The sequence below is a fragment of the Pyrus communis genome, chromosome 11 (assembly GCF_041283825.1).
Source record: "Pyrus communis isolate YQ-2024b chromosome 11, ASM4128382v1, whole genome shotgun sequence".
In the NCBI taxonomy this organism is placed as follows: domain Eukaryota; kingdom Viridiplantae; phylum Streptophyta; class Magnoliopsida; order Rosales; family Rosaceae; genus Pyrus; species Pyrus communis.
Genome location: NC_142575.1, coordinates 22969029 through 23111912, shown reverse-complemented (window position 1 = coordinate 23111912; position 142884 = coordinate 22969029). Strand labels below are relative to the sequence as shown.

The window sequence follows — 142884 nt, the reverse complement described above, 5'->3', positions numbered from 1 at the left end:
GTGAGATGGCATTAGATTTTTTGATATGATATGCTCGTTCTGTCAAATTATTGGCATTAATCAGTATATATTATCATAATTATTGGATATGATTTGTTTGTTCAACTGGCATGGCTTTTGGCATTTTTCCAGTCATTCATCTCTTAGTAAAACTGTATATGTGTTTCGTTTTCTGCATAATATGTCAAATTTTAGCCCAAAAACATAATATGTCAAATTTTAGTCCAAAAGCCCAAAAGCATTTCGGGATTCCCGATTTGTCCCGAAATCCCGAAATTATTTCGGGATTCCCGAAAATTGGGATTCCCGAAAATTTGGTTTGGGATTGGTATTGAATTTGGGATTCCCAAAAATTTCGATTTGGGAATCGGGACAAGGGTTTCGGTATGAGATCCCATACCGAACCACCCCTAAGTATGATATCAAATCATTTTTATTTTTAATATTTTTCAAACTAATGATTAATTCAAAAAATAGGAAAATGACTGAAGTGAGAAAATGTGTAAACATTTATGTCGATATTTAAACCATACTTCTTCTTTTTTTAATATTTTTTTATGGATGATTCTTCTCACTAGATATTAGTAAGAAGTTGGCATATATCATAGACCGCATACAACATATAACAGTCATATTTATAAAATTCTCAAATTTGTTTTGTCCCACAAATTAACGAATCCATTTCAAATATAGTAAACCATAAAATAGAATAAAATTTTCCTGTGCATATATTACACTTGTAATCCAAAATTTTATTTTACTTTATGGTTTTGTTCTTTTATCTTCAGTTGTGGATAAAAAAAACACTCGTTATTTTTATATTTTAAAACTAAAATCTCCTATAATTTTGTTTTCTCAAGAAAATATAATTTTTATTTTTTTTAAATATAATTTTTGAAATAGGGCTAAACTTAAAAGGACAAATTAGTCAATTTGCCAGATAGTTCAAATTAGTAGCCGTTACTACAGCTCAGGCGCGGCCACATGAAGGAAAAGGCTTGGATCGGGTTAACAGGCCTGCCTAGTCTACAAATTAAGGAAACGGATTGGGCTTCTGTACCCGAAACAAAGTGAAAAAGTGTGAACTTGGTGAATGAGAGCCCACGTGAGTTTAAACCTATTCATTTACCTTGGCCCAAATATAAAACATTGGATTATCAAACGATTAGGTTTTAAAAAAAAACTAGAATCTTAACCATGTCGTAGCCTTGGAACGTAGAAATCTCTCATCCAAACATAGCCTAATTTTCAAAGCCCAAGTATACAAAGGTGGACAGTACTTGCATCCACGACCCATGGATACTTTCACTGTACAAATTCATGACTGACAACGTCTTATTCAAATCAAACATCGTTTAAGCATGACAATTAAAAACTGCTTTCACTTCTAAACAAATGAAAGTACAAACCAAAAATTTTAAAGCGAATTTGTTATGAAATGGCACCTTAGAGTTTTGGTAGTGTTTTCCTGACAGCCTAGGCATTTGTATTTCATGTGAAGGTGATTGTTGATAATAAATTCTATATAGATGAAGAAGAGATCTTGTATGGGCTTATAAGTATGTTGGGTTATACTCCATATATTGCCGACTGATTTTATGGTGTAACCTAAAATTTCTTCATATTATCAAAGCATGTTGTCCTTATGGGAAACTCAGCTGCCACACATGTTTCATATCACCGCATTTGTATTGTTCACGTGTTTGGCTTGAATATTCGCCATACATAAGAAGGCGTTTTGAAAGGACCTTAAATAAGTTGGATTACTCTCCATAATGCCAATCAGTTGGTGAAAACCTCAACTTTCTATAATGATACACGTGTGCCGGGATGCATTAGCATAAAAATTATGATATGAACACACAAACAAACAACTTAAGGCATTGCGACCAGAACGATTTAAGATGAGGGAGAGCAGGTTTCTTCTTTCTTGTCTTCCTCGTAAATTTCATCATTCTTTTTTGTAAGTTCCATGTCTTCCCAGTTCCCCACTCACCAACTTCCAGCAAGATCAACTCCCAGTTCCCCACTTACACTTCGAAATAATGATTTTCATTTATCGTAAATTGATTTATAATAATATGATCTTCCAGCAGATTAAGTTATAGGTACCAAAAGTATGCACATAGTCTAAAAAACAATGATAAGTATGGGAATATTGCTTGCATGCGTATTAGGGGTAGTGCAAAAAGACTTTAGATAAAACGGGAATGTTCTGCAACTTGTTTAATCAGTGATGGCATCCGTTTATACTAATTAGGAAATTGGGAATGTGGGATTAGGTGAGTATAATCTGCACCACGTGAACTCTAAAGTCAAAAAGCAGCCTTTAAATATTGAAGAACAACGTCCCCAACTGGGATAAAAGGACCATCAGTATTCCACAATTTCAACTAGAATGATTTATACGTGAACTAGTATGTCGACATCGTGATATTTTTCTTTATTAGTAAGTGAAAAATCTTAAGTTCGACCCAAATAAATGATAATGACATATTATATTTTTATTGAGTTCTATATTTAGTTACTGACTCGTTTATTTTCTAGCCTAGCCCAATTCTCACCTAGTCTTCTCCCCCTACAATAGATTATCGTCGCATAAAAAATAAAAGGACTCATATGAAACGGTTCATAGGATTCTTTCTATAACAATGAATTATTGAGTTCATGGGATTCTTTACATGACAATAAATTATTGAGTTAAGACGGTTTAAGATAGTGAACTCATTACATATAAATCTTCATTATTTTCTAAATGCGTGTTTGATTTAAGTAAGTTATCTAGAAACCCTAGCTAGATAATATATATTATTGGTTTTGAGTTGAAGAAGAGTCAAGATTTGCTGACATTAATTTGTTTGAAGACAACGAACAGATAAGAGAACCGAATAGAAGCACCTACTTGTGTCTCTCTTGTTCTTCACTATGACGAACGGACAAAGCACATAGGACACTCCGTCAGTGAGCCACTACCATAGCACTGTCATTTGTCAAGAATTTATTCGAGTTACGATGCAACTGATCAATTTGTACGTGGCCCAATTGGACTTTGTAATATTCGAAATTTTGCTTTTTTGTTTTTTTTTTTTTTTTTTTTTTTTGTTTGTTTGTTTGTTGTTTGTTTGTTTTTTTTTTTTTTTTTTGAGAAAATGTAACATGCATTACCAACAACAAACATTACAACACAGAGGCCCAACAATAAAAAAACACAAACAAACAACAGTGGGCCAACCAAAAGTTGAGACCAAAACAAAGAAACCACAGAAACAACCGGAGTTGCTGTGTCTTTCGCCATAATTGCCGCTGCAACCACCAAAACAGCAGCAATGCATGTCGATCTAGCCAAATTCACTCCCTAAACAAAGCCTTGCCTCACCGATACCATCAACCAATTCCAAGCTTCACTCCAAGCCCAGCTATAGATACCTGAGAACCTGCAACCAAGTGAAAGAAGCTTATGGCAGTCCACGAGCAACACTACTAACAAGGGCAGACAACAAAGAGAAGGTCGGGGTGCAAGGAACACCCGACCCCGTGCGAGCACCAGATCAAAGCACACCAACTTGAAACATCGCAACAAATCGCGGTAAAGGGTGACTGAAGCTTGGAAATTAGATGAATATGGATGAGAGATAGCAGATGGGAGAGAAGAAGGCAAATCGGCCAATAAAACCAGGGAAGAAAACAACAGATGGAAGAGGAGAAAGAGAGGGAGGAAGAAACAAAAGAAACCCACCGATCCCAGCCGGAGCTAGGATTGGCAGCACCATAATTGGACTCAATCGGGAACCACTCACACAGATCGGTGAGATTAACCCTCACACAGAGGGAATGTCTCTTACGGAGAGAGAGAAAGGAAAGTTTTCTTCTTTTTTTATTTGAAATTTTGCTTTTGGTTCGTTTAATATGTGAACACTACGACTTATTGGATGAGAAGAAATTCTTACATAATATTATATATATTTTCATATATTTTATAGGGTGAAGTGCCGATTTAGTCTCTGAACTATCACTTTAGTGAAAATTAGGTTACTTAATTATTTTTTTGGTAAAATAAGTCCCTAAATTCATTAAATATTGCTAATTTCATCCTTACTAATATGTTCAAAGCTATTTTATCCAATTTTTCGTCAACTTAAGTTACTCGACACACTTTAGAGTGTAATACCGTTATTTTCTCACCTATAAGTTCTTAACATTTCATATAGGTTGCTAATTTAATATCTAATTTACTCTCCAAAGTTAACTCCATACATATTTTTCTAGGAATAGTTACCAATCTACCATTTAATATGCATCACATACAAGTAACATGACTTAAATTGACGGAAAATTGAATATAGTAGCTTCGAATCTAATATTAGGGATGTAATTGGCAGATTTTTATTGTTCAATGACTGATTTTTTTTGAAAAAAATAATTTACGGACCTAATTTTTACTTATATAATAATTTAAGAACTAAATAAGCACTTCACCTTACTTTTATATTACTTTTTGCCATGTGATCCAGCTGGGATTATCTTTCGTATATATTTTTATTGTCAAGCAATAAGTACCATAAAAGATATGTATTTCGGCCATACTTCTAAAATCACAAATGGGTTAGGATTAAGGCCTCTAATCTTGCGGTTAATTAGTAATCACTCCACATTATTCCCAAGTTGACAAGGCGTATCTTGGATAATGCCAATGGTAATTGATTAAAAATAAACCCTAACGAACACAAATCAAATAAAAAGTCACTAATCCGTTTTGCTTTGGAATGAATAGTCAAATGGTACCGAATAGTTGAAACATAATTTATTAGTGTATAATATATGCTTTAGCATCTTATTAAGCACTGTATGAACACTCTTCAAAAGCCTCATCATACGTCAATTACGGCATGCAATACTCCCAAAAGCTAAAAACACTATTTGATTAAAGGTATAATGACAAACGAATAACACTTTTACTCATCAAATATATCTCAATAGCTAGCTTAGGTCTCTATCCAATCCATCCACACCGCCCTAGAAACAGTAATGCTACATTTATCATATTTTTAATATCACGTTTGTATTATCTCTCTAATAAAATAAGGTCTACTAACACATATGAATCTCGTCTTTATTAGATAGGTTATATAAATGTGATATAAAAATTGTGATAAAAATATCATGTTTACCCTACAAATTAGAAAAGATAAGGACATAGACAAATGTTAAAATAAGGAGGCAAACTCTCACATTGCATTCAATGTATTACAGGGGCACACTACTAACGACACAAATAAAAATTATTTATTTAAATAATATATTATACGTCTGTTAAATATTGTTCGTAGCGTGATCATTTGCAAGAACGAGTATCTTGTCAATGTAAATTTTTCACCACATTATTATTTTAATAGATTGCAATGTTCTTATAGCGGTGAACCATATTTATGTAAATTGCTCTGGTCAACTAGAGAGAAAAATAAAAAGGGAAAATGTTGTTGTCCGTATATCTTTATCGTGGGGAGACTCTTAATTTAGTGGCCAAGCGTCACATTGAGAAAAGGGAAAAGAGGACGCTTCCGATAGGTCTAGTGGGCAATTTTTCTCCAAATGTCTACTGTGGATGGATTGTATTTATTTATGGTTGGATGGATGGATTCTACAAATATTTGTCAAAGAAGTGGTTAAGGATCATTGAATAAAAGTGCACAGCGATGACTTGGTGACCCTTCACTTCGTATTTGAATTAAAAATCAAATTACCCTACCGTATTAATTAATCACTGATCTTTTCCCCCTAAAGCTGTGGAATAATGCAAGTAAGTTAATTAATACGGTCAAGTGCTTCTTGGTATTACGGTCTAGTAATATTTTTCTTCACTTGTAAGTAAGAGGTTTTAGATTCAATTCTTGCCAAAGGCGAATTTGAACCACATTATTGCTAGCTCATTGTAAGGCTTAGCTCACTCCCTTCCCCTTAGTATAGATAATATTGTTTGTTAAAAAAAAATTAATACGGTCAAGTAATATTTATTTTATTGTTAAAGAAGAGATTTTAAGTTCGGCTTATAGGTTATGACAATTTCGACATGTTAAATTATAACACCATGAAACCACAACAAGTGCCCCAGTGGTTAAAGGCGTGGACAACAACTACCTAAATAAACAAAAAAATGTGGAAGGTCCCAAGTTCGATGTTCCGAGTTGGTGAGTCTGCTTGACTGTGGCCACAGGTAGAATGAAATTCTTCATGATCTCTCCAAATTCGAAAATAATGAATAATCGTAGCTTGTCACCAATTTTCTTCCTTCTTGATAAGAAATAATTCATAGCAGCCCCACTCTGTAATTTAGTCTAAATTCTTATCCCCAGTACATTGTATTAAAAAATAATAATAATGATGAGTAAGGCTGGGTGTTTCGCAAGTATAAAAGCACTTTTTAATTGAAAGCGCTCCTAATAATATTTGACCAACAAATTATAAGTTTTATTGATTACATATGCATTAAGTACAGGACGAAATGCAAATACATATTTTTTTTATACAAGTGATATTACGGGAGGTGGATCGTATCGAAGATCTTAAATACATAAATATAAACCATTTGAGCTACAAGCCAATTTATATATATAGAATGTTATGAGACAAAAATAATTGAATTCAGTTTATATATTGTTTTGGAGGTTATTGCTTGTATTTGAAGTTTAGTTAAGATCTCAGTTTATATATAGTTTGGAGGTTGTTGCTTGTATGACTTTCTCATATTGGTTTTTTATTCATTGAGGGGGACACATCAAAGACTAACCAATTTAATGTTTATAGCACAAGAGAAAATCACAAGGTTTAAAAGGAGGAGGAAGAACCCCTTAGTTCTGCAGTTTAGTTGTATTTCTCTTTTCTTGTAAGTGAAAAGTTTTATATTTGACTCTCGCCAAAGGCGAATTCAAACTACATTATTTTTAGCCTATTCTGGGACTTGACACACTCCTCCTACTCTTTAGTGTATATTATATCGCTTGTTAAAAAACAATTAAAAAAAAAAAGGAGGAGGAAGAACAAGTCTTCTCCTACTCTTTAATATTTTCTTATTTTTGTCTTAGCATATATTCAAAAAGTTAAATTTCATTGTAAGTTAATTCAAAATATAGCCTGACCTTTTATATAGGCTCTTGTAGATTTCTTAATTATTCGATGTGAAACTCTAACTTAATACCTCGCAATACAACAAGTCCCCTACGACTTGATCTAATTGTTTGTGTAAATTTGATATGCTTTAGTTTTAATTCAAATCTTCTGCATCCATACGTGTATGTGAGATTTCTAAGGCCTGCTTAAAATCATGACACTTGCCCACTAATTGAACCAAAACTTAACAGGTGTCAAAAAGTTAGAGAGGTCACAAAAATGAGTGCAGAAGGGAATGGAACTGTGGTAGTGCAGTCTTAAAATTTGTGTTTATACGATTGAAGCCTTTTTCATGATTTTCGTAGTTTTGTTCAAAAACAAAAAGAGAACATAATTTCTTTTCTATTTTTTTTCAATGAGTACAACCAAGATGTAATTATAAGGTGGGGACTGTCCCTCTGTCATTTAGTACAACCAAGATGTAATTAGAAGCATTATCCATATCTGCCTATGAATTCAATTAATCTTAATCAAGTTCCTTGCTTACAAAACAATAGTGTATTTGTTTACCAACAACAATTGCCTTAAGCTGGGAAAGAAATCCTCTCCGGATTCCTTTTACCTAATCTTCTTCATCAAACAATTCAGACCTTTGAAATTTGATCCAACGATTAAAAACATGGGTCCACTTTAAATGTTATAATAACTTTAGCCGTTGAATTAAATTTTAAAGACCCATATTGTTTGATGAGGAGGATTAGATCGAAGGAATCCGAAGATGATCCCCTTCCTTAAGTTGGAGGCTTTCGTTGGTGGGTAGAAAAGAAATACTATTGTTCCTTGTCATGATCCTTTCCCTTATTTTGGATCTGTTTAATTATTATACCCTTTCGAGTTACTTAATGATTGATCCAATACTTATGTATCTTGAATTCTTGATTATTCAAATATTCAAACCTCACAGATTTCTAGATGACATACTAAGAATTGAAATTAGTATTATTTTTTCAATCGTACTTTTGTAATTGAGTAATAATGTCAAAGAGAACTATGCAGGGCTCTCCGAGTAGGCAGGCTAGGCGAGCTTAAGATCTGGTTTGATACTGAGGTGATTTTGAAAAAAGTTGGTATAAAAAAAAGCTGGGAGCTGTTTTTGTGTTTGGTAAACATTCAGCTTCAGCTTTAGCTTTTTTTTTTCACAGTTTTGGGTAAAAAAAACCAAAAACAAGAAGTTGCAAAACCCAGCTTTGAAAAATCGGTTTTTTTCACATATGTTTTACATAAAAGTTTACCAAACACTATAATATTTTTTTTTTTTTTTCAAAAGCACTTTTACAAAAAAGTTTACCAAACACTCTGCTGCTTTATTTCACAATCTTTTATTCTCACAGCACAGCAGAATCAGCTTTTTTTCAAAGCACAACAATACGAAACCAGCCCTAAATGAGTTGGGTGGCTTATATGTTACAAAAGAACATCTCTAAAGAAGTTAGCAAATTTTTTCTTTAAAAATGTCCTTTGCTAACTCATTTAGAATTTTTTTTTTTTTTTTGCTAGGTAATAAACTTTATTAAGATAAGGAGAATCCCTGAGAACAACCGGAACCCATGCAGTTAAATAAAAACGCTTGGCGTGCCTCACTAGGAAGCACCCTATTCCTAATACAAATGTAGTCAACATTGTGACTAATGAAACTAATAGCATATGCGAGGAAGTTGGCTTCTTTATAAATACGTTACCATTGAATAGAATCAAAAGAGATCGTCAGCCGTTTGATGTTTTCAAAATAGTTCTAAGCCTTCATGAGATCTTGCAACGTCGAGAATCCTATATATTTTAAAATATACTTTTGAATAAAATATGGATCCAACGAGTACACTTGAAGAATTATTTGGTCTTTAAATATCCTTTGTGAGGTCCAAATTTTATTTTCAAAAGTTTTACTAATACTTTTGAATAAAATATATTGCAGGATCCAATTTGCTAACTTGAAGAATTAACAATTGATGTTGTAAATATACAAGATTAGTTGCTACTTCTTTAATTTGTTAAATGGGTTGCTACTTCCGTAGGAGATGCATTTTTTTACGTAGCACATCTAATCCATCTTTGCCACCCAATTGCTACATCCCTCAAGGATCCTCTGACAAATTTAATTAAAATAAGAAAGCTGCCTATACCCGCCTTAGCTACACAAATTAAGGAAAGAAATCATAGTTTGAATTTGGTATAGCTGATGTCACATTTCATCTCAAGTTCATGCATAGCTAATACCACAAAAGCCCAACTTAATAAATAAGTTGTTGAACACTTCACCAAACACTGTCTTTGTAATACATCTGTCATTTGATAATCTGACTTCACAAATGGCCCGATATAATAATCTTTGCTTCCAGCTTATCAACCTCAACATGTTGAATTAAATTATGCACAATATCAATAGTAGTTTTGTTGTAGACATTTAGTTCAAAAAAAAAAAAAAAAAATATTCAAGAGACAATAAAAAAGAAAGAAGTGTAGAGATCATTTCTCGTTAGTAAAATATAAACATCAAATAGTCAGAGTATTTTAACCAATAAATTTCATATTAGAAGCATAAATATCAAAATTTAACAATTAAAAAACCCGCATCCTCAAATTTTTGCACTATAAAATTCATAGATTGAAAGTTAACTATAATTTTTAATTTGACAGGGTAGACACACTTCTTGTTAATTTTTATCTTTTAATCTTTATCAATTCAATCATTTTGATAATAAAAAATTAAAAAAATATATAAGAAGTGAAAATAAGTGATCACCTACCAAAAAGAAAACACCTCGAATGGGAAAGCATTGGCAGTGACGCGGGAACACCTTAAAAAGAAAAAGAAGAGCAGAAATGTAGAGACAAGCCATATGTTTCATGTCCCCACCAACAAATGCGCACTCATTTCTTCTCTGATTGGTCTGCCCTTCACACCGTGTGGGACAGTGTTTCTGCAAACCCCACCCTCTTTGGATCATAAAACAAAAATAAAGTTAAAAGTAAGTGCCCAAAAGTAAAAATATCCCAAAAGAAGAAATAAGACCCCAAAAGGATATTTATTATATAGATAATGTTAGAGAGGTTAAAATTACAAGCTAAATAATATGTCATCAATAGGAATAATATTTGGTAATAAACTAATCATCAACTTTCATGTCCTTTAGTTTTCAAAACATTATCTATAAATTTACCCTTCCTAGCATAACATAACCGACTCTTGAAGAATTTGAGAGATTTTCCGATGTATCCAGAAGGTGAATTAGTACATTACTAATATAAATTTAGGGAAATAAAAACGGACATTATTTATCTACTTACTTGCATACATGAAAAAATATATTTCTGCAATTGAATTTTCTCGTTCTCCCTTATTGGTTTTATTTCTCATACTACAAGGCAGTAGTTTGTAAAATTTGATTTTTTTTTAGGAGTAATGCTATTCATAATATGTTTTTATATCACATTTTCATACCACTTTAGGTGGCATCTAACGTGGACAACCACATTATTTGAAAAATTTGCAAAATCCAAGGACATGAAGGAGAAAGACTTCTCTTATACCACAATCATTATTTAATTAACTAGTTTTTCTTAATTATTAGTTTATTAAATGCTACCTAAGGTGGTATGAAAATATGATACAAAAATATGGTATGAATAATATTACTCTTTTCTTAGCATTACTTAGGAAAAAAAAAAGAATCGAAAATGTAAAACAAGAAGTTTGAAATGAGAAGATAGTATTTCTGTTAGGGTAGTGTTATCCACATTCAACTTTACTTTACACACACTCTCTTAAACATGAGCGTCGAATTCAATAAGTTAAAGAAGAGCAAACATAAAAAATTAACAGATATATGATAGGTAAAATTGAGTATTTGAATAACACTATCATACGTTATTATATAAGGAAAACTAATGAAAAGAGTTTGAAAGCTTTGAGTTTTGACCATAAGGACAAAATAAAGGGTAAAGTAAATAGTACTAAGATTAACTTTTTAGTGTAAAAATATAATTTTTTGTTAAAATAAACTGTACCGAAAACTTTTCGTTAAATTTGCTATTATATATTCTCATCCAACACACAACTGCACAGGCTTTCCGACAAGCTTCAACACACACCCGCATTTCTCCATTAGATTATCTTTATCATTATTCCTTCTCTGTCCTTCAGAAACTTTGGTTCTCTAGCAGCAGCAGCAATAGTATAATCTCGACTGATGAACTGAGTGTCCTTGGGTCTTGGACGGATCTTCAATTGGAGACAAATTTCAAATTTCAAGCAAATCGCTTTGACTTTCTAGCTAAAGAGCCAAAGGTAATGGAAAAAGGAGCAAACCTATCTCAGCTTTTCCTTTATTTTATTGTTACTTGCTCTTTTGGGAGCTATTTGTTCATTTTTTTGGTTCGTTTTATGTGACTTTTCGAAGGATTCAAAGGTCGAATTTTGTTTTTGGAATTCTGTGGCACGATCTTGGTCGCTGTGCTTTCCTTTCCCTGTTTTGCTCCCTTGGATTCCGGTGGTAGAATATAATCTCTCCGTGTAGAAAAGTAGGTGGCTTTATTGGACTGTGCAAATATCTTTGCATTATTATTAAAGGGTTTACTTGTTTTAAGTTTGGGGTTGTGTGTTTCGGAGGAGCTTACTGGCAAAGTGCTTTTTTGGGGTTTTTGGCTTCTGGGTTTTGCTTGTTTTTGGTTGATGTGAAAGATTTCAAGGTAAGGGTTTCTGGGTTTTGAGATTGTTCAAGTGGGTTTTGATCTTTGAATTACAAGAAATATTTGTGTAGTTTTATATCTTGCATTATTGCTTAAGGGTTTGCTTCTTTTTAAGTTTGGGGTTGTGGTGGGTTTTTGAGGAGCCTACTGGAAAAGTGCTTTTTGGCTTCTGGGTTTTGCCTTTTTTTGGTTTATGTGAAGGATTTCAAGGTAAGGGTTTCTGGGTTTTGAGCTTGTTCAAGTGGGTTTTGATCTTTCAATTACAAGAAATTTTTGTTTAATTTTTTATCTTGCTGAAGTTAATAGGCTTGTGTACTCTCAGTTTCTTGTGGTGCTTATGCTTTGGTTTGGGGTTTGAGTGGTTCTTATGAAAGTTCCTTCTATGAATGTTTGTCTGCTAAATTCTATATGTTTGAGAATTGGTGTTTATTTCTGGACATGCTAGGATTTAGTTATATTTTATTTTGGGGTCTCGTTTTAAGCATCATAGAAGGTTACAATTTGTGTTCGACTGACGCCTTGGATTTAACTAAAACAGTTCGAGTTTCTAATTTATGCGGTAACTACGCCTTGGATTTTACTGGAGTCGTACGAATTTCTAATTTATGCCTTGAGGTGTTCTATATTCGAATTGGCTTTATATGTTTTTAGTCTAAATTGTATCCAGTTCAGCTAAATATCTGAGCTCCGTCTTTGGAATTAACTAGGTGGTGCTTTCCAATTTTAGACTTATAATTTTGGAGTGACTCGCGTTTTCTCAGAAATATCTTTGTCGTGCTTTGTCAGGTTAACTTCCTAGGTGTTCATGATCATGGATTCTCCTCAATCTGTTGTGTCTCCATTCAAAAGCTCTGTTGCCGAGCCTGAGAAGCAGTTCATTTCTACCAGCGGGCCCGTATCCAATGCAACTGATGCCAGTATAGCTTGTAACTCAGAGAACTTCATTGGTGTTCTCGAGGTTTACGTTCATCGGGCTAGGGACATCCAGAACATCTGCATATACCACAAGCAAGATGTCTACGCTAAGCTATGCCTGACGAGTGATCCTGAAAACACAGTCTCCACCAAGACCATTAACGGTGGTGGTCAAAATCCGGTCTTCAATGACAATGTACAGCTCAATGTTCGGAGTGTTGATTCCTCCCTCAAATGCGAGATTTGGATGCTGAGCAGGGTCAAGAATTATCTTGAAGATCAGTTGCTGGGGTTTTCTTTGGTGCCTTTGTCGGAGGTCTTCGTTAAGAATGGGAAGTTAGAGAAAGAGTTCTCTCTTTCTTCAACTGATCTGTTTCATTTCCCAGCAGGGTTTGTCCAGTTGTCCCTCTCGTACACTGGAGATATCCCAGAAGTAATGTCCCTGGCCTCAAATCCTATTGTGCAGGACTCGGAGACAGCTGAGTCACGTGAATTAGATAGGTTAGAGTTCCCAGATCCGAACATCGACAATGAAGACCAGAGAATGGTTTCCGAGTACATTAAGTTCCCATGTTCTGAATTTGAGTCTCAAAGCTCTGAGAGCTTTGTCATTGCTGACTCTGAAACTCAGGTTATTTCCGAAGTGGGTATTCATGCTGTTGAAAGTTTCTCGACTGCTACCATTGAATCTACTCCTGTTCGGAAGCTTGATTCTCCCCCAAGCAGTGTGTCAACTAATGGTGTTTCATCTCCATCGGGTCATACAAGCTCAGAGTCGTATGATGCTCCATCAGCTGTGAAATCTCCAAACCACGAACAAGTTTTGGCGGTGGAAGAGAAAAAGGTGGATAAAGATGAAGAGATTAATTCGTCTGGTGGGGTGCCAAGTGAGACATTTGAGAATCCTACTGTCACAGTCACCGTTCCAGAGCAAACGGCGAATCCTACTGTCACAGTGACCGTTCCAGAGCAAACGGCGAATCCTACTGTCACAGAGACCGTTCCAGAGCAAACGGCGAATCCTACTGTCACAGTGACCGTTCCAGAGAATACGGCGAATCCTACTATCACAGTCACTGTTCCAGAGCATACGGCGGTGCAGCAGGATTTTGTAGACATGTACATGAAAAGCATGCAGCAATTCACCGAGTCCTTGGCAAAAATGAAGCTTCCGTTGGACCTTGAATCACCAACCAATTCAGGAAACTCGAGCACTGATCAGAAAATAGAGACACCAAAGAGCAGTGGTTCCCGGGTGTTTTATGGCAGTAGGGCTTTCTTCTGAGCTTTCGTTTCACTTCATCGGAGGAAGAAAAACAGGTGACTCTAGATTTTAGATTACTCGTACTGATGTGTAATAATGTTTTATGTATTGTGGTGTTTCCCTTTGTATGTTGAGGTGCTTTAGATGTCACGAAAATCTTGACTTGTACTTGTTACAAGCTTTGTTCTATCACCTTGTATTAGTGCATAAGAACTTCTGTTACATCTTTCCTCCTTGTATCTACTTTTAATTTTAACCTTAATTTTTCGTTATCAAACTCCGTCGAACTATATGCTAATCATGTTTATAATCATGAGTTATGTTATAATCCCACAATCACATGGTGTGATTAACGTCAAAAGTGTGGAAGGCCAGAGCAGCTGCAGCTGTGCTTTCGGCCATTGAACATGATTGGTTTTATAATCCAATGGATCTAATCATGAAAAGGCAAAAAGAATCCACCAGAGATCTTATCCATCCCCATCCATGTGACTTGGACAAGTTTGGTTAATCTTCCATTATTTCATACGTCTCCTTCACAAGTGGATGTTTTTGTGCCTCTTGAAAATTAGGTGTATAATTCGATTACATAATTAGTGTAATCTCCGCGACAATTGTTAATGTTAGTGATAAATACTTTCAAGAATCAAATATAGAAAACTCCTCACATGTTAACGGCCGATATAATAATGGTCGGGTGCAATAACAGTTTGGTTCAGGATTTTTTTCCTTTCAAGATGGTGTTTCGAGTGTTTAGTTACGAGCTTATACTGAAATTTCGGGATCTTTGTAGCAGAAGACAAATAAAGAAAATATTGATTACAACATCAAGGGGGAAATCTAGGATTCAGGTTATCCAATTCCAAACCATTTCAGATGCATAATTTCAAAGTGGCACTTCAATTATTTCATGTGCTCTGAGGTTAATATGCCTCCTGCAGATCCGTGCAATCTGACTATCGTCTCTGTATCTCACTCTCCATAACCTGAACTTCTAAGCGATATCCTTTCTGGTTGAGCATCTCCGTTCCCTTAGGAAATCCAGAACCCATTGTTGCGCGGTTCTCTCATCTTGCTGGATATCTCTTGAGCTTTCTGCAGCCTTGCTTCTGCTCCTTCCATGCCCAATTGCTGCAGCCTCCACTGCACCGGCAGCAACTGCCCCTGCACCTGCGGCTCCATCAAGGAGGGATGAATCGGCCAGGTGGGCAAGTTCCCAGCTCAAATCCGGTATCATTTCTCCCATGCCAGCGGCTAGATGGGCTCCTATCTTGAGATTAAATGTTAGCAGTTTCATGAACTTTGTGGTGTAGGGTGCCAAAGACTTCACGGTCCTGTTGTCAACCTGCATCAGTTCACACCCCATTTGATCTTCAACGACATGCATTTCTCGTTGAAATTCGCACAACGTGTGCAGTCGAATAGCATTGATGCCGGGAACCATGTTGGTGATCAATCTCCTCGAGTAATTTTCTGTTCTAACAAAGTAGAACATATTCCGCACTTTCTTCAATTTGAACGTTGTATGTCACGAGGTAATTCACTTTGCGATGAAGCTCAGCAAGTAGTCTATGCTCGCAATATCTCAGCCCTTGGATCTCCTGTTTCAAGTTTCTGATTTCTTGCTCAATGATCTTCAGGCTCTGCAAAACCGCTTCAACCCCCTTGGCGATTCCACCAAAAGTTGGATCAACTTTGTCAGGCTTGTCACTTGTGGATATTGTGTTCTCCGGGTTGCTCTCTGGTGGGATTTGCAGTTTTTGAGCAAGTTTGCATAGGTCATGATATCTCCGATGCAGCACTTCACGGAAGTCATCATCTGATAGGAGGTCCCAGGCCAAATCAAAACCAGGTCTTAGGATTTGTCTTCCAGAATCTGAGATTGGATCCCAGGTGTGCTGGTAATCACACATGCTGTCTGCAGGAACAGAAAGTAATGCCTGATTTAATTGTTGCAACGAAACAAACTGCGTTTTCTGGTATCTGGGAGGGGTGAGATTTTGAACGCATTCTGGCCGTATGACATTTTCAGTTAAGGTGATACCGTTGCAGAGGCTATGAATTGCTGGAACTACAAGCTGCTGGATGACCCTTAGGGTTTCTGTCAGGTTCTTGGTGGAGCATGCGAGGACATCTATGTAGTAACGTAGTTGTCCTCCCAGTTCTACTCTGATATAGATTCATTGATATTTATGGAGATCAGGTACTTCTCTGGACTGTAAGATCAACTGTGAGCAATGTTCATCATATATTGTAGCTAAGGACTACTACATTGACTGGTATTGATGTTCGTGTTGTAAGAAACGCGCGTGCACATACGCACATGTATTACTAGAAACCAGAATAACTTGACATTTTATTCTAATGCAGTTATTGGAAAGATTGTATTAAAGTTGAGATATTCAAAGCAGATGGCTACGTATTTTATGAATTTGTGCTGAGGTTTGTTTTGGAAAATGAGACTCAATAAAATCCAAAATAATTCGAAGAAAAAAGTAAACGAAAATTGAAGAGCAAGTTAAAAGGAAGGATTAGGGAAAGTCTTGCCTGTAATCGGGGAAAGAAGCTGGTTATGAGGAACATGTGGCTGGAATCATCACATTCAAGATGCCTCCCGGCGTAGAGGCACTCCAGTCTGCTTAACTGCCATCTTTGTGGCTTTCCTCTTCCTTCTTCAAGAATGGAGGGGATCAACAGCAAAGAATTACGATATGATGGGTTTTGTTCGTAACATTGTTCCAGTTTAAGCATCATTCACACAAGATCACTTGCATCCAAGTTCTCAAATACCTTCGAACCCATTCCAGGAATTGGACTCTGCAAGCTTCCTCTTAGAATCTGCTCCAAATCTTTCTTGCTGATGAATCCATTATTCTCATTGGAGTTTTGGTTTCTTACATCAAGTCTTATTAGTTGGCCAAGCACCTCGCCGCAGAACCACTCACAATCTAGGATCAGAAACCCGAGCTCATAAATCAATTACCTCTCCTATGTGATGAAGGCAAGTTGCAACAACCCGTCTCCTCATTTCCACCTTCTCTTTGTTATCGTGTCTTGATCGAATTCTTGGTGATGGAACCTTTACTTGGCATAGCTCGTTGAACTCCTTCCACCCCATCGCGGGCTTGTTGTGGTTCTCGGATCTCCAATCTGATAATATTTGTGTCAGATCATTGCACAGCTGATGGATTCTTGGGACTCTTTGGAGAACTGTCTTGCTTGTCTTTAGAAGGCGGTGAGTGAGCTTACTCACTGATGCCAAAGATCTTGCATCAACTGTGAACACTGTCGGGTAGAAGTCAACAAATCCTTGGAACTTGTCTCGCAATTTCTGAATCGAGTTCACAGCAGCCTGTAAGTTTTTTGAAGGTTTGATTGATTTTGTCCTAGTGCGTGAGTACGACTGTGACATTTGGGAGCATGCATTGCTGCACTCCTGTTCTACAGTTTGAGACTATGAACCTGAGCCAGTACTGGAGGTCCTCTTCTATCTCCATTGAGTTTTTCGGTTCTCTGTTGTTCGTTTTCCTGAGTAAACTGGATACGATGACAAGAATGACGCAATGCCATGCCCGGGAACATGAGATCATGGAGACAATAGAATTCATGCTGACCAGCAAGATTCCATCTCGAAATCTTTGTGTTGTCATCATCTTTGAAAGTCTTTATCTTCATTCCAACTGTTTTAACAGCTTGCTCAACTGGGTTCACTAGAGATCGTACTTGGTCCATGTACGGAAGCTTTGAAGAAGAGAAACTCTGTGATATTGAATTACACAATGTAGTCTTACCTGAAAGTCGAAACCCAAAAAGTTTTTAGGAGATGTCATGTACTTAAGCCAATTCAATTTTTAAACAAAAGTTTCACAGTTACCTGCATATTCTTGCCCACAGAAGAACACTCTACAACTTTTCAGTACTGGAAGTGGCATGGCTTTAAGCAAATCCATTTCTGGTTCAGTCTTCCCATTCTGCCCTAATCTTTAATGGACCGCATCGGTCTTTCCTGAATTTTGCAGCGGTGTTCTTGCGAGATCAATACTTTCGAGCCAAGGATTTACCTGTAATGTCTCCATGATTGCCTGCAGTACCAGCTCTCCTTGAACACCGTTGCAGCCCTGTAACGATAAGTGTCTCAAGCTGGCATTTTTCTCCAAGCTTTTGAAGAGTTTAACAAAATCATCGGGCCTTAAATTTTCATCATCGTATATCCCTAACCGCGTTAAACTTTTGTTGGTTGTCAGCATCTGTAAAATGGTTACAAGTCCCTCCCTCCCAATGTTGGTTCTTCCACCCCCAAGTGTTACCGCTTTTAAAGTAATGTTTGCTTGATATTGCAAGGCAGAGTAAATGCTCAACTCCAATGCCTCCAAACGTGTTTCCATCTAAATACAAGCTCTCCAAGCTCTGGTTTTTGAAGAGTCCAGCTGCTACATACACAACTTCCTTCCAGTCAGGTCGAGTGACTGACAGTTGAGTTCCACCCGAGAGCGCAGGCAACCCTGCAAGCACCCTACAGATCAAGCCTGTAAATTCTAAATGTGCTGTTTTCGGGTAGAAATTCAACCACCTTCGAACTTCTTTCTCCGTTTTCTCCACTCCAAACATGGACTTGCATAGTCCTATTTATTGCTAAAACTGCAGAAACAAGTGGAGTTGCAGTGATTGAATTCGAGTGAAAAATCGTCAACACCTTCAGAGTTGAGTTCACTTCAATCATCTTCGAGAGCTCCTCTGCGCCTTTCGACCCAATTGAGTCTTCCCATATCTGCAACTCCTCCAAGCTCTCATTCACCTTAAGAGCAGAAGCAAGAAATGCAGCTCCAGCAGACCCGATGCCTGATTCCGAAAACATAATCTCTTTGATTACTCTATCCCTCTTCACAATCTCACACAACTCTGCCAAGCATTGTGTGCCAAATCTGTTTCTCCTCAACACCACTTGCTTGATGCTCAAACTACTCTCAAGCAACGCCGAAAGCTCGCAAACCTGCTGCACTTCCCGGTCGACCTGGTGAAACTCCAAGTTCCTCAAAAGTTGGTTGGTTTTGGATGTCGCTAAAACTGCGACCCAGAAGCCATTGGAGATCTTTGAGATTGTTCTGGCTTGTTGCCATTGCTGTAACAAAAAGAAAATGGCCAAAATATTTGTTTTGTGATGATTATGTCAGGATCAAGATCATATCAGTGACATTGTTGATAACTGTTCTGTAAGTTAATAAGAATTTGTAGTAAAATAATTGGCAAACCGCGTATTCTTTATTCGGTGTAAGGGTGCAACTTTTGCCTTGTACGATTCATATATTCTCAACTTCCACATCAGGGTATGTTGCCTTTAAGCCATCTTGTTTCAGAAGGTGTAACGTGAACAATTGTCTCCTTGTTTTGCACTCTATGCATGGCTAGCCATACGAGGGAGAACAACTTACATAACATGGCACACCATCATGTGATGTTTCGTGTAAATGAATTAAGGAACATTGACAAGAATTTACATATGTATTTACTTCATTAACACGGGACACTACTGTAATAGTGTACCAGTGTCATATTAATCCTTCTCCATCTGAGAAGGTCATGTCTGGATAGCCTACTATTTTGTGGGAAGGGATATAATATGCGGTAGCTACCACCGCATAATCGATCCGCTATGCTCCACTGTTATGTCGAGATAATTTCGAATCCTGAATCTAGTGTAGTCCTACACATTATCCTACCCAACTTTACCACTAGGCTAACCCCGGTTGCTTAATCAATCTATATAATTTAATGTGGAAAAATCTAGGCAAATCACTAGCAAGGCCAAGCATACAACGTAGGAAAAGACAGGTTTTGAGGGCAATGACAACTTTATTGACATTTTGAGCTGCGAGCAATTCTCCTTTTTCTCTTCTTTTCCTTTCCAACTGAAAAGAACAAAGGAATCCTATACAGCACAAGAAAAAGGTGAGTGAGTGTGGGGGGGGGGGGGGGGGGGGAGACAAATAGAAATCTTATGTGATTTCCAATCATTGGGACTCTATCGTTTAGCTTCAATTAAGTTCATCAGAGAAAGTACAGAAAATATAAACCGCACACTGTTTTTCTCCTGCACGCCCTTATTTGTTTATGCTCTTTAATTCGCCTTTGATTTAAATCTAAGGGCCAGAAACCAACGAAGAGCGAGCAAGAGGAGAGGAGAAAATGAGCGTCGAAATTGCTTCCCTTAAATTATTTACATTTTCCACAGAATTGAGAAGAAACAGAAAATAGTATGAGAAAAACGAGGAGAAAACAATTGAACTTAAAAACGATGAATCAAAATGTTAAGTAACTTATTTGATTGGGGTTACCCCAGTTGGGAGTCCCTCTATTGTTTCACACTAGTAAATCAGAAAATCTCACATACAATCTGAGAGAAAAAGCAAATCCCAGAAGAAATATAACAACCAACAACTTCGCCAGGCTAACAGAAACGAAACGAAATGAAAGAAAACCCGAAATTCAGAAAAATCAATTGCTCTATCTCTTTCGACAGACTAATGCTGGCTCGTCCCACTGAAGATGCAAGGTACATTAATTGAAACTGTCTTCCTGAGTATGTATCCCGCAATCTGATGCTACACCTCAATCGAATTTGAAGAAAGGAACCTAAGATTTCGAGGAACAAAAGCAAATCCCAAACCTTGACAGAAATTTCCATGTAACTGCTTTCTCTCTGAATGTGTATACTTCCAAATCAAGGAACCTCGTTAGAACTATATCAGTTTCCTTATAAGCTGAAAATCTTAATAAGGGAGACGTATAATATTCACAACCTTCAACGTTTGACTGGTTTCAGTTCACCTACCATCACCTCTTCATACCCAAACAAATCACCTAAGCAGCAACTCCTGAAGTACATATTATCAAAGAAGAAAGAACAGAAAACAATGTGAATTCGATGAAAATAACGTCTAACTATTAGCATACAACTAATTTGACAAGTTAAAAGAGAAGCATTAAAAAATCTTTGTATCTGTTACATATAATTTGGACAACTTCAACGTGCATGACCGTTAATGGAAACTCAATTAACGTCATCCATATCAATTTTCAAAAATTTAGGTTTGGCTGCTGGAATGTTATCTTATCTCTTGCATACATGAATGTGAACATGAAGAATGTTGTGGAATCAGTGTTATTGGTATGACATAGAAAAGGGGCTGTAGTTTTCTATCTTGTGTGTAAAGTTTAAACATATGTAACTTTCATATGAATCATCCGCAATCGAGAAAGATAAATCTTTTATATTCAAGAAAAGAGTTGTTCATTTGGAATTACCGTGTTCTCTATAAATTTCAGTTATAAGGAGATAGTTACCTCTATTTGGTTGTGTACTGGTAACGTTGTAACCTCCAATATATCCACCAGAACTTTTGGCTGTGACATCTGCAGGTAAGTCGCTCAGCCCATAACCAAATGTGCTAGAACCATCTGGATCAGGACTGCTAGAGCGCCAAGTTGAGTCGCCATAAACTGAACCGTTCTGGTACAAGTCCCCATAAAAGCCCTCATAACCAACAGTTGATCCGGGAAATGAAGGCATTGGGGCTATACCAGTGCCACCGTTTCTTCCATATCCTCCTCCTCCCAACCCAAAGCTGCTACCACCACTTCCATAACCATTGGCACTATTATAGCCAGAATCACTGCCTCTACCTTCCGTTGAAAAAGAATTAGCACCCCAATTTGAACCATTGTTTCCAATCATAACTTCAAAACCTCCATTTGCAGAGCTCAAGTAGGCCCCGGTACTGGCAGGGTTCGAGTTATTGTTGATGCCACTATTTCGCCAGACACTCCGAGTAGTTGAGTTGACTACAGGACTGCTCCTTCCATTACCGGCATTATATCCAATAGGGGTACTATACCTGTTTGAATTGCCACTATAAAAGGGGCTCAACATCCGTGCATATCCTAGACTACTGCCAAAGTTGGAATTTCCGCCATAGGTTGGGCTCAACCCTGGCTCCATATTCACACCTATTCCATATCCAGAAGTGCCAAATGGAGACAACCCGCTACGACCACTAGAGATTGGATTGAACCTGGTGTCCATGTTAATGCCAAAACCTCCGATTGGGCTCGTATTATAACCCTGAGCATAGCTGTTAAGCAAACTATTGGTCCTACCCGGACTATAGTTGTATCCTATCATAGGGCTCCTGCTGGGTCCTGGGGATAGCTCCTTAGGGACTGCCCTCTTGACCTCAACCATCTTACCATTGAGTTCATGAAATGTTTTATGCAGAACTCTGTCAACAGCCTCCTCCGAGTCATAAGTGATAAATCCAAAGCCTCTTGGCCTTTGAGTGTTGTGATCATACATTACTACAACATCAGTGACTGTACCAAATTGATCAAAGTACTTCTTAAAGTCACTCTCGGTCACTGTGGATGCTAAACCTCCAACAAAAATCTTTTTTGTGCGTCCAGGACCTGGGGAACCATTGACAACCCCGGTTCTGTTTAAAATGTGCTGATCCTCCTTAGGAACAGCCTTCTTTGCTTCCACCTAAAATTGAAAACAACAAACTTAACAAAATTATTAGTGCCATCCTAAGTTCGCGTGTTGCAGATTCCAAATAACCAAATGCAATTTGAATTGATTGACTCAAATCTAGTGAGAATACAGATAATCGAACTAAACGGTTTTGTTTCGTTAACCATAAATGCGAACTAAACGTCATGTCTATGAGAATATGATCCTTACTAAAAATACAAGTCTATAGGACAAATTGCAGCACTGCAACTAAAATCCTACAACAGAATTGACATAAAGATAGATCAGAAGCGATACTCACTGTGCGGCAATCGATCATGTGCTTATCCATGACAACTCTTTCTGCAACCGCAGGATCCGCAAAGACAACAAACCCGAATCCACGAGCACGACCGGTTGCACGATCCCTCATGATCACAGCCTCCACCACCTCTCCATACTTCCTGAAATATTCCTTGAGCCGTTCCTCATCTGTGTCCCAGGAAATCCCACCAATGAAGAGCTTCCCATGATCTGGTTCCATCTTTTTCTGCAACAAAACATCACAAATCCGACCACCTAATTCAATTCTACTGAAAAAAAAGACACACTTAGAAACATATGCAATTCAATCTGAATTGAAAATCCGCCAAAGAACTTCATAATTCAACAGGAAACGGCAAACTTTTCATCGTTAATAAATCTGAAAAGACTCTGATAATCGAAAAAATGGAAACATAGAGATCAAAACGTGCATGAGAACAAGACATTACCTTGTCCAAAATTCAGACAGAACCCGGATAGTGCTCTGATTGAAACAACAATTAGGAAACGTCAAATCCAATCTTGGAGCATCAGATCCTTCATGAAACAATCAGAACAACAAAGTGGATTTCCTAAACAAAAAAAAGAAAAAAATAAAAAAATTGAGCGGAGCTGTTGTGGATCAGAAAACCAGACAGACCCAACAATTCAGAAAACAAGATGAACAAAAAAAATCAAAGAAGTTGAAAACCTTTACCATTTGAGGAGGACCCAGATGAGAAAAAAGATGAAAACTAAGATCCAAGGAGTGGGATTGGAATATATGTAATGAAAAAAACAGAGGAGGATGTGGTGGTCATCCTCTCTATTTCTCTCTTTTGCTATTCTCTGTCTCGTGGCTATTCCACTCCCTGCCTTATAAGTATATTTAAAAATTTTAAATAATAAAAAAGAAATGGGGAATTTGGAGGAGCTTCAGATAGGTAAGGGGTAAGGGACAATTTTTATAAATAGACTGACAATCCACTGGTCTAAGAATATTTGGAGGAGCCAAAGAAGGGAAGATGATGACAGAGAGGAGGTTTCTTTTGCTCGAAGAAATTTAAAAACCAAAAAACAAAATTAAAGTAAGGAAAATGTTGCATTGTTGTATTATACTCACCACATGCTCTTAAGACAAATTATAGAGCATTCAAGTACAGTTGCTTGACTTCTTTTAAGGTCTTTTTTAAGAAGCATACGATATTTATTGATGAGAAAAATGAATAAGGACATAGTTGAGAATTCAGTGCATTATAGAGGTTTCGATAAAAAACTTTTTTGGAGATTTTGATTGATCAAAGGAAAAAAGAATGTACTACACGTAAGTTACCTAAGTTTATAAATTATAGCAATCTTGAAATAACATATAATCAATTAAATCAGGAATTCCTAGAACCAATCAAATCATTTCCCACCGATAGTTCGAAGCATGCGATTGCACGTAAGCACCAAACCTAACATTAGACATTTGTATTTTGGTGCCCTTAAAACATGACACTTAGTAGTACAATCTAATAGTATTCTTGTTTACTTGTAAGTGAGAGATTTTATACCCATTTCTAGCAAAAAGCTCTCCCTCTTCCAACAAACCCTAGCCGTCACCCCCTTCGCCGCCGGCCTTTGGCTATGGCGGGGGGCTGATGGCAGCCTCTCCCCTCCATTTCCTAGCTCTTCCTCCCTTCCTTCCCCCATCTTCCCCTTCTTAGCCATCCCCCTCCCCTCGCCATTCTCGTTTCTTCCCACCACCTTACTCCGACCCCTCCTTCCCGACCCTTCACTTCCTTATCTCCCTTCCCTTGCTTCTCTCCCACCATTTTGGGTGTAGATATACATGGATCTATGCCCTATAGCTTGACATGGGCCTTGCCTGTTCAACATTTTCTTCGATTGGCGCTCGTTTCCCAGTGTGGGGTTTAAATCTGTGCTGCAGGTGGGCTGGATCCCCCATCTTCAACTCAGTTTCCATGGTGGTCTCCTTTATCGACGACTTCAATGCTCTCCGCTCTAGAGGTTCGGCTTGGTCTGGGAGCTTAGCGAGTTCGTCTCGTTGAGGCTCGGCTCGGCTTTAGCGTCTTGGTGCGGCTTGGCTTGGCTTGAGCGTGGACGCCAGCGTCCCACAGTCCGGATTTTGTGGGTGATCTAGGCCTAAGCTCCTCGGTCCCCTTGCTTTTGAGTTGTTCATCGGATATTTCTCGGTGTAGTTTAGTTCCTGTCGCTCCTGTGCACCGCGGTGACGCTGGTGTTTTGGCTAATTTGGTTTTCGCCTTTGTGCGTTGTTATTGTGAGCCTCGTCTGCTAACAATGACTTTGTTGTGCATGGTCTAGCACTTTTGCGATGATTTTTTGTGGCCTCGCTATTCAGCGATGACCGTTGTGTCTACCAGTATCTCTCTGTTGTTGCTATTGTCTATTGTGACAGATCTATACTGGTAGTTTTGTGCGCTTGGCGACTGTGTGATTGAACTTGTGGATGTCTACTAGGGGTTTAATGTTATTTGTCTACTTTGTGCAAATTCATTCCAGATCAATTTATTGGTCACTAGAATTATGTACCCAATGACACTCTGTATTTGCTTGGTGTTGATTAAGGAAAGGCTATGCTATCATTTCTGGTCAAAAAAAGTGAGAGATCTTAAACTCAATTAAAAAAAATCATGCTCTTGTCGAAGAAATTATAATATTTGACAAGAAAATAAAACCAAAAGACAAAACAACAAAACTACAATTCCGTTAAGTTTTTTATGGGATCTCAAACGATTAAATTAAATTATGTGGACACCTTATGAGATTTATGTGTAAGAGATGTACTCTAAATGTGAGTGAGAGCTTTAATATGGTATATACGTGTTCTGATATGTAAGTAATCAGACAAATATTAGTATTGGACTAAATATGTTTAATTCTAATCAATTATTATGAGGAAAATTAAATGAACTCGTTTTGAATTAAGAAGTGATTAAGACCTCTTAGGAAACTCGTTGTAACCGACTCCATGATAGGAGTGGTTACCAACACATATGTGCACATCTTTGGCCTCTTTTTCCCATGTTAACGTGTTGAATACACGCTCGTCTTAGGGCTGGTTTGGTATTGCTGTACTTTGAAAAAAAACTGCTTCTGCTGTGCTGTGAGAATAAGCAGCTGTGAAATAAAGCAGCAGAGTGTTTGGTAAACTTTTTTGTAAAAGTACTTTTGAAAAAAAAAAAAGCAGTATTATAGTGTTTGGTAAACTTTTATGTAAAACAGATGTGAAAAAAAGCCGGTTTTTCAAAGCTGGGTTTTGTAGCTTCTTGTTTTTAGCTTTTTTTCACCCAAAACTGTGAAAAAAAGCTGAAGCTGAATGTTTACCAAACACAAAAACAGCTCCCAGCTTTTTTTTATACCAGTTTTTTTTCAGAATCACCTCAGTACTAAAGCAGGCCTTATTGAGGGCAAGAACTTAAAAGAAAGAAAAGATCGAAGCACGTATTCATGATTTTTGCTGGTACGAGCTGATATTGATTAGGGTTTACTTCAAATTAGACGTACTGACTAGTAGAGTGTGGTTTAATGACTTTATTGATTTTGAAGTTGCTCAGTAATGGTGTATATTTAATGTTTTCATTATGTGTTCTTAAAGTAATACACATTTCCAGAAATTACCATGCAACAACAAGAAGTTTGACTATCGCCGCATAAATTAATTTATTTTTCAGACAAGTAATGCTACATTTATCACATATTTGTATAATTATTTGTAACATCTTTTTAATAGAAATAGGGCACACTAACACATATGTGTCTCATCTCTATTAGATAGATGATACAAATACGTGGTAAGAATAATATTTTTATTTTCTTAATAAGTCTACTCATTTTCCAAAACTAATTTTAGTAATCGACACTCTAATTAGAATCAAGAATGTGAGATCTACCGACTACCAACTCTCCATGAGACACTTAATTCATTGGAAAATTAACCTTTGAGGTATAACATCACCATTCAAACTCAATGAACTTTTGCTGGCATTGTATCTCAGAATTTTTCTTGATATTATTATTATTATTATGTGCTCTCCGAAGTCGTGATTTTCTTTAGTAGAGCAATATCCTACTCTAAACAATGGGAAATTAGATTGAAGTCACCATATGAGTCATCCATAATAATTAGGTTTTCAACTTATCATTTAAGTACGTTGAATCTGAGATATTCACTTACAAATGAAGTGATGACATAAATACTGATTAGTCGCTTTGCATAGTGATGAGCTGCTGTTGTAATACTTTCAATTTCTCAAACAACCGACCCTAGTAAAGAAAACATTTCCAAACATGAATACCGAGGAGGTTGAACATGTCGTTATAGATCAAGGAAGCATGAAATGTCCTATTTGTGGCCTTTTTTGTTCTTTTTTTTTCTTTGGGCAATACCGAGTAGGAGGCCTTTGTTAATTTGTTCGTGAGTGAGTTATATACAGTATGTAGTGGAGAGAGGACCACATGCATTCCATGTGTCATGTGATTCTGAAGAAAGATATGAGCCAAAAATCAAGCATATCCTGATTATCCATTTATTTATTTATGCATGGAATAATGGACGAAAAGATAAGAGCCGACGTGACCACACATAAGATCAACCTCATGATCGATCGATATCAAAACTGAAATTCCATGTGATTGCATACAAACATAAAGGTGGCATTTACATGTATAGAGACATGAAAGTTGAGCTTGCTGGTCACTACAAGAAAAATGAGCTTTGGGTACAAAACAAAGGGCACAATTGAAATTTTTGTGTCTATTTGACCACCAAAAGGCTGAAACAATTATCATTCCATAGAAGGCACCATCTATATATGGTGCCCAATGTTAAAAAAAGAGAGACACAAAACAGTAATGGGCACAGAAGCCGTGCCGAGTAGGGTTAGATGACAACTTTTTTACTGAAGGTGGGCACAAAAAACACTTTGTGCCTATAAAATATGTTTGTCAGCAATGCTGTATGTCCATCCAGCCTTGCATGTGTCAGATTTGGAAATTTTTTTATTAATTTACAAAATCATGACAAAGGTTATTGTGCCCTCTAGTTTAATATATTTAAATAAAAAGAAAGTTTTGTGTCCCTACATATTTACTTTTGTGTTGAAAAGATTGGTGGGTAATGAATGCCCACAGTACATTGGTAGAAGTTTTCCAGCATTGGTAGAAGTTTTCAATGCCCATGCAAAGTGAAATTGAATTTGTAAATGCATGGAGGTTGTATTGTCAAAGGAAGTGCTGTAAACTTCAATGCGCAGTTAATGCATCAGTTTGGAGTTGCTCTATAAATAGAGCACTCCGTATACTTTCAAGTGATAGAAAAATATAAAAAGAGGAGAACGAGAGAAAAGATCAATAACATCATCTATTCCTCCGTCTTTTATTTGTTATCCTCTTGTGCTATAGTTTCAGTGTGATATTTTACACCTGCTTTACTTCATTCTCTAAAATGTTATCTCTCTAACTTTGACTTATTTATAACACGTTACCAGCACGAGTCTCTAAATATAATTATTCTCTCATCTCTCTTCACCAAACGAAAGAAAGAAAAAAAAAAGGTTTCCTCTAAGGTTTTTACTGTTCATCTTCTTCCTCTGCCTCAACTGCGTGGTATACCCTCACGACGAACTGTTTGCTCCATGCTTGCTCTTAGTTCTCAACCTAACGATTACATACATCTTTGATTTCTTGTTTGGTTTGGATATTGATTACTAACCCAGTGTTTATTTATGTTAATTTTACTGCAATCCAAGATTTTTGGTATAATCGTCCATCTTGAACTGCAAATTTATTCTTACTGCGATTCAAGACGGTGCGGTATCATCACCTATCTTGGACTGCATATTTAATTTTACTACAAATTTTAGTTGGAGTGGTATAATCGCCCACCCTACCCTGCATATTTAAATTTACCTGCTGTTTAATTTCATTGCAATTTTAGGTGGTGCGGTATAATCGCCTACACTGCTCTACGTATTTAAATTTTCTTGCTACTTGAGTGTTGCGGAATAATCGCCCATTCTATGTTACATTATTTCAATGAGAATGGTGTGGTACAATCGCCCTCCTCATTCACCCTGAAAATCTCGAGCCAAAAGTTTCGACTGTTTATCATTTTGGCATGAAGATCAAAATGAAAAATTTGTAAGAACCAGAAGTTCTAACATCATATTCCTCCGGGAATACATATTATTGCAAGTTCGTACACATCTCATTTTCTTTCAGAACAAAAAATGGCAAACTTGGCGAAGCTTGAATTTGCTGCCCTGGATATTACTGGGAAGAATTACCTGACCTGGGTACTAGATACCAAGATCCATCTGGAAGCAGAGAATCTTGGAGATACGATTAGGGAAGAGAGCAGCTCATCCTCTCAAGATCGAGCAAAGACCATAATTTTCATTCGTCGCCATCTTGATGAGGCGCTAAAGAGCGAGTACTTAACGGTTGAAGATTTGTTAGCTCTCTGGAATGCCTTGAGAAACAGATACAATCACCAGACAACGATGATTATTCCAAGGGCCCGTCATGAGTGGACTCATTTGAGGATCCAGGACTTCAAGTCAGTGGCAGAGTGCAATTATGCGTTGTTCAGAATTACCTCTCAAATGAAGCTTTGTGGGGATACTATTACTGAGGAATATATGCTGGAAAAGACTCTCAGCACATTTCATGCCTCTAACGTGCTCCTGCAACAGCAGTATAGAGCGCGAGGCTACACTGAGTACAACCAGCTGATATCTGTGCTCTTAGTAGCTGAACTGAACAATGAGCTCATGATGAAAAACCATCATTCCCAACCTACTGGATCTGCACCATTCCCAGAAGTGAATGCTGCTTCCCTCGAAGTGAACGCCACATCCTCTGGTGGTGATAATCATAAACGAGGACGTGGCCACAAACGAGGTCGGTGGAACAGGAAAGGCAAGAACCATGGAGTTCAGTTTCACAACCGGGTTCCGAGGCATAATTCAGGCCCGAGCTTCAAAAATATGAATCGCCACAAATGCAAAGGTCATATGAACAATGCTCCCAGGAACGCTGAAAGAGCCTGCCATAGGTGTGGTGGCAATGGGCATTGGGCGTGTACTTGTCGTACCCCAAAACATCTGGTGGATTTGTATCAAGCCTCCCTCAAGGAGAAGAGTGTCGAGACCAATTTTCTCGACTAGGCTAGACCAATGAATATACTTGATCCAGTGTTTAACTTATCAGGGCAGTTAAACACAACCAACCTAGATGTTCCAAACTTTATTGTGGAAAAGGGAAATGAAGTATACCGATCTGATTGAATCATTGATGTACTTTTATTATGCTGAACTTGTAGTATTTCAGATTCAATAAAAATGGCATGTAAATTTCTTGTTATAACTTGCTTTTAACTCTGATTCTCTTACTCAGAGAGCATGGATAAAAACTGTGGTTATTCTCAGAACATGAGAAATGGCGGAGATATTTGTCTTGCAGACAACGCAACCACACATAAAATACTTCGTGATCGAAAGTATTTCTCAAGCTTAATACTTACAAGAGTATGGGTAACAACAATATTAGGACCTTCAGATGTAATTGAAGGCTCAGGGAAAACCCAGATTATGCTACCAAATGGAACAATATTGTCCATACAGAATGCATTGTATGCTACTCGATCTACTCGAAATTTGTTGAGTTTCAAAGACATACGTTTAAATGGATACCACATTGAAAAGAAAAGTGCAGAAAATGTGAAGTATCTATGCATTACCTCCAATGATACCCAGAAGCGTATATTGGAGAAGTTGTGTGGTTTGTCGAGTGGATTGTATTATACATACATAAAGACAATTGAATCGCATACTGTCATGAACCAGAAGTTCATTGATTAAAAGGTTTACATGCTTTGGCATGACCGTCTGGGTCATCCAGGATCCACCATGATGCGTAGGATCATTACCAACTCTAATGGACATTCATTAGTGAGCAGACACATTGCTATCTAAAATGATAACCCTTGCAAAGCTTGTTTTTAAGGGAAGTTGGTAATTAGACCATCACAACTAAAGGTTGATGCTGAATCCCCATCATTTCTGCAAAGAATTCAAGGGGATATTTGTGGGCCTATTCAACCATCTTGTGGACCATTTCGATATTTTATGGTTTTGGTTGATGCATCTACCCGATGGTCACATGTTTGTCTCTTGTCTACTCATAATGTAGCCTTTGCGAGACTTCTTGCTCAAATAATTAAGTTACGAGCACAGTTCCCAGATTATCCTATTAAGTCAATCCGACTTGATAACGCTTGAGAATTTACGTCTCAAATCTTTGATGATTATTGCATAACATTAGGCATTGATGTTGAACACCCTGTTCCTCATGTACATACTTAAAATGGTTTAGCAGAAGCATTGATCAAGCGGCTTCAGTTAATAGCTCGCACACTGCTTATGAAAACCAAATTGCCAGTTTCTGCATGGGAACATGCCATCTTACATGTTGCATCATTGGTTCGATTGAGACCTATAGCCAACCATCAATAATCCTTAGTATAACTCGTGTTTGGACAGCACTTTGTATGCTTTCAAGTGATAAAAAAAATATAAAAAGAAGAGAACATGAGAAAAGTTCAATAACATCATCTATTCCTCCGTCTTTTATTTGTTATCCTCTTGTGCTATAGTTTCAGTGTGATATTTTACATCTGCTTTACTCCATTCATTAAAATGTTATCTCTCTTACTTTGATCTATTTATAACATTTTAGGATTTTTATGGGGCAAGTAAGGAAACCAAAAAAGGTTTGTATTGTACCTGCTTTCAGATTTCAGATAGGATAAGTTAAATACATTTATAAAAAATATGAAAAACTTAAAAAAATCTCTCTTCCCTTCACAAACGTCCAACTCCTCTATCTCCCATTTTCCTTCTCCTCCCTTCCCCTTTCGTCATCTCTCTCTCTCTCCTTCTCTTTCACGCAAGCCATCCACCGGTCACCAACGACCGTCAAATTAAACCTCCAGAATCCTCTTCACATCCTCTTTCCAACCCCCAAGTTAATTTCTACAAATTTTTAGCCGAATTTCGTCAATTTCATATCTAAGAAGCGGTGGCCGCGGATTTTCCGACAAATTTTTGGCCAAACATGCCGGAATTGGACCTCGACCCAAGAGGTAAATATGATCCTCTCATTGTGGGCTGTCCTCCACTGTAAGTTCTTTTCCAAAATAAAACATTTTAGTTTTGGGGTCATTTCTAGATTTCGAATTTTAAATCTATTTTCTGTATGCATGTCAAAGATTGGGACGAGGAAGGTAAATCAAGTTTGTTTCCAACCTGGGCCGAGAAGAATTAGACCAACCCACGTATGGATTTTTTTTTGCTTAAATTCATCCTAGTATCACAAGTAGCTTATGGAAGTTTATGGAAGAGCTTATGAAAAGATTCACATCCGTTTTACTCGTTTAAACTTGAAGTAGTTAATTGTCTTATTTTCGTTTGGGGCGTCTGGTTCCACTTTGTTGTCCTGGAATGCATGACGGTAGTTGATGATGTGCTGTGCATGTGGGTAACCTGTAAATTCGAAGTGTTCATATATAGTACAAATATGTTCTATTTGCCATCAAGCTAAGAATGCCCCTCATAATGTTTGGTTATAACTTGTAAGTATATATTTGTGTCTGATTTGTGGTTCTCATAAAATTATACGAAATTTACAATATTGTATGTTTACATGCAATTTCTCTATGTGCATGAACACTTATGTGGAGGGGGTTGGTCGGGTTTGGGAAGATCGGTGGATGTAGAGCCTGAATCGGAAATCGCGTTGGTAAAATCAGGTAATCTTTTTCTAAGATTTTTCAATTTTAATGTGTTTTAGTTTCTAGGTAGTACTTTGTTTTAGTATTTCTTGTTTCAAATTCATGATCGCTGACTGGTGTTTATGTGGTAATTAAGTTATGTAAATCTTCATTTCTTGACTGATTTTAACTGGGTTTCTTTTGGGGAAGTTTCAATTTGACTATAGAAGATATTCCCTAATTTTTTTGCTCAGATCTGACTCTGATTTAGGTAATTTACATTAGGTTTCTTTTGGGGAAGTTTCAATTTGACTATAGGATAACGTCATTATCATTGAATGTGAAAATTTGTCAATGTCTTACAGTTAATTGTGATGCCCATGACGAGATGTGCATTTTTTTTTTTCCATTACACTTACATGTTATGTCAATTAAACTCCAGACCAACTACTAATTATCTCCTAAGTTCCTAAAATTCGTATTTGTAATATGTTGTAGAAAATGACCTATTTTGAGATATTTTTTTGCATCTCTCTCTTTTATTCTACATTCGAAAGAGGTAGAATCGCATTATTGGGATTGTGGATTGCTTTTTCCATGTGTTAATCTGTGTGACGATTGATTGCCATGCATGAAGAAATTAAAAATGTTACTAAAGTGTCTGGCAGAAGTCATTATGTTTCAATCACAAACGAGTGCATGTATACATATTACACCAATTAATCTGTGGGAGGAAGGACATATAGCATCTCATCAGGTTAAGAAAAGGAATCATGATTTAAAAATTTGGAAGCCATTACATACTCATTCTTGCTGCTCTGTGTAAATGATGTCACCTTCATTTTCAAGAGCTTCTTGGTAGTCTAAATTTATAGTTCATTTTTTTTCCAGCGATATCCAATGTTATAATGTATTTTATTGCTTGATATATTTCTTACTCATGGTCATTTTTGGGAGGCTGTCAGAGCAGGGGATGTCAATTTTGGGTTATTTGTGGTGGTTGAAGGTTGTTTGGCTTCCGACGAATTCAAATGCAATGGTATTAGGAATTATTGGTTTCATTATCTGTATGAATTAGTTTGTAGAACTAAATCATAAAAGCTTGTTTTTGCCCTACCCATAGTTTAATTGCCTGAACTACAAGATATTGATATTTTGGTGGATCAATTGGATGGTATCTTTAGAAGATATACAGATGCTTTTATTAATCTCTGCAAGGAGAAATGGCTTGAGAGGTTTGCTGTTTTGCATTCTAGTTATACTATGTCTTCTTGGAATTGTATATAAGATGCACTTTTTTCTTTAATTATTATTACTAAAGACTAAAGAGTACCGGCTTTTGTTTGTGTGTTTGTCTTGTTACCAGAGATTTGGAAGTACCAGCAAGCTGGCCTCCCTATTTGGACATTCCACACTTTGAAGATTTAAGTATCACCGACAATTAAGACTCATTTTCTCCATTGTTTAGTTGTATATTTGTGAAATTCTATTTATCCATTGTTTCCAATAGTTAAGACTCATTTTCTCCTTTAAAATTGCAGGTTTATTGATGATGTATACTAGATATGTCATTAAAATAAGCAACTCACTTTGACCCTAAATAATATGCAAACTTACATATTTTTTCGATTCAGGTGACTCGGAGCTGAAGAAATGTGTTGTCTCAGACCCAGAAGCTACTTTTACAACCTAGAGTGAGGAATATGAATCTTTGATATGGTAGATCTGGAACTTGTATGTATTGATTTTAACTAACTCCTTTTTAGGTGTAATTTTGGATTAATTTTGTTTTGAATTCGACTGTATCTGTTATGGCTTCTGATGAGGTGCAAGGCTTGCTGGGGAAAATGCATCTGTCCAAAAATGTGTGCTTTCAAGTTTTATTGTATTAGAGATAAAATATGTAACATTACATTATGTTTGTGAGATTGGGAATGTGTTGTAGGCCTTGTCATTTTAAGAAAATTAAAAAATTTCATTTCCTCAATTTTAGTTACAAATTTTGATTTTTTTTTTTAATATTTAATTCATGTTGGCACAATTACAATATGAAGTGCCAGACACAACTTGTCTGGAAAAGGTTATTTGACAAGTTGTCAGAAACAAGGCACAAATAGTTGTCCATTTGTGTCTGCCTCTTTGAGCACCAAGCAGTCTATTGTGCTCTTTTAGCAAATGTAACGTCTATAGAGGGCACATATAGAAATATAGTTGCTGTACTGTTGTTATTGGTCTATGGGCACATATTTTGGTGCTCTTTAGCCTCAAAGGGCACAAATAATTTATTGTGTGCAGTAACCATATATTTTGTAGTGAGTGTTCTCAACTCTAAAATCTTCATTTGAAGGGTAAATAAAAACGTACGTACGAAAAGAACTGAAACCATATGGTAACAAAACTATATTTTCACCCATAAAATCATCTATCTCAACTTACGTGTGGTGGTCACGACTCGTTATTTTATCTGCCTTCTTATATGACCTAACACGTGAGAAGAAAGATAAAAAAAAGGAGTCCATGAGCACGGTTCCAATTCTTTTGTCAAATCTAAGAAATGCATGTATTATTCATTTTGTCAAACTCTTGCGTCGTTTCAATTTTGAGGAAATGTTTAAGCTAAAAAGCATGTAGACATGAAAAATATACTTTTGAAATAATCTGATAAACTAAGTATCGATATGCATGTTAGCATGTTTAAATTTTTGTTGACCCAAAAAAGATAAAAAGCAAGTACATTTTGTATAACAGCAGGAGCTCACCCCAACCAAATATATGAATAAGCTATGAAATCATGCTAATACAAGAACTAAACCCTCAAACATAAAATATTGGACTTACGGTAAGTCACTTGCCCAAATAATAAATATTTCAAAAGTTTTAGTGTAAAATAAAGAATTCGATTTCGACTTTTCCAACATAGAGCAAGTAGAAAGCAATACGTTTTGGAAATTTCCGTGTGTTTGTTTCTCTCGCAGTAGATATCCTGCAACGTTTTTCACCTAATTACATATAATTTAATTGAAAAAAAAAATTACGTAGGATTTTAATTACAAAAAAAAAAAAAAAAAAAATCATATTTGTTTCCTTTTTCTGGTCATTAGGAAGAAAGATTATAGAATGTATTAAATTTTAGAGTTAATTAGATTTAAACGCTCAAAATTTGAATTTCTTTTATTAAACATTCATGCCTTTTAGAATTCTGATCAAGGTGCTTTGGTACATTAGGTCACATTAATATGACACACCCCGCCGTAAAACAAAGCTTTTCAAAATCATTTAATTATCAAAAGTTCTAACCCCTCGCCGTAAAACCTGTATAGTTCCCTAGAAAATAGAATATATACATATAAAGAAAACATGCTCAGAAATATGCCATGTCGAATGCCTCCACAAAAATGTAAGTAACCCAGGTAATGCCAAACAATGCAAATAACATATCAGCCGGAGTCACCTAACGTGACCTGTACGACTGAATCTAGAGCTCAAATCCCTAACTCACTAACTATACCTGCACACGAGTCGGAACCACCTAAAGTGGTCTGTACGACATGACTGGGTGTAATTAAATACGTTCAAGTGCTACGATCACGTGAAGACTGGACGAATAATTGCGGGTCACCTACTAGTCGGAACCACCTAAAGTGGTCTGTACGACAGGATTGTGCACCTAACTTAGATCCAAGATGAGCGTGTGGTGCGGGAGGTGAACATCATGTGAAGGACTGTGCCCTATTCTGGGCGGGAGCACTAACATCGGGGGTGCAGGTTATGAGCTCACTATGTATAACACGTAACTACTACGTCACAACTATAAACTATAACTTACCTGGCACTTACCTGTGCGTCCGCAGCACCAAACATACATATATGCAACTACTAATGCATAAATAAATAGGCAAACGCTATGCATGGCATTTAAAACATATAAACATTCCATTTCATTTTCTAGGAAAACCACAAGTATATAGGTATATACGGAAAACCAAAAGCCCACTCACTGGTATGTAGAAGGGTCGTAACCCCCTTGCCTTGAGTGACTGCGCTCATCCTCGGGATAGGTCTCACCTATATGCAAAACAACTATAAAAACGTTAATTTAAAGCACATAACCAAAACTAGGTAATAACTTCTCATACAATGCTCAAATGGGGTGTATGAATACAGCAATGTGATCTACTTAACTTCACGAACATCCCCATATTTTTAAAATAATTTTTCGACGTCTCACGCGCCGGCCAAGGCACGGTCAGACGCGTCTGCCACGCGGGGCCACGTGCCAGGCACACTGACGGCATCAGTTAACGCCGTCAAGAATATTCCGTTGAAACTAATAGATTCTGTTAAAGTTAACCTAACGCCGTTAGGAATATTTCGTCATCTTCTCCGGCACACCTTCGGTGCCGTTGCCTTGCCGTCGCTGGAAAACTGGAAAAACTTCAAACCTTCGTTTCTCACTCGTTTTTCAACCAAATTTCAAGAAATTGGTACCAAAATGAAGCTTACAACAAATAGAACAAAACCTTACCACTTTCGAGCCCTGAAATTCACGGAATCTCGCTGGAGAAACTTCACAAAATCCGGCCAAACCTGTAACTCACGATCCCGACGTCCAAAACCTTCAAACGAACCACCCCGAGCTTCCTAAGGACCTCACTAAGCTTCCTACAAGCTTCAAATTCCCTGAAAAACAACATTTCACGTATGCATGAACAGTGACCAAAATCAGGGTTCTATGGTTCGACGTGAAATCAAAGGATTTCCTACCTGAAATGGGTATGGTTGAACTCATATGAACCTCACGAACACAAAGGTATAGTTTTCCACCTCGATCTACAACGTTTTCACAGGTTTTTAGTCTTGTTCGTACGAAGAAGAAGAAGGGAGAGAGAGAGAGGCATAAGACAGGGAAGGAGATGAGGATGAGAGTGTGGGTGTGTGTGGGGTCTAGATGCAGCCAACCAAAACCCCAAAACAACCACACAACGAAACATAACCACTAGGGGCAAAATCGTCATTTCACACTACGGTACAAATAATCCGGGACGGACTGTCACAAATATTTCTTATTTTTTAAATTAAAAATAATAATTGTATTTTTTTAAATTAAAATTTTACATATTGATTTCTAAATTTGTCCTTTTAATTAGTTGAGAGAATTTTTTTTATCCGGCCTTTTTTTTATCCATGTATTTTAGGAGTTGTGGACTCTTTTTTAGGAGATAATTTGGTTTTTTTGCTCAACATATTTATCCAATTATCTCTTTTAATTTTTATTTTCGTTCAAAACATTTTTTTATCCTAAAATTGAAAAAATAATTGAAATGATGGACACTTAGATTTCTTTGTTTGTTTATTATTTAGTATACTTTTTGTTAGATAATTATTTTGTATACATTTGAATTTGTACATATTGTTGATTAGTGATAAAGGTACGTTTATTGTTTGTTATCATATATTGGTTTTGTATATATTGATTGGTACATTTATTTTTAATTTTTGGGTGTACATATCGTTGATTCGTACATTTTGTTTTAGCTTTCAGTACGTTTTGTTTTAGTTTCCGGTATGTTTAGTTTTGTTCTCGTTGATTGACAGGTTTTTTTCACGATTTTGTTACGATTGTTTTTGTATACATTATGGATTGTACCATTTAGTATCATATGGGTACGATTAATATTATACATATCGTTGATTGGTACATTTACTTTTGTTCAATCAATGTTGTTTACTAGTACGTTTATTTCCGGTTTTAGTAGGTTTGTTTTCATACATATATTTTGACACACCCCGACCGAGACCAGGGCATGCTGGTTGTCACGTGGAAGTGACGTAACCATGTGCACAGTGCGGAAGCTAATAAAATAATAATAAAAGTACGAATAAATAAAAACCAGCTATACACAACGTAAGAACATACATGTGCAAGCGTAAGTGTGAAAACAAAGTTCAGAGCACGAAAACCTAATGCAGTCCGGGAGAAACAACGCTACAAAAACACACCCAAAGGTGGTCCTACATTGGTGATAATCTGTCAGATATGCCGGGGAAATCCTCTGGGGAGCCACCAAAAGTGCTAGCCAACTAGAACCTGGATGGGTGCAAAATAGAAAATGTGAGTGGGCAAAAACAAAGTTTTTCAAAAACCATTTCATAAACAAAGTTATAACCCCTCGCCTTAAAGCCTGTATATTTCCCAGAAAATAGCATATACATATATATAAATCATGTTCGGAATTATGCCATGTCAGATGTCTCTCAATAGAATGCAAGTGCTCAAGAAATGTCAAATCAATGCCATGTAATCTGTAAGCCGGAGTCACCTAACGTGACCTGTACAGCTGAATCCAGAGCTCAAATCTCCATCTCGTTAACTATACCTGCACACGAGTCGGAACCACCTAGAGTGGTTTGTACGACAGGACTGGGTGTATAATAAGTACGCTCAAGTGCTACGATCACGTGAAGGTTGGGCGAATAATCGCGGGTCACCTACGAGTCGGAACCACCTAAAGTGGTATGTACGACAAGACTGTGCACCTAACTTGGATCCAAGATGAGCGTGTGGTGTGGGAGGTGAACATCACGTGAAGGATTGTGCTCAACTCTGGGCGGGAGCACTAACACGGAGGTGCAGGTTATGACCTCTCTATGCATCTCAAATCACTACTGAACATAAGCATAAACCATACTCACCTGGCACTTACTTGTGCACCCGCAGCACCAACATACAAACATATATATACTACCAATAATACATAAACAAACGGCAAACATAATGCATGACATATAAATGTATAAACGTTTCCATTCACTTTCTGGGAAAAACGTAAGTATATAGGTATATACGGAAAATCAAAAGCCCACTTACTGGTATGTAGAAGGGTCGTAACCCCTTGCCTCGAGTGACCACGCTCGTCATCGAGATAAGTTTCACCTATATGCGAAACAACTATAAAAACGTTAATTTTAAAGCACATAACCAACATCACGAAATAACTTCTTATACAATGCTCAAATGGGGTGCATGAATACACCAACATGATCTACTCAACCTCAGGAACATCCCCATATTTTTAGACAAATTTTCTGACGCCGCACGCGCCCCCACGCGCCGGCCAAGGCACGGCCACACGCGCCGCCCACGCGCAGGCACGTGCCTGGCACACTGACGGCGTTGGTTAACGCCGTCAGGAATATTCCGTTAAATGTAACTGATGCCGTTAACGCCGTTAGGAATATTCCGTCATCTTCTTTGCCCAAACTCCGGCATCGTCGCCGGCGCCAGAAAACCAGGAAAATTTTAAAACCTTGTATCTTCTTCGTTTTTCAACCAAATTTCACAAAATTGGTACCAAAATGAAGCTTACAACAAGAGGAACAAATCCATACCACTTTCAAGCACTAAAACCCACGGAATCTTGCCGGGAAAACACCACCAACTCCGGCCAAGCTTGAAACTCACGATCCCGACGTTCAAAACCTTCAAACGAACCACCCCGAGCCTCCTAAGGACCTCACCAAACTTCCTACAAGCTTGAAATTCCCAAAAACACAAGAATTAACGTGTGCATGAACAGTGACCAAATCAGGGTATCCCAAGTTCGACGTGAAAACAAAGGTATCCTTACCTGAAATGGGTATGGTTGAACTCCTACGGACCTCACGAGCACGAATATATAATTTGTTTCCTCAATCTGTGAAGGTGTCAAAGGTTTTGGTTGTCGTCTGTACAAGAAGAATAGGAACGGGAGAAAGAGAGGGCTCGGGACAGGGCAGAGAGAGAGAGAGTGAGTGTGGTGTGTGTGTAGTCCAAAACCAGCCAAGCAACACCCAAAAACAACCACACAACGAAACAACCATAATAGGGGCAAAATCGTCATTTCACCCCTACGGTATGAAAAGTCTGGGACGGGCTATCACATATTTTTTATTGGTACGTTTGTGTTATTCTCTATGTTATTTTCTTATATGAATTACTACAAAAAATTATATATGGATTACTACAAATATCTTAAATGGTATTTTATTTCTTCATTGAAAGGGAAAAAAAAAAAAAAAAAAAAAAAACAAACGGCAAGATATTTTATTCCTTAATAAATTGTAGATAATCATTTTCTGTTTGGTATAATTATCATTAGAGGGAATCAAAAAAGCTAGATTGTAGGAAATTTGTTTCAATATCTCTGCATTTTTTTCTAATGTGAAGAATTTAGGCAGTGGTAAGATCTGTAATTTTGGTACAAATAAATGATAGTTATGATAGATGAGACTCCAAATTTGTAGGAGATTTTTTTAATTCAATCTCTAAAACCAACAAGTGTTTAGTCTATAGAGTTGAAAACTCAGGCACTTATACCAAAACGCCCCTAAATTTTAAATTTGTTGTTTTGGGGTTGAAAGCTTTGATATATCATTAATAATAGTACACTTAATATAAATGGACTCGATATACATTGCAAAATATAACACATTGCGTAGTAGATGGGCACAATAATTTCCCATCTGAGTAGAGATTGCTTGGAGTCATTTTATAATGGCAAAGGACACATTATTGCATGTATTTTAAGAGGAATAGCTGGTAATTAATTCATACTTTAGTAGTTAGCAATAACAAATTACGTGCCTAATATATTTGAGAGTATGAATTCAGGAACATGATCATAATTGAGAGTATGGTTTTAGGGGCAAGAAAAGGATAATGATTTGACATGAAAGCTTATGTCGGACACAATGGTATTGGCTTGATAGTGCGCCAGTAATTGAACTTATAAATTATTTGCCTCATGCACAAACCAAGCTGGAGGCCTCGAGCAAAGCATGTTATAAAATGTCTAATTACATAATAATACAAGACAAAATCTAGCTGTACATTGAAACTCATGAGTTACAACATCAAAGTTTGAGTAATTTCTTTTTACAAACGATAAATAATCTGAATGATAAAAGAGAAAATAATTTGAACTCGAATTGCAGTTGGTTAAAGAGAAGAGATTTTTCAATGTACTCAGCATACAAAGAGGTACACCACGTGTCGTTATATAAATTGATGAACACTGAAAAATATAACCAAAAATATCAATTTTATCGTCCAGTTATATATATTATGATATATCTCTCATTAAAGAGGGAGACTATATCTATTATAGTAATCCACCACTTGCAAAGTTTGAGTAATCACATTAGACAGGACATATCTTGATCATCATCAGTTATATACAACACCTTAATTTGCATCTCTAAATCAGAAATTATGATATCATCCATATTTCTCTCTATACCTATTTTCTCCATACTCCAACCATCTCTTAAATTTCACCCTTCTTCGACAGAAAATTTAAAGACAAGAATTCGATTCACACCCAGAAAATTTTTCATTACATTTAATTGAATTTTATGGTAGTTACACTCCATTTTACAAACCAAATGATGTGTCACCAATAGAAAACGAACGCCTTTATCAACGCTTAAATGATAATTCAATCATTAACTTCTATGTTATTTAGTTTACAAAATTTTATGTACAAATTTAGTTTTATTAACATAACTCTGACTTAAATGGACTAGTCCTAGACACAAAAATTCTCTTTAAAATGAAAAAAAAAAAACTAGGTCTTGGTCTATGATGGCTGTCTTTCCAAAATTCCAACTTTGTTTCTCCTCTACCCTTGAATTTTTTAATAAAAAGAACCAAGACGACTAACTTTAAAACAAATATTTCCTAAAAGAATTCCACCTTCTCTTAAGTTCCCGGGGGCACATAACACTTGAGGGCGTTTATGTTGACGACTGTCATAATAATGCCCAAATATGGGGCTATGCTTTGTAATTTACCATTACATCTTTCGGTTAAAATAATTAAAATTAAATTTCAATTGTTGAACCGATCAAAGATCATAATTGACGACTCATTAAAATTTGATCATTACAACAAGTAAGAGCTGAAACTAGATCATTTCAGCCCACAACCCTTATATAAGTGGATGATGATTCTCTTCTCTCCTAATCTCTCTTTCTTTTCCTTTCCTCCTACTTGAATAGTTACGATTAAGCCACGTTAACATCTTATGTTGATTTTTTTATAAAGATAATAAGACAAAAAATAAAATATGAAAAAAGAGGAGGGAAGAAGATGAGAATAGGATGAAACATAATCCTACTCCTATATAAGTTACATTTTAGTGAGTAGGTCCGGAAATACAACAAATATCTATATAAAATTGATGAAAATTTCTGGATGTTGACATATTAAACTCACCTGGCAACGCCAATAAGTGACCAAATACAACCTAGAAAATAAACAAAACGTCCCATCCATAATGGCTTGTTAGTCACGGTCGTGGATAAAGAAATCTCATCCAACGACTTGACCTGTCAAGAGCAAGTCGAGCGTTGTTAAACGGGGGACCGGCTGCTTAATAACCCAAATCACCAGCCTTCCTTGCTCCAGCCCATGCATGTTATTGGGTCAAGGGGGTTCCATGTGAGAGAGAGGAGACATGAATCTAAGGCTTGGGCGCATGAGAGCGTGCTGATGTAAAGCTGATGTCAATCATGTTATAAAATTAATAAAAAATGTAAAAAATTAATAAAAAAGTAAAAAATTAAAAACAAAAATGAATAAAAAATCCGATTTTTTTTCTATAAATATCTTATTATTATCTTCTACCTTACACCACAATTTTATATTTTCTCAAATAATTTGGATTGTAATTTCTTATTTAATGATACGTGGCGCAACGAGACCGATTAAAAATTCTATTTAAAATTACAAATAAAATTATTTTTTATTATTTTATAAAATAAAAAATACTAATATTTTATTGCCTATTGCCATGACTATTCAGTTTAGGAGTGAAGATGCAAAAGACAATTATTGTCCATTCAAGGTAATTACTATTCATTGAAGGGGATTTAGCAGTTGCCCTGGGGGGGCCTTCCAACACTGAAAGTGCTCTAAACCAAATGCAATTGGGACTTTAGCTCCAGGCTTCCGGCACGCCCCTCTCAGTACATGCATTCAATAAATAGTGGAAGAGAATAGGTTGTCATTTTTATGGTTTGATTACGGAATAGTGTTATTCACACTTGTTTTTACTTCTCACATATCTTCACTAATTTTTTGTTATTAATTTTCTTCAATTTATTGATCGGACGGCCGAATATTGAGAGGGGTGTGTGAGAAGTAAAAATTGATGTGTAGATAGCACTACCCAAACAAAAAATTGATGTTTGGAAGTGCCTTTAAATTAATTGGAGGCACTTTTGGTGTAAGTGTTTTTGGTTACCTAAAGCATTTGAAGTGCATAGTAAAAGAAGCATCAGTTATGTGTTTCTTGTAGGAAACACTTCAAGTGCTTTTCTATGATTAACTATTTTTTACTAAGAATTGGTTTCAAAAACACTTTCATTAGAAACGTTTTCGGTCATTAAAAATGCTTCTTTTTTTGTGATAGATAGGGTGGGAAAAGACATGTGAGAACTCACGGATATAGTATAAAGAAGTTGAAGGATGATGAATAAATATGTAAGCAAATGTATATATAAAAAAATGTACACAAAATGGGCAGAAACACTTTTATTTGAAGTACATCAAAATTTTTAACGAAGCACACATCATGCATATTTTTCGAAAACACTTAGTTCGATTTTCAATTCAGAAATACATTTAATTTTTTTTTTTTTTTTTTGCCAAACTCGATTAGAAGCGCTTTTGGTGGTATGAAATGTCACATCCCGGTCCGGGTGGGACTACTGCCCGGGCCCGCTCCACCACCGTAGCACGATATTGTCCGTTTTGGGCCCCAACCACGCCCTCACGGTTTTGTTTTTGGGAACTCACATGAGAACTTCCCGATGGGTCACTCATCCTAGGAATGCTCTTGCGCGCTGCTCGCTTAACTTCGGAGTTCCGATGGAACCCGAAACCAATGAGTTCCCAAAAGGCCTCGTACTAGGTAGGGATGGGAATATACATATAAGGATCACTCCCATGGGCAATGTGGGATCTTACAATCCATCCCCCCTTAGGGGTCCGACGTCCTCGTCGGCACACCACAACCAGGGATAGGCTCTGATACCAAATTGTCACATCCCGGCTCGGGCGGGATCACTTCCCAGCCTGCTCCACCACTGTAGCATGATATTGTCCCATTTGGGCCCCAACCACGCCGTCACGATTTTGTTTTTGGGAACTCACACGAGAACTTCCCGATGGGTCACCCATCCTGGGAATGCTCTCGCGCGCTACTTGCTTAACTTCGGAGTTCCAATGGAACCCAAAGCCAATGAGCTCCCAAAAGGCTTCATACTAGGTAGGGATGGGAATATACATATAAGGATCACTCCCATGAACGATGTGGGATCTTACATGAAAGCTCTTTTAGTTATTTTCCAAAACACTTCTGAACATACCTACATGACATTCTGCACCTTGCAAAATAGATGGAGTGAATAGAGTTTTTGTATGGAAAGTGGTGGCTTACAGGTTCAAACTCTCCCCTAAGTCTAGTATTTAGAGTATGAATATCACTTGCAATAACAAAAAAATGTATTTGTATGCTCCTCAACGATGTAACGAAGCGGCTCACTAGGTGATTAAATAAGAAAGGTAATTTGCTCTTGCAATCCTGGTCACATGTAGCATGAATCACCACTTCATACATTAGTTACAAAAGAGGCATTCCTAAATGCTAAGATTAATTTAGGCGTGGGAGAGAGGGGATTAAATAAAAAAGAGTGAAAAATACATCCATTGTACATTTCTTCTACATATTTTTTTTTTCTTGTATACTTATGCACTTATTTTACATACCCTCGGATTTTAATCCAAGATTCTACATCCGCTTGGTTTTTACTTTATGCATCTTTCCTTGTTCATTTCTTCTACTTATCTCTTACCATCCTTCCTTCACTATTCTATATCATCATTTTTCCAAGTATCTCTCATTTATCTCTAATATAAAAGTGAAAAAAAAAAAAAAAAAAAAACGAAGTGCTTATCAAGCGGACTTTTAGGCCTCAAGAAGATTGGTTTGGATATGATTATTCATTATATTGAAAGCATTCTAAAGGAAGAATTGGATGTCAATTTTCTTATTTTGTCCAAGTTAAAGGTTACACTTGAAGAAAAGTTGTCTCTATTAGTCCTACCATTTTTAGAGGGATTAGTAAATATATCTTTTTCTCATGAAGAGCCTTCAACTTGGACAAAAATATGGAAAGTTCTCATCCATTTTTTCATTCAAAATGCCTTCAATACAATGAATAATCATATCCAAGCTCATCCACTCTAACAAACGAGGCCTTAGTTTACAGAATTCATGGGTAACTAATAACAATGATGATATAAACCTTCCTAGTTGAATTGAAAGAATTATTTATTTTGCCCATGTAATGGTTATGTAAACTGCTTTTCCTCAAAATCATACACGGTTATTAGTGTTTGATATGAGAGATTTTTTAGTGTGACCGGAATATGAGATCGTACACCACGAGTTATTATACAAATGGTGAGATGTGTGTCAAAATGTTAATAACTTAAAAAATACAATTTCCCACCATTTATATAAAAACACATGATGTACTACCCATATTCCGGTCACAATAAAAAATTTATCCTTTGATATATACGTGTGAGTGACTAAGATTGAAAATTAAGTAATTACCAAGACAAGAAGCTGCTTGATAATGAACCACAGCTTGACATGATATATATCATAAGTTTGTTGTACTCTCTCTACCTAATAAGTAATAAATAAATCCGCTGCTGCCTTCTTTAATCTAACAATATATAGCAAATACATAGATCTTCTATATAGAAAGTACTCAACGGGGCTAGTTGTTCTTTATGTTGAATGTAGATAAAAAGCTTGTACTGATAAATTCTATGTTTATTTGAAGTTGGTATTTTCGGGGAATTGTCAAAGAGGAGAAGAAAAGGTTTCAGAGAAATGTGCAGAGCTCCTTACTGAGAGCAAGCATAGATATTTTCATTAAATATCAACACAACACTTTTCCTTACAAGCTATATCAGCCCTTGATTCATAAAACAAAAATCTAAGCATACACTTGTCCTATGAGACTAAGCATTCACTTAACTGTTGGTTCCTTCCTTCTCAACCATTAGATCAAAACCAAATTTCATTTAATTCCAACACTCCCCTTCAAAATGAATTCTGGTTTTGATCCCAAGCATTTCTCTGAGATAGACAAATCTTTCTTTTGGTAGAGCTTTGGTGAAGATGTCTGCCATTTGATCCTGGTATTTGCAGTAGATCAGTTCAATGGTATTCTCCTGCAATGCTTCCCTTATGAAATGAAACTTCCTTTTGATATGTTTAGTTTTCTGGTGAAAAATAGGATTCTTAGTCATAGCTATTGCTAATGTGTTGTCACACATAAGTGGTGTAAAATCCACTTGCATTTCACCAAAATCCTTTAACACAAACCTTAACCATATAGCTTGAGAGGTAGCCATTGAAGCACTCACATACTCTGCCTCAGCCGTAGACAGTGCAACACTTTGTTGCTTGACAGAGGCCCAAGAAAATATTCCAGAACCAAATGCAAATGCATATCCTGAAGTACTTCTTATGTCATCTTCACTGCCACCCCAATCACTGTCGCAAAAGCCTACTAGGATTGCTTCTTCTCCCTTCTCATACTTGATTCCATAGTCCAAGGTCCCTGAGATATACCTGAGTACTCTCTTAGCAGTTCCCATGTGAATTTTTGTGGGATTATGCATGAACCTTGATAAGAGACTGGCTGCATACATAATGTCAGGCCTTGTGGCAGTCAAGTAAAGTAGACTCCCAACCATTTTTCTGTATAGGCTTTCATCAGCAGGTTTAGAACCATCCATTTTACAAAGTTTCTCATTTATGATCAATGGTGTTGCCACAGATTTGCATCCTTCCAGATTGAATCTTCCAAGCAATGATTGTGCATACTTCTGTTGATGTATGAAGATTCCAGTAACATCTTGTATTACTCCAATTCCCAAGAAGTGATGCAACAAGCCAAGATCTGTCATCTCATATAGTCTCATCATGTCTTTTCTAAATTCTTCAATCATTTCTTCACAATTGCCAGTAAAGACCACATCATCAACATAAATAGACACAATAAGCATATCAGAATTCTCACCAGTTTTTGTATACAAAGTAGCTTCACTAGGACTTTTGTTAAATCCACTTTTGTTGAAATAGGAGTCTATCTCACTGTACCAAGCCCTGGGGGCTTGTTTGAGTCCATACAGAGCCTTGTTTAACTTATACACACTCTCTTCTTCATTTGGGACTTCAAAACCTTGTGGTTGATCCACGTACACTTCTTCCTCCAGAGTGCCATTTAGAAAGGCTGATTTAACATCTAATTGATGAAGTTTCCATCCCTTTTGAGCAGCAAGAGCAACCAAGATTTTGATGGTGTCTAACCTTGCCACTGGGGCAAAGGTTTCATTGAAATCTACCCCCAGTTGTTGTGAGTAGCCTTTGGCAACCAATCTTGCTTTGTTCTTCTTTATAGATCCATCCAGATTCAGTTTGGTCTTGTAGATCCATTTCACACCTATCACAGGTTTATCACTCAGTCTATTTACTAATTTCCAGGTAGAGTTTTTCTCAATCATAGCAATTTCTTCACTCATTGCTTTCTGCCAAGATTGATCCATTTCAGCTTCTTCAAAACTCTCTGGTTCAGTAATACAATAGTTACAGAATGCATAGATCTCATCTAAACTCCTCATTTTTAATGGAGTTGTTCCTGGGGAGGAACCCTGCAATTCTTGTCCCTCTGCATTTGAAGTAGTGGACTGAGATCCTTGTGTTGGTGTTGAAAAATCATTTTGACTTCCACCTTGTATAACAGGTTCATTCTTAATTTGCACATCAGCTTGTGCTTTTTCCATTGTTAATGGAAATGAGATGGTGTCAATGTTCTTGGTTTCCCAATTTCATGCTTCATTTTCTTTTAACACCACATCTCTTGAGATAATTACTTTATGTGACTCAATATTGTAGAGCCTATAGCCCTTTTCATAGCTTCCATAGCCTACAAGGACACACTTGATACTGTTGATTTCAAGCTTGTGTCTTAATTGAGATGGTATCTGTGCATAGCAAATTGATCCAAACACCTTCAAGTGCTTCACACTTGGTTTTCTGCCACTAAATGCCTCAAATGGTGTTTTCTTCTCAAGTGCTTTAGTTGGACACCTGTTTAGAAGATCCACAGATGTATTGACTGCCTTACCTCAAAAGGAAAGTGGCATTTTCTTATCATGCAGCATTGGCTTGGTCATTTCAACCACAGTCCTGTTCTTCCTCTCAGCTACACCATTCTGTTATGGTGTGTAGGCCACTATCAGTTGCTTCTGTAATCCTGCCCCTTCACAGAATTCTTGGAACTCAATTAAAGTGAACTCACCACCTCTGTCACTTCTTAGTCTTTTGATCTTGAGACCACTCTGAAGTTCAACCATCACTTTGAATTTCTTGAAGATTGTAAAAACTTCACTCTTGTTTCTCATAAAGTATACCCAAACCATCCTGGTTCAGTCATCAATGAATAACAGAAAATATCTGTTCCCACTGAGTGTAGGTGTTTTCATTCGACCACACACATCTGTGTGAATGAGTTCTAGAGGTTGGCTTGCTCTCCATGCATTTCCAGTTTCCAAAGAGTCCCTGTGATGCTTCCCCAGTATGCAACCTTCATAAGGTTCTTTAGTTTCTTGTAACTCAAGAAGACCAGTCACCATTTGTAATCTCTCCAATCTCTTTAAACTGTGAAAGTTGAGATGTCCAAACCTCTTGTGCCATAACCAAGAGTTTTCTGCAACGCTTGCTTTTAGAGAAAATGAGTCATTGTAATCTAGCATAAGTGGAAAACTTTTGTTTTCAGTCATGCCAACTTGTGTTACCAAGTTTTGGAGACTTCTGTCGTCAAAGATCTCCACCATATCACTCCAAAGAGTAAGAAATAGCCATGAGCAATCATTTGTCCCACACTAAAGAGATTTTCATCAAGGCCAGGTACAAGTATCACATCCTTGATGAATCTTCTTCCACCCTTTGTCTCTAGAACAAGAGTTCATTTTCCAGTGGCTTCCACAAGTTGTCCATTCCCCATTTTAACTTTGCAATTGAAGCTTCTGTCAATGTTGATTAACAGGGATTCATATGCAGTCATATGATTACTGCATCCACTGTCAATGTACCAGATTCCTCTCTTATTTTCAGTTCTTGCAACACTACAAGCATAAAAGACATTTACTTCTTCTTCTTCTGCTCTATGTGCATAATTGATAGCTTGGTTCCTTCTTGGATTACAATCTTTTGCTAGATGACCAAACCTATCACACTTGGTGCATTTGGGTTTTCCCTTGAACCAACAAACACCATAGTGTAATTTGTCACAGATTTTACACTTGGTTTTAGTAGAATCACTGCTAGTTTCTGATTTTGATTGTGGAGTATGCTTGTTGTCCCATTTCTTCCCTTTTCCTTTCCAGAATTTCTTTTGATTTGAGTTGTTCCCTTGAGCCTTGTAACTGCTATCTCTTTCAGTCACACTTAGGCTAGAAAAAGCCTTTTCAGCTAAGCTTTCAGAGTGCATGTTTAACCTCTGCTCATATCCTTTCAATGTGCCAATCACATCCTGAACCTCAATAGAGTCAAGGTCCTTAGTTTCTTCTATAATAGATGCGATGGAATCATAGGATTTAGGCAGGCTAATAAGTATCTTCTGCACTAATCTTTGGTTTGATAGTTCTTCACCAAGAGTTTTCATTTGATTCACAATGTCAGTCATTCTTGTTAAATAAGCAGATAGAGCTTCACCATCATTCATCCTAGTGTACTCAAAATCTCTCCTTAAACATTGTAGTTTGACAGATCTAACCTTTTTGTCACCACGAAATTCTTGTTGAAGAACATCCCACGCAGTCTTGGAGGTTTCAAAGTTTGAGATTCGAGGAAAGATCTCGTTAGACACTGCCCCTTGAATGATACCTAGAGCTTTTGCATCTCTGGTTTCATTAATCTTCATTGAGCTCTTCACCGACTTTTGATCTTCATCACTAGACTCATCTCTAGATTCTGCGCTTTCAATACCCTTGTCCACCAAATTCCAGAGATCATATGATTTGAATATGGTCTTCATCTTGATGGACCAAAAATCGTAGTTGGACCCGTTAAAGATAGGAGCCCTCAGATCTCCTCCACTACTCGAAGTAGCCATGTGAGACCTTGCAAGAACAGATGAGGTTTTCAAAAAATCTGGGATTGAGTTTCCCTTTTTTTTTTTTTTTTCTTTTCAGAAGTACGAAGCACACAAAACGCCCATTCCTGAAATTTATCAGAACCTAAGCTCTGAGGCCATGATAAATTCTATGTTTATTTGAAGTTGGTATTTTCAAGGAATTGTCAAAGAGGAGAAGAAAAGGTTTCAGAGAAATGTGCAGAGCTCCTTACTGAGAGCAAGCACAGATATTTTCATTAAATATCAACACAACACTTTTCCTTACAAGCTATATCAGCCCTTGATTCATAAAACAGAAATCTAAGCATACACTTGTCCTATGAGACTAAGCATTCACTTAACTGTTGGTTCCTTCCTTCTCAACCATTAGATCAAAACCAAATTTCATTTAATTCCAACATGTACGACCTACAATCCGATACAAAAGTACGAAAAAATACGTATGTAAAGTAGAAGCCTCAGTTAATAATTTGATCCAGGACTGTCCCAGGTCTCAGGTATGATGGAGTGAAGCATACAGCAGTTGTCTTGGTAGCCACCACACTCAGTAGTACAATCCGATGAATTTGAGGTGTCAAGTATAACCTCTTCAATCTTTCCGTAAACATTTTCCGCAGTTGGCCTGTTTGTAGGTGAAGCTGATACACACTTGAGGGCAATGTTGAGAAGAGGAAATGCCCATTCTTTTGCAGCTTTAGCAACCTCCTTGTCGAAGACCTCCCCAGTCCACTCCTCCTTAACCATGGCAGTCACCCACTTAGGAAGGTCTATCCCAGTTCCTTCAACAGTTTTGCCTGTTAGTAACTCCAGAAGAATCACGCCGAAGCTATAAACATCTCCCTTTTCTGATAACATTTTCTCTGGGGCTGTGTAACCATTGGAGGAAATGGTACACCCTTTCTTGGGGTCGAAGAAACTTGAAAGCCCGTACTCGCTAATCAGTGGTTCATCATTGTCATCTAAGAGGATATTTGAAAGCTTGAGATTCCCATGAGGGATGCAGTCATCTGACCTCTGATATATGAAGTCTAGCCCCCTTGAAATACCGCATGCTATGGAGAGCCGAAGCCTCCATGGAAAATCCCTCTTACCTTCTGTGTAGCCTGCACATAAATATATGAAGCAGTTAAGGGCATTTGTAAATTCTAGGTGATCGAAAATGAGCAAGGAATATGTAGATGTGGGCAGTGTGCCCACCCCCTTGCACCCAAGTTCGAATCCCACCCCACCCCTAAGATTAGAATAGTACATAGAATAGTTTGATGTGAACTTACCCTCAAGCAGGTTTAGCAGACTTCCATTGCTTTGAAACTTGTAGATCAAAAGTTTTTCTTCATTAGTGGAATTGTAACCAACAAGTGGTAGAATGTTGGGATGCTTTATAATCCCTATTTGTCTCATTGTTCGGCCAAACTCCTCAAAGGGTACTTGCAATTTCTTCAATCTTTTGACTGCATATAGGGCATTGTTTTTCAGTATTACCTTGTAGAGGCTGCTGCAAAAGGACTGGTTTCTCAAGTCAGCTGTGGCTTCAAGGAGGTCTTCCAATTTAAAACTTTCATGTTCTTCAACAAAGAAGACAAGCTCCGATTGGTTCTCCACTGGCTTCTCTCCCTCTTGAACCTTAGGAGGCGGCATATTCTGAGGCGAGTCTCGAAGCGATTTGAGAATCTCCCTCTCTTCAGCTATCTTAGCAGCCTTCCTTCCTGCAAAGTACATGAACAAGAGAAAGAAGCCAAGCCCCACAATTAATGGCATCATGCATTCGTATCTCTTGTACCACGGTCTAAAGGTATCTGAATCACTGCCACTGCCACTGCTTGGTCTCTCGGACTCTGTTGCTACGGCCGCTGAATTTACTACCTTTTCCTGCTTCATGGCACCATGTCTCTGTAATCTCCTCGATTTCTTCAAGTATGTATGAATCGGCTGAACTCCCTCTTCAGAGCGTGAGGCAGTGCTAATAAAATGATTGTTGGAGATGTCCAGTCCCCTCAGATATTTCAGTTTAGTCAGAGCCTTGGGTATCCTTCCACTCAGAACATTGCTGCTTATATTCAAATATGTTAGCCTTGTGCAGTGCAATATTGAGTTAGAAATAGTTCCCCCAATTTGGTTTTTTGCTAGGCTAACAACTCGAAGATTCGGGAGATTACATAGTGAACCTACATCAAGTATGCCACTAAGATTCAAATTTTCAAGCCTGATTTCTGTTATCGAAGTAGCGAGTGAGTTGCATGTCACACCCTTCCACTTATGTATGCAGGGATTTTGCCGCATAGGTGCATTCTGGCCAACTTTAAGTATATCTTGAGGATCAACAGCTCTAATGAATTGCAGCAAAGCTTCAAACTCTGGTGACTCACCTCCCATGGATACCGTGATTGAGAAAGAAAACACCCCAATGCATACCAGTCCCTTCAGAAACAGATTGAAACCTCTCCTGCTCGGCATTTTTGTTGGTTCTCTTCTTTGTTGGACTCATCAGAAACTGAGTGAACTGTGATAAACTATGTTTCCATTTGTCTACTTTCCCCCCCTGTTTATCCCGAAAATATTGAAGTATCTCAAGGCAGGATTATAACTTATAATATCAAGGTGCATGGTTCTACTATTTGGTGCGTCAGATGAGGATATTTCGTATACTACAAAGTTTTTCTTTGTATTTTCTCCATTGTGTGAGATAACCAATGTTTTCAACAATTTGTTAATCCGTTACCTTCAATGTGATAAACTACAGCCATAAACATAATTGACCAAAAAACAAAAAAAAAAAAACAAAAAAATTTGCATAGAGTCAGTTAACCAGTCTGCATTCAAATGAGTTTTGGTTAGGACAATGGTCCTGGCACACCCCTTTCCTTTTTTTTTTTTTTTTTTTAAATCCCTCTTTGTTTATGTCCCCTTTCTCCGTTAATTTATTCAACTCAAAACATAAACAAGAATATGCATGAGAAAATGGTATGAACAACTCATCTCTTCATATTTTTTTATTCATTTACAAATTGAGGAACTAAATATTGGATTAATCATTTCGACGGGTACATCTATAATTTGTCTTTGTGGAGATTATTAATTTATGGGAAAGAATATTACTTGCCTTTGACTTTTGGCTAAATTGTAAGCACAATATCATGATCAGGGCCAATATATTGATAGGGGGTGAGTAAAAACCAATGTACGTCTTTCGGAAACTCTGAACTCAAACTGTGGCTGTTCCGGAGTGGCCAAGATTAGGTTGATCATCTAAGAAATTTGCTTATGACTACAAACAAAAGTTGGACATCTCTATGCATCTAAGAAACAAGAATTTAGAAAGATTAGGATTCGTTGGTTTGTAGTTTTTACTTTTGTCTAATTGGCGATGTCCATTTTTAAATTCTAAACCAAGTTAACTTTTGTGGAGAGGTTTGCAGTGGTTGTAACTTTTAAATTTTGTATTTGTTTGTGTTTGATTACTAAAAATTGTGATTCATGTGTAATATGTTCCTTTGTGTATATTTATGACTTGAAATTTGTCAATCCATGTAAAGCTCGAGATGATGAGCATTTTGGTCCAAACCTGTGTGAATTGGAGTTAAAATAAGTCAACATATAAAAAGTGAAAAATGATAAGATATTTCAAGTACAGATATAATTGAGAGGGCTTCTAATCATAGTTGGATGATTGATGTAGTGGTTATGGGTGTTATGTTTTCCTTAAGGTGGAAGTTTGCAATCCAACCCATGTCACATATTCTCTTAATTTTTTTTTCAGGATCATTAGAGCGGAGGGACTCGTCGGAGTTTGATCGGCCATGGGCTACTAGTGGTGGACACGGAGTTGGCTGGCAATATTGGTCAGTGATAGTCGTGTCCAGCCAAAGTTGGCCGATAATGGTGGTCGTTGGAGGAGAATCTCGTCGTAGTTATTGGTTAATGTTTGCATGGCAAATATGTATTAAAATTGAACTTTATCACTATTTACATGAATGGTATTCAATTGGTATTTAAACTAGATTTGGCAAACGGGTAGTGTTTGTATCGTATTATTTCAGATTTATTATCTTAATGAACTAAGTTGTGTCAAATCCATTACCTTAACGGGTTTAAAACTTCAAACCCAAACATGACCCGTTAAATATCGTGTTACCTGCCTGATCCATTGCACCCATTAAGAACAATATATTAGTTTAATACAAGAAAATTTTATTTGAACTCATATAACCTCTTTCTACATCCAACTTAAATTTTAAATGTGAATTTTCTTTTTTATCCTATTGCATAATTATTATCAAGTACAAGGTGAAAATAACAACAAAACTAAAATTTATAAATAAACTCATACTCAATAATTAAACTCCACCATCACACAATGTTTATCCTACGTTCATTCCGGCTAAATTCCTAAAAGCTCCCATACAGAAAAACAGGTTTTTTTTATTTTTATCGATGGATGGTGATTTTGCAGTTTTGAAGCCTCCAACTCAAGTATGAATCGATTTATGCAATTTTTTTTAGTTTGATTTCAATTTTTATTTTTTTTATTTTTTAACTTTGGAAGATGGGTTTTTGAGTTTCCTTGGGTTTTTGGGTTTTGCAACTACACACCATGTTACCATTACAATTAGGAACTTGTACCCATCTCTCCTTTAAAGGCAGAGTTTGTAAGTAAAAACGTTCCTCTATCCCAATCAGCTTAATTTTCATTCGTCATTAGGCTTCTTGTTAATAGACTTCTCTCCTTAATTTGTAAGTAACAATAAATTTGTAAAACCTATTCAAAAGTTGTCATTTTTTTTTTTTTAATTTTGAGAAAAAGTGAGTTACAATGGTAAAGTCATGCATAAAAAAAAAGTTTGGACCGTCCTCAACAGTTACAAATCTATACCATCAGTTAGTTAAAATAACATTTTAGTAAGTAATCCGACAAAATCAAAGTCCTCGTGAGTTGCAATTCACGATCATCAAAGTTGAGAAGATGAGTTTTTGAGATTTTATTTATTAAATGGGTGTAAAGATACCTTTACATTTTGAATTGGGTTTGTGAGGGTAGTTTATGTAGTAAATTTGGGTTTAAAGAGATATTAATTCTTTAATTAAAAATAATATAAGTGTAGAGAGTAAGTTGGGTGTAAAAAGAGGTTATACGAGTTCAAATAAATAATCAATTTTAAAAAACTTCATACTAGATTACAAAACATTAACATATGAAATTCTAAAGTTCCTTTTGATTCAACAATACAACTACAATCTTTTCATTTAGCGCTATATTTACATGCTCCATAAATATTACTTCAAAACACATCTAGTGTCTCCAGATTTCACTATTCATTACCGTATTTCATATTTTTGTGAAGTTGTTTAATTTGTTTTCAATACTTTTGGATTTTTGATTGGTTAGTTTAAATTTGATTTTTCTTAATTATCCAACAAAAGTTCATATACCTTTTAGGATCACTATTGGATTTTTTGGATAAAGCTTGATCTCATGAGCACATAGGCAAAAAACTGTTCACGAAACGAAGTTATAAGGAAGAAGTTGTAAGCAAACAAAGTAAGGCGCAAATTGGTAATTTAACGCTTTTATATATAGTAGGCCCATCTGTTGGACTGGCTCATTCCATTTCAGAACCAACCTGCGAGCCAACCCAAATTATGTAGTCAGATCTATGAATTGACTTGGTTTTCTCGATATTTTTTAGACGCCGTTTCACGGTGTTTTCTTGTGAACTAATCTCGATAACCACCTGTTGGAGTTATGCCCTACAAGCCAATTTATGTAATATTGGATATTATAATAATTTCATATTAATTAATTAATAAAAGGGCAAGTATATTCATTGATGAGTTCGACTTTATACTATAGTGGTAATGTATTGTGAATGAGTCCACAAGACTTAAAGGTATGGGAGTAATGTCCTAAATGAGGTTATGTGTGAAATCATGTCATTGGATTTCACTATTTATATTTCGTATTTTGTATATATGTGATTTTATTTTATTGTTATTTTAGAGTTTAGCTTAGTTTTAAATTTGACTTTTCCGTACTTAGTCATTAGAGATTTGTGGACCTCCAAGGTCACTCTTAGATTTTTTGGGTAGAGCCCAAACCCATAAACTCGTAGGCGAAAACTATTTGCGAATCGGAGTTTTAACGAAGGATTTGCGAGTGACGTAATTTAAGGGCTGAATAGGCTTAGTTTATGTTCTGAGAATTTCTATTTGGTTGTTAATTTCTTTTTAATTACTAACTAGTAGCTATGTGAGTTGCTGTTTTTAAACGTTCATTTCAATTCAAGTCTAACCTTCAACAATAGTAATGTGTAAACCAAATTTGCAAATTATATGACATGTCACCAATAGATTTAATTTAGTGCTCATTCATTACTTATACATGTCAATTAAAGTCCCATATCAACAAAGTTAGTAAATAAGAAAAAAAAAACACCTCACTATTTATGTATAAAACACTTTAAAAATTCAGATAGAAGAGAAACAAAACTCATTATCTATTCACTTGTAAGCCCGGGATTTTTTGGTTCCCTTCTCTTAAATACAAAATACATTAGTTTTTCCATGTTTCTAAATTATTTAGATTGAAGTGTCTTTCTAAGTATAACTTTATCGAAGTCTTACGTGTGAAAACAAATAATTTTTCTTAGATGAAGTTAGAACACATTTTTTTGTATCGTCCCGGGCCTAAAAATCTCAGGACCGGCTCTACAATCAACTAGATATATAATTGAGATAACATGTTATATGTTTATTTATTATTGTTCGTTGCGTACTTAATAATTCGAATTAAGCTAATCCAATAATATGCCTGATAACCCAATGCCACCACCATTCGACTCCTCTCGTTACCAACATCACATTCCACTCAAGTTTCACCCCATTTAACCACCGTAGAAGGTGGTTCAGAATCCACCGGTTTCTATGATTTCCTGGCCGGCGGTTTGGGTTTTTTGGCCACCCCGGTGTCAACCACTACCATCATTAATTACACTCACCTCCACCCCAGCAACAAAACCCAACAAGCTGTTAGACCTCTGATAATGGTGAGTTGAAGTTCGAAAGTTCTAGGGTTTTTCGGCCTCTTTCGCTATTTTTCAGATATTTTTCGGCAATTTATTCTTTGTGGCAGGTATCTTATATTTGTAGATATAATCTATATTTTGTTATATTTTTTGTCTACCATTTTGTTGGCCGGATTCTAGCGAGGTGTTGGCTGTCAACTGCATGTGCTGCGGCGCCTAGCCAGTGATCTTAACTTTTTTTCCTAAGCTGATTTCAATAACATGATTTCATTTATAATATTGGTTTGATGAGATTCCATCATTTGAATATAGTTTTATAATTCATCGCCACTTGACTTTTGTGATTGGCTGAAAACCAAGCATTAGATTGCCGGCGAAACTTTTCGAGTATGTTATTCGTAGTAAGCTTAGTAAATATTTGTGTACTTTGATAGGTGTCGGCGAACTTCTGATTCTTCGTTTAGCTTGCATTTGTACTTGTGACTGCTTCGGACGCAAGGTGAGTGGTTTGTTAACTGTTCCTACATAGAATATTTAAATAATTATATGCCAATACGTATGCCGTATTGAATTATCACTACCACCTAGCATGCATGAGTTAGAGATGAAGTATAGATGATGTATGATTGCTAGTGTGAGAAGAAGTGCCAGAGAGTTTATTAGAATTATTTTGTAGAACCAGTAGATTAGGGAATTTCTTGTGTTGTGCTTTTGTGCGACTAGATGCTTGGTATGGGGAACTGATAATGTGTGTGCCTATTGGGTAATTCAGCTAGAGTGACGTATGATTTGTGATATATATTGAGCATTTGGAGAGACTAAGTTCCTTGTACATTATTGTGTATATATTTAGATTGTATTTTATTTAACATTATACAACTACTGTTCAACTGTCACATGGTGATTTCATGTGTTTCTTGAGATCGAGGCGTGACATTTGGTAATGGTGGAGAGGAAAGTGCCCAAAATTTTCAAGGTTGGAGTTGGACATCAACGACCTCTAGATATGACGCCAGTGGAATGGGTGTCACTTAAAGAGAGGGGGAGGGGGGACGAAGATGGTGTGGTAGCCAGTAGTGGATCTATTAAGGGACTTATGTGGTCCCAGGACCACCCAAAAGCTCGGATAAGTGGCTGTGAGGACCTCCGATGACCACCCAAGTCTGGGCAGATAAGGGAGGAGATGAGCAACTGCTGCACTATTTTCTGGAATTCAACAAACCAGAAGGAAAAGAAGAAGAAGACTGATTATTCCTTTTTAAATGACTTGGCTAGATGAAGTCGTTTTACCCAAGCCATTTGAGTGAAACGGTGTGCTTTGTTATGGGTTTGAAAACAATCTCTAAGTCACGTGGGAGGCTGAGTTTCCTAGGGGCCTGACTTTCAAAAGAGCCCATTTTACCAAATCTTCTTATAACCTTTTAATTGCTTCCCATTGGGCCATTCCCCAATCCCCATCCCACCTAACCGAAGGCACCACTAGCTAACACCAATCACCTCTCCAGTCTTCACAGACCATGAATATCATGACACATTTTTAGGTATGACACTTTATCATAAACAAATTTAGTCTTTGTTGCTCGTAATGTTGTCGGTACAAAAATTATGAATGAAAAGTTGTAGTTTATGGTTTAAATTTTTAATATTTTATTGGGACCACCCGACCTTAAATTCCTGGATCTGCCACTGGTGGTAGCGATGGGGATATTGGAGCAGAAATGGGGTAGGCTTCTCCTCCAAAGATTTCTAATGAATTCATGAATTTATAACCCTTTTAAAATCTTTTTGAAATTTCAATGAATACCCATTAATTGTAATCCATTATTTTCTTAAAGAAATGAGATAAATGGGTTATGTTAGGATAATATTCTTTATATATATTTTTTATTTTTTTTAATACAATTACCATTATCAAGATTCGAATATAAGATCTCTCACTTATAAATGAAGAGAAATAAACTAGACACTAGTACTAAAAGATAGTATCATGTTTATATTTTTAAACTAACTATTAACGAAAATCACATGTTTCTACTCTTGACAAACAGAAATCAAATGCTTGTTGGAGCAATATTAGAAAATATGAAAATAACACAAGAATTCCAATGATAATAATCATAAATAAAATAACAACATCAATAGTATACAAGATTAATATAAACATCTAGAGATAAAGTTAGAAAAACTGACAAACTTGGAGATTGAGGCTTGCATAAATACAATGTCCTAAAGATAGAATTTCACCCCTACTCTTGTGCTTGTAGTTCGGTATGCGTCCATCTTCTAGAATTCAACAATCTATAATCCAAAGTTAAAGCTGACACACCCTGACCGAAGACACACCCCGATCGAAATCAAGGCGTGTTGGCTATCACACATTGATTTCGGTCGGGGTGTGTCAAAAGCACTTTAATCTTCAAACTGTGGCGAACTTTATATATTCCGTACTCTCAAGACACGGCTTGGAATTTAGCACATGAAGCAAAAACGAAGTGGGGAAACCCTATTTCTCAAGAGTAAAAATTAACTCTAATTTTCTATATTAATGATGATGGTTTCATGAGTTTATATAGCACCCAAGTACTTCTTGTTAAAGAGATGTAACTTTTCATCTATAAGTATACATCATTTGACAAAGAAATGCACCTAAATAACATAACCTTTCTAAGAATTATGGTTAACACTATTTTTCATTCAATTATTAAAATTATATATTACAATATTTTATATTATAATATATAATTTGCAACAATCCCCTACATGAATGAAAAATTAGGAAGAATTTGAGAGTATAGACGAACAAGAGATGCATCGGGAGAGGTGTCTTTTGGACTTGAACCTACCCTAGTGAATACTTCTTGGGTTTACTTGGTGGCGCAGTGGATGTAGAAGATCTTGAACTGTTCTCTACAGCAGTAAATCGAGACAATAAGCAACACACATCACTAATCCTAATACATTACGGTTCAAACGATTGTATTCATTTTGGTCTTGAACAAATCCTTGATTCATGAGAGATTTAGAGAATTTAGCCATCTCATTCTCATTGAAGCGACCCACTTCTACTCTTACATAGGTGACCACTAATTAAGAATAGTCTGCTCTATTCCTCTAATTTATAAGATATCACTGTCATTAAGTATAAATATACACCCTAAAACTTCTGCAGACAACACACTTCTTCCATCATAGGAATGAGATATATAGTGTGTTAACTTCTTTGAATCATGCCCAACCAGTTTGCCTATTGAACTTAGACCATGGGATCTTCAATAAACTAAGTTAGGTTTCCGCCCGGCTAATTCATTAGCTATATTGGGTTTAGCCTTATTCCCCTCGATGATCAACTTACTCTCTAGTCTAACCTTTAATAATTGGTACCATTTAGGTTGACTATTTTCTAATGTTGGCCAAAATATTCCATCATGCATGAAACAAATTTCATCGAGAGTAGTTGTTTTTCAATTTTAAGTCATCAAAACATATATTTGGACTTACTAATAAGTAATTTCCTAGGAAATAGACTTCCCCCACATTTAAGGTATTTGAAAGAAGGTCTCTAACCTCTTCACACCTTAAAACTCATTCATTAAAAGAGATTATTATATTTGTTACATGCAAATTACTCCTTCTAATTTGTTCCTTGCCTTATTCGCAAACCATCACAATACATGCATAGGATTATCCCCAACAACATTTTGAAGCCAATATGCTTCCTATCCGGATTGTAATTGTACTTTCATTTGAGGATTTCTTTATTGAAATGCATGTATTTCCACCTATGTACTTTGTCTTCACTTTGTCAAAGATTCAATTAGTTAGCATTATGGTAAATATGGATGCTCTTAACTATGAATAACACAACCCCATGGCTATGTACATTCGATTTATATGCTTACTTAATAAGCATCACCATGTCTAATTCAATTATGTATGCTCACTGAATAAGCATTATTTCTGTGTCTAGTCATTTCTTTTACGAAATACCCCACACTTTAACTCATTGGTGTAAGAGGAAAGACATCTTCTTGGTGATAATAAACGGAAATGCTTCATGCCCTCATGCCCAATTAATTGATAAATCCAAATGTCGAAGAAAACCATAACTGAAATTTAAGTATGGACTTTTTTCCATATGAAACATATCAGTTTGGCAATCCTTTTCATTTACTCATCTCACTTCTATCTTTCTTCGGGCTCTGTCCAAAATGAGTTCATCTATATGCTTTTCTCAAAAGCTTCAACTTCAAGGCTTAGGCTAGTTGTTGATTGGAGAGGTTATATTCAGTGCCAAACGCAGACACAGTTCACATGACATGCCTTTCCTTTGAAGTTTGGATCTCACATGGCAGATTCATCTTTCCATTTTATTTATTTTTATTTTTATTTTCTTTCACCACATTACATAGGCAGAAAGCATATTCCCAATTCGTTAGAGTAAATGTAGAATTATGGAGAATAATCCGAATAATGACTTTGAGATACAACTTGAATCGTTTCCTTAAAGTGTTATTTGCCCCCACTCGAATGAGTTTGCTAAAGGGTTCTTGGCAAATCACTTCCAGGATACAACAGAGTATGAAATATTCGATTAGCAAACCGAATTGTATTCCCTTAGAAATAACTAGAAAGAAATTGTATGAATGTGATGGAAATAAAAGAGAGCAAGGAATGTAGAAACAAATTTCTGAAATTGTGTGTGAAACATTATACCACAATAGGTATTTATAGGCATTAAAGCACCCGTTCATCGAACCCTTTCATTTTAGTTGAAGATATACAACCCTTCTTAATAGTGTTGACCCAAAAGACATGTCTTCTATTTCATATTTTCAGAAAATAAATATTGACTAATTACATCTTTTAATTTTACTCATACAATTTGAGTAACCATCATGTCTTTTAACCAAAAGTTACAGTCATTCAACAAAATATACAACCGTAAAAGGTTGAATAAAACACAACCCTACTGCCTTTTCTGCGCACACACACATGTTGCACAACGCAGCCAAGTCATATATAATAATAATAATAATAATAATAATAATAATAATAATAATTTATATATTTATTATTGAAATCTCTAACAATCCTTCCCAATTTCAATAATATAATAACATTTCTCTCTTTATAATTCACCACAAACATACTGATATAATTATGCATACAATAAAGATGTCTTTCGAATTAAACCTTTAATTAGTGTAAGTAATTCAAAGTTATAACGAATGCGATGGTGACCTAAGTTTAAACCACCTATTCTTATGTTAAAACCGGAATCACTACACACATGATTATGTCTTATTTCCTTAAAGAAATTTCTGAACTAATTAAGCACTATTATGGCCTTGTGCTTCATCCTGGTTTCATGAACATTTAAAGAGAAAACCCAACTCTTGGTAGAAGTGGCACCACTTCTTATGTTCATATAGGTGAGGTTCCTTCCCATGTCCCTGCTACTATAGACATAACTACAAATAAACTCATTAAGAGATTAAACTCATCCTCCTAAACGTAGCAGTCTTGCACTGATCATCCAGGAATGAGCTATATATTAATTTTCAGTGCTTTCACAACCACTTAACAATAACTTGTTATTACCCATTAAACTTTTAAACTAGTGATGTTCTAGACAAAGTCGAGTTACCATTATTGGTGGCTAATTTTCAGTAAAGGGTTTTAGCCCCATTCCACTAGATATACTAACTACCAAATCTCTTGAAAGTGCTTTCGTTAATGGATCCGCCAAGTTATTACTTGATTTACATAAATAATATTAATAACTCCATTAGTTATTAATTGCTTGACATATTCATGTCTCAAGCTAACATGTCTAGACTTTCCATTGTATACCTTATTGTATGCTCTAAACAAAGTAGCCTCACTATCATAGTATAAATAAATGGATGGCATTGGTTGTGGCCACAACTCTATTTCCAATAACAAATTTCTAATCCATTCTGCATCTTTACCTGCTGCTGCTAATGCTATAAATTGAGATTCCATAGTTGAATGTGCTATACATGTTTGTTTCTTCGAAGCCCAAGAAATTGCTCCTCTGACAATTGTAAAAATCCACCCTGATGTAGACTTATTATCATTAGCACTTGTTATCCAACTTGCATCTGAATATCCTTCAAGTACTGCTGGAAACTCATAGTAAGTTAAACTCAGGTTTATAGTTCTTTTAAGATAACCAAAAATTCTATTTATTACTTTCCAATGAGCAATACCTGGATGACTAGTGTATCTAGAAAGTTTGCTTATTGCAAATGCGATATCTGGCCTGGTACAATGCATGACATACATTAAACTTCTGATTACACTAGCATACTCAAGTTGTACAACGGACCTACCAGAATTATTAAGCAAAGTTTCACTAGGGTCATAAGGGTTATTTTCTTCTTTTATTTGTAGATACTTAAACTTAAGAAGCAATTTTTCTATATAATGTGACTGACACAAAGCGTAACCCCTACTATGCTTCTTTACTTTAATTCCCAAGATAGTATCTACTTCATTCAAGTCATTCATCTTAAATTTTGAATTTAGATACTCTTTAGTTTCATATACACCTTTCATGTTTGTACCAAAAATTAGCAAGTCGTCAACATATAAACATATAACAACACCATAATCATTTGTGAATTTAGAGTATATGCATTTATCAGCATTATTATGTCTAAATCCATATGATAAAATAACAAGACCAAACTTTTCATGTCATTGTTTTGGTGCTTGCTTCAATCCATATAACGACTTTACTAATTTACAAACCTTCTTTTCATTCCCAGGGAGAACAAACTCTTCTGGTGTTCCATGTAGACTTCTTCATCCAAACCACCATTTAAAAATGTTGTTTTCACATCCATTTGATGCACATGCAAATTATATAAAGATGTCAATGCAAACAATATTCTAATTGATGTGAGCCTAGCTACTGGTGCATATGTATCGAAATAGTTTATTCCCTTTTTCTGCTTAAAACCTTTGGCAACTAGCCTGGCTTTAAATGTCTGAATAGACCCGTCTGTATTGTACTTTCTTCTAAATACCCACTTACAACCTATTGTTTTTTATCCTTGAGGCAAGTCTACTAAAACCCATGTCTGATTAGATATTAATGATTCAAATTCATCATCTATAGCCTCTTTCCAAAAGGCTGCATCTCTTGAAGTTATTGCTTCACTTAGACTTTTAGGATCATCCTCAACATTCAACAATATGGGTATTTTTTTAAGAACCTTTTTTCTATTTCCTTCGACTAAAAATACAATAGATTAAGACCAAATAAAATCAGAGCCTAGAGTCTTTTCTTTTCTTACTCTTTGGCTTTTCCTTGGTTCATTAACAATTTCAGACTATTTTCTTTTCTCACCTTGGTTCATTAACAGTTCTTTGATGTATAACACCATGCTCTTCACAAAAAATATCAAATTCATGCGAAAAATATTCACCACCTCTATCACTACGAAGCCATTTAATTTTCCTTCCTTTTTGGTTTTTAACTTCAGCTTTATAGCACTTCAAACACTAAAAGACTTTATCTTTATTAGACAATAAATAAACATAAGTGAACTTAGAACAATCATCTATAAATGTGATAAAATATTTTTTCCTCATCTTGTTAAAACACCATTAAATTCACATATGTTAGAATGTATTAAGTCTAATAAATTTGTATTTCTCGCTTGAATACATGTTTCATATTTATCATTGTAATCATCATTGCAAGTAATTAAACCAAGTGTATGCATGTATTTTAAAGATCTAAAATTTACATGTGCTAAATGCAAATGCCATAAATGAGAGGAAGATTCAACAATATAAGCAGAAGAATTCACTTTATTATTAATACTTAGTTTGAACATCTCATCACAAGAATACCCCTTCCCAACAAACATTCTATTTTTCGACATTATTAACTTGTTCAACCTTAGAACAGTCTTTATACCGTTTTTACGTAATAAATTTGCAGACATAAGATTTTTTTTAATTTCTAGAACATGTAGTACATTGAGCAACGTCAATTTCTTCTCAGAAGTAAACTGAAGTTCAACGGTTCCTTTTCCTAAAACTTTGGCGGAATTATGATTCCCCATTAAAACCTCTTGATTGGTCATTGATGCTTCATGTCTTGAATTGTGCCTTATCATTGCACACATGTATAGTAGCCCCTGCCATATTCAGTTCGGTAATCATGCCAATATGCATAATTGATACCATTGCAACTATGTTATCAATTCCAGAATTTTCCACCATGTTTGCGCTATTGGTCTTATTGGCATATTCCTCACTTGCTTTTTTGTGTCTGCAATCACAAATGTAATGGTCTTTCTTTCCACAATGATAGCAGACACCATTTGCATTCTTTTGATTGTTGTTGGAATTGCTCTTCTTAAACTTCCCTTTGTCAATTTTGACTTTAAAGTTCTTTTTGTATTTGTTTCCTTCAACAATGTGAACTTTGAAGGAATCTTGATTTTTAAAATTCTTATCACGATTTTGAGTTTCCTCTTCAATTTGAATACCCTTTTGCAAATCCTCCAAATTAATATCTTCCACCATGTGTAAAAGTTTCTTTCTATAGTTATTCTATGTTTTGGGTAATTTTGCCATAATAACCCCAACTATCATAGGATCTGGAATAACTATTTTAAGTTCACGAAGCTTTGAGACTAAGACCAATAATTCATGAACTTGGTCTAGGATGGGTTTGTTATCAAACATAGTGAATTCATAATATTTGAACATTAAAAACTTATCAGTACCTCTTTTCTCCGTTGTGTACTTGTGCATCTTGCCAAATGATCTAAAACTAGACTCATCAACAAATAATCAACTTCCTTGCCACTTTCTCTATTTTTCTCAATTTAATTCTCACAACCATATTTTCCAATTATTGCATATTTAATATTTCTATCTTTAGATTGTTGGAGCAATATTAGAAAATATAAAAATAACACAAGAATTCCAATGATAATAATCATAAATAAAATAACAACATCAATAGTATACAAGATTAATATAAACAACTAGAGATAAAGTTAGAAAAACTGACAAACTTGTAGATTGAGGCTTGCATAAATACAATGTCCTAAAGATAGAATTTCGCCCCTACTCTTGTGCTTGTAGTTCGATAAGTGTTCATCTCCTAGGATTCAACAATCTATAATCCGAAGTCAAAGCACTTCAATCTTCGAACTCTGGCGAACTTTATATATTCCGTACTCTCAAGACACAACTCGGAATTTAACACACGAAACATGAGAAAAACAAAGTGGGGAAACCCTATTTCTCAAGAGTAAAAATTAACTCTAATTTTCTACAGTAATGATGATGGTTTCATGAGTTTATATAGCACCCAAGTACTTCTTGTTAAAAAGATGTAAAGTCTACATCATTTGACAAAGAAATGCACCTAAATAACATAACCTTTCTAAGAAATATGGTTAACACTATTTTTCATTCAATTATTAAAATTATATATTATAATATTTTATATTATAATATATAATTTCCAACAATGCTTCTAGTATAGTTTAATTCTTAGCAGTTTAATATCTCAAGTAATAATCTTAAAGAAATTGAAAATTTGATCTCTTTTTAGGATTGCCCTAAACCATCAGGGGTCTATTGATGCAAAACTACAAGACCCTTTTGTTTTGGCTTGGAATAAACGGAAGGTTCTGCCAGCGAGGCCACAAACCACAACCATGTCTTTCCCAGCAAGACAAAGTGTGTATGACAGCAAATACCACAACGGCAAAAGGGGAAATTGCCCACTCACACTTTTCATCACTGTGTTTTGCTTCACGCCAAGAGACCCTTTTCAAAATTTCAAATCCAATTTTTTTGCTTGTGAAGGCAATCATCTCTTATCTAGGTTGGCTCATCAAACCAATTATGCCGGCCATTGCTCATTCAAGCATTTGACTTAGACACATATTTTCATTAATTAATGTAACTTGAAATCTAATTTATGATTGTTTTAATTTGATATGATTGTTTAAATTTGAATCAACACTACAAGCAAATGTCTTTTAAATCTATTAGAAATTCAAGCAAAGGATTGCTTTGACTTCTTCAATCAGTTGCGTCCTTCAAATCTTTTAGAAATACATACATTGAAGGACTTCGTTTATTGTTTGTCAAAAAAAAAAAAAAAAAATCTATAAAAACTATGTTTGGTTATAAATATTAAATCATCGTATATGATATGCACATAAACTTATGTGAAGGACAAAGATATTGAAAAACAATATTAGGACCTCCACAAATAATAAATACATACAAGTATCGTAACAAAGTTATAAAACCGAAATCGCCGTAGTTGTATAGCATTATTCCAATTTTGAATAGTTCAAGCAACCAACAAAAGAAGAAACCTAATCTTTATGAGTCTACAACAATGACTTTGTAATGCAAAAATCCTATATACAAAATCGACACCATGATCTCCAATTGAAAGCTCCCCCAAACTCAATCCTTATCTAGTTCCCTACTAAAAACAAGGAACAAATTCAAAGTAAAAACCCCACGTTCTGGTCGCTCCCCATATATCCCTACAAATCGGTGTACAAATTGAACGAAAGCTAAAAATAAAAATCAAAGCAGTAATCCACATTAGCGGTCAATTAAACACAACCCAACAACATATAATATTAGTTAAGAGTGCTCATAGTCAAACGTTTGTCATTATCGTCACCTTCAACTTCATAAAAGAAGGGGTCCTTGAGAAGTTCAGTAGCGGAAGGCCTCGCTCTAGGCTGGGCGAGGCACTTCTCAACAAACATCCTCACCTCCGGGTCTTTGATTTTGTTCAAGGCCTGGGGTCTTACTCCTGAGGATACCTTCTTGTATATTTTTGCAACATTGTCACACTCACTATAGGGTATTTCCAAGGTCACCATCTCAAGCACGCACATACCAAATGAGTAGATGTCCACCATCTCAGTGTAATCTTCTTCATACAGCTCGGGCGCCATAAATTCTGGAGTCCCTAACACCGAATGTGCTGAATGGTTCTTCCCCACTATGGCAGCCAATCCCAAATCACCAATCTTCACCTATTGAAATCATAGAGAAAATTTTAGAAAAAAATTAAGAAAATACATAGAAACAAATCTGTAAAAAAACAAGTTGAAACAATTTTTTATCAGAAAAATACGAAAAATAAAATAGGAGGAGATAAAAAACATACGAAAAAGATGGAAAACCCCCCAAAACTATTTCTTATTACAAAATCCTAGTAATTCAAGTAACGTCTGGCTCAATATGTGGCTTTAGCTCACATCCCTACCTCCAATATCGTCGTATAAAAATTATTAGAAAAACCCTACTAATAAAAGAGAAGGAATAATAATTATATACCTGGCCAACATTCCCATTGATAAATACATTGCTGCAATTGAGATCTCTATGAATAACACAAGGCTCATGAGTATGCAAATACTCCAGCCCTTCCAAGATCTGTTTTGACCACTTCTTCAAGGCTTTCATCGAAACATGCTTATGCTTCTTCCTGTACTCCCTCAAATTCCCACTTGTACAAACCTCAGTCATGAAATTGAGCGTGTTATGCTCCACGTCCCGCCACACGTTGTACAAAGTGATGATGTTCTTGTTCGTCAACGACCTGAGAAGCCGAACCTCAGAGTAGAGCCTCTCTATCATAGCAGGATCGTTCGTGAAGTTACGTAGCTTCACTTGGTTCCATGCCACCTCTATGCCCTGCTCTTGATCGAAAGCCCGGTACACCTTTTTCACAGCCCCGCACCCTAGGAGCTCGTTGTACCGGCCGTAGCGCCCTGTTGGGTCAATTTCGATGAATGGTTCTTTGTCGGACTGATCTTCGTTTTCACTCAGCATCTGCCAGGAATAAATAGATATTAGCCCAGGAACAAAAAACATAAAAACGCCTCAAAATGTATATTTTTGTGTTCAAAACTCAAAATCAATGGAAGTTCTAATATAGAAGCTCGATTTGTTGATACAATAAACATATAAATATATATTGAATCTAAGATCGAATTAAGTCAAGGATTAAAGCTGCAACCCTATATTTCAATAAGAAACTAAATTACCATGATAATATTACTAGCAAAGATAACGTTTAAAGCGATAAATTTCTCTTGAATGTTATTAAAAATAAAGAACAGTGAGAAGAAAGAGAAAGATAGGTACCTTAAAATTACCAGAAGCTATTCACTGCTGCAGAAACGCACTTGAAAGTTGAAACAAACTAAGAAGCAAAGGAATGAAAAGAACAGGGTTTAGGAGGCGTCGGGGTATATATAGGAGGTGTGACAGAGATATGATGGGATTAATTAAAGTGAATGAGTGAGTAGGTGGGGATGGTTAATCCTGATTAATGCAGGGTTAGTGAAAATTAATTGGGATGCTAAACAAGACTGAGCCGTTACTGGATAAATTTCTATCCGGATTGGATTCGTAAATATAACGAGATTTATATCAAATGAAAGTGGTATAAATTAAATTACTAATTCCTTATATAAAAATTAAAGGATTTGTTGCAGTTATATTTAGAATAGTAATATGATTGTGTAAATCCTAGTGTATCTAGAGATATCTTGGAATATTCCATTTAGTAGTTATTATCCTATTAGAGTTGTAATCCTATTAGAGTAAGGATTTAACATATCCTACTACTGTAAATAAAGGCACAATGTGGTGATACAACACACACCTCACAATTAAATCTCTCTCTTCTCTCTCTTGCCACCGGCCTCTCTCCCTCTCTAGTCCTAAATACAGTTCAATCAAATAGGCTTACAACACGTTATCAGCACACCCTACCAGAAGCTAAGGAACTGAGGATCATAGGAGGAGGTTTTCTTCTACAAAATTCATAGGCTTTTATTTTTTTTCTGCCAATCATGTATGCTTAAAATAAAGTAAGATATTTGAAACGTCCACGAACCATGAAAACATTTCCTATGATGCATGAACCCCTTATATTTATATTTTCCTTCCAATATATATTGTATATGATTCTTATATTTATCAATATATATATATATAGTAAACTGTCGATTTACCCCCTGAACTTTCACCTAGCTTTTGATTCCCCCTTGAACTTTTCTATTGGAAAATTAAGGACTCAAACTGATTTTTTTAGCCGATTTGCCCCCTACCGTTAGTTTTTCATGTATTCTATCCATATTTCTGTTAAGTGAGACTATCTGCACAACATTTGAAGGTAGTTAGGTCATTTCATTCTTAAAAATGATTAAAAAACTGAATATAAATAAAAAATAAAAAATAAAAAAAACTTTCCCTCTATTTTTTTCCCGCTAATTCCTATCCTCAATTTTATTTTTCTCTCATTCCTATGCATGAGAAATGACATATGGTGTTATTGTCTTCATAAATAGCTAAGTTAGTCTTTTTCTTGAAGCATGTACTACTATTTTTATTTTCTCTAAGAAATTAATAATTTGACAAATGCTCATGGTGTTATTGTCTTTAAAGCAGTGCATTAATATGAGAAACATGTTCATAATACTCATAAAAAATGCTCAACATAATTGCATACATTTCATAATGTCAAAATAATCTCAATACAATTCCACAAAATGATCCTTAAGAAGTTGGAAAACTTAAGAGATTTTACCATCCATAAGGTATATAACCCATAGAATCTCGATTACAAAATATGGGCATTCCACTTAACCAAACACAAGCAAAATAAGGTTTTAGTTATCAAAACAAGAGCACAAACGTTCTGCTCGAAACACACATGTCATGTGGAGATCAACTACACTTTTCATGGCCTTCCTCATTTGGTTGGAATCTTGTACCTAAACCTAGTTTCATTTCTGATGGCTGAGTAAGGTTGAGGGTGTTATGTTTTCCAACTTCTTAAGGATCATTTTGTGAAATTGTATTGGGATTATTATGACATTATGAAAAGTATGTAACTATCTTGAGCATTTTTTTATGAGTATTATGAACATGTTTCTTATATTAATGCATTGCTTTGGAGACAATAACACCATGAGCATTTGTCAAATTATTAATTTGTTAGAGAAAATAAAAATGGTAGTACATGCTTCAAGAAAAAGACTAACTTAGCTACTTATGAAGACAATAACACCGTATCTCATTTCTCATGCATAGGAATGAGAGGGAAAAATAAAATCGAGGATAGGAATTAGCGGGAAAAAATAGAGGGAAAGTTTTGTTTTTTAATTTATTTTTAGTTTTTTAATCATTTTTAAGAGTGAAATGACTTAACTACCCTCACATGTTGTGCACCTGGTCTCACTTAACAGAAATATGGATGGAATATATGAAAAACTAATGGTAGGGGGCAAATTGGCTACAAAAATTAGTTTGAGTCCTTAATTTTCCAATAGAAAAGTTCAGGGAGGAAATCGAAAGCTAGGTGAAAGTTTAGGGGGTAAATCGATAATTTGCTCATATATATATATGTTTCATGCATTACGCAATTATTTTGCTATGTGGAATTTGTGAGTAAAAACATATAAATAAATTAGAAGCAATTTAGGGTTCTTAAAACCCTAGAAAAGTTGGTAAAAAAAAATCTGGGAATTTAATGCGGCATGGCCGTGGCTCGTCGTTATGCCGCCGCTAGCACCATCGGCGAGCACCGCGCTGGCTTGTAGCCCAACCGCATCGAGCACGCCCCAGGATGACGTCATTTTGACGTTTGACTTATGGTTCCAGCCTTTTGGGCTTGCCGCGAGCAAGAACAACCCGGCCTTCTTGGCTTGGGATTGGTTTAGATTGGGTCTGTAGCCCCAGCCCACTTACCAGCACGGCCTGTAGCCATTTGCTAGGCTTTTCCCTCGTACCCATGGCCCATCACTAGTAACCCGTGTGTTGCTGGACCTGGTCATGCGTCCTTGGCCCACCTGCAGTAAACCCGTGTTGCTTGCTAGGCTTTGCCAACCCTCGGCCCAACTCCCAAGCAGCTTCTGATACTGGGCTTGACCTGCCCCGACCTAAAAACTGGAAACCTAGCCTCGGTTGGGCTTTCCCACACTAAACCGCAAGCCAGCCTTAAGCTGGGCTTGCTTCCCGTGCTCGATTTTAGGCCCAAACCAGCAGCACATGTTGCTGGGCTTACCCAGATCACACGGCCCAGAGGCCTGCAGCCGTGCTGTGGGGCCCATCCTCACATCGCAGCCAGCCCACTTTTGGCTGGGCCGCGTTGTTTTTCGACCCAATGCCAATTTTTGGCATCCCTGCGTTATAAATCATGCCCAAATTTCTTTTTCTTTTTTTTGGGTACTTTGGTTTATGCCAATTAATTCTAATTTAATTATCACTTGGTTTATCACCAACCAAAACTAATATGACCTGTCTGTCATTATTTTTCTTCAATGATCAACCTCGTTTGGTCCTAATTTATTGAATTAATTAAAAGCGATCTGCAATCCATTAATCTGATAATTAATCCAAAATTATTGACCTGAATATCACTTTTGGACATTAACGATTCAATAATTTATTTCTCTACTTTGAACCGTTGACTTCCTTTTGTAGTCCAAAAGTTCTCACACTTGAGTTCTTGAAGCAACTCAAATCTACTACACTTAAATCAGCATATTGCCTTCTGTGTTCTTGCAGAAACCTCTCCTTTATGAACTAATCGTTCATAAAACTGAATTGAACCTACAGTTTCATATTTAGTGCCTTTGAAACATGAAGTTTTCATTCAAAACTTACCACATGAAATATGTAGCTTTCATGTTTAAATTAAACTAATACATGTCTATAGAACCCGAATGTTCTACGATATATGTCTATGGATTACCATATGACTAACCACATTTTATTGTACCCTCCGTTTTAGGGACACGTCGAACTTGAACAAGCTTGATTTCACCACTTTGGAAGAAACTACCTGAAGTGGGTTCAAGACGTGAAGCTTTATCTTACTGCAAAGGGTATTAAAGCTACCATCGAGGCACCTACCGACGCCATCCCCATCGATGAAGCTTAGAAAGCTACTGCAATGATCTTCAATCGAAGACACATCCATGATGCATTGCAGACTGAGTACTCACTGAGAAGGACCCAAGCAACCTCTGGCTTACTCTAGCTAACTGTTTCGATCACCAGAAAGACATTTACTTGCCTGAAGCAAGGCACGACTGGCAGCATCTAGGCTTTAAGACTTTAAGTCCGTGAATGAATACAACTGTGAAGTTTGTAGAATCCGATCACTACTTAAGTTCTGTAAAATGGACTTAATAGATGCAGATTTCCTGGAGAATACCTATTCAACCTTCCATGCCATCAATGTTGTCCAGCAGCAACAATATTGGGCACAAAAGTTCACCAAATTTTTAGATTTGATCTCCGTTTTACTGAAAAGCAGAACCAGCTTTTGATGAGAAATCATCAAGCTTGACCCACTGGCTTAAACGTTCTGCCTGAAGTGCATGCGACTAATTCTAACAACCACAAATGACAAAAATATCGTTGTGGCCGTGGTAATGGGTAGCAAGCCTACCCACGGGCCCAAGGTCAATAGAGCCAAAACCCAACCAATGGAGGAAATTTGACCCACAAGCACCAATGATGTGAAATATTCTAACACTCAAATTAAAACCCTATGATTGTAGTATATAAAAGTAGGGATCGTTTTAGGCCGGGGATTAGAAGGGATGCTAATCAACACAATTAAGACTCAAAAACAGTAAACTAGACTCTGTAGACTCTAAACTAACTTAAAACACTCAAAACATCAACAAACACTCAAAAAGACTCAATTTTAGACCTAACAAGTGTTTTGGACGAAAATAAACCTTAACTTGACTCAAAAGACTCAAAGAAAACAGATTTTGACTCAAATATGAAGACTAAATAACATGGGGTTGTTTTTGACGAATTTTAGACTCAAAACAAAAACTTTGTAGAAAACACTTTTGAAAAACGAATTTAAGTAAAATAAATGGGTGGAAGGCTAGTTAGAGGGTCCTTCTCCACACATGATATATGCATACGAACCAATGTCCAGTTATTACTCATTTAGACTATGAATGACAACGCCCCAAATTAGTTGCATCGCACAACTAACCCTCAAGTTTTCCTTATTTCATTGAATTGAATGAAAACGCATTACAACCAAATTATCTTTTTCAAGTTCTTTATATGAGATGCATAACAAAGATACATATCAAAAGTCATTAAGCTTTGTGAAAACTATAAGCGTTGACAAGGCACTCATCACTATGAAACGCATGAGATTCATACCAAGGATTTACTTAACGCGATTGTGACTAGCAACCTCCACTATTTGTGAATATAAGTGAATAACAATTACGTGAAACCCTCCTATACTCTAGCATCAAGTTTATGCATGCAAATTAAGTGTCGACCCCCAACCCATATACATAAACAAGTTTTAATAACTTAGATAAGCAAATCACATTCATGCCTTAAGAAACAATAACTGGACGTAATCAGTTCATATAAAACATATAATCATGGCTTCGAATTCACCTCTAACTAAAAAGAAGTTAGTTCCACATGTTAGCAAAACAAAGATAATTAAACTTAAACATTAAAAACAAAGATAGAATACACCTAGAAACACTCCAGGTGGCTCCTCCTTCCTTCCTTGCTGCCAACAATGGGGATTTGCGTGAATTTAGGCTCTTGAGGTGTGGTGGATGGTGTGGTGTGAATTTGTGGTAGAGGGTGGTGGTTTTTTAGTGTTGTGGCATCAAGTATTTATAGGGTGAAGGGGAGGCACGAATTTGGGCTGAAAATGAGAGGAATTAGGACTTCAAATCACCAAAGAACATGGGCACTTTGAATTAGATTCCAAGGAAGACAAGGAATGGTCCTTGTGGCAGATTCTATAACTTCTAGAAGGGTTACATGTGGCATAAACTTAATGCATGAAAATAGGGCTTCTAGAACTTGAAATAGGTGTTTAAATGTGTAACTAATCCCCTCTAATTAGCTAGATTTAAGTCCTAACCTGATTTGGATAGGGTAAGATAGGATAATGTTAGAGTTAGGAAAGGATAAGGTTGGTTAGGATAGGATAAGATAAGGTTGGATAAGGTTCCTTATTTCTTGCTATTTCCTTATCTTCTTTGCATTTGGACTTCTTTCTCCAGATTTGTAGCCTTTCCTAGCCCTTCTTGACTTCAATTTCGTCCATCCTCTTTGCTCCATGGTTAAGCTATCCAATCTATGCCCAAAACTGCTCCATTTAGCTTCAAAATGCCCTTTCTTGCTCCTTTTGCCATTAGGACCTAAAAACATACGAAAATAGCTTAAAAGACTAAAATAAATAGTAATTAACTCCCTAAATGAAAGGAAACAACATAACTAAGTAGCATAAATATGCTCCTATCAACCAACCCCTTGCACCTAAGGACCGTTCGATCGACTTCCACTGAAACGGATATGTGTTACCGTTGTGGATCAAAGGATCATTGGTCATGCGTATGCAAAGCTACCCCCGAGACCATTTCCAAGTATCATTGCTGTCGTGAGTCTAACTTTGCCAATGTGGAACATCCCGAAGATGCTACTATATCCATATAGATATCATATTTTCAGGAGGCCCTATGGACGAATAATTATATTCTTCTAGACATGTTTTTAGGATATTTTTACCCCTAGTGGCCGAACCCACTAGGAGTGGCCGAAACCCCCCCCCCCTATTTTTTAGGTTTATGGTTTAATTTTTGGACAATTTTTCTAAGTCTTTGGAATAATTTGTTTGGTTCTAGTTTGTTTTGAATTATGGATATTATTTCTCAAATTGATTAATTGAAATGAATGGAATTATATTTATGCATGTGACCAATTCAATTAATTTCTTTCTAGGTATGACTAGTGAGGAAGTTAGTTGTCTGGCTGATAGAGCTACTACACATACCATATTGTGTGAGCGACACTATTTTACTAACTTCGTACCTAAGAAAACACCTCTGACAACCCTCTCAGACTCATCCAACCTGATTAAATGATACGGAAAGGCTCGTATAATGTTGTCTAATGGTATTGTCTTAACCATTAAAGAGGCCATCTATTCTCCACGTTTCGAAAGAACGTTGATGAGTTTTAGAGACATTTGAGATAATCAATATCATATTGAAACCACTGAAGAGAATGATTCTGAATTTCTTTGTATCACCTATTACGAGTATGGCCAGAAGCGTATTCACGAGAAGCTGGAACGTCTCCCGAGTGGGTTGTACATCACAACTATTCGAGCATAGAATCCGGGTTCCAAAGCGCTTTGCTGTTTTGGCATAATCGTATGGGACATCTCGGACGTGACATGATGCGTCGTATCCTCAAATCATCACATGGCATTATTTACATCCCTACGTTGGATTCCCGCCATGCAAAGCTTGTTCTTTGAGGAAGTTGAATACTCAACCCTCAATTACAAAGATTATTCACAACCCTCCTAAGTTTCTTCAGAGGATTCAAGGGGATATTTGTGGACCTATCCAACCAACATGCGGACCATTTAGATACTTAATGGTGTTGGTTGATGCATCAACACGTTGGTCACATATCTGCTTATTGTCCACACGCAACGCTGCTTTTGCAAAACTTCTAGCACAAATTATTAAACTTAAGGCTCACCACTCTAATTATCCGATCAAGTCGATTCGACTAGATAACGCTGGAGATTTTATGTTACAGACTTTTGACAACTATTGCATGTCAGTTGGGATTGAAGTTGAACATCTTGTACCCCATGTTCACACCCAAAATGGCATGGCAGAAGCTTTCATAAAGCGCCTTCAATTGATAGCTCGGACTTTGGTTATGCGAACCAAATTGCTGGTATTTTCCTGGGGCTATGCAATATTACACACAGCTATGTTGGTCCGCTTGAGGCCCACCGCTACCCAACCTCATTCACTATTACAGTTGGTTACTAGATACAAGCTTGATGTCTGGCATTTACGTGTGTTTGGGTACGTAGTCTATGTGCCAATAGTGTCGCCATTATGTACCAAAATGGGTCCTCAGAGAATAATGGGAATCTATGTCGTTTATAAAGAACGCCTCCTAGTGTAAGGCTTCTCTCAACACATGGGATTGATTACGAGGAAACGTATTCCCCTATAATGGACATCATAACGTTTCGCTACCTTATCAGTTTGGTAGTTTCCAAAAAACTGAATATGCAGCTTATTGACGTGGTAACTACGTATCTCTATGGGGATTTAGATACGGAAATCCATATGATGGTTCTAGAAGGACTTCCATTGACTGGTTCAAATCATTCTAGACCATGGAACACTCTCTCTATTAGATTGAGGATATCACTCTACGGATTGAAACAATCAGGGCGGATATGGTATAATTGTCTAAGTGAATATTTGACAAGTCAGGGTTAAGTGAACAACGAACTATGCCTATGAATGATCATAAAGAATTCACATTCCGAATTTACGATCGTTGCAGTTTATGTCGACGACATGAACCTCATCAGAACTTCCGCAGAGCTTGAGGAAATTACTGTTCACTTGAAATCGAAATTTGAGATGAAGGATCTTGGGAAAAATCGATATTGTCTCCGCCTGGAGATCGAGCATTCTTGGGATGGAATCCTAGTATATCAATCGAGCTACACCCAAAAGGTATTGTGACATTTTAATGAGGATAAAATGAAGCCTTCGAGTACTTATATGGTTGTTCGGACTTTAGATGTTATACGAGATCTTTTCTGTCCCAAGGAGGATGAGGAAGAGATTTTGGAGCCTGAAGTTCCATACCTAAGTGCAATTGGTGCTTTATTGTACTTGGCTCAATGCACTAAAACTGACATCTCATTCACTGTTAATCTTTTGGCTAGATATAGTAATGCGCTTACACATAGACACTGGAATTGTGTTAAAGACATTTTCTGCTACCTCAAGGGTACACCAGATTTGGGTTTGGTCTACAACCCATGAATCATCGAGAAGAGTTGTTGCCCCCCTCGATCCTCGGGTTGATTCGCGCCTTGTTGGTTACGCAGATGCTGGTTATCTGTCTGACCCATATAGGGCACATTCTTAAACGGGCTATATATTTACTGTTAGAGACACCGCTATATCTTGGAGGTCTACCAAACAAATGCTAGTTGCGACTTCTTCGAACCATGTTAAGATCCTCGCTCTGCATGAAGCATCGCGTGTGTGCTTTTGGTTGAGAGCAGTCATGAAACATATTCGAAGCACTAGTGGTCTTATTACTGTCGTTGACCTTCCTACGACGATCTTTGAAGACAATGCAACATGTATCGAGCAATTAAAGAAATGATACATTAAGGGAGACAACACCAAGCACATAACGCTGAAGTTCTTTTATTCTCACCAGTAACAATAGCATCAGAACGTTGAAGTCAAGAAAATCCGTTCCTAGGACAACCTGGCCGATCTCTTTACCAAGTCATTGCCCAAGTCTACTTTTCAGAAGCTCATCCAAGGAATTGGTACGCGTAAATTATTTGAGTTGAATTGCTTATTGTTCTCTTATTTGGAAGTTATGTCTAACTCAGGGGGAGTATGTACTCTTTTTCCTATGATTAGGAGCATTTTTCCCATTGGGTTTTTGTACCTAACAAGGTTTTGATGAGGCACCCATCCTAGGGTGATCATACTCCGTTGAGTTTACTGTTTTCATCCTGCTTGACATTTGTTTTAGACATTATGCATACTTCTCACTTTTCTCCTTGGTCTATGAGTTTTCACTTGCCTTAGGTTTTACCATAGCAAGGTTTTGTGAGCTTTACTATCAATGCATACTTTCTTTAAATTTGAGACTCGCATTCGCCCATTGTGCCGCCAACTTCATCAACTGTTCTACTTTAACTAATGAAAATCTGATGCGATGTTTTGTTTGAGTATTTCTACACTCAAGAAGGAGTGTTGCATTCATATTTAGAATATGAATGTGATTGTGTAAATTCTAGTGTATCTAGGAATATCTTGAAATATTCCCTTTAGTAGTTATTATTCTATTAGAGCTGTAATCCTATTAGGGTAAGGATTTAAGCGATCATACTACTATAAATAAAGGCACATTGGGGTGATACAACACACACCTCACAATTAAATCTCTCTATTCTCTCTCTCTGGCCGCCGGCCTCTCCTTCTCTAGTCCTAAATACAGTTCAGTCAAATAGGCCTACAACATGATTACTAATTTCTTATACACACACACACACACACACACACACACACATAATCCTCTAATTGGTTTTCTTGAGAATCTTTTCCCTTATTTTCTTGAGTTAATGTGGAAATCGGTTTCCTTGTAGTGTGAAAAATCGGAAATCAATTATTTTTTGGGGCTTTTAGAGATAAGGGCTTGTCAAAGATGATTATCTAAATATGACCTAGAAGGTTTTCAATGTCTAAAAAAATCGTTCATTTTAATGCACCATGACATGTCACTTATAATAAAACCACAAGTTTTACTACTATTTACAAGAATGTCATCATTGTTGTCTACAATATAACCTCCACTATCAAAATTTGAAAAATGTAACTGTTACATCATTATCACCCATAACAGTAACCTCCATCTTCATTGTCTAAAAAATGTCATCTTTATTGTCTATAACTGCTTACTTTTTGTCCTTTGTTTTGTTTCTTTTTATATATATTTAAATTTTATATTGTGTGGAGAATGCACTAATTAATGCACAATAGTTTCGGTACAGTTAATTAACTATGTTATAGAGTTTAGGTTCGATAGATAGGTACGGTGAATTTGTTATGATTTGTATTTTTTATGTTTTAGTTCATTAGGTCTGACAAATTAGGTACATTACATAGTTTAGGTCCGATCAATTCGGTACGGTCAATTAGGTTGTGATTTCACATTCCATTTTCTCTACATACAAAATTGTTCTTTTCACTTATCTCAGGATTCATTTTTAATTTATTCAATCCAAAAGTATAAAAACCAAAAAGAATGTGTTGAGAATATTGGTACACTATATTGTTCTACATACAAAATTGTTCATTTAGGTGCTGTCAATTACGTTCTATTCATTCGGTACGGTCGGTTAGGTACTATATAGTATAGGTTAGATCAATTCGGTATGGTCAATTAGGTTGTGATTTCACATTCTATTTTCTCTATTTGTATGGTTTTTTTTTCATTTATCTCTGAATTCACTGTCAATTTGGCGTATAAAAGCCCATTTTTCTTCTTTCTTCCGAATACAAAGAGATTTTTGGTTTCTGAGTTTTCTGGCTTCTTTTGTTTGATCATGGTTTCTGAGTTCCTAGGTTTTTTTTTTATTATTGGAATAACACAAGGAGGTTTATGGTAATGTTATAAAAAGCATGTTAATTATGGATCTAGTTAATTAAGCATTCTTGGAAAATTAATTATATATTTGTTTCTCTAATTGGTTTTAAGAGAGTAATAAGGGTAAATAGGGAAACTAAAAATGCAATAAATTTATTGAACAAAATGATTAAATGTGACATGGAATACTATAATCTGAAATTGAGGTTAGTTTTTAATCTTACATAAGGTATTATTGAAAATACAATCTTATTTAGGGATTAAAATGAAGTTTTCTATTATTTTTTTCTATTCAATCCGAAGTCAAATGGAATCAAGCCTATCAGGACCTGAATCATCCACATAGGCCGGCTTTGACGGTCTGGATGAAGCGAGGGCGTTCCAAAATAAATGGAGAATGTTTCTACTAGTCAATAAGATTAATTGTCACAAATGAAAACAAGGGAATGCGAAAGAAAATAATCCCACCCACATAGAGGTGTCAAACGAGTCGGCTTGGCTCATTTAAAGTCGGTCCATGCGGATTTGGGTCGTGTTTGGGACGGCTTAATTAATAAAAAAAAATTGTGCATGAGCTGATCTATTTAATAAAACATTAAGTCCAGCTCGGCTTGCGACCCTCACCCATTAAAACTTGGACCGTGTTGGGCCGGATCACTAATCGGGCTGACTTCTACATAACAAACTTAAATTATTTTAAAATTTAAAAAGGCTTATTTCAACATGCTATTAAGCTAAATATCACTAATATTAAGTCTTACTAACCTTAAATGTATGATTGTAATTGAAAAATATTGAATAAATGAGATTATTCATAATGAGCCAGGGCCACGAGCCCTGCTCGGTCCATGATAGACCTAACGGGTCGTGGGCCAGTTGCCCTGTTGAGCCTAAATCTTAAGCCCGGTCCAACTACTTTTTACGAATAGTGTTGTGCCGTGCCATGCCATGACTTATTTAAGTGGGTTGTGCACATGCAATGCTCATGCCGATCCACCCATTTGTTCCAAATTAAAATGATTTTTCCCCTACTTTTTTGCTTTGTTTTCTCTTGCATTTTTGGTTAGTTAATTACTGGAGAAGTGTTCATGTTTTATGTGTGGCACCTACAATAACTTACAAAAATTGCATTACAAAGTTTGCGATCAAGTCCAAATAATACCCTCCGACAAGTTAATAGATGGAATTCGATGCCGATTCAATAGTGTAAGCATTTCGAAAATATTCCAGAAATTTTTACAGCTCATTTACACTAGATGAAGAAAAAAGAAACAGATTCAAATGCACGTTAGTTTCTTTTATGACAAATTTTCAAAGGTGTCGACTCCATCTTAACATATAAGATCTGATTTTCTTTACTCCAAATTAATTAATTAATGTCACACACGTCTTTGCCAATAAAAGTAAAGTAATACAAGGAAAATATTAAATATAAATATCTGAGAACTTATAAAAGTTGTAATACACACACACACACGCACGCACGCACACAGAGTTCAAGATACCAGAGTTTTGCCAATAACTTACGGATTTGGATCGGTAGAGGCCTCATAGGTGTGTGTTTTCTTGTGATATAAAGCTTTTGCATGCACAGAATTATGAAACACATGAAGAACCATGTGATGATCGTGCAAGTTGACTGCATGCAGCCGCTCATTATTAGTATATAGGGTTTATGCATGTGAAATCACAACTGGTTCCTTATATTTTCGTGATCATCAAGCTTACTAAAGGTGCTTAGAAACTATTCAATTTCTCTTGCTATTAATGCATCCCCACTAGGTTAAGAGATTTGCAGAGATAGCAGGATATATATCCACGCCATAGTACAAATCCAATGTTTCTTCATTGTGCACAATTGTTTATCAAGAAAACTATCACACTCTCAAAATCTTTTAATCAAAGCTCTCGGGAAGATTTATAGATTAAATACCGGTTCTAATATAGGTGTTAAGTAAAAATGCTAATGTTAAGGAAAAAGGTAATGCCAGGGACAAAATTTGTAGATAAAATTTAGAAATGAGCACATTCATCAACGCTTAAGAAATAATCAAATTGATTAAGCCACTACCTTTGGGCGAAGATATTTATAAGCTTAGGAATATATACATTTTTCTTCCCATCCTTTGTACATGACTCACGGGCCAATAATGCCAGTGTCGGAAGTTGTCGCCGACCACCATCATTGGTGCCGGAAAATTTCAAGCCTTGTTCAATAGTGACATAAAAATTGCAATAATAAATGCAATTTTTTCATCTTCGAGTATGTTTGTTGTGCGAGTTTTTTTTTTTTTTTTTTTTTTTTTTTCCGATTCTTTAGATATAAACTCATACAACTCATGATTTCTAGATAAAAAACCCAACTATCTTTAAACACCCAACATAAACCCAGAATTCAAATATGTTGCCACATTAAAAATTAAGTGACCTATTATAAATTTCAAGTAGTTCACAACGTATGACACACCCCGACCGAGATCAGGGCGTGCTGGCCGTCACACGAAGGTGACGTAGCCATGTGCATGTGCGGAAGCTAATAAAGTAGTAATATAAAAAGTACGAATAATTAGAAACTAGCATACAAAGTACTAGAACAAGTGCTAGCGTAAGTGAAAGACAATTTCAGAGCAGGTCTACAGCAGTCCAAAAGAAGGTTGCGACAATAGTACACCCGAAGGTGACCCTACAATGGTGAGTGTCTGTCAGAAACGCTGGAAAAACCCTCTGGGAAACCACCGAAACTGCTAAGCAACTAGAACCTGGAGGAGCGCAAAACAAAAGCGTGAGTGGGCAAAAACAAATCTTTTCGAAAACCATTTAGTAAAATACATTCTAACCCCTCGCCGTAAAACCTGTATACTTCCCAGAAAATAACATATATACGTATGTATAGATATGCCAAACATGCTCAAGGGTATGCCAATCATGCTCACGAATATGCCATGTCAAAACCTCATAATGAAATGCAAGTGCTCAGGTATATCTCATAACGATAACATATAATCTGGCAGCCGGAGTCACCTAACGTGACCTGTACGGCTGCATATAGAGCTCAAATCTCAACTCGATAACTGAACCTGCCCACGAGTCGGAACCACCTAAAGTGGTCTGTACGACAGGCCTGGGTGTATTACATATATACGCTCTAGTGCTACGATCACGTGAAGACTGTGCGAATAATCGCGGGTCACCTACGAGTCGGAACCACCTAAAGTGGTCTGTACGACAGGACTGTGCACCTAACTTGGATCCAAGCTGAGCGTGTGGTGCGGGAGGTGAACATCACGTGAAGGACTGTACCCTACTCTGGGCGGGAGCACTAACACCGGGGGTGCAGGTTATGAGCTCTCTAAGCATCTCAAACTATTACTGAATGTAAATATGAACACCACTTACCTGGCACTTACCTGTGCGTCCACAGCACCCAATATGCATATGAAAATATATATGCAACTACCAATGCATGTGATGATGCATAAAGAATAATACTATAGGGCATGGCATAACACAAATAACCCTTTTTAAACCATTTCTGGGAATATAAATGTATATAGGTATATACGGAAAACAAAAGCCCACTCACTGGTATGTGGAAGGGTCGTAGCCCCCCTGCCTCGAGTGACCACGCTCGTCCTCGGGATACGTATCACCTATATGCGAAACAACTATAAAAACGTTATTTTTAAAGCACATAACCAACTTCTCGTAATAACTTCTCATACATTGCTCAATTTGGACAAATGAATATACCAACGTGCTCTACACAACCTCAGGATCACAACCATATTTTTAGAAAAAATTTCCTCCGTCGCACGCGCCGGCCACGCGCAGGCACATGCCTGGCACGCTGACGGCGTCAACTGACGCCGTGAGGAATATTCCGTTAGTTCTAACGGATTCCATCAACGGTGTTAGGAATATTCCGTCACCTTCTCCGGCGCCGTCGCCGGCGCCGGCGCCGGAAAACTGGGAAATTTTAAAACCGTGTTTTCTCACTCGTTTCTCAACCATTTTCCACGATTCTTGCACCAAAACAACGCCTAGAACTAGTAGAACAACGATATACAAGTTTTAAGGGTCAAAAACCACCAGAACTTACTTGTGCAAACTATCCAAAACCGGCCAACTCCGACCACGATGATCCCGACATCAAAACTCTTCAAACGAAGCACTCCGAGGCTCCTTGGAACACCACCAAGCTACCTACGAGCTTCAAATTTCCTAAAACGTTAGTATTTACGTTCGCATGAATAGTACTAAAATCGGACCACCTTGAAACGACGTGAAAACGTTAGAGTTCTCACCTGAAAATGGTACGATCGTGCTCCTCTCAACCTCACGAGCTTGAAGGTGTACCTGGTTTCCTCGATCTGTAAGGGTTTGGTGGTTCTTGGTGTGTGTCCGTACGAGTTCGAAGAGAAAGGGAAGAAATGGGAGCATGGAAGAGAGAGACAGGGACAAGGACAGAGGGAGAGGGAGAGTATGTGTGTGTGTGTGGCCCAACACATGCCAACACCACACAAAACACCACTAAACGTAAACGAAACGAAATAGGGGTAAAAATGTCATTTCGCACGTACGTTTTAATAATCTCGGGACGGGATGTCACAACATATGCCACTACCCTTCTATTATCACCCACAATCTTCGAATTTTGGCTTCAATCATGACCACATAATGTAAACATTAAATTATGATTACTCCTCTTGAGGGCAGGGTTAGCCTTAAGTATTTAGGAGCCATGTGCAAAACTTAGATGGAGGTCCTTTATTTTGCTATCTGTAAATTGAAATATTGTAAGTTAGTTCACCAAAAACAAGTTTGTTTGATTGGCCAGGGACTGTTTCCTAACTTCAAAGGTCTTGAGTTTGAAACATGTTGGGTGTTTTTTAGTTATCTGCTTTTTAAGTTTATAAATTTGCAAAAATTAAAAATAGCGAAGTAGTACCACAAAGATTCAGACATGCACCAAATGATAGAAGTCTTGAACCACTAGCGTTGGAACCATAATTAGTATTATTATGCACATTCAAATATCTATTACATGCAATTGTATACATGTCTTGAAAATTTGGCGGCCCTTATGAATCAAGGGTCGTGTGCGATGGTGCCTTCTGCACATCATCAAGGCTGGCTCTGCTTGAGGGTAATTTTGGAGCTATAGTATTACATGTAACTAGTAACTTACATATAATAATATGTAGGAATGATATCTACCTTTCTCATTTGCCTTTTCTTATTTATCTTCCCAACTCATTACTTGACACATATATTGCATTAACAATTAAACTATATAATTAATACCTTAGAATCATAAATTCTAATTTTCCACCCTTAAAGCATGAATTATGTAGTTTAATTTATTAGTGGAATACACGTGATAAGTAATTAATTAGTGAGAAGTGTAGATACGGAACAAATGGGGAGGTAGCTAGCATTCCTCTTGAAATAAAGTAACATTCATATATTTCATAGGTTACATATATTGGGCAGACTATTATTCTTTAGGGTTAATCTCTGTTTACTACCATGAAGTTTCGTGGTTTTCAACATTTGGTACATGAAGTTTTTTTCATCCCAGAGTCATACCTTAAGTCTTAATTTTGGGACAGTTTCATACATGCGTTAAGTTTTCCATTAGAAATTCTGTTAACTGATGACATGGCACCCACTTGGATAATAATTGAGTGCCACGTGTCAATATGGGTCCACTTCAATATTAAAAAATTAAAAAATAAAAAATTCCTACCTATCTCTCACCCTCTGCACCCTCTCCTTCCCTTCTCTCTTTTCAACCCTCACCCTTCCCTCCCTTCTCCCTTCTCCCTTCTCCAATTCCACGCCTCTGTTCTCCTCGCCTACAGCACCCATGTCGTCGTCCTCATCACGCTCTTCATCTTCTTCACATGCCATTGCGTCGCCTCACACAGCGTAACCACCATTCTCTCCCTCCTGATCCTCGCTGAGGTCACCAGCCTCTGCCAAAACGTGGGGACATGTTGGCCAACACTGCCACCTGCAAGTCCAAACCTCAAGCCTTCTTCTGCACTAGCTCGATTGTGAAGGGATATGAGCTCTGCACCATGCAAATACCCAAATCCGGTTCTATCTGCAATTGTGAATCAGATTACCATTTGGGTCTTCCCCATTTCCCTTGAAACCTCTAATTCCAACTCCTAGTCCAATTTGGCTCCAGTCTCAAATGGGTCAAATTGATGGAAAATCGAGAGGTGTTGGGATTTGGGTGGGGTGGGATTTGGGTGAGGTGCTGGGATTTAGGTTAGACTTCTGTGAGGATTTCTTCCTTCACACTTAAAAATAAGCTGATCTTCTTTGGAGTGACCACGTGCAGGCATCCCAAGTTGTTTTGCTTTTCATCACGCCACCATCAATTTTGCCTTTTGATTTTCCTTTATGATTTCCTTCAATTTTGCTTTCTTTCCCTTCTAAATTCCTCGATTCCATTTGACATACTTCCTTCAATTTGATTCTCTTAGGTCTATAAATTGCGCAGGCCCTAATTGCACAGCCATCTCTCATCTTTTTTCGTGGAACGTCGCTGCACAGATTTTCCTAAGCCCTACTCCTGCACAGATTAACATTCATCCTCCCATTTTTATTTGATTCCTTTTTTAGGTAACGATATGCGTCGTCCCTCCCCACGTAGCCCTCAGATTTCACCGTCCTCTACCACTGTGCTTCTGCCTGCTGCTGCACTACATCTTGCTGTCTGTCCCCGTGCTGTTGTGCTTTCTTGATATGCACTAAATCTCAGATCTCCAACTCAACCTGCAAGCAGCACAACAATGGCAAAGGCTAGGGAAAGGAGATAAAGAGGGAGACGGTGCGGGGGGTGAGGGAAGGTTGGGTTTTTTTTTTTTGTATTTTATAATTTTTTTAATATTGAAATGGGCCCTATATTGACATGTGGCGCTCAATTATTGTCCACTTGGACGCCACGTCATCAATTAACAAAATTTCTAACAGAAAACTTAACGGATGTATGAAACTCTCTCAAAATTAAGACTTGAGGTATGACTCTGGGATAAAAAAACTTCATGTACCAAATGTTGAAAACCACGAAACTTCAGGGTAGTAAACAGAGATTAACCTTATTATTTATTATTAGTATCATCATTATTATTATGTGAAAAATAATTTACTCATATTTATATGTAAAATAGGTAAATTAGTTTTGAATCAAATTAAGAACTTTTGTAGGTATTTTATTTTGCATGTATGAGTACATATATTAGGAACATTTTATTGTTATCAGTTATATATTTGTTTGTGTAAAATAATTTACCTATATTAATATGTAAAATATAAGTAAATTAACTTTGGATATAATAACATTTATATATATTGTAGGTAAATTATTTTGCATGTTTTTTTTTTATTTTTTATGAAAAAAGAAATCCATTCAAACAAAAATACTTCTTGTACAACCAGTTCCAATGCAATTAAATAACAAGGCATCGTATACCTTATTTGGAATTCAGTACTCCCAAATATGTAAGTTTTGCACATTGTTCCCATAACTAGTTAAAGCATTAACAACAAAATTTGCTTCTCTGAAAGCGTGAGACTATATAATAAACTAAAAAAAAAAAAAAAAAAAAAAAAAAAGCTAGCCACTTGATCTTTAATAATTGATTTTAAGTTGTAAGGAACTCCTCTCAAGCATTGCACATAGTTAATCTTCATCCACTAAGATGCACATCAAACCTTTACGTTTGTGCACATTTTAAAGCTTTCCTCAGTGTCATCGCTTTAGCCACCAAAATGGTATTATCTCCCAAATTAGAGCTCCAACAACAATAGGTAGGCCTTGATCATACCTTATAACAAAATATGATGCCGCACTGTTATGGACAACAGATCCATCAAAATTAATTTTAACAAAAGATGAGGTTGAAGAAGACCATTTTATGTTTTCAGAGGTCATCACAGACTTATGTTATTGTCCGCAAAATTCGCTTTAAAAAAGGATAAACCTATGCTAGTCGCAAGGGCAATTGATCAAGCAGGATTTTGTTGTAAATGTTTGAAAACAAAATCATTTTTGTCATATTTTAGATTTGCCAACAATTTAACAAAATTTTACTCAAACCACGAAGTTCAACATTATTTACATATCTCAAAATTGTTAGCCAATGTATAATATTAACATAAGAAATAGAAGAATCATTAAAAGGATTTTCTGGAGTTAGCCCCCATACCTCTTTTGTGAACTTAATGTGCAAAAAAAGATGGTTTTGATCTTCTTCAACCATTCCACAGAAAGGACATTTGATATCAATATCTTTGATAAATTTACTTACACGTTTTCTTGTTTGAAGTCTACCCTTGATTAGTAACCAACTAAATTTTTTTAACTTTTGGGGGAATATTTAGTTTCCACGCCTTGTTTAAAAGCTTTGTGTCACCGAATCTTGCTAAATGTCGTTTTGAATCCATGTAGTTGACTTAATCATGAACATACCATTAGCATTAGCTCTCCAAACAAAATTGTCATGAGTTTTCAGTAAAGGAATATGAATACTATAGATCTTCCTTGCCATATTAAAATCCACAACCTGATTAGGTTTGGTCATATCCTAGCAATTATTAACAATAAAATCTCCAACATTAATGTTTCAATTCAATGAAGACCTTTCATTTTCAGGGATTAAGTAGAAAAGTGGGTAAGAAAAAACTCATTGATGAATCCAGAACAAAGTGTCCCTACCATCACCAACAATCCATCTCGTCCTCTTACATATTATATTTTTGCAACAAAATATACCTTTCGAGGCCAAAGAATGATTTTGTTTTACTTTATAGCCAAGGAAAATTTCCTTTCTTAGATAATTTTTATCTTGCAATCTAAACACACCAGTTATCATTTTTTTGTTAAAGTTTTTCATCCTAACTTGGCTAAACAAGCATCATTAAAATGCTCCAATATGCTTATCCTTAATCCCCCAGTCTCCTTAGACCAAACTCAACCATGGGCTAAATGCTATTTTTTAGGTTTTATTCTCCCCCCAAACCTAACCCAACCCATGCTAAATGTGTGGACTAAAAGCTAGAGGCCAAACAAAAGCCAAATTACCCCCAGGATTTAGCCCAGAAAATGGTGTGGGCACCACCAGCGGGATCCCAACCACATGGCCATGTCTCTCAAGATTTATTGAATCCAGCAGCTGAGATCGAATATAATCAAATCTAACGGTAAAAAAAAAAAGATCTAACGGCCCAAATTTAAATTCAATGGCTAAAATAATTTAAAAAGTTATTTTAAATTTAAATTTAATGGCTAAAATAATTTTAAAAGTTATTTAACTCAAAATTCACCCAATTTTAGTGATTTTTCAATATTTATCGGAATATAAATATTTTTAGGTTAAAATATGCATAAAATTAAATTATGATAGTATGCATAAGTTTTTTTTTTTTTTTTTTTAAATTACTTTAAAATAAAAAAAATTAGCCTAAATTTATTCTTTAATAATTTCAGACTAAAAAATTTAGGCTAGAAGGGTTAGAGCAGAAAAACTGTTTTTAGGCGAAAACCTAAATTTTCTGAGCTAAAAATTTTAGGTTTTTGCCTAAGGGTTGGAGATGGTCTTAGAGGAGCAAACATTATTCCAGGCAACTGAATTCCCTTTTTTTATTTTTTAGTTTTTTATTTTCCGCAAAAGAAATCCTTCAATTCTTTATTCAATTTTGCAGTTAAACTACTTGGACACTTAAAACAAGACATTACATGATTTGGCATACTGTGTGGTTTTACTTAACTAGTGTACATCTGCCAGCCTTAGAGAAAGTACCAACCAGCTAACTTTTGTTTAACCCTTCTTATTAATTCACTCTCATTTACAAGGTTTTTCTAGAAAATGATGTTGTGAATTCCTAAGTATTTTCCCATGGTTTTTTTATGTTGAATTCCTATTATTTCATTCCTTAACTAAGAGCTTATATCATTTTAGAAATAAAGAAAGGATTCGTGGAAATTAACATGCTAACCTAAAGCTTTTGCAAATGAATTAAGGATCCCTAGGATGCTCTTAGCTCCTTGGACGAGGCTTCAACAAACGATAAACAATCATCTAACAACACTAAGTTGGACACTTTAAAACTAAAGGGTGAAGTTAACAAACCTACATGAGATTAAGGTACAGTTTTCCTATAATTTAAATGCCTAAATAGAGACTCCACACAAAGTATGAAGATGTAAGAAGATAGAAGGCCCCTTTGTTTAATGCCCTTTTTTGGATAGAAAAAACCATGGACATTTTCATTTATCAATAATGAAAAAGAGGCAGAAGAGATGCATTTCATGATCATGTTCACCGATCTATTAAAACCGGATATAGGTTTAGAGCATCAACATTATCCTAAATAGACAAAGTCAGGTCATTGGCCAAGTAGCACTGCTGCACTAATGCACGCGGCGGCTAGCGGCCAAAGTTTAATCACTAGATTTTATGATCATCATCGATTTGGTTTAAAATTTACCATGAAATAGAACATGGAAAGTGTATCAAGTCCAGTGACGACCTTACTTACTCTTGTCTCTAAAGAGTTTGTAGGAGTACAAGAGATAGAAGCGAGGCATGCAAAAAAAGAATTCCTTCAAAATAAGTGTTGTGATGTCCCTAAGTTCAAGGATTACTATCTTAGACAAGAGCAGTTGTTATTTAACTTCTTCCATTGTCTGGTTGTAACGTTCCGTCTTATCCGTGCCTTGTCATCACATTCCACCATGCATCCGCATGCTTTAGTCTTATCCATCATGGATGATTCTTCACTTTCAAATCTTTAAGGATTTGGTGGAGGAATTTTTTTTTTTTCTCCATGTTGTGTCAACAAAGAACAGAGTTACAGGTGTTGCCATCAGCACTTTGTTTTCTAAACAGGAGTTGCTGCTGCTGTTGATACTAAGAGTCCAACCTGTACAGCTATGCCATTATTCATCATCAAGTTCTAAGAAGTCTTCATAATCTTCCCATGATTTATAATCATCCTAATATAGGAGTTCTTGTTCCTGATGCCATGTGTGTAATTATGGTAAGATTTTTGGAGATATACAAGCTTAAATTCTTGAAAATGTTGATCCAAAAATTTTGGATAAGAGGTTTACAAGAGCTACAGATCATCTACTAGCAAACATTTTATGGGTTCATTCTTGCAAATTGATAAGCTCATATTTATATATATTTTATATCAAATTCACTTGTCTTTTCTTAGTTAGTTCCTTATATTTTTGAGTTATTTACTTTGTTTTTGTGTTTTGTAGGATTTGTCAAGTAAAGAAAAGAAAAATAACACAAGTGGAATTTTAAGTAATAAATTCGTCAAAACTGCCTGTGCAGGTCAGCTGACTTTGGAAGCAAGTTGCGGACAGCTCAGAATGAATTAGAGAATGAGCCTTATATTCTTGGAAAGCTACGGATGTCTATTTTCTGGAGCATTTCGCGGATTGTTAATATCATTTTTCTAGAAAAAGTTATGGTCGTTCTAACACTGAAAGGTTCCCAGGAGGCTGAGCAGTTTGTAACTGACAAGAAATCATTGAAAGCAATAAATCCCATAAAACTAACAGCCAAAACTGATGCAGCCAAGAACAAGCCAGCTAACACCTATTCAAATATCAGAGGAAATGAAAAATTAAGTGAGAGTAATGGGCATAAAGGCTGCCCAAAGAGTTACAATTGTTTTAGCATTTCCTCCCACTTATTGTCATCACTAAATGACTGTTAGTGGGGGGAGTTATGGAGAAAAAACTGTGGCAGCAGAAAAGAAGAAAAGACCTACAGGTTGCAGCAGCAAAGGGGGAGAAAAAGTGTGAAAAAAAATATAGAAAAACAAGGAAGGAAGCAAGGAAAAAAGGAAAGGCTGCTGCGTTGGGGAAGGAAGGAAAAGAAGGAGGAAATCTTGGCATTCTCTTCTCTCGGTTTTATCTTCTCAAACTCATGTCTTTCTTTTGGTTTAATTTGAGAATTATGTGTAACTAATTTTTAGTAGTTAGGGGCTGTTTGAAGCCCCGAATATGATTGCAAGTTTGTTATGACATTTCGTTTGAATTACTTTTATAATGGATGGAAATTGGTTCACTACTTGTCTCATTGATGAATTCTTTATGTGTTTTCTATGGATGCATACTTAGTAAGCATATCTAGGATTCTAATGCTATGAATATGTGTGTGTCTGCCCTTGTTGAATGAGGACCTACATATGTTCTAGAGTAGTACGTGTTAATTGCGATTAACATGTGAACCAATTTCTAAGATAAGTAAGACAACGCCAGTACTTACGATGCCTTGTGATGACTCAAACTCTTTTCGTTCTTAATGATTTCTACTTGTTAAATCTATGAACACACCATTCTAGATTGCATGCTAGGGACTAAGTTAAGTTGAAAACGCCATTCTCTTAACATACTACATAAGAAAGATTAATAGGTTGAGTTCTAACATTGAGCCAACTTGAGCATCTTCATCCGGAAATAGAAGGAATTTGAATGAAACATAACATGTTTGCATGATTATTTGGTGGTGGATAGCAATTCCCCTAACTCGTTTTTCTTAATTTGCGAACTACTTAAAATCTGTTTTTGTTCTGTTTTCGTTCGATTTAATTTAAATAGCAAATCAACTCCAAAAATCTCAAAAATTTGTATGAGTGTAGCTTTGTGTGTCTAGTGTTTGCATATAAAATTTCGTAGACTTTAGATAAGTGTAAGTCTTTCTAATAATTATTTTTCGGTGGCTGGTCAATAGGGACAGCGGCCCAGTTTTTGTGACATTTTAAGTAGTTAGATAAAACAATCTTCTGCGGGAAAGACCCTTATTTTCATATGCTACAATTGACAAATCTTAGTGTTAATAAGAAAAATTAATAGGACATTTGTGTGCTACTTTGTGGTGTGTATTTAATCCTATCACAAATGCTACTGATAGAACACCACACTCTAAGAACTTGAGAGGATGAGAAGATGGACCAAAAGGTTCTGGATTCCAATCAAGCTCATAATGACAGTTTAGTACAACTCCTGATAAGATTCTTGAGACTTTAAAGCAACTATCTTAGCTGGTGTTCTTTCTACCATGACTTCTACCAACACTAGATACCTTAACAGGATTTACATCGATGCGACCACGAATAGGAAGACTCGAAACAACTCGTCGGGACTTATAACGCCAACCCTTTGCTACTGCTCTTGTGTTTAAAGAGACTCTTGGAAAGAACTTTACTGAGATTCAGTTCTTATAAAGAAGATTAGGCTTATGCTGTAACTGCGGAGGATACTAAGAATCAAAGTAACAAGAAATACACAAACTTTGAAAGATCAAGAAGCTTGAGCCACCTACAAGAGGTTTGGCTTTGATACTAAATAAGGATCTAAGCTTTACTCTAAGGATCTCTATTTTTTAGGATGACTCAAACTAAAATATAGAACAAAGATTCAACCAAGGAAGCTTTACATAAACAAGTATTCTTTATTGATATCTCATCCAAGTCATATACAACTCTTGGTAACCAACTCTGAGGAATACAAAGCATACACATACCTATTTATAGGCCTGGAAGGAAGTCTCCCAAACCTCACCTAGAAAAATCAAGAGACAAGACATCATCCTCTTTTGTCATTTTCTTACAATAATAGGAATGAATCTTACTTTATGCACACTTAACTTTACATTACACCAAACATTATTCCTTACTTTACAACATGTCAAACACTATTCGACGATTCCCAATTTTTTGTTGTCAAGTTACGTCATGTCCATGCCTCAGATTCACTAGGAATCTTCAATGGAAGAAGTTCCTTGCACCACTGCTTAAGTTCTTTGACAACTTGTGGTGACCAACTTTCAACATTATTTCTCAAATGTTTTGGAAGTTTTCCTATCAGCTTAGACAACCCTGGGATATGGCTTGAAGCATAATTGATTATACGCTTTCAACATTATTTCTTAAATATTTTGGACTTTTTCCTATCAGCTTAAACAACCCTGGGATATGGTTTGAAGTAAAATTGATTATGCTCTTGGGGATATATTTCCTATGACTTTCAAAAATCTTTTCCTTCACACCCCTTCGATTTCAAATAGGTGATGCTATTTTTCCTCTTGGTAACCAACTCTAAGAAATACAAAGAACACATACACACACCTATTTATAGGCCTGAAAAAAAGTTTCCAGAACCTTGCTTAGAAAAATCAGGAGACAAGAGGCATCATCCTCTTTTGTCCCTTCCTTACAATAATAGAAATGAATCTTTCTTTATGTCAAACTCAGCTTTACTTTACATTACATCATACACTATTCCTTCTTTACAACATATGACACAGTATTCTAAGATTCCCACTGTTTGATTGTCATATTAGGTCTTAGGCTGGTTGTCTACATTATTACCAGTTTCAGGTTGTACAACAATTAATAATTTTCCAAGAAACCAAAATGAATACATAAATATGTTACCAAATCTTCATGTTATTAGTTGTTTAAAACGTACAACTAAAATAACAGTTCCACGAGAAAACAAAAATACTAAACTCACAAGATTTATTTCAATGTCCAACTGTAGAAAACATGTATATATGAATCTTTTTGCATGGACACTTTATGAGAACTTTCTAGAATTGACATATGACCTGTATATCTATGTATGATTAATATCCTTTTAAGCAAATATTGTTACATCCCGCCCCGAGCCCCTACCACATCCCAGGCTCGACTCCTCCGTAGCATGATATTGTCCGCTTTAGGCCCTTACCACGCCCTCACGGTTTTGTTTATAGGAACTCACATGAGAACTTCTCAGTGGATCACCCATCCTGGGATTGCTCTCGCGCGAACTCGCTTAACTTTAGAGTTCTGATGGAAGTCGAAGCCAGTGAGCTCCAAAAATGCCTCGTGCTAGGTAGAGATGAAATATACATATAAGACTTACATGATCCTCACCCCTGGACAATGTGGGATCTTACAAATACACTTCCATCATACATGTTCCTACACATTTTTCAAATATGTTACACCAAAAACAATGTAAAAATTCACAAAAATGTCCAAAAATAAAATAAAATCAAATGATCACATCGTATTCCTCCACGTATTCACACTTTTAGCAGAAACAAAAAAAATCACATCAAATTTCAAATTAATCAACTCAATTGCACGTGTACCTTCACCACCAAACGACGAATCATCAGTTCCTTGAACGAAATGCAAAGATCACGAACACAAATCATGAATTAGGGTTTAAATCTGCACCTCCTGATTTGAAACCCTAATGTAATTCTCCAAATTTCGAAATCAATTTCGATATTTGCTGAAAATTTTCACTTTTTCTTAACCATAAGGGACGAGACAAAGAGCTAAGATTTCTTCGATATCATGATAGTAAGGGTTTCAATTGAAAAACGACCAAAAAATTAAAAAAATGGAAAGAAAAAAAGAACTAATCCTTTGCACGACAGAGAGAGTTCGAGAAAATGGAGAAAGGCTGGAGAGGTTTTGGACCTCTTGCGAGAGTTTTCACCAAATCAGAAGGGGATTGAATTGTTGGTTTTGGTTAAAGAAGGTGAGAGTTATCAAAAAGAGGGAAGAACATCAGATGTACTGGAAATATTTTGCATCCACGTAACCCAAATGTGTCCCACAGAGGCATTTTAGTAATCTTACTTTACATGATGAAAATTGAAAAGGAAATGAAATAGTGAAACATGGACAAAATGATCAAAACACCATTGGTGAACACCACAATGTTTTAAAAATGAGTTTTAGTATAGTTGTAATATGATGGCCTTTTAATTATCTCTTCCAATCCCTTAACTAGGTTTGCTGAACGATATATAAGATTGAGGGGCTTTTAGATCCAGGTCCAAAAACATAGATGGTGTTTAAGAGTGAGTCTAGTTATCTAATTACTTGTTTTTACTCTTTTATAATCATTTTATATTTTCTAAAAATATTAAAAATCAATTAAAATCTTCTAATATTATGCATTTTCCAACTCCAAAAAAATCTAATTAATATCTTATAACAAAAAAAACTAATATACTAACATAAATCTATTTGCAAAACATTCTACACTAACTCAAGTAACAAATATATGAATGTATGTTATACCTAGAAGCGAGATATGAAACCTAACTAAAAGGTAGAAGAAACATAATATACGGATCAGCAAGACACATTAATTTGCATGTGACAAGTTGATTATAAAAAAGAATTTATTATATAGGTAGATAAATATAATTAACTTGTGACATAGGTTGATTATAAATATTAAAAATAAAATTTATAAATGGGGTTTGAAGCAGGAGGAAGAACAAGAAATAACAAAATAAATAAATAAAAAGAATAATCAAAGAGATAATTAGGAAAAAAAGTTAATTTTTATAATAAATCTTATCATTGAAGAGATAAATATTGATAATTAAATAATTAAATTTAAAAAATTAAACTTATTTTAATAAATTGGATTATTTCTACTATTGATTTAAAAAATTGGACTTATCAAGTTTTCCTTAAGATTTATCATTATTAGTACATAACTTTAAGTACGTAGTGCTTTAATATATAATATATGTTCCATCCACCTCATCCAATTAAAAAAAAAAAAAACATTTCACTTATGGTGGTAATGTGTAAGTGACATTTGTTATATTCACTAATGTAGGATCATCATTCACTTCAAAGAACGATAAAAAAAATAATTTGCATTCTCTTCAAGTTGTTATAGAATTAGTGGGTGAATGCCCACTCAAAAGAATGCCCAAAGACTTAGTAATAGTGAGTAATAGTGTTTGATACTTTCAAAAGTATCATCATTGTACTTTGATGGTTGTAGTTACGAGGGTCGCTCCATAAATAGAGCACTTCGTCTGTTATCAAATGCACTACAAAAGAAAGCAAGAGAAATAATATCAGTATCCCTCCCTCTCTTTATCTGCCATCCTTTTTGTGTTATAGCTACTAAAGTCATAATGTGATATTTTGCACCTGCTTCGCTCCTATCCTTAGAAAGGTTATCTCTCTAACTTTTGTCTATTTATAACACGTTATCAGCACGACTATCTAACCTTAAATAGTTCACATCTCCCTTCACCGAAAGAAAGAAAAAAAAAATGCTTCCTTTAAGGTTTTTCCTGTTTTTCTTCTTCATCTGCGTGATGCACCCTTGCGATGAATTGCTAGCACCACGCCTGCTTGTCATTCTAAATTTAACAGTTACTTATATCTTTTATTTCTTGTTTGGTGTAGTTCCTGGTTTCTAACCCAGTGTTTATTTATGTTAATTTTACTGTAATCAAAGATGGTGCGGTATAATCGCCCATCTTGAACTGAAAATTTAATTTTCACTGCGATCAAAGATGATGCAGTACAATCGCCCATCTTGAGTTGCAAATTTAATTTTACTGCAATTTTAGGTGGTGCAGTATAATCATCCACCTTGCTCTACATATTTAAATCGATTATATCTTGCTTTGCATATTAAAATTTTTCTGCTATTCAAGTGGTGCGGAATAGTCGCTCATCCTATGCTTGTTTCGATGAGAATGGTACGGTGCAATCGCCTTTTTCATTAATCATGAAAATCTCGAGCCTGAAGTTTCAAGTGCTTATCATTTTTGGCTTAAAGATCAAAATGAAAAATTTGTAAGAACCAGAAGTTCTAACGTTATATTCCTCCAGGAATACATATTATTGCAAGTTCTTACGCATCTTATTTTTCTTTCAGAAAGAAAAGAAAATGGCGAACTTGGCAAAGCTTGAGTTTGCTGCCCTGGACATTACTGGGAAGAATTACCTTACTTGAGTACTGGATACCAAGATCCATCTGGAAGTAGGAAATCTTGGAGATACCATTAGGGAAGAAAATAGCTCATCCTCTCAAGATCGAGCGAAGGCTATGATCTTTATTCGTTGCCATCTTGATGAGGGACTAAACAATGAGTACTTAACAGTTGAAGATCCGTTAGCTTTCTGGAAGGCATTGAGAAATAGATACAATCACCAGACAACGGTGATTCTTCCAAAAGCTCACTATGAATGGACTCATCTAAGGATCCAAAATTTCAAGTTAGTGGCTGAGTACAATTCTGTGTGTTCAGAATTACCTCTTAGATGTAGCTCTGCGGGGATTCCATTACTAAGGAAGAAATGCTGGAAAAGACGTTCAGCATATTTCATGCCTCTAACGTGCTCATGCAGCAGCAGTATAGAGCGCGATGATTCACTGAATACAACCAGTTGATATCTGTGCTCTTGGTAGTTGAACAAAATAATGAGCTCCTGATGAAAAATTATCAATCCCGACCTACTGGATCTACACCATTTCCAGAAGTAAATGTTGTTTCCCTTGAAGTGAACGCCACATCCTCTGGTGGGGATAATCATAAACGAGGACGTGGCCATAAGCGAGGCCGGTGGAACAGGACAAGCAAGAATCATGGTGATCAGTTTCACAACCAGATTCCAAGGAAAAATTTTGGCCCGAGCTTTAAAAATGGAAATCGCCACAAAGGCAAAGCTCGTATGAACAATGCTCCTAGAAACTCTGATGGAGCCTGCCATAAGTGTGGTGATGATAGGCACTGAGCGCGTACCTGTCGTACCCCAAAACATCTGGTGGATCTATATCAAGCCTCCCTCAAGGAGACCGGTGTCGAGACTAATTTTCTCGACCAGGCTAGACCAATGGATATACCTAATCCAGTGTGCAACTTATCAGGATAGTTGAACATAACCCACTTAGATGTCTCGGACTTCATTCTAGAAAGGGGGAAAGAAGTGTATCAGTCCGACTGAATCATTTATATTTGATGTACTTTTATTATTTTGAACTTGTAGTTTAAAAACTCGCATTTCAATATAAAAAAAAGGCATTTAAATTTCTAAGTTGTTTTTAACCATGATCCCCTTTACTCAGAAAGCATGGATAAAAGCTATGGTTATTCTCAAAACATGAGAAATGGCAGAGATATTTGTCTTGCAGACAGCACAACCACACTTACAATACTTCGTGATCGAAAGTATTTCTCAAGCTTGATGCTTACAACAATAAGGGTAACAACAATATCAGGTCAATTAGATGTAATTGAAGGCTCAGGAAAAGTCCAGATTATGTTACCAAATGGAACAATATTGTTCATACAGAATGCATTGTATGCTACTCAATCTACTTGAAATTTGTTAAGTTTCAGAGACATACGTTTAAATGGATACCACATTGAAATGAAAAGTGTAGAAAATGTGGAGTATCTATGCATTACCTCCAATGGTACCCAGAAGCATATATTGGAGAAGTTATGTGGTTTGTCAAGTGGATTGTATTATACATACATAAAGACAATTGAATCACATGCTGTCATGAACCAGAAGTTCATTGTTTCAAAAGATTACATGCTTTGGCATGACCGTTTAGGTCATCCAGGATCCACCATGATGCATAGGATCATTACCAACTCTAATGGACATCCATTATTAAGCAGAGACATTGCTATCTCAAATGATAACCCTTGCAAGGCTTGTTCTCAAGGGAAGTTGGTAATTAAACCATCACAACTAAAGGTTGATGCTGAATCCGCATCATTTTTGCAAAGAATTCAAGGGGATATTTGTGGACCTATTCAGCCATCTTGTGGACCATTTCGATATTTTATGGTTTTGGTTGATGCATCTACCCGATAGTCACATGTTTGTCTTTTATCTACTCGGAATGTAGCTTTTGCGAGACTTCTTGCTCAGATAATCAAGTTACGAGCACAGTTGCCAGATTATCCCATTAAGTCAATTCGACTTGATAACGCTGGTGAATTTACGTCTCAAACCTTTGATGATTACCACATGACATTGGGCATTGATGTTGAACACCCTGTTCCTTATGTTCATAATCAAAATGGTTTAGCATAAGCATTGATCAAGCGGCTTCAGTTAATAGCTCACATTCTGTTCATGAAAACAAAATTGTTAGTTTTTGCATGGGGACATGCCATCTTACATGCTGCATCATTGGTTCGATTGAGTCCTATAGCCAACCACCAATACTCCTCAGTACAACTCGTGTTTGGACATCAGCTAAACATTTCACATTTACGAGTTTTTGGTTGTGCTGTTTATGTGCCTGTTACACCGCCGCAACGCACTAAAATGGGACCTCAGCGTAGACTGGGAATTTATGTGGGTTTTGATTCACCATCTATAATTAGATATTGTGAACCTTGACAGGTGATATGTTTATAGCTCGTTTTGCTAATTGTCACTTTGATGAGACAGTCTTCCCGTCGTTAGGGGGAGAAAAGACTGTTCCAGAAGAACGGCAAAAGCTGGCATGGGTTGTACCCACCTTATCTCATTTTGATCCACGTAGCACTCAATGTGAAAATGAAGTGAAAAACATCGTTCATCTTCAAAGTATTGCCAATCAAATGCCAGATGCATTTAATGATGCTATGAAAATGACAAAATCACATATACCAGCTACAAATGCACCTGCAAGAATTAATGTCCCTGTTAAACAAAATAAAGTGGTAGCGAATGATTCATCTGGTGCACACCTAAAGTGTGGTAGACCCCCAGTTTCAAAAGATTCAGCCCCTCGAAAGAGAAAGACAAGGGCACATTTGAATCCAAATGAAATCATTCAAGAAGAGAAAATGAATGAAAAATTCATAATTCATGATTCTGTACTTCCAGAAAAAAAAAATGTTCTTGATGAGACACATGTCCCTGAAGAGACAACAATACATGAAAGCAAAGAAATCTCCATAAATTATGCATGTACAAATGAATTGTGGGATCAGAATGTTCGCATTCGCAATAGCCACTGAAATCATATTAAGTGATGATATTGAGCCCCACTCTGTTGATGAATGCAAACAGAGAAAAGATTGGCCTAAATGGAAAGATGCAATCCAGGTAGAATTAAATTCCTTGGAAAGGCGAAGTGTTTTTGGATTGGTAGTCCAAACTCCGCCTGATGTAAATCTCGTGGGTTACAAATGGGTATTCACAAGCAAACACAATGAGAAAAATGAGATTGCAAGATACAAAACACGACTCATTGTGCAAGGTTTTTCACAAAGACCTAGAATTGATTATTCGGAGACATATTCTCCTGTAATGGACCAATTACGTTCTGTTACTTAATAAGTTTAATGGTTTCAGAAAAGCTTGACATGCGACTTATGGATGTCGTCATTGCGTGTCTATATGGAGAATTAGATACTGACATATACATAAAGGTCCCAGAAGGACTTAAGTTGCCTGAAACAACTAACAAACCACGTGGTATGCTCTCAATCAAATTAAAACGATCATTGTATGGGCTGAAACAATCTGGATGAATGTGGTATAATCGTCTCAGTGAATATTTGATCAAAGAATGATATATCAACAATGTCATTCGCCCTTGTGTGTTCATTATGAAATCCAATTCTGGATTTGCTATAGTAGCAGTATATGTTGATGATATGAACCTAGTTGGAACTCCGGAAAAGCTTAATAAAACTACTGAATATCTGAAAAGAAAATATGAAATGAAAGACCTCGAGAAAACAAAATATTGTCTCAGCCTGCAGATCGAGCATTGTGCTAATGGAATTTTGGTCCACCAATCAGCTTGCATTGAAAAAATCCTAAAGCGATTTGGCATGGACAAGGTTTATCCACTCAGCACGCCAATGGTCGTTCATTCTTTCGACATTAAGAAAGATCCATTCCATCCAAAAGAAGATGATGAAATGGTCATTGGTCCATAAGTACCATATCTGAGTGTAATAGGTGCTTTATTGTACTTAGCGCAAGTACTAGACCAGATATAGCTTTTTCAGTTAACTTGTTAGCAAGATATAGCTCTACTCCAACAATGCATCATTGGAAATGAGTCAAAGATGTTTTGCGATACCTTCATGGTACAATAGACATGGGTCTCTTCTACTCAGGAAAATCCACAAATGACCAAATCCTTGCTGGATATGCATATGCTGGTTTCTTCTCTGATCCGCATAAAGCCCGCTCACAAACTGGATATGTGTTCACTAATGGAGATACAGCAATCTCATGGCGCTTAACAAAGAAAACATTAGTTGCTACATCTTCAAATCACTCAGAAATACTTGTTTTACATGAAGCAAGTCATGAATGTTCCTGGTTAAGATCAATGATCCATTATATCCGAAATTCATGTGATCTACCTTCGAAGACAGACAATCCAACTATCATCCATGAAGATAATGCAGTTGGTGTTGTCCAAATGAAGGAATGATTCATTAAGGGCGGTAAGACTAAACATATATCGCCAAAGTTTTTCAGTGCACATGAGCTTCAAAAGGCTAAAGTTATTGATGTCAAACAAATCCATTCCAATGAAAATCTGGCAGACCTGTTCACCAAGTCTCTACCAAAGTGCACGTTTCAGAAGTTAGTACAGAGTATCGGATTACGTCAACTTACCAATCAGCTAAATTTGAAGAATGCGAAATCAGGGAGAGATAAATATCAGGGGAAGCATCCATGATACATGCTTTTTGTACTCTTTTTCCTTCGACTAGGATTTTTCCCACAAGGTTTTTCCTATCAAGGTTTTAACGAGGCAACATAAGCATACTTAACACTATATCAACAATCTAAGTAAAGTTGTACTCTTTTTCCTTCGCTATAGTTTTTTCCCACTAAGTTTTTCTGAGCAAGGTTTTAACGAGGCAACTGATGTTGATGTGTGGGCATCCAAGGGGGAGTGTTATAGAATTAGTGGGTGAATGCCCACTCAAAAGAATGCCCAAAGACTTAGTAATAGTGAGTAATAGTGTTTGATACTTTCAAAAGTATCATCATTGTATTTTGATGGTTGTAGTTACGAGAGTCGCTTTATAAATAGAGCACTCCGTCTGTTATCAAATGCACTGCGAAAGAAAGTAAGAGAAATAATATCAGTATCCCTCCCTCTCTTTATCTACCATCATTTTTGTGTTATAGCTACTAAAGTCATAGTGTGATATTTTGCACCTGCTTCGCTCCTGTCCTTAAAAAAGTTATCTCTCTAACTTTTGTCTATTTATAACACAAGTAATAATGTAGAGTAAATAAGATGTATATAAAAACACTCCTTACTTTAAACATCATGTTACTTGATCATGTCAAATAAGTGATCGCTATATTTTACTGCTATAGCACAACTTATGGACACAAACAAAAATACATTTCAATCCTACAAGGATCTTTATTCTCTTCTTAAGTGTAGATATAAGATCATGACATCTATATGAATGTAGTCTCTAAAGATCGTGAAAAGAAAATTATTTTTCTATTTATGATAACGTGTTATATAGTCGAGAATTTCTAGTGCAAAAACAACATAAGAATTATATTCTAAATTTTTTAAATTCATAACTTCTGGTTTAGTGTACAAATCTATGTTTAAAGAACATAGGTTCTAATATCAAAACTTTTGGTTTTAAAACTAATAACGTCTTATAAAATATTTTAGGGTTTAGGGTTATAAAACTAAAAAGAAATTGTGGGGGGATATGAGAAGGAGAGTAAAATATTTTTTAAGTTCGTGTGTATTTTTTTTTTGTCAAAATTCGTGTATATTTCATCTTTGATAAACACTTATCTATAGGCATTGATAAACACTTATGGCTCGTTTACGTAGCCGTAATCAAAATTGGAGGAATTGAATTGAGGAGAAATTGAAATGAAGAGGAATTAGAATCGAATTCCTATTGAAGCTGTTTACTTAAATGTTTAGGAATTGGAATAGAAATGAACTTGAGTTCGTAGAAGTTGTTTACTAATTCAGCTGAATCGGAATAAGAATTAATATGATTACTATAATGCCTTTTTTTGTTTCAGCAGGAGTCTTGTAACCATCCCGTGTTTTCAACCACTTCTCACACAACAACCACTCCAGTTCAGAGCACTGTAACAACATAGTTTGCCTCAGTTCTCTAATGCAACCTAACAATATCACATTAGCGGCAGCCAAGCTAGAAGAAGATAGTAGGGAATTAAACTGATCAGCAAACATCTTAATCGTTCCAGGAGGATCAACAACCACTCCCATTGCATTCAATTCCTTATCGAATTTCCAAATTGCATTCCTATATACAATACATCAATCGCAGGGACATGAAGGATACTCAATAAACAACCCCATCTAGGATCAAGAAGAATAGTTTCTGAAGGGCATTTAAAACCCACAGTGGTCTGTATCCACAATTGTCCTCATCCACCTCCTCAGCACAACTTCTTGCTTTTAACCTAGCCAAATTCATCTTCCCTGAATAAAAAAATTAACATTTTAAGAACCTAGCCAACAGAGTTGGCACCTTGCTGTGTTGATTAACGAGTCGTTAGGCGTCCGCTCACTCTTCGCCCTCACGAGTGCATGCATCAGCAGAGGCAACACTCCGAGCACTCCGATCACCATCTTGTTGTCTTCCTCCAACACCAAGCTGACTAGCCAAATTCATCTTCCCAGTTGTCTTCCTCCAACTCCAAAGCCAAGTTGAAGCATCTATGAATAAGAAGGCATAATAGGAAAGTAGAGTGCATTCTTGATTCCTTCACCATCCATGAATACAAATACCTCACTTAAGGAGTCCAATTCCTCCAATTTCAGGGATTGAATTCCATTTTTCGTGTGGGTCCCACATGCTATTGATTCCTTCAAATCGTAGTAAACACAATAATTATCCGTAATCAGAATTGTATTCCTAAATTTCATTCCGATCATGGGTGTGTAAACACGCCCTTAATTACTAAATATAATAATTAGGCACTGATTACAAAACAATAAAATAGGAGGTTAGAGCAACTCCAGCGTTGCTGGGTACTCGGGGGATAGGCCAGAGAAAAGGGGCCCGAGGCCGTGTGGACCGGCTATAACGTGAAGGAGCCCGAGTAGAGCTGGAGGCCCGAGCTCCGGGCCCGTGAAGAATTGCCAGCCCGAGAGCCTGAGTGGATGTGACGCCAGGCCTGACGTCAAGCATTTTTATATTTTTTTTTTGTCAGGCGCGTGCATCCCACTCGCGCGTGGGGGCGCGTCGCCGACACAAAATCAGAAAAAACAGTCACTTTTTCAGTTACTGTTGGGAAGCCACGTGGCTTCCCGCGGTCCATTTGATCTCAACGGCTTTTTAACATGGACCATTCGATCTTAACTGTAAAAAAAATAAAAAAAATCTTATTTAATATCCACCGTTCGATCTGAGATCAACGGTGGATATTAATATGCTTTATAAATAAAAAAAATAAAAGAAAAATAGTTTTAAAATTAAGAAAAGTTACCGTTGTGACACGTGGCACAATCTAGAGTGTTGGAATTCAAAATTTTTTATATTGAACGGCAAAGATTAATTAGTTGAATAAAAAATTTAAAAAAATTGTAAAAAATTTGAAAAAAAAATCTGAAATTTTTTAAAAAAAAAATTGTTTTTACTTTTCTACAAATACCTTCTCATTATCATCTACCTTACACCACAATTTCATATTTTCTCAACTACTTTCAATCACATTCCTTTCTTTCTCTCAAAGTTTCAATCCATTTTTTTTTTCAATAAAATGACTACTGATGCAGGTGCAAATTGGTCGCTTCTTGAAGATGTTGCGTTGTGTACTAGCTAGGTTGAAGTTACTCATAGTTCGTTTACGAGTAATGAGATGCAGTTGCCAGAAATGTGGAGTCTTATTCATACCAATTATCTTGAGAAAATTGGTGGGAAAAGAACCAAAGAATCGATGTCCAGTCGTTGGAAATTACTTAGCCAATCATTTAGTACGTGAAGAGACGCCTTGGCACAAGCTAGTAGTAATATTTGAAGTGGGGAAAATTACTCGGATCAGGTAACAATATATTATTTATTTGTTTGTACTATACCCAAATTTACATTATAATTATTTGTTTGTATTATTTATTTGTTACCTACTTACATTATAATTATTTGTTTGTATTATTTATTTGTTACCTATTTTCATTATAATTATTTCTTCTCCCGCATTGTATAGGAACTTCAAGCACAAACTTGGTACGCTGCCAAAACCAAAGGCAAAAATAAATCATTCAACCGGTGGAAATGTTGGAATATTGTTAAAGATTGTCCTAAATTTAGAGTTGTGTCTGTCGATCCAGAAGTTTTCATGAACAGCACCCTTCTACACTCTACACTCGATCATGTCTCACATGTTCATGAAGATGATGCAGAAGAAGTGCCCGAAACGCCCCTCCCTGAACAAGCGTCGGGTTCGACCCGTTATCCAATTAGGCCTCAAAGTAAGAAGGCTTCAAAGAGAAAAGGGAGTGCTTTCAAGAATGATTATGCAAAGTTCATGGAAGAACTTACTCGCCAAGGTGAATTGACTTTGGCGAGGGAACTGGCGAAATATGAGGCTGATAAGGCTAGAGAGAATGCAAAAGCTGCAACTACTGAGAGAGAATTTCAAGCTAATGAAAGAGAAAGAGAGCTACTTAGGCAAGAAAGGGAACATGTTAGAGAAGAAAGACGGGCTCAACGAGATCGTGAGATTATGAACACGCCTTTAGAAGGTAAGTCTCCAAATTCTAAATTTTTTTGGAAGTCAGAGAAAGCGGACGTGCTGTGAAGGAGGCATGCAAGAGAAGCGAGAGCAAGCCAAGATGGTCCTAGCACCATAAGAGAAGATCATCCTAGCACCACAAATTGGTTAAGTGATGATGAATAGAGTAGTTTTTGTAATCGGAGCCCATAATTTTCCAATCACTTTGGGTTGTAATTTATTATTTATTGAATATAGTATTTTACGTTGTTTCCAATTTATTGAATATTTATTCAAATGAATTTGGTAAATTATTTATACTAAGAGAATATTTATTGAAATGACAAAAACACACCAAATAAAATTACATAAGCATACCGAATAATAAAAAACTCACTAAAAAAATTACATAAACATACTAAATAATAAAACACACCAAATAAAATTACATAAACATACCAAATAATAAAACACACCAAATAAAATAACATAAACATACCAAATTAAAAAAAAACACACTAAATGAACTTAATTATCTTCAACTTGTTTCAATGCCCACTGGTGCTCTATCAAGTCAATTTGTCGGGCATTATGCATGTCTGGCATTTGAAATGCAGTATATCGTTGAATGAGCCTTTCATTGTAACGTCTATTCCTTTGTAATGGCTCATGTTGCACGGGCTCATCGGTGGCGTCATGAGCACAATATATACGTGTTCTTGAATTGTTCATTGTGTCTGGCTCATATTCATCAACGACTTCATAATCGTACTCATCTTCCACAATTATGTTGTGAAGAATGATGCACGTCATCATTATGAATCGAAGCGACTCTACATCAAACAATCTAGCAGCACCCTTAACGATCGCCCAGCGAGCTTGGAGGATACCGAAACAACGCTTCACATCCTTCCTGCACCCCTCTTGACAGCTTGCAAAGTGTTTTTCCTTTGCACTTCGCGGACGTGGCACTGTTTTGACAAATGTTGACCACTGCGAGTAAATGCCATCAGCTAGGTAGTATGGCCCGTTGTACATACATCTGTTGACCTCATACATGACTTTTAGTGCCTTTCCTTGCAGGACATCGTTGAACACTAGGGATTGGGCAAGGACGTTGATGTCATTTTGAGCTCCCGGAACCCCGAAAAAGGCATGCCAAATCCATGTATCAAAAGATGCCACCGCCTCCAAAATGATATTTTTTGCTCCTTTTTTGTCCCCATAAACGCCTTGCCATGCACTTTGACAATTTTTTCACGTCCAGTGCATACAATCAATGCTTCCAATCATTCCAGGAAAACCAAGCATCTTAGCCTTCTTCAGAAGCCGTTCCAAGTCCATGTTTGTAGGTTTGCGGAGGTACTCAACAGTGTAGATAGATTCGATTGTTCCGCAAAACCTGATCAGGGACTCAAGAATGGTTGATTTCCCCATCCTCGTTATCTCATCCACTTGGTCTGCAGATGCTTCATATGCAAGCATCCGCAAGGCATCACTAATTTTTTGCTGAGGAAGGAGACCCATAGCACCAAAAGCATCCTTCTTTTGCACAAAGTAAGAATCATGGTTGCAAACAGCAATCATGATTTTGTTGAACAAATGTTGTTCCATTCTAAAACGACGTTAAAGTACGTATCAAGGAATGCACTATTAGGGACAAAATAATCGTCCAAGAGTTCCATACCTCGTCGTTGCTTACTTCTATCAAGGTTTCCGGAACGGCTGGTCCTGCAAATCTGAGTCACAACTTGGATGACTCGACTGGAATGTGATGCTCTGCCCATTCTTACTTCGTCATCTTTTCTTCTACGCTCTTCATCATCTTCCCTCTCATTTTTTACCACCAGGTGATTGAACATTCCTTCTGATTGGTTAAACAATTCTTCCTCTTCCTGATCGAGTTCCTACATCATCCTTGAGGAAGAAGAAGACATTGTAAGAAATAAGCAGAAACTATGAATAATGATACAGATTTTTGTGAAGAAGGAAGTAGAAACTATGAATAATGATAGAGATCTTGAGAAAATTGGTGTGAGATTTGTGAGGATGGATGGTGGATTATATGGAGGATTTAGAAAGGATTAGGTTGTAGATAATGCCACGTGACATGCAGTCATTCATTAAAAATCTGATGGAAATCTATTCTCAAAGATTGTAAATAGATTATGACACGTGGCGCGACGTGATTGGTTAATAATCTTATCAGAAATCCATCACCAATAATTGTATTTTCGGATAATGACACGTGGCATAACGAGTACGATTAAAAAATTTATCGGAAATCCATCCCTAATAATTGTTTTTTCGGATTTTATGACAAGTGGCGTAACAAAAACGATTAAAAATCTTATCCGAAATTACAAATAAAATTATTTTGTATTATTTAATAATACTTCAGATAATGACGCGTGGCGCAACGATAACGATTAAAAATCTTATTCGAAATTACAATTAAAATTATTTTGTATTATTTTATAAATAAAAAAATACTAATATTTTATTGCCTATTGCCAGGACTATTGAAGTGTAACGGTGGAGATATAAAAGGCGATTACTGCTTATTACGAGCACGTACTGTTCATAAAGTGGATTGAATAGTGAATAGTCTGGAGGTCCAACATTGGAGTTGCTTTTAGAGCAAGTCCAGCCCAGCACAATTGACTGGCACCCAGTGAAGAAAATAGCCCGGCATGCAAGGAATGAGCTCCAGCCTGCACAATTGACTGGCACCCAGCCTGCACAATTGACTGGCACCCAGCCCGTGCCAGTCAACAGCCCAGCCCAAAATGGACAGACCCAGGAGCCGGTCTGTTTCTTGGCACATGCAACACACGCGGGTGCCCAGACGAGTAGTCGACAGGCTTTGCAGGCGCTGGGGCCCGCGTGCAGGTCAACTTGCAGTCATCCGGGTGAGGGCTACGTGGCCCTCCTCAGAACCGTTGGATTTCCAATGGCTAGTTTTTGTAGGCCGTTGGATTTCCAACGGTAAAAAAATTTTTAATTTAAATTTTAAATTGGACCGTCTGATCACAGATCAACGGCCCACGTTTATTTCACCAAAAATTAAAAAAAAAAAAAAAAAAGGCCCAACGGTCAGAAATTTGACCGTTGGCCACGTGGCATCGTGTTGGCTGTTGGATTTGATTATTTTTCAAATCCAACGGTCCAGATTAATTACAACATTAAAATTTATTAAAAATTAATTAAAAAATGTCAAAAGTTTTTTAAAAAATATAGAAAATTTTTAAAAAATTAATTTTTTTTTCTATAAATACCTAACCCTCATCTTCCACCTTACACCACATTTCAATATTTTCTACACTTTCTACACTTTCTACATTTGAATATTTTGTACACTTTGAGAGAAAAAAATGATTTCGTGGAAGCTCAGTGAAGATGTTACGTTGTGTGAATGTTGGGTTCGCACTACTCATGACCCGATTACGGGTAATGAGATGGATAAGCGAGAAATGTGGAGTAAAATTACGAAATCGTTCAACGATGTACATGGAAAAGATGTACATGGAAAACATGCCAGATCTAGTCAAGGTCTTCAAGGTCGTTGGAAAAAACTCAACGCATCCTTTACTTGTTGGAAAAACGCCCTCTCTCATGCTTCTGGTAATTTGTGTAGTGGGACAAGTTTAGCGGATGAGGTAACAATATTTTTATTTATTTATATGCATTCCACCCACATCAATATTTTAATTTATTTAATTTCTTATGTAATTTTTATGTAATATGCATTCCACAATACTTATGTAATTTTTATGTAATTTTTATATAATTTTTATGCATTCCACAATTTTTATGTAATTTTTATAGACACTACAAGCACAAGCATTCTACAATGCAAAGAACCATAACAAATCATTCAACAAATGGGAATGTTGGCAAATTGTCAAAGATTGCCCTAGATACAAAATTGTGGCAACCGATCCAGAAGTTGTCATGCACGGTATGGGTCTACACAGTTCGCCAGAAGCAGACACAGCCGAACAAGAAGCCAACACATTTGAAGACACGAAGGGGATGCCTGAACAAGTGCCAGAGACCCAACCGACTCGTCAGTCCCTCAGGCCTCAAGGTAAAAAGGCATCAAAGAAAAAAGGTAGTTCTTCCAAAAATGACTACACTAAATATATGGAGGAACTTACTCGTCAAGGTGAATTGAACATGGCATGAGAAAAGACTAGAGATGAGGAAAAAGCTGCTGCCCTGGCAGCAATTATTGCAGCTACTGAGGCTCGTGATGCGGCGGCTGAGAGACAAAGAGAAATAGTTAATCGAGAGAACGAGATGATTAGAGAAGCACTTCATCGAGAGAATGAGATGCTTAGAGAAGAAAGGATGGCTCAAACATATCGTGACACTATGAACAAGTCTCTAGTAGGACTGTCTCTGAATTCAAAATATTTTTGGACATCAGAAAAAAGAGATGTCGTGCGAAGGAGGCGTGCAAGAGATGCCGAAACAAGTCAAGGGGGTTCCAGCTACAGAAATCCTAGCATCACATATCTTAACTCCACAGACTTTATTTAATTTCTTATGTAATTTCTTATTTATTTTTAGAACTTTATTTAATTTCTTATGTAATTTCTTATTTACTTTTAGAACTTTATTTAATTTCTTATGTAATTTCTTATGTAAACTTAAAACACCAAATAAAATTACATAAAACATCATTTAAACTTAAAATTACATAACCTCACCATTTAAACTTAAAAAAAAAAAAAAAAAAAGCAAACACACTAAATAAGATTACTTAAAAAACAATACACTTTATTCTTCAACCACAAGCCTTATTTTAATTATCTTCGCCTTCGTGCAATCTCCACTGATGGTCAATCAAGTCATTCTGGCGGGCTATGTGCCAGTATGGCTCTTGCAATGAAGTGTATCGTTGAACGATCAATTCATTGTAACGTCCATCCCGTTCCAACGGCTCGTGTTGCACGGGATCTTCGGTCCGGTCATGAGCATAGTAGATTTGTATTCTTGAGTTGTTCATCGAATCCAGCTCGTATTCATCGACGACATCATAATCATACTCGTCTTCAACAATCATGTTGTGGAGAATAATACACGTCATCATGATGGATCGAAGAGCCTCGACATCAAACATTCTAGCTGTAGCCCTGACAATGGCCCAACGAGCTTGCAGGATACCAAAACAACGCTCGACATCCTTCCTACACCCTTCTTGACACTTTGCGAAGTGTTTCTCTTTTTCACTCTGCGGGTGTGGCACTGTTTTGACAAATGTTGACCACCTTGGGTAAATACCATCTGCAAGGTAGTATGGTCCCTCATATTTATTACCATTAACCCAATATGTGCATCTCGGCCCACGCCCTTGTAGCAGTTCGTCAAACACTTGAGATTGGACAAGGACATTTAGGTCATTCTGAGCTCCTGGAACACCAAAAAAAGCATGCCAAATCCATGTATCAAAAGAAGCCACCGCTTCCAGAATGATGCTTTTGGCTCCTTTTCTGTCGCCATAAGCTCCTTGCCATGCACTTGGACAGTTTTTCCATGTCCAGTGCATGCAGTCGATGCTTCCAATCATGTCAGGGAAGCCTCGCATCTCACCCTTCCTCAAAAGTCTTCGCATGTCCTTTGTCGTGGGTTGCCGAAGGTACTCATTGGTGTAGAGGGCTTCAATTGCAGAGCAAAACCGCATCAGGGACTCCAGAACTGTTGTTTTTCCCATCCTTGCGATCTCATCCACTTGATCTGCAGATGCTCCATATGCAAGCATTCGCAAGGCAACTGTAATTTTTTGCTCAGGAAGAAGACCTAGAACATGAAAAGCATCCTCTTTTTGCACAAAATATGGATCATGGTTGCAAACATCACTCATGATTTTAGCGAACAAACTTCGTTGCATTCTAAAACGACGTCTAAAAACATGATCAGGGAAAACGCTGTTGGGAATAAAATAATCTTCCAAGAGATCTTTACCTCGTCTTTCCCTTCTTCTATCGATGTTTGCCGCACGTCCGAGTTTGGCTATCTGACCCATAGCTTCCATGATACGCCAGGAATGTGAGGCCCTCCGCCTTCTATGGTGATCATCCTCATCCTCCTCCATTGCGAAGGCCTCATCTCCACCTCCACCTTGGTCAAGATTGACCAATTCTTCTTGTTGTGCCAACAACCTTTTCTGCTGCTCTTGCAACTGTTTATACGCTCTTCTTAAAGAAGACATTGTAAGAACTCAAGATTTGAAAACAATAAAGAAGAATTCTGAGCTAAAAAAAATGATTGAGTTTAGTGTGAGGATGGATGTAGGGATGTAGGGTTTATATGGACAAAAAAAGAAAGAAGATGAGGTTCTGGAAAATGTCACGTGGCACTACGTGATTGGTTGAAAATCTTAGCGGAAATCTATTAAAAAAATAGTACGTTCGGATAATGACACGTGGCGTGACGATATTGGTTAAAAATCTTATCGAAATCTTGCCTAAATTATTGTAAACAGGAAGTGACACGTGGGTTGTCGGGATTGGTTGAAAATCTTAGTGGAAATCTATTCAAAAAATAGTACGTTCGGATAATGACACGTGGCGTGACGAGATTGGTTAAAAATTATATCCGAAATTATAACTATTTTTTTATTTATTATTTTATAAAAAAATTATTTAATATTTTAAATGGACTGGGTGCCAGCGCATTTTGTAGGGGTGGAGATCGTTTGTGCCAGTGCATTTTTAGACTAGGTGCCAGCACATTTTTTTTTTTGGTGGAGATGCTTTGGCCTATTATTGTTTATTGGGTCTATTACTGTTCAATTAAGTAGATAAATGAGCTCGGTAGTGGCGCAAAGTGGATAGGGAGGTGGAGTTGCTCGTAACGGTGGTCGTCCACATTCCATCCATATTTACAACAAAAAGGGTTTCTTACCGTTCCGCATTGGGAATTTTCCCAGGCGGGGGTTATTGCAACTCAATTTCGCGTTCACGAAGCAATGGCGACGACGACTGCGGAAACAATCTCAGCGGCCATGGAACTGATTAACACGAAGAAACAGAACCTAAAGAAGGCCTTCGACGAGCTCCAATCCCACTCCGCCGTCCTCTCCTCCTTCAATCTCTCTTGGTCCGACCTCGATTCCCACTTCACCTCCATCCAAAGCTCCCTCACCCAAAAGTTCCACCTCCTCCAATCCCTCCAGTCACAGTCCTCCACAAACCCTTCTTCTCCTTCATGTCAGATACCAAAAGACCCCTCTCCTTCGTCGAATTTACCGACCCAGGTAGCAAAAGACCCTTCTTCTTTGCCGTCGCTCGGGTCGACCCAGATGGCGGAAGACCCCAAATCATCGTTCCAGATGCCAAAGGACCTGCCTTGTTCGTCAATTTTGTCGACCCAGATTGGAAAAGACCCTTCTTCCTCATCAAACCCCTCGAGCCAGAACGTGGTTGAAACAGATATCAACTGTGAAGTGGATGTCGTGCCTCCTCGGCCCGAATTGGTGGCGTTCTGTGAGAGAATGGATGCAATGGGGTTGAGGAATTATATGAATGAGTCGGTGAATAACCGAAACACAATTCGGGGTGAGCTCCTGGGGGCAATTCGGTGTGCCAAGGAGCCTGCTGCCATGGTTCTGAATGCAATGGAGGGGTTCTATTGCATGAATGGGAGAAATAAGGGCGATGAGGACCAACAATTATTTGGTGTGAGGAGGAGTGCTGTGCTGTTGTTGGAAGTGTTAATGGCGATTTCACCGAATGTAGGATCGGAAGTGAGGGAGAGAGCCAAGAAGTTAGCATTGGAGTGGAAAGGGAAGTTGAGTATGGATGGCGAAAACCCGTTCGAGGCGTTGGGATTCTTGCATTTGGTTGCAGCTTATGGACTGCAGGCCGAATTCAAGATGGATGAGCTTGTTGATCATTTTGTTATAGTTGCGCGGTATAGGCAAGCTGTTGAGTTATGCCGGAAAATTGGTTTGGGGGATAAGCTTGCAGGTAAAGCTTTGTTTTTGTGGAAACATTTGTATACTAAGTGGATGTTTATTTCGTTTAGTTAGTAATCGATATCAATTCATATAGTTAGTGTCATCCAATGTTGATTGCCATACCTGACCTTTTATACATGCCACATGTCTTTTGGTTTAGTATAAAAAAGGCTTCTTTGATGTTTCAGTCACAGTATTCGTATTAGTACTAGTTTTCGTGGGAATAATGAATCCTTGAGTTGATTTTTAATCATGAACATAATGTAGTTTATGCAGCATGGTAAATAAGTTAAAAATTTTGTTTTTGGTTATCAAGACTTGTTTGATACTATCAGACAATGATTTAATTGTGGGAACCGAATCCTCTATGAGTAAACTTCAGAAAAAGAGGTGTAAGAAGTGTGAATAGATGCAGAGTGTCTGCATGGTCTCACTACTTAGTTACTAAGGCCTAATGGAAGGTTCTACACGTAAGCTGAAGGTCAATGCACTGGGGGAGAGCTAGTGATCCAGTTTTTCTCAATATGCAAACACTTCACATGTGCTAAATGTTGAGGAGGTGTGTCAATCTAAGAGAGAGCTCTATCATAAATGTACAAGCAGGGTACTGTCCCTCTGAGGCCATCTTACGCCGGGATCAGTATTTGCCTTTTTTGTTTGGCTATTTTAATTCTCTATTGCACACGTAAAGTTTTGTTTCCCTTAGGGTAGATTCTAATTTTAACTGTATAAGTTTGGTTTTGTGCAAGCAGATCTGATTCAGAAACTTGTGAGTAAGGGAAAACATCTTTTGGCTGTCAAATTCATTTCTGAATTTGGTCTGACCAATAAGTTCCCACCAGTTCCCATCTTAAAATCCTACGTCAAAGAGTCTAAAAAGCTTGCTAAGAAAGTATGCAAGGATGGAAATAACTCTCGCCAGTCAATGGTATTTTCACCATTCTCTCATATGTTAACTGATAGCTGTCAAAATCTAATTCTTCATCTGCACATACTTCATAACTTTTTTTTTTGCAGAATGAAGCCACAGCGAAAGAATCCGGCGCTTTGAAATCAGTAATCAAGGTTATTGAAGACCTCAAGCTCGAATCTGAGTATCCACCTACTTTTCTTCAAAAGCGTCTGGAGCAGCTGGAGAAGGAGAAGGCAGACAGAAAACGCAATGCTGTGGCTCCTGCTGCCAAGCCTCTGCAACTGCGGCAGCAACAGAAACAGCAGACAGCAAAGGAGCCGGCAAAGAAACTGAAGCAGCAGCTATATGGAAACAAGCGTCCTAGAATGACTGCTCCAGATGGATCTGCAGCAGTCTCAATTAATGTTAATGACACAGGTTTGTTGCGAGCCTATTCCTTGTCTGGCATTGCTCCTGCTCCTCCAGCTGCCGCTTATGCGGGTTCATCAGCTGGGCTGTATGGTTTTTCAGGAGGCCAGATGGGTTTTCCTGGGCATCCAGCCCCTACTAGTACCCACTTATCCTTGTCTGAACTGTATGTTCCGTCAGGTTATTATAACCGGCCAACTACCTATGGTGGATATGGTCCACCCCCCGAATATCATCCATCTTACTATCCTCAGTAGTGATTGCTACTCTTTGTTGACGTAGTATACTTTTGGATGGTATATGACAAATTTTTAGTTTTTTATTTCCGCAATGCTGGTGATCAGAAAAGCAAGTCTGCTTCTTTGTTTACCATGATTGTAGCACAGCAAACAAACTTGAACAAGCTTCTTGCTGTCCAGAAGATTGTCTTATCCACTAATTTTCTGGACATTTGGGAAGTAATCCGCTGAAAAGTAGTATAACTTTGTTTTAATATCATTTTTTAGCACTCATTCTTGTGGGCGTAGTCTACTTCTAGGACTTATTGATCCATTTTTCTTTCCCATAGAAAATATTTCATAAAAAGAGAACAAGATCCTCATGCTTTAACTGTTTTAGGATTTTGCTCTCTGTGTTGCTGTTTAATTAGGGCAAGCAGTACTCTGCCTTTCTCCACTGGATTTTGCTGTGCATTCCCGATCCCCTATTCTTGTCCCAGAAATAGATGAAGTTTTGTATAGAATAGGAACTTGATCTTTGATTTTGAGGTTGATCATTGTAAGCGTGCTAAAAGTAGTGTTTTTTCTTGATTACTTTTCAAAATAATGAATTTTTTTTTTCTTGAAGGTGCGTGGTTTGTCAGCATCTTCACTTCTTTGGGAACTGACACAAATTTTTTGCTCCTCTTGAATATTACATGCTGCTTAAAAGCCTTCAATCCTCTTTTGCCTTAGAGAAGGCGCTGTCTTCCATTAAAATATTATATTAGAAGGAACATGTTTGGTTTCCCAGTTTGTCATTCATCTTTGTGTGACATCTATCTTTGAATATATTTATTCTGAAAGAGCTGGGCAGAACAGAATAGAAGCTTTACGATGTTCCTCTTTTCTTACGTGTACCATTGCCATCTTGATGAAATGAGTTTCCTTTGTCAATGGCCTTGTAGCCTAATGGCATGGCGTCTCCTCCTTGTGTAAGATGGGGTTCTTCAGACTGACTCCATTAGGAGTCGTTCGCCTCTTGGATAATAAATGGGTACTAGGTGCTTATGTTTCCATAGCAGAGAAGTGGGAAGCACGGTTGGGGATTTCTCCCAGAAACATTGTTTTCTGGGACTTGATACTTTCCGCTTTATCACTCCTTGCTTGGACATTTGTGCTTTTCATTCTCTCCATGCGGTCAACTTATTGTTGTTCTGTTCTACCTGTTCTGGCATCAATCTTTTGATTCACTTTAGGCCACGTTTTGTGGTTAGGACTTGACTAGATTGAATAACGTACTAGATTCAAGTTATATTGAAGGAAGAAATGGAGGCCAACTCCCAAAGTTAAGTCAGGAGATGAATTAGTCATGAAGAAAACGTATTCCTTTCCAATCCCCCAAACTTGGACAAAATTTGAAAGTTGGCCTTTACTTCTTTTAACATGCCTTGTATCCAGTGTTTGATACAGTTCAATCATGGCTACGTTTAATCTAGTGACTTATCCAGTCCAATCATATTCACTGAACGCGGCCTTAAGCTCATATGGTTTGGACTATTGGACTTGTATAGCGTATGATTTAAGAAAGCTCTGTTTAGGGTTGGCCGGTTGCTTCATGATCTGCATTCTTCTTACTTCTTAGGGCTCTGTGTATTCTTCTTATGGTGTAAGGATGTTCTGTTGCGGCCTGTGTATTCTTTCAATTGTTTGTGTACAATCTTGTTCTAGTTAATGATTAAATCTAATTAAGTGGCGAGTTGTGTTTCATTTGGTGATTTTTTAATTCTTCAATTATGATGTCCGTTGGTAGCTCGATACAGTGATTGCTCTTGGAACGGTCAATTCATACGACGTCGCCAAAAGCGAGTCGCTGTTTCGAACAGTTTCGGAATCAGAAACGTGGTGGGAAGTGAAAACACATAACACACTGAATCAACGTTGCGGAGGCAGGGAGTTTGGAGGAGGTGGTTCGTGAAGCTCCTGCATCATTGTTGTTAATAAATAGAATTTACTCCAGTGGGTTGGAGGCTCAGCTGCACAGCTTCTGGTTCTGGATTGCTTCCTTTAAGCCTACCACTGTTCCCAACTTAAATCGATGAAGTCAGTCTGAGTACGCGGAGAGGGTTGTGTTATTCATTCGCGAAACCCTTTCTTTTTCCCGTGTCGGCTACTACAAAAGTTCTACTATTCTCTAATGTATGAATGCGAAACATCCAACGATCAAGAATCTGACGACCACAGATGTCGTTGGATATTACACGCAAGTGCATACTAGAAAATTCATCTAGTTAAATGTATGTCAAATAATTGTTGCTTGTTTAGCAGATCAAAAGAAGACTAGAGATCATTAAGCCTTGACTAATGAAGGGGGTAAATCATTATGCCATTTGTTGACGATAAAATTTTAACTTTTCTTTGGCTCCTTGCGCATAAAAAGTCATCTATCGTACTTTCAAATTACATTCTGACACGCACAAGCATTGAACCAAAAATTTATACAACGGTGGCCTAAACTATTTTCTTTTGTTGTGGAATGGAGACTTGGAGTGCACTTTTGGGGGTGGGATGAGTTAAATTTAATTAATTAAACCATTGTTAGGCTAAATATTTGTACCAAACTTCTTTTTACAAAAGATAGGCTGGGGTAGGTAAAAAGACAAAAATTGATTTACATATATTTTTTTTTTTATACAAACAATATTATACATTAAGTTATCTAAATTACATCGGAGTGATTCAAAATTGGATACAGAGAAGTGATCACATTGTTTATAACCAACTTGCCTAAATTCAAGTCGAGCAAAAAGTAACTTATGCCACTTCATTTATGCCAACTCGATGCAATCTTAAATTTGAATAATGAATTTTCTATATGCTAAGGCACTAGTGCTAGCATATGCGAAGATGTGGATTCGAATTTAAATATCAGAAGGTAATTATTATTTTCTTAACTTAATATTCATTCTGGTTAAGTTAACGGACTGCTTCTTATCAACTAATATAACCCACGTCTGCACAAAAGATCGCAATTCAGTTGAATTACACTTTTCCAATTGTTTTTTACCAAGTTCAATAAGATTTTAACCAGGAGTAACAAAATGAGAAAACGTCTCAATTGAGTTCTGAGTGGCTCAGTCCGCAGAAGAATTCAGATCCAGTGCAGCAAGTCAACCTCTCTCTCTCTCTCTCTCTCTCTCTCTCTCTGTGGCAAAAACCTTCAACACACAGAATTACCATTTTACCCTTCCTTGCTCTTCCTCTGTTCTGAACAAAAACGAACCCAGTAGTCCCTCTTCCTTTGACTCCATCACACGACACCCCAAACCCACCAGCGCTCCAATGGACGCGACCGCACTCGGCCACCCCTCCGGACCTTCCGACGGCGTCGATCAGGGTCTAACCGACTTCCAACCCGGCTCCGACCCGACCCTTTTCTCTTCTTCTGCTGCTGCTTCCAGTGGGGCCAAGTACAAGCTCATGTCCCCGGCCAAGCTTCCGATCTCGAGGTCCCCCTGCCTCACTATCCCCCACGGCCTCAGTCCGACGTCATTTCTCGAGTCCCCCGTCCTCCTCTCCAACATGAAGGTCTGCCCGCTTCCACGTCGGTTTTCCCTTTCTTTTTTTATTAAATTTATTTTTCTAGGGAGCAAAAACAAATGCTCCTTTTGAATCTTAGGCCGCGTTTGGCTGCTTAATTTCTTCTGTTTCTTTATTAATTTTTGAAGTAGTAAGGCTCTGTTCTACTGCCTGGAGAAACTGAGCATATCACTTTCCAGTGAAAAAGTTTGAATTTTGAACATTTTCTCGGCAGTTTTCTAGGTATCCAAACAACGGGTAGATAATGGAAGTGGGTTTGACGGCCTGAGATTTTACCCCGTGGTATATATGCTATAGTGGGGAATTTTGAGGACTTAAAAATTGATGTGATGTTGATGATGAGTGAGCGAAGAAGATGCGAGTGAGCAAAGAAGATGCTTTTTTCAGCACAATTCGAAAATTCCGATTACTATTTCATTTGTTTTGTTGCATTACAGATTAATTTAATCAAATGTGTTCGCTGCGAATGCTTGATTTTATTTTTATTGTGCCAATGGCAGTGAGTTTTTATATGTGCGTTCTTTGGATGGGACCCCGAGATTCTGATGCTTTGTTGCTGTTTTAGAGTAATGTAATGGTTGTACTGGCCTATTGGGGTCTTTTCTCTTTATGCCCGTATAGATTTGTTCGAAAGCAATTGTTTTCAGGAATAATGGGGCTTTCACTTACAACTCTTTGAACTTTGTTGTTGTTTATTAGCATCGACAGTGTTGTTTTCTCACATAATGATTCTTTTTCTCTTCTTTTTGCTTTGTTGGTGGGTTCTAGCCTTTCTGCTTGTATTTATTTAACGGTGGCAGTGGATGCAAGTACGACAAAAATGTTTCTATTTCTGTATGTAGCATGAGGAATAAATGCATTACTAGCAAGGGGGTATAGGGAGTCTAGAAAGTTTGTGGGTCAAGGAGGTGCGGTTAAAAGTTGTGATTGACATGAGTTTTTATAGAGGTTATGACCCTTCATGTTCTGATTGTGATTGGAGATGATATTCGTTGTTCAAAGCATATTGCAATAACTTCAGTTGTCTGGGTAATCGGTCTAAATAATTGCTCTTCCATTTTCAGTGGATTTTTTTTAAGATATGTTTATCTTCCTTACTAGTATTTGTTTCATTTGTGCCTGGTAATGGATGAGCTTGTTAGAATTATTTTGGTAGTCTATGTTGGATGGACAAATACCATATCTGTTAAGTGATGCCTATCACGATGATGCCCAAGTGATTGTCCGAGTTTCCTGTTATTGGACACATATGTAACAGCATGTCAAAGTACTGGCGAATTATTTCTATATTGAAAGGGCTTTAAATCACAGGGATAACTCATGGGGCTGCATCATTGTCAAGTTTCCTTGTTTCTTTTGTTTCATGAAGAGTCTTATTTTCTCCGCTCTAGTTCTTTTACAAGATTTTCCTTTTCTCTGCATGCCTCGTTGCTTAAAAAGTATCTGGATCTGGAATTTTGTGACATATTTCTTAATTTTTACTTTATCTGGTCTTGCAGGCAGAACCTTCCCCAACTACTGGGTCCTTTTTGAAGCCTCAAATGGTGTACGGATCTCTAAGTTCTACTACATATCCAGCAACAACAGTTTGCTCTGATTTCAATACCTCAGATGAAAGAAATTCTGGAAGCTTCGAGTTTAAGCCCCATGCTAGATCAAATATGGTACTTTCTATGAATTAGTGGTCCATTATCCTTTCATTAGTTGTATCCTTGACGGATATGTTTTACCTATGTGGGGAAGATACTGATTAAATGGTGGCCTTGATCCTAAGTTTAGCTGATTGGTCTTTGGCCTATCTTGTGCTCTAGTTTAAACTTGCAATATCAGTGGATATCTACTTGACGCTACAAAGTCTTTTAAGCTCCCATTCTGAAGATTAACGGATTTATTTAATCTCTTACCATTATTCTTTCGTTACTTTATTAGGTTTTTTCGATATTTTTTCTTAAAGATGCTTTATAAGAAACAATGTTTTCTAGGGATAAACTCTCCTTGTCAAGATGGACTGTCATATTTCTTTCTAAATTGTAGAACAATGATATATCTTGATCGAGTTTTTTTATGTATCTGCAAGTGTGCCAAAGTGGTTGTAAAATACTAATTGCCTAATGCTTTACGTTTATTCAAGGTTACTACAGATTATAACCACTATGGGAATGAGCAGCCTCTGCAAATCCAAGGTCAAGCTCAACCTCAATCACACATGTCACCACCTTTGGCTAAAAATGAGATGGCAGTCTCCTCAAATGAATTTAGTTTATCTGCACCTGTTCACACGGTCACTGCAGGAGCTAGTGCACCTGCTGAAGGTGATTTGGGTGAGTTAACACAGAGGGAACATCCAAATCCTGGGGTCCAAACATCTCAGTGTGATAACAAAGGAAATGGGCCTTCAGTAATATCTTCTGATGATGGGTATAACTGGCGAAAATATGGACAAAAGCACGTTAAAGGGTGTGAATTTCCTCGCAGTTATTACAAATGTACCCATCCTAATTGTGAAGTGAAGAAGCTATTTGAGCGTTCTCATGATGGACAGATAACAGAGATTATCTACAAGGGTACACATGATCATCCTAAGCCTCAACCTAGTCGACGATATAATACTGGTGCTATGATGCCTCCTCAAGAAGAAAGATCAGACAAGGCTTCATCTTTGACTGTTCGAGATGGTAAGCATCAGACTAATTCATGTTAGCTATTTCCCGAATAAACTAATGTTCTTCTATCATCTCTTCTAATTTTCTTTTTCTTCTCTAATGGTAGACAAACCATCCGGCATTTATGGGCAAATGTCTAGTAACAATGAGCCAAGTAGTACTTCTGAGCTATCTCCTGTCACAGGCAATGATGATAATGTAGAAGGCACAGGCTCACTGTCAAATAGGTTACCTGATGAGGTTGATGATGATGACCCGTTTTCAAAAAGGAGGTATAAATATTCAAGGAATGCTTATGTTTTCCCCTGTGTTCATTTTTTTTCTAACTAACAAGGTGTCAAATTTGTTGAGCAGGAGGACGGATGTTGGTGGCATTGATGTCACACCAATTGTTAAGCCTATCCGAGAACCACGAGTTGTTGTTCAGACTCTGAGTGAGGTTGATATATTAGATGATGGATACCGCTGGAGAAAATATGGTCAGAAAGTGGTGAGGGGAAATCCCAATCCAAGGTATGGTTTATCATCAGGGGAAGATAATTCTCACTGATTTTTATCTGTTTCAACATGTAACTTCAACATTTGTTTGGTAACTTTATGAGTGAAACCCAATCTCTCTGCTTTGGCATTTGGTGTTCTACCACCATCATCGTATCTTCCAAAGCTACCCTTGTTAACTGCAATTCTCAAATGAATTATGCAGTTTCTGAACGTTCTCACTTGTTATGCAGGAGCTATTACAAGTGCACCAATGCTGGATGCCCTGTTAGAAAACATGTGGAGAGGGCATCCCATGATCCAAAAGCAGTTATAACTACATATGAAGGGAAGCATAATCATGATGTCCCAACTGCAAAGACTAGTAGCCATGACGCTTCAGGACCAACAACTGTGAATGTCCCGTCGAGGATTAGATCAGAAGAAAGTGACACCATAAGCCTTGATCTTGGTGTTGGAACAACCTCTGGCGGCGAAAATAGATCCAACGAGCACGTGCAACTGCACTCTGAACTTGTGGAACGGCAATCTCGCACTAATTCCAATTTCAGGGTTGCTCAAAATACCCCTATTTCGACATACTATGGTGTTCTTATTGGTGGCACGAATCAGTATGGATCTAGGGAAAACCCAAGTGAATCACGCAGCATCGAGGTTCCACCTTTAAATCATTCCTCATACCCATATCCACAGAACATGGGAAGAGTGCTAACAGGTCCGTAAAATTTCTTATGATGAAGCCAACAGAAATAAGCTGCTTCTCCCCTTCTTTTGGCACATGCGAAGGTCAAAAGGGCATCTCGGTTTCAGACCGAAAAGAAAAAAGAGAAACAAAGGTATTCTTCTTATTTGTCTATTTCAAAGAAAGTGGTATTGTAATTAGGTGCCTGCTGCAAAAAGCCTTCTCTGTCCAAGTACTGTATTTGTAACATTAACTTGTCAGGAATAGTATGTACAAATATGAATGAGTCCTAATATATATTCTCCGTCTTTGACACCATGTGTTGTAATTTAAATGCTTAAAATGTTAAATGATTATAAGAAAATTTTGTTTCTTTTAGCGTTTGTGATGGAATCTTAATAGTATAATTAGTAGTTACTGAGCTGCTGCTTTAGAGCCTTAAGTTTGCTCGGCATTGTGAGTCCTATTGCTAACACTCGAGCAAATGTAGATGCTGGAGCACTGATGCAGTCTGGTGTCATTTGCGTCTGAAAGTTGTGATAATGTCTGTTGCTGCAGTAGATAAAGTTTTCATAAATGTAGATGCAAGAAGTACAATTCATCGTAAAGTTATGGTGTCAAAGATGAGTTGTAGTGGTGCCCTCTCATAATTGATGGTCCGAATGTGAGGATCGATGCTGAGCTGACGGTCGAAAGAGGGTCTGTCGTCGTGTTCTATGGATTGAGTGGTCTTGAAAGGAAGTGTCCCTTCAGATTGGGAGGAGGCTTTCCCCTTTTGCATTGAGCTTGATTTATTTTTTTATTTTTTTTTAACAAACGACATTATCTACACTAAATGAGAAAAAGTGAGCTTAGCCTCACAATGAGCTAGCAATAATGTAGTTCAAATTCACCTTTGATGAGAATTGAACCTAAGATCTCTCACTTACAGTCGAAGAGGAATACCATTAAACTGTAGTACTAAGTAGCAGCTTGATATTTTTCTTGACGAGGAGAAATGGTCCCTCAAGTTATTTTTATGGATCCAGAAAGATAAGAAAGAGGAAAAGAAAGAGTCAAATGTTACAAGTTTAACAGAACATTACAGAAGAAACACCAGGTGAATATTGACAATTGAATTCTTTGTAGCTTTGTTCTCAACTTCTCATGTCATGGCTTGTGGCAAAATGGAAGCTTTTGGCTCCTTTTGAACCATATAGATATAGCGTTCAAAATTGGCCTAGTGGCTAGGATCTTCTTTAATTCACTGTATTTCGGGTTCAAACCCTCCTTCCCTTGATGTAATTTGGAGTAAGAATATCGGTTTATAAAAATAAAAAAAATTAAGGTTTGAGTAAGGGACTTCCAAGTCCCAAACAATTAAGGCCTCTATTTTGGATAAGCAGCCTCATTAGTCTGCACCCAAACTTTTTTTGGGATGTTGTCTGTCTCGGTCCAGGTCCATTTTTGGGATTAAATTTGTTTCAACCCGCACCCAGATTTTGCTGGGGTGCACCGCTTACGGCCCAAGCCAATTTGGGTCCTCCACCTGTTTGGCTCGCAGCCATCTAGCCCTAATATGGCACGAACCGCTGTATTTTCTTGCTTCTACTGTCGACCCTTGTTTAGGCTCGGCCTATTAAATTAATTTAGTGACCTTCAGTTGATAAATTAGACAAAGAAAGATATTTTTGGCCCGCGGTCCACTTTATAAATTACGATCTAATATTTTGTTTTTTTTTTTGTTTGGAACATCAACATCATTTCGTAGTTCCAAAGCTACTCACACTAGGTCCCCAAAGCAACCCAATTTCATACACTAGTTGTATTATTGTATCTTGTGTTTTTGCACGTATGATGAACTAGTTCATTTAAATCAAACATGTAGCTTCAAATTAGTGCCTTTGAAACTTAAAATTTTCATAAAACAACACACCCATGTAAAACTCGAAATTCTTCATGAAAATTAAACCAAACCATGTTTTAGAACCCAAATGTTCTAACTTTGATGCTTATGGAGGTTTTTATTCCCCATAGCACCAACCACGATCTTGTTGTCTCCATTCAATGGATTGCCGAACCATCACAAGTTCAATTTCACTGACATGGAAGTTTCTGACAGAAACTACTTTATGTGGGGTACAAGATGTGAAGCTCCACTTGGCCATCGAGAAGTTGAGAAACCATTGAAGTCAACAATTGTGTGAATAAGAACTGAATAAGAATTCGCCATGATCTTTTCGAAGACTTATGTGGGAAGCATTACAATCGGAAGTACCTCGATAAAGACGATTTCATGGCTCTTTGGTTTGCTTTACAGACCGTTCGATCATGAAAGATGATCTTGCTTGAAGCAAAACATGATTAAAACTTTCAGATCCATGAATAAGTAAAATTTTGAAGTTTATAGAATTTGATTGAATTTTAACTAGAGAAGATTTTTCTTGTCCTTTTATGCCTCTAGCATACTTTTGAAGTAGCAATGTTGAGAATGGAAGTTCATTAAATTATCGTTTTGATTGGAGCCTAATGAATGGCATAGATGTATCGAAGGATATGCTCTACTTCGGCAGAGGTGTACCAAGCAGAAGTCTCTGTTTCGACAAACGCTTATCGAATCTGCTCATCCAGCTTCGGCTGGAGAATAACAAACAGAGCCGCCTAGCTTCGATTGGAACCTTCTGAACCCAAGTCTAAATCTATCTTTCTTCTCACCACTTTAGGGTTGGTTTTACAACATATGGTAGAATCAAGACCTGCCAAGGGGTGGCATCATGGCCAGAAGTGTGATCCTTGACACATAATACCCAAAATTTTAAGAATAAGGGACAGTACTCCTGAACTTTAACCTTGCAAAATCTACTTTTGTTTTGAAGGAAGAGGTCATTGGTTTTGTACTTATTTGTGCCCCTTGTTGAGGCGTAACATTCCCATAGTCAATATGTGAGACTAATTTTTCTCCACCTAACACATTTGGAAGAGCAGAATTTTGACATGGAATTGCCATGTTGGCCGAATCCTCTTAGTAAATTTTGGTTTACTTTGTGAACAATTTTCTGTGTTCCCAGATTCAAGTTTGGCGTTTGTTTTAGTACTGGATAACATTATGAATATTGTCATCGAATATGAGTTTCATTAGATCATGGTTCTTATACATGTGACCCAATTCAATTAACATGTGTTTAGGTATAATCGTATATATATGGGAAAATTAATTGTCTTGATGAAATGTGCTATTATGCACACTAACTTCATATCTAAATCACCCATCTAACAATGAATTCAGGTATATCCAACCTAATTAAGGGCCTTGGCACCACCCCACGCCCCCCCCCCCCTCGGGGGTTGTATGAATGTTAATGACTTACCATTAAAAGGACCTTATATTCTCCTTGGTCAGGAAGAACATCATTGAGTTTTAAGGATATCCGGGAGAATAATGATCATGAATGAAGTTGCTAAAAAGAATAGAGGGTGCAACACCATCAAAATATGAAGCCCAAAGCTATGTTTTGGGGCCAATGGGTTGCCCCCCAATTGGGACATGCCACATGTGGCCGGCATGGAGCCAAGTGATTCAAGTAATTTGCTTGCTTTGGCAAGACCATTTGGGACACTTAGGTTGAGATATAACATTTCATACCACAGACGCATCTCTTTACCCGATATAAGGATTTTGTGCCTACAAGCATACTTTGACAAGCCTGTGTGTTGGAAAATTTAATTTCTATTCACCCCAAGCAAAGATACTAAGAGACCCTCTTTTCACAGTGAATTCAAGAGAATAATTTTGGACTAGTCCAAACAATATGTGAACCATGTAAATATTTATGATTTTGGTTGATGTATCGACACACTAGTCACATATTTGTTCACATACATTACAGCTAACTTCCTAGCTGATTTTAACTTCAACGATCTGAACCGTTCATTGTGAGTATCAATATATTTGTCAATCAATTACTTGATTCTCAAGTAACTTGTTATTTAGGTGACTTGGTTGTCGAATTGATCTTATGGCCCAATATGGTTAGAATAGTAGATTATTAACCTCTGATTAACCTATTACGTGGTCTCTATTCGGTGAAGACTTATTATGGTCGGATATAAACTATGTAATTGGGATTATGAATCTCTCTCATTTAATAATAGGCTTGATTGAGAGAGATCCTAGCAACTATATAAGAATTGTCCTTGCTCTCACAATAGTCGTTTTATTATGTACTAAGCCCTATTCATAGCAAGAACATATAGTTTGGAGAGAGTAGAAGACATTCTTATGCATACGCCGATTTCTTTGTCATCCGTAAGAGCCACGTCTTCCATACTTTACAAATAAGTTCAATATAATTAGTCCATCTCTATTTTATATAGATTTGATTCATTATATTCATGATCCTAATCTCTTGTTGTTGTAATTTCAAAATACGTCTTAAAACTTTGACACAGAATATAAAGTGATGAATGAGGTTCAATTGAGTACAAGTAGTGAGGACTTTGGCGATGATATCTTTTCCATCTCAAGGAGGAAGAACGTAAAAAGGTTACAATAGTTTGCAGGACAATTGCAAGGAGAACTTAATATACTTCATCTGCTTAAAAGTGTTAAAACTATATACGTTTGCCCTTGTGTTTTATGTTTTGGCCATGAAAACCTAATATAATTAGTTTCTATCCAAAGATGATCATGGAATTATATGCTTTTGTTGCAATCAGAAAATATTTAGTTAAAGTTTTTGTTTCTATCAATGTTAAATGGACAAAACTAACCATATGATTTTATATAGTTTTGTTTCAGTTACTCACTTCCTTACAATATCTGACATATAGATGAAGTCGAAAAATTAGTATTTGAACCCCCAAATCTCGTAATTATAGACCTGTTGACTAATGCTTGATCAGTGGAAGCGTATAAGAGGTACATGCGTCTTTGAGATTTTTTTTACTCTTTTAATCAGTGGGAGCAATAGTCTGCCTATGTAGTTTTGTCTCGTTTAATTAGTGAGAATAAGAAACTGCCTTTTATATTATTGAATTGAAATGTTAGTGGCTGAAGGTTTAATAGTAAAATTTTATTCATAAGTTTTAATAAGAGATCCTAATTTTGTAAATACTATGTTGTATTTTACTTGTTCTCTTATCAATTTTTAAATAGACAGAAAAGTTGGATTTTGTTACCAATGTTGTTGAGTTAATTTGTGAACTACTTTTGTTTTGAAGGATTAGTATAAGTGCACACTATCCTTGTTTTCAATAGTTCTACATTTAAATTAATAATAACAATTGTTATAAGGGTTTGGTTATAGAATTTTGTTACTCAGTGATCACTATTATTCTGGTTATATTTGGCTGATTTTGTGTACAAATTTATTGATGCTCAAGTGCGAGAATGTAAGAATTACTGCGAGTATTAATTTCTTTGTCAACCAATCACTTGATTCTCGAGTAACGTATTACAGAGATGACTTTATTATCGAGGTGATCTTATGGTCCAATATGGTTAAGAATAATAGAGTCTTAACATCTGATTAACCTATTAAGTAATTCCTAAGTAGCGAAGACTTATTATGATGGGATATAAAATATGTAATTGTGATTATGAATCTCTTATTTAATAATAGGCTTGATTTAGAGATATCCTAGAAACTATATAAGGATTGTCCCTGCTCTTACAATAGTCATTCTATTATGTGCTAAACCCTATTCATATCAAGAACATATAGTTTGGAGAGAGTAGAAGACATTCTTATCCATACACCGAATTCTTTGTCGTCCGCAAGAGCCATGTCTTCCATACTATATAGATAAGTTCGATATAATTAGTTCATCTCTATTTTATATTGATTTGATTCATTATATTCGTGATCGTAATCTCTTGTGGTTGTGATTTCAAAATATGTCTTACAACTTTGACACATTATATAGAGTGACGAATGAGATTCAATTGAGTACAAGTAGCAAGGACTTCGGCAATGATAACCATTTCCATCGCAAGGAGGAAAAACGTAAAAAGTGCTGTAATAGTCTGCAGGACAATTGCAGGCAGAATTGTTAATGTGCATGATTGAGGACTACGAAGAATCCGATTCAATTGAAAACCAAAAACTGCTTTCCACCGCAGAATATTTGGTAGTGAGGAATAACTATGCTCTACTTCCTTGTTTTGTTATAGTTTTCACCTCAATAAACATTACGTGACGATTTAAAAGAAGATTTTGATTCCAAAAGTTGTTTTCTGATGATGTAAAATTCAAGGTACAAAGATGTATATGAAAAAGGCTCATTTATTTCTTCTGAAGCATAGCCCTTACAACATAAAATAACCATCACTCTACCAAAGATACCTTAACTATCCGACGAAAAAAAGAAACACGAAGAGTTCAAACGAGAGCAGAAGATTACTTTAGGGTTCCATACAAGATCAAGAAACACAAAATTTCATGTTTTTTACCTCCACGCACAAGAGACAACCAGTGGTTGATTCATCCAGCCGAGATATAAAGCTCCACCCATCTCTTCAAGCGTGTACTTCTCAGAATAACTCTGCAGTAAAGTCTTGATAGTTGCGTTTACCAAGGGGCTCAGTGGACAAGGCGAAAAACCAGCCATAATGAATCGTGACCTCCACTTACTGAGAGGCTCATAACGTTCTACTCTTTCCGCCCCTTCACATGCTATAATGTTAACAATTTCTCGTGCCAGACAGTGCTGCTCGACATTGATCCGCTCCCTATGCTCCCTTGGCAGAGCAACATCAATTGAATCAAAGACAGCGCTAAAATAGCTCAGCGTCTCAGTGAAACGAGGAAGGAAAGGGACTGTGTTGGTGTTTGATTCTTGTTCAACAAGAGTCACTACCTTGGGTGACAAACTCTTAGCAAGCCTCAACAGCCGGTCCCTGTGATTCTGACTACTCACACTCTCATCTGGTATGTGGTGCAGCATTAAGGCAAAATTCACTGCAATAGCCTCGCCAGGTCGAATCACAAGGTCCTCAAGTTGAACCTCAGAACCAAAAATTCCAGCAGCATGGAACTCAAAGGGTACCTTACATGACTCCGCAAGCCTTGACAACCTCTGTCCCACAACACCAAGGCCCCCTCCCCGAACATAAGCTGATGTGGAATCATCTATGCCTGTGATCCTAATCTGTGGGGGTCCTCCTGGCCGAGTAGCTAAAGCCTGGATTAATGTAATCCACTGGCTGCCTTGAGCTACCTGAAAATCAATTATATGAACTCTACTTTCATCCTTCATAGCTTCTGCAATCGCCCCATTTGCTGACATATATCCGAACTTGAAGTATGGGCAGACTTCATAAAGTATGTGCATGTACGAGAGGAGTTCAGCACTGGCAGGCTCCTTGCATCTTAGGGATGCACAGATAGAACTCCCCGACAAGGCCAGCCTTGCAATAAGACCTTCCAAAATGTAAGCTCCTAAACGTTGGATTGGCTCACCTGAAACTGACACCATCTGACGTAGGTTTGAGAACAACTGTTCAGTTGTTGACATATCATTGTTTGCCAATGCTTTTGCACATGCGCAAAGCACCTCCTTTAAGTCACTTCCGCGGATCATCACCATCATTTGTTCCCAGTGCTCTGCTTCTGAATAAAGTTGATTAGCCCCAACCTCATCTATGATGTTGTACGCGTCAAAGGCATCTGAATCATTTCCCAGCAAAGCATTTTCCAGTTCCCTAATTTTGTGACCCAGGTCATCCGTTTCATTTGATATACACGACTGGTTGACAGGAGAGCCACAAGACTGGTAGGAATGCACATCTGGATGTGACGCTGGACTTCCATTTGCTGAGAAATTCAAACTTGATGGAGAACTGCGACCAGGGTAACCACTGGTTCCCGAGGATGATTCAAGGGTACAGTGTTGTTCAAATCTTTGAACTGAAAGCTGTGTTCCTTGGACAACCTCATCAGAGGATGCTTGTTGTTCAACATTCTGGAAGGAAGACTCCGGCTCTTCAACAGGCTGTTCTCCGATTCGGCGTGGAACATTTGGGATTATATGCTTGTGAGATTCTCGCATTTTCAGGAAAGCCAATTCGTTTGTTTGATCTAACCAAATGAAATGCTAATGGACTTTTCTGGCACAAGATCTCTCAAATTAACTGACAACTCTCTTGTTATTTAGACCGAACCTTGACCACATCATAACATACAGATCCAACTTTTGTACAAACTCTGCTTGAAAACGGTGGTAAATTAAATAGAGTCCATACATACTCTGCAGACATAAAAAAGTAACAAGACAATTAAGTGTTATCAAGACGGACAAAGAAAATTGCATTTCAAAGATCCTACTGAAAAATATTGAAGCTATCTATTTGAGATGCCCGCATGTTCTAGCAAATGTTGTAAAAATAATTTCTATCTGCGAGGCGTTTTAGCATAAACTGTAAACAATTTTCAGCTCAATCACTGCAGTAGTTATAACTCTCAGTTTATATTAAGAAAATGTTGAGAATAATCTGACATTCCATTTCTGGTTTGAACAAATAATCTAGACCTTGAAGTTTACAAACGGGAGACAATCAGAAAAGCTTCAAACATACAAGGGTTTCACTTAGAATTATGAAACTACCACCATATCTTCATTCAAACAAACAGAAAAGAAGTTAACACCAAAAGGGTTTCTCCTTTTTCCTGCATTTGTGGGAGCCCAAAGATCCCACTCCTGACGACAACTCATCAGCCAACCTACAAAACCAGTTGGCTAGAGCAGCGTGCTCCTCGAATTCCCTTCTGCTAATTTAAATGAATTTAGTGCAGAATATCCCACCGTTTGTTAAAAAAAAAAGAATATTGAAAACTCGAGATAAAATACTACGTCTCACTCTCACAATAAATTCATGCTTGAAATAACAAATTCAAAGCCACTAAATTGACCACCAAGTTTTCACCTTCATCACATAAGAAACTAAAAGCGGAAAAAAAGCACATGCAACTGCAGCAAACATTATAGCTCAAAAGCATCTAATTTGAAGAACAATAAAATAAAATAAAAATTAAAAGTACGGAATTTGGTGAAAAGCCATTGCAGTTTCTGATGGGGTTTTGACAGACCTTATGATTATTGATGTGTGGTTGATGATCACCTTTGAGCTTCAGCTTTCGTGTTCTTCTTTGCTTCTGAGTTCAAATGCAACGATCCAAAGTCTGTTAGCTAAACACCGTCTCCTACATAACCCAAGAAAATATCTGCCTCTTATAACAGTGCTTTCCTAACATCAAACCTCAATCTTTTCACGAATTACATTGCTGCCACACACATTACGACGTTTAGGTTTAGCGCCTAAAACACTCCCATTATTTATTTCTTGTTTCATACGTTCATCATCTCTCTGTATTGTAGTCGTCTCTTAGTCATGGTCGACGTCAAAGTCTTTTCATGGAAAACGTTATATATATATATATATATATATATATATATATATATATATATATATATATATTATCAAACGTTATAATTTATATTAAGGGATAAGAGAGTGAGTTTAATTTCATAATAAACATGTAATAATGTAGTTCAAATTCATCTTTAATTATAATCAAGCCTGAAACTTTACTTACAATTAAAAAAAAATCTACTAAACCGTAATATTGAGTGACAAAGACAATAAAATATTGGACATGATTATCTTTTTCCTTCGGATTTATAAAGTCAATGTCATTCTACTCTATTTATTTAAGAATTATGTGCTTCAATTAGTCATGCTTAGTTAAGAATTTGACAAAACTAAACCCCACAGACAAGGGAGTAATCATGTTGTTTGACTGGGATTTTACACGAAGGAAAATGATAAACACCTTTTTTTTTTCTTAATTTGTTCACACTCGTGTTAATCATGATTTTCGTGTTCGCTCGATTTATTGAAATAAATAACTAAATCTATAAGGAAGTGCACGACAAGCTTAAGTAGTGTGAAAAACAACTCTCTACAACAACAGAAAAGGCAAAATGCCGTAATAGTTTTGAGAGAAAATTGTTCTCGGTAGTGAAAGGCGTATGAGGATTTTACTTTATTTTATTGTCATTTGATTCGATAAAAGCCGCATATCAAATATGAATTCAGAACGTCCTCTAATAAGATTATTGTTTTAAAAATTCTCACCTAGTGCCCTTTAGGTGGGGCCACCGTCCCGATTAATCTCCAAATGTTTGAAAATTAAGAAAAGACGTTTAAACAACCTAACCCACCCAAACCTACTTAGATACTCATCTAGGTCGCGACTCTTTCTTTGACAAAAAATATGTAATTTTCATTTACAATTTTATTTTTTTTCAAAAAATTGTAAAAGACTTGTTGAATACTTTAGATGAACACACATCATATACGTCTTCCCTATGTTTACATTATGTCCTAAACATCATAATATTTCTATCATTCAATTTTGCAACTTATGTATCCCTATGAAATTATGTATCTTTTTTTAAGTATAATCAGACATTTATACGATACGTAATATATTTACTTAAATCTGCCTATGCTCCAACTTAGCCGCTAGACCTCAACTCGCTGTCCGACAAACATCTAGCATCTTTTAGAACCTTAAATAAAATAGGAACTGTGTTTCATTAGATCAAATTTTACTGGATAGAATTATAATTAAGTGTATCTCATTTTTCTTTACCGAAGTATGGAATTTTTCCAAATAAATTGAGTAAATTACCAAAGCTAATTTGAAGGTTGGACGGAATGGGTAATATACAATACAAGAAGCCCCAGAACCGTTTGTTTTGTCCACTTTACTCTCAAGTCGTACCATCCAATAAATGTTGTAGGACGAAGATCAGAAAAGAGACAAGAGAACCAACAAACACTGTACCACGAAGATCAGAGATGAGAGACAAGAGATCCAACAAACACTGCTACTCCATTTGGTGTTGTATATATCAATCAAGCATGATGACCGACGTCCTTACATTGATTCAATTACATAAGTCACATACAACTACTTGTCAGGCTTATTTATCACACAACTAACTTTTCGATAAGAAAAATAGATATGTAATTGTATATAATTGATAATTGTATAATTGGTTACACTTACAATTTTCTACAGCTTCCAAACTCAAAGCTGAATATTTTTATGGTGATGGAAGTGCTAATTATTTACCAAACCATTCAATCAAAATTAGTCTTAATTAATTAGTATGCTAATTAATTAAAATTTTCAACAGAAAGGTCGAAGGCGGTTGCTTTAGATTTCATGCAAACAACAAAATAGTTGCAATAACGGGTGACGTTGAAGATCAATCGGCAGTGTTGACATGATGTATGATATGAAATTCAAAAATTAATTCAAGATAAGGACCTGTCGTCTGGACCTGTCTGTCTCCTGCATGTGTTGATTTTATGAATAAAAGGCCAAAAGCCATTTCATCATATATTAGGGAAGCAAAAGACCATTTGATCGTGTAGGTTCAACATTTCTGTACTCCTTTTATTTTCATATTTGGTATATCTACTTAGGGTTTCGACTATACTCTCGATCGAGCACTATATATTTAGATAGCGTTCAAACTGTAAGTATCACGTCTGCAGCACATCATGATGTCTTTATATATGTTAGTGTTTTAAAAAAAAACTCGTCCCCCAATGCGACTAGGTGGCTTTAGAAGCGGAGTGACAGAAAAATTGCCTCTATTTTGTCAGAGTCGGCGAAAACTCGTCTACGATCCGTGGAGGCGCGATTCAAGGCATTCAATTGGGCATAATGTTACCGAAATTTTAAAAAAAAAAAAAAAAATTAGTTGAAATGGGTTTTTAGTTACAGAGCAGTTACTGTGTTTTTTCGTTTTAGAGCTTGTAGAAGGTGAAGAAGACTTTTAATTATAAAAAATTTTGAATGCAAGATGAGATTTTTAGAGTACAATAACAAATCCCTTTCAAAAAAACTAAAAGATAAGTACAAAAAAAAAAAAAAAAAAAAAAAACAATTTTGTATTTTTAATATTCATTTAAAGAAAATACTCAAGAGACTTTTATACTTTTTATATTATTTATAGATCCAAAAAATCGTGTGGCCAGAACGAAAAAAGTACTGATACATCATTTTTGTTTTTATTATTATTATATGTTATCTTTGTTTTTGGGTGCTTTATATATAGACAAAAACTTTCGCTATATTTCAAAGAATTCCATTAGTTTTTAAACATGTCAACAAGAGACAAAAACATAAAAATAACTAAAGCCCAATCCAAAAACATGGAAAAAAAAAGTTTTAAAATACCAGTCATACCCCTAAGGCTTTAGGGTTGGTTTGGTATTGTTGTGCTTTGAAAAAAAACTGCATCTACTGTGCTGTGAGAATAAGCTCATTTTTGCTGCTTCACGTTTTCAGCTTTTTTTCACCCAAAACTATGAAAATAAGTTGTTTTAAGTGTTTATCAAACACCTTTTTGAGCTCAGCTTTTTTTGATACCCACTTTTTATAAAATCACCTTAGTACCAAACTAGTGCTTAGAGTTGTTAATAGAATCCAACCTTCACAACTCCAACAAATTAATATGTGCCATAAACTCAACACATCCTCGACTATTTCTGTAGAATCAGTTTTGAAAATATATGCAAAATTAGTTTGTATCATTTATTACTAGAATCAATTCAACCCGTTCTTGACCATTTTTGCAAAATTAGTTCAACTCATCATCGACCATTTTTGCAATTTTTGTAGAATCAGCTCAACCCGTATTCGATCATTTTTGCAGAATCAGTTTAACCGTCCTTGACCACTTTTGCCAAATTAGTTCAACCCATCTTCGACCAATTTTGCAGAATCAGTTCAATCCGTCATCTACCATTTTTGCATAATCAATTCAACCTTCCTATTTCATTTTTACATAATCAATTCAATTAGTCTTCGACCATATTTTGCAGAATCAGTTCAACCCGTCATTGACCAATTTTGCATAATTAGTTCAACATGTTTTCCCATCATTTTTCCAGAATCAGTTCAACCATCCTCTTTCATTTTTGCAGAATCAATTCAATCGATCTTCGACCATTTTTGCAGAATCAGTTCAATCGTCGTCGACTATTTTTGCAGAATCAGTTCAACCTGTCCTCAACCATTTTTTGCATAATCAATTTCAACCCATCTTCGACCATTTTTCCAAAATCAAGTTCAACCCATCCTGCATAATCAAGTTCAACTAGTCTTCGAACATTTCTGCAAAATTAAATTCAACCTTCTTCGATCATTTCTACAGAATCAGTTCAACTCGTCTTTGACTATTTTTGTAGAATCAGTTTAGCTTGTCCTCGACCATTTTTGCAAAATCAATTAAACCATACCATTTTTGCTTTCATCTCGTCCTCCATTATTTCTACAGAAATCAGTTCAAACCATCTTCAACCATTTTTGCAGTTCAACTCGTCCTTGACCATTTTTGTAGAATTAGTTCAACATGTCTTCCACCATTTATGCAGAATTAGTCAAATCAATCCTCGACTATTTTTGCATAATCAGTTCAACCCATCCTCGACTATTTTTGCAGAATCAGTTCAATCCATTCTCAACCAGTTTTGTAGAATCAGTTTAACCCGTCTTCAACCATTTTTGTAGAATCAGTTTCAAATACATATAGAATCATTTTGTATAATTTTAGTAGAATCTGTTTGTATATGTTCAACAAAACTACATACATGTCATCAGTCCAACCGCTTCTCGACCATGTTTGTAGAATCAGTTCCATGTTTATAGAATCAGTTTTGTATACATTTTAGTATAATTAGTTTGTATATTTTTCACAAAACTACATAATTGTCATCAATTCAACCTCTCTTCGGCCATTTTTTTTTGCAGATTCAATTTCAAAATATATGTAAGAAACAAAATAGAGACCAAAGGTTTTTTTTAAATTTTTTAATTTAGAATACAACCATGAAGTGTGACAGCCCGTTCCGAAAATTTTTAAAACGTACGCGTGAAAAGACGATTTTGCCCCTAGTGTGATTTTTTTACGTTGTGTGGTTGTTTTGAGCTTGGTGTGGCTGGTTGTGGACCACACACATTTCCTTCACCCTTTCCCTGCCCTGCACCCTGTCCTGTGCCCTTTCCCTTCCCCATTTTCTATCCCATTTGTACGGACATACCCCAAAACCCTTGTAATCTTCACAGATCGAAGAAACAAAGTACATATCCATGCTCATGAGGTTCGTAGAAGTTCAACCATACCCATTTCAGGTAAGGATACCTTCGTTTTCACGTCGAACTCGGGATACCCAATTTTTGTCACTGTTCATGCACACGTTAATTCTTGTGTTTTTGGGAATTCCAAGCTTGTAGGAAGCTTGGTGAGGTCCTTAGGAGGCTCGGGGTGGTTCGTTTGAAGGTTTTGGACGTCAGGATCATAAGTGTCGAGGTTGGCTGGAGTTGGGGGTGTTTTCCCGGCGAGATCCCGTGTGTTTTAGCACTTGAAAGTGGTATGAACTTGTTCCTCTTGTTGTAAGCTTCATTTTGGTACCAATTTTGTGAAATTTGGTTGAAAAACGAAGAAGATACGAAGTTTTAAAGATTTCACGATTTTCCGGCGTTGGTGACGGCGCCGGAGAAGACGACGGAATATTCCGTCAGTTTGGACGGAATATTCCTAATGGTATTAACGGAATCCGTCAAAGTTAACGAAATATTCCTGACGGTGTTAACTGACGCCGTCAGCGTGCCAAGCACGTGCCTGCGCGTGGCCGTGCCTTGGCCGGCACGTGGGGGCGTGTGCGACGGTGAAAATTTTTTCTAAAAATATGGGGATGTTCCTGAGGTTGAGTAGATCACGTTGATGTATTCATACACCCCATTTGAGCATTGAATGAGAAGTTATTTCTTAAGGTTGGTTATGTGTTTTAAAATTAACGTTTTTATAGTTGTTCCGCATATAGGTGATACCTATCCCGAGGACGAGTGTGGTCACTCGAGGCAAGGGGGTTACGACCCTTCCACATACCAGTGAGTTGGCTTTTGGTTTTCTGTATATACCTATATACTTATACTTTTCCCAGAAAGTGAAATGAAATGTTTATTCGTTTATATGCCATGCTTATAGTTTGTTGTTTATTTACGCATTATGAATCACATATGTTTATATATGTTTGGTGCTGCGGACACACAGGTAAGTGCCAGGTGAGTTATGATTTATGTTTACGTTCAGTAGTGACTTGAGATGCTTAGAAAGCTCATAACCTGCACCCCCGGTGTTAGTGTTCCCGCCCAGAGTTGGGCACAGTCCTTCACGTGATGTTCACCTCCCGCACCACACGCTCATCTTGGATCCAAGTTAGGTGCACAGTCCTGTCGTACAAACCACTTTAGGTGGTTTCGACTCGTAGGTGACCCGCGATTATTCGCCCAGCCTTCACGTGATTGTAGCACTTGAGCGTACTTATATTACACCCAGGCTTGTCATACAGACCACTTTAGGTGGTTCCGACTCGTGTGCAGGCATAGTTAGTGAGATGGAGATTTGAGCTCTAGATTCAGCCGTACAGGTCACGTTAGGTGACTCCGGCTGACAGATCATATGGCATTGATGTGATATTACCTGAGTACTTGCATTTTACTTCGAGGTTTTGACATGGCATATTTCTGAGCATGACTTATTTATATATATGTTCTATTTTCTGGGAAGTATACAGGTTTTACGGCGAGGGGTTAGAACTTATTTATTAAATGGTTTTCGAAAAGCTTTGTTTTTGCCCACTCACGCTTTTGTTTTGCACCCCTCCAGGTTCTAGTTGGCTAGCATGTTTGGTGGCTTCCCGGAGGATTTCCCTGGCATATCTGACAGACTATCACCAGTGTAGGACCACCTTCGGGTGTGCTTTTGTTGTGTCGTTTTCTCCCGGACTGCATCAGGTCTTCGTGCTCTGAACTTTGTGTTCACACTTACGCTTGCACATGTTTGTTTTTACTTGTGTAAAGCTGGTTTTTACTTATTCGTACTATTTTTATTATTATTTTATTAGCTTCCGCACTGTGCACATGGTTACGTCACTTCCACGTGACGGCCAGCATGCCCTGATCTCGATCGGAGTGTGTCATGAAGTATCTCATAACGTAAAGAAAAACAAAATACACGTTTCAAAAAAATGACTTCACAAACAAGCACAAAAAATTCAAAAGAGAATGTTTTTCTCAATCATTAAGTGAAACAACCATATAAACTATAATTTAAAAGAGACAACTTTTTTCTCAATCCTTAAATGAATGGAGCAACCCTATATGAAAAACTAACTAATTACATATGGAAGGTTTTGAGATCACTTCTACCACTTTTAAATTACTCATGCATAAAGTACTCTTTAGTATTTCCATTCTCCACCCTATCCTTCTTCTCATGAATTTCTTCCGATACTTCTTATACTTCTCATGAGATTATTTTGGCAATAGTACCCTCTCTCAAAAAAGACAACTCAAACATTGCAGAGGTCACATGGGTTTCCCCTTCTAACATGAAAAATTAAGATGGACTTAATTTTCAGGTGAAGATCCATGCTAACTGAAAATTCAAAGAAAACACATGAGTCCTAGGAGATTGCCACTTTCTATCCAACCTGTATCCCTCCATTCGGAATCGATCCCGACACATTCTTGTTGGAGAACAATTTAGAAACAATAAAATAACAGAAATATAGAACCGAAATACTTATACTTTATTATTCAAAAAATAGTTGCAATACAGAATGCAATTACACAATAATTACAAAAAATTAAAATGATACTAACTTGAATGAACTGAAGGTAGAGGCTAGCACAAACGCTATGTCCTTCGAACAGTATTAATGTCTCACTCGTGTACTTGTAGTTCTACAACGTCTGCTCGACCAGAATACAACTACCTAATTCTACAACCCGCACTGGATTATAGAATTCTAGCGAATTGCTTTGTGTGTTTACTCTCTGGAAATTTTGTACAGGAGACAAGGAGGAAGAAAAGATGATTTTTGATGGAACTGAGGACTCCAGTTATATAGGCTCATTCATACCTTTTCAAACACCTTTTGGATGTATCTGAAGCTATACAACTCTTTCCAAAGAGTTGTGTCTATTAATCAAAACGGTTTTAATTAATTTAATTAAAAACTTTCGAAATTAAAACTAATTGATCAGATTAATTTTAATTCCTTGGCCCCAAGGCCCAAGGCCCTTGTCTTGATTAATTAATATTAATATAATAGTATAATCATCAAGCCTAATCCACACAACCATAAGGCCCAAGCCTTCAATCCGTTTCCAAATGGTCCAAGTTCTAATTACTAAGAAGAAGGAATAAGCCTATATAAAGGCTAGTGAAAAACCATTGTTGCCCGATGTGGGACAAGAGGGGTCTCAAAACTCTTACAATTCTACCCCTCCTCAGTTCGTTCGATCTCCAACTCTATCTCTCTGGAAGTAGCAGAGGATGATGGCAATCTCAGCAATGGGCTGGTGCTGCGGCAACATGCCCTTGCCCAAGACCTTGAAGAAGTCGTATTGAGTCACATTGATGAGTAGCACGTCTTCCTTAGCCTCCTAGGGAAGGAGTGACCAGAGCTCATCAAAGTTGACGATGGAGCAATAAAACTTGCTGCGAAGCTTGTGAAAGTATGTCATACCGACTTTATTGAAATACCTGGCGTCCAGTGGTGGTGCATGCCTCCGGCGTTACCGCGACCACCGGAGATGTATGCAGTGCTTACCTATACCGTAACCGGCGTTGACACCTCTCTTATTGCGTCGTGGTCATCTTTTCTCTCTTTGTGCTCAGAGTTTGTACCTCCTCCACTCATCTAGCTAGGATTTATACGCCTCCACCTTTTCAAATATGAGAGTATTTTTGTAATTTACACTCTAGAAAAAACAAAAAAAAGTACTAATGATGTCATCTTACATATGTATTAACTTTTGTCGCTATTTGAAATGTTTAAAAAAGTGTTATCTCAATATATAATTCTTCGCTTCATGCCTCAAGCCTTTCGCTTAGACAAAGCTATCTGTGAAACGTCTCACCTACGCCTCGTTTATAAAACATTGATATGTGTACATGGTTTTCATTTGTAAATGGAATGAAGTAATTAATTAAATGTTGGCCTTTTCTTTCTTTCTTTTTTTTTTTTTTTTTCATTTTGCAATGTTATTTGGAGATTAGTATCATTATCATTTAAAGATCAACTCTTAAAAAAATCAGCCAAATTAGAAATTGTTTGAACTGTTGAAGTAATGTTTGTCAAAATTGTTTAATTGAGAAACTAACATGCATATC

At 36.7% G+C, this 142884-nt stretch overlaps 8 protein-coding genes, 3 long non-coding RNA genes and 1 pseudogene across 27 annotated transcripts; 5 read left to right on the top strand and 7 right to left on the bottom strand.

Annotated features, from left to right (window-relative positions):
• Positions 1-11215: 11215 nt before the first annotated feature.
• LOC137741671 (uncharacterized) lies at positions 11216-14251 on the top strand. 3 transcript variants are annotated; one of them, XM_088679063.1, is made up of 3 exons: positions 11226-11449; positions 11562-11682; positions 12637-14251. In XM_088679063.1, exon 3 carries the CDS (start codon positions 12656-12658, stop codon positions 14048-14050), a length of 1395 nt encoding a protein of 464 aa, XP_088535189.1. In that variant the 5' UTR covers positions 11226-11449; positions 11562-11682; positions 12637-12655; the 3' UTR covers positions 14051-14251. The 3 variants fall into 3 exon arrangements, with proteins under 3 accessions (XP_068337469.2, XP_088535189.1, XP_088535190.1); XM_068481368.2 differs by lacking the exon at positions 11562-11682 and having other exon boundaries at positions 11216-11449; XM_088679064.1 differs by lacking the exon at positions 11226-11449 and having other exon boundaries at positions 11562-11850.
• Positions 14252-14794: 543 nt separating this feature from the next.
• On the bottom strand, positions 14795-19184 carry LOC137742916 (protein TORNADO 1 pseudogene; annotated as a pseudogene). The gene is made up of 3 exons (XR_015953591.1): positions 17904-19184; positions 16552-17820; positions 14795-16273 (listed from the first exon to the last, which is right to left on the bottom strand). The product of XR_015953591.1 is annotated as a protein TORNADO 1 pseudogene (transcript).
• Positions 19185-20322: 1138 nt separating this feature from the next.
• On the bottom strand, positions 20323-24009 carry LOC137741853 (heterogeneous nuclear ribonucleoprotein 1). 4 transcript variants are annotated; one of them, XM_068481560.2, is made up of 5 exons: positions 23959-24009; positions 23306-23428; positions 22855-23082; positions 21371-22565; positions 20323-20901 (listed from the first exon to the last, which is right to left on the bottom strand). In XM_068481560.2, the coding sequence occupies exons 3-5, from the start codon at positions 23074-23076 to the stop codon at positions 20888-20890; spliced, it is 1431 nt and encodes a 476-aa protein (XP_068337661.2). In that variant the 5' UTR covers positions 23077-23082; positions 23306-23428; positions 23959-24009; the 3' UTR covers positions 20323-20887. The 4 variants fall into 4 exon arrangements, with proteins under 4 accessions (XP_068337661.2, XP_068337659.2, XP_088535773.1 ...); XM_068481558.2 differs by having other exon boundaries at positions 23554-23996; XM_088679647.1 differs by lacking the exon at positions 23959-24009 and adding an exon at positions 23554-23914 and having other exon boundaries at positions 22855-23122.
• Positions 24010-29089: 5080 nt separating this feature from the next.
• Positions 29090-30270, top strand: LOC137742919 (uncharacterized). Its single transcript, XM_088680305.1, has 2 exons — positions 29090-29916; positions 30258-30270. The coding sequence occupies exons 1-2, from the start codon at positions 29090-29092 to the stop codon at positions 30268-30270; spliced, it is 840 nt and encodes a 279-aa protein (XP_088536431.1).
• Positions 30271-31641: 1371 nt separating this feature from the next.
• LOC137742593 (uncharacterized) lies at positions 31642-34618 on the top strand. 4 transcript variants are annotated; one of them, XR_015952819.1, is made up of 3 exons: positions 31682-32196; positions 32602-32670; positions 33998-34618. It is a non-coding gene; the product is annotated as an uncharacterized LOC137742593 (long non-coding RNA). The 4 variants fall into 4 exon arrangements; XR_015952818.1 differs by having other exon boundaries at positions 31691-32004; positions 32131-32670; XR_015952817.1 differs by having other exon boundaries at positions 31691-32041; positions 32131-32670.
• A 16559-nt stretch (positions 34619-51177) lies between these two features.
• LOC137742920 (putative leucine-rich repeat receptor-like protein kinase At5g05160) lies at positions 51178-53349 on the bottom strand. Its single transcript, XM_068482856.2, has 2 exons — positions 52170-53349; positions 51178-51998 (listed from the first exon to the last, which is right to left on the bottom strand). The coding sequence occupies exons 1-2, from the start codon at positions 53347-53349 to the stop codon at positions 51358-51360; spliced, it is 1821 nt and encodes a 606-aa protein (XP_068338957.2). The 3' UTR covers positions 51178-51357.
• Positions 53350-68224: 14875 nt separating this feature from the next.
• Positions 68225-70230, bottom strand: LOC137743845 (putative serine/threonine-protein kinase WNK11). The gene is made up of 3 exons (XM_068483779.2): positions 70101-70230; positions 69288-69785; positions 68225-68983 (listed from the first exon to the last, which is right to left on the bottom strand). Exons 2-3 carry the CDS (start codon positions 69783-69785, stop codon positions 68579-68581), a joined length of 903 nt encoding a protein of 300 aa, XP_068339880.2. The 5' UTR covers positions 70101-70230; the 3' UTR covers positions 68225-68578.
• Positions 70231-83738: 13508 nt separating this feature from the next.
• LOC148693107 (uncharacterized) lies at positions 83739-84876 on the bottom strand. The gene is made up of 2 exons (XR_015953136.1): positions 84784-84876; positions 83739-83959 (listed from the first exon to the last, which is right to left on the bottom strand). It is a non-coding gene; the product is annotated as an uncharacterized LOC148693107 (long non-coding RNA).
• A 19070-nt stretch (positions 84877-103946) lies between these two features.
• On the bottom strand, positions 103947-104236 carry LOC148693106 (uncharacterized). Its single transcript, XR_015953172.1, has 2 exons — positions 104205-104236; positions 103947-104101 (listed from the first exon to the last, which is right to left on the bottom strand). It is a non-coding gene; the product is annotated as an uncharacterized LOC148693106 (long non-coding RNA).
• Positions 104237-114578: 10342 nt separating this feature from the next.
• On the top strand, positions 114579-117513 carry FRL1 (FRIGIDA like 1). The gene is made up of 3 exons (XM_068482381.2): positions 114579-115690; positions 116433-116608; positions 116698-117513. The coding sequence occupies exons 1-3, from the start codon at positions 114691-114693 to the stop codon at positions 117256-117258; spliced, it is 1737 nt and encodes a 578-aa protein (XP_068338482.2). The 5' UTR covers positions 114579-114690; the 3' UTR covers positions 117259-117513.
• A 2715-nt stretch (positions 117514-120228) lies between these two features.
• Positions 120229-124956, top strand: LOC137742508 (putative WRKY transcription factor 20). Of its 4 annotated transcripts, none has more exons than XM_068482393.2 (6): positions 120229-120786; positions 122298-122462; positions 122930-123473; positions 123568-123733; positions 123816-123974; positions 124193-124956. In XM_068482393.2, exons 1-6 carry the CDS (start codon positions 120541-120543, stop codon positions 124680-124682), a joined length of 1770 nt encoding a protein of 589 aa, XP_068338494.2. In that variant the 5' UTR covers positions 120229-120540; the 3' UTR covers positions 124683-124956. The 4 variants fall into 4 exon arrangements, with proteins under 4 accessions (XP_068338494.2, XP_088536159.1, XP_088536158.1 ...); XM_088680033.1 differs by lacking the exon at positions 120229-120786 and adding an exon at positions 121136-121159; XM_088680032.1 differs by lacking the exon at positions 120229-120786 and adding an exon at positions 121693-121827.
• Positions 124957-130888: 5932 nt separating this feature from the next.
• On the bottom strand, positions 130889-134031 carry LOC137742047 (scarecrow-like protein 21). 5 transcript variants are annotated; one of them, XM_088679779.1, is made up of 3 exons: positions 133707-133911; positions 132967-132985; positions 130889-132701 (listed from the first exon to the last, which is right to left on the bottom strand). In XM_088679779.1, the coding sequence occupies exons 2-3, from the start codon at positions 132980-132982 to the stop codon at positions 131068-131070; spliced, it is 1650 nt and encodes a 549-aa protein (XP_088535905.1). In that variant the 5' UTR covers positions 132983-132985; positions 133707-133911; the 3' UTR covers positions 130889-131067. The 5 variants fall into 5 exon arrangements, with proteins under 5 accessions (XP_088535905.1, XP_068337886.2, XP_068337887.2 ...); XM_068481785.2 differs by lacking the exon at positions 132967-132985 and having other exon boundaries at positions 130889-132867; positions 133707-134031; XM_068481786.2 differs by lacking the exon at positions 132967-132985 and having other exon boundaries at positions 130889-132824; positions 133707-134015.
• Positions 134032-142884: the final 8853 nt, after the last annotated feature.

Coding starts and splice junctions, on each gene's coding strand:
- LOC137741671 (XM_068481368.2), top strand. CDS start 12,656: ATGATCATGGATTCTCCTCAATCTGTTGTGTCTCCATTCAAAAGCTCT.
- LOC137741853 (XM_068481560.2), bottom strand. CDS start 23,076: ATGGAACCAGATCATGGGAAGCTCTTCATTGGTGGGATTTCCTGGGAC. Junction 22,566..22,854: donor ACATGATCGATTGCCGCACA/GTGAGTATCGCT, acceptor TTTCAATTTTAG/GTGGAAGCAAAGAAGGCTGT.
- LOC137742920 (XM_068482856.2), bottom strand. CDS start 53,349: ATGCCGAGCAGGAGAGGTTTCAATCTGTTTCTGAAGGGACTGGTATGC. Junction 51,999..52,169: donor TCTGCTAAACCTGCTTGAGG/GTAAGTTCACAT, acceptor ATTTATGTGCAG/GCTACACAGAAGGTAAGAGG.
- LOC137742508 (XM_068482393.2), top strand. CDS start 120,541: ATGGACGCGACCGCACTCGGCCACCCCTCCGGACCTTCCGACGGCGTC. Junction 120,787..122,297: donor TCCTCCTCTCCAACATGAAG/GTCTGCCCGCTT, acceptor CTGGTCTTGCAG/GCAGAACCTTCCCCAACTAC. Junction 122,463..122,929: donor CCCATGCTAGATCAAATATG/GTACTTTCTATG, acceptor CGTTTATTCAAG/GTTACTACAGATTATAACCA.
- FRL1 (XM_068482381.2), top strand. CDS start 114,691: ATGGCGACGACGACTGCGGAAACAATCTCAGCGGCCATGGAACTGATT. Junction 115,691..116,432: donor TTTGGGGGATAAGCTTGCAG/GTAAAGCTTTGT, acceptor TTGTGCAAGCAG/ATCTGATTCAGAAACTTGTG. Junction 116,609..116,697: donor ATAACTCTCGCCAGTCAATG/GTATTTTCACCA, acceptor TTTTTTTTGCAG/AATGAAGCCACAGCGAAAGA.
- LOC137743845 (XM_068483779.2), bottom strand. CDS start 69,785: ATGCTGAGTGAAAACGAAGATCAGTCCGACAAAGAACCATTCATCGAA. Junction 68,984..69,287: donor TCAATGGGAATGTTGGCCAG/GTATATAATTAT, acceptor TGATTTCAATAG/GTGAAGATTGGTGATTTGGG.
- LOC137742919 (XM_088680305.1), top strand. CDS start 29,090: ATGGCAAACTTGGCGAAGCTTGAATTTGCTGCCCTGGATATTACTGGG.